The sequence below is a fragment of the Eptesicus fuscus genome, chromosome 18 (genome assembly GCF_027574615.1).
Source record: "Eptesicus fuscus isolate TK198812 chromosome 18, DD_ASM_mEF_20220401, whole genome shotgun sequence".
NCBI classification, from domain to species: domain Eukaryota; kingdom Metazoa; phylum Chordata; class Mammalia; order Chiroptera; family Vespertilionidae; genus Eptesicus; species Eptesicus fuscus.
This window is the reverse complement of record NC_072490.1, coordinates 33,566,211-33,706,979: the sequence shown is the minus strand read 5'-3', so window position 1 is coordinate 33,706,979 and position 140,769 is coordinate 33,566,211. Positions and strand designations below refer to the sequence as shown.

Genomic DNA, 140,769 nt, shown 5'->3' with positions numbered 1-140,769 from the left:
AGAGTTTCTAACGTGAGACCTACAGACGTGCCCTGGCCTTATCCATTGGCTGCACTGGTTTCTGCCTTGGGATTCTGTTGGAATCTGCTATCTAAAGGAAAGTTGAAAGGCACTGCTCCCCCTCTCTGGATGGGAAAACTGAGGCCTGGTAAGGGCAATCACTTGCCACAGTCCCAGGGCAAGTTCGGAGCTGATCTGGACCTGGGGTCTATCTGCCTGGGGCTCCGGGGGAGACCCCATGCATGCCATCTTCAAAGATCTCCTGCCCAGGCTATGGGAGTGAGGGTGTCGAACCCCATCCAGGAGCCAGACATGACAGCATGTCCCCTTTAAGCAGAGAGCCGCCTGCTGCAGTGGGTGGACTCAGTGCCCAGCCAGTGGGAGCTGGGAGCTTCTCTCCCACAGCCCCTCCCTCGTGAGGGTGTGGGAGGGGCGGAGCAGCGTGGCTCCCCAGGGAGTCAGTGGGCAGCAGGGACAATAGCAGACATGCTGTGTGGGCTCAACCGGGAGACCCCTGAAGAGGCCGGTAAGTAATGGGGGACCTGTAGGCAGAGGGGTGGGGCTGGTTCCTCACACTGCTGTCCGACAGGGGACTGGGATGGCTCAGAGTGGGACTGCCACTCCCCAGAGTCCCAGGGCTTGGAGAGAGTGCAGGGGGCGGGACACCTGGCCAGGGTGAGCAGGTGACAGGGCTGTCTGTCTGACCCTGGCTGCTGTCCTGCAGCCAGGGGCCGAGTCCCCTGGGCTGCCCAGCACGACAAGGGGAATTCCAGAGGGCAGTGCTCAGCCCCTCAGGGGTGCCTCAGGGGTGGCATCCACCTCAGCATGAGCTGGCAGGAGGGCGCTCCCTGCCCAGAGGTGTGGGAGCAAAGGTGTGGTGTGGAGGGAGCTCCTGGACCTTGTAGCGGAAGGGAGAAGCCCTGGCTGGGTTCTAGCTGCTGAGCCCTGGGGCTCTGGGGATGCAGTAGCGAGGGAGAGGGGCACACAGCTGCCACATTCCTGGGTGGCCAGGACTGGGACTCAGGGAAGAGCTCTGGGGCAGACTCCATCCATCTGTCCATCTGTCTCCTAGCCTGCTGGCTGGCCTTACTTCTCCCCATACTCCCCAACAGAGAGCTTGGTCGGAGCCAGGACCCAGTCCTTCACTCTGTGCCCTGGGGCCGCCCTTGTCAATCCCTCCCTCCACTTTCCCGCCTGGCGACAACTCCTAAGGGAGGGACTGGGGACAGGTGAGGAAACCGAGGCACAAACCTGGTCGTCTTCCCTACAACTGCCACCCAGAGGCCGACTTGGGATTGGCATGCACACGAGGACAGCAGGGCTCCCCACCAATGAACTTAGGCTCCCACCTCCCCACCCATGGCCAGGGCAGAGGCAGGGTTACCCTCAGACCCCACATAATAATAATGCAAACAATAGCTGACAGCTGTTGAGATCTAACTCTGTGCCAGATCTTACTCTATCCTAAGCTCTCTCTGTGCGTTTTCTCATTTAATCCTCACAACAACACTGAGTTCAGGACCACTCTCCCCACTTTACAGTTGGGGAAACTGAGGCATAGAGATGTGAAGTGACTTGTCGAAGACTACCCAGCCAGAAGTGGCAAAGCTGGGATTCCACCCCATGCGGTCTGCTCCTGCCCCCTCCGGGTGACGGCACTATACATGGAGACACTGCTTTAAATGGAGACACTGCTTTCCTGGCCCGGGCACCTGTGTCCTCTTGACCTAAGGCCCACATGAGTGGGGTCCCCTCGTCCTGCAGGGGTCAGAGCCACACGGGCAGGGGTGCCCCAGAGACCTCACCTGGGGCATTGGCAGGGAGGTGTCTTCCCCTCCTACGGGGCCTCTGCCTCCATCCAGGCTTAGGCTTCAGCATCGCCTGCCTGGTCCTTTGCTCAGTCTCCTCCCTGGCCTCCTGGTCTCCTCCCTGGCCTCCTGGTCTCCTCCTCCTCCTCCACCTCCTCCTCCTCCCCCTTCTCCTCTTCCCACGCTCCTTTTGGGAGCTCACTAAAATGTAAATCTGATTACAGCTCTTTATCCTGGCCTTCAAGGCCCTTCATGAACTCCCTGACTTTTTCTCTGGTGACTTACCCTCCCACTGCAGCCCCCACCTACTTCCCTTCCCAGGTCACAGAACCTCATGGTCACAGCTGCCAAAGCTCTTTTTAAGAAAAATGCAAAGACGGAGCTTCAGGCAGAGCTGGATCCAGGTGCTCGCTTAGCACTGTTAGGACTCTGACAGTTCACTCTGTTAGGTTTATGCTTCTTTTTAGGCACGTTTCACTTCCGGGCAGACACTTCCTTCTCCAGAGGGCCCCGGGGACTTTCAAGCTTAAGGTTACCTAGTTCAGTTCTCCCCAAGGAAGGGCCATTCCAGCAGTTTCAGCAAACGGCCCAGGGCTGCTCTGGTTGGCCCAGCTTGGGTCACATGCCCTCTCCTGACCAATCACCGGATCTCTGATTGGCCAGGCCTGGTCATGTGGCCTCCCCAGGAGCAGGGGGACAGGGCAGCCAACAAGTGGCCACTCCGTACACACTCCACATTCTGCAGGGGAGGCTGAGGCCCCGAGGAGTCAGGCCACTCACAGTGCTTCTCCGTGAGCACCAGGCGTGGGACACGCTGCCCAGTGCCCTTTCTCGGCCCCAAAGGACTCCGGCTTGCATGAGTCCTTTCCGGGCCTGTCCTCTGGCCATATTCAGTCTTGCTCCCGGGAGTCTTGTTTACCCTCCACTAACCGCGGCCCCTTGAGGAAAGGCTGTGAGCAGGGCTGGGACGCACCGTAAGCATGGACACAGACTTGGGCAGTAACTTCCTCCCTCACTCCCCACCCTGTTCCCAGTGTTCACTCTTTCCTGACTCCAGGCCACAAAGTGGTCTTTGTTCCTGAGCACTTGCCACTCAGGAAGGCTAGGGCAGTGTGTGTGTGTGTGTGTGTGTGTGGTCCCTCGTCTGCGGCCTGGGCTTCCCACTCCTCAGAGGGGACTCTCACCAGACCACCTGGATCCCTGCACAGGCCCAACCTCCTGCACCACAGCAGGGGCTCTAGCCCTGGGGGACCCCAGGCTCCAGACTATGGAGGCCACAGAGGCCAGGGGGCCACGGCAGCCATGGCCTAGCGTCCGGGAGGCCTGGGTTTGCATCCTGGTTCTGCCTCTTCTTTATTTTATGATCCTGAACAGCTCATTCTGCCTCTTTGATTCCCATTCTCCTAATCTGCAGGTGAAATCTAACATTATTTACTGAGCCCTTACTGTATGCAGGCTCTCTGTGCTGGACATAGCAGGGAACAGGCAGACAACAACCCAGCCCTCTGGAGCTGATGTCCTAGGGAGGCCGAGGCAGATAGTTAATAAGACCACAGAGTTTTTTTGTGTTTTTGTGTGTGTGTGTGTGTGTGTGTGTGTTTGTGTGTGTGTGTTTTAAGTCAGGTCTGTTAGATGGCGTTGAATGCTATGAGGAAAAATCAAGCAGAGAAGGAAGGTGATGGGAGGTGTTGGAGGCGTGGGGGGTGCAGGTTAGACAGACTGGCTGGGGAAGAACTCTCTGAGAAGGTGACAGGTTCCTGAAGGAGGTAGGGAGGCAGCTTTGTGGATGTCTGAGAAAGAACATCCCCGAGCAGAGCGGATAGCCAGTGCAAAGGCCCTGGGGTGGGCATGCGTCTGGTATCGAGAATAGCGAGGAGACCAGTGCGCTGGAGCAGACCCGGCAAAGGGGAGATCTTTAGGAGGTCAGGGAACCTGAGGGACTGTGATGACAATTTTGCTTTTACTCTCAACAGGGTGAATTGAGTCTTTTTACTGCTCCAGGCAACCGCTGGTGGGAAATAAGATGGTTCCGTGGTGACTCAGGTTTGAGGTCATGTTCCTTGATGTTGCCGGTTTCAGAGTTAGACAGGAGAGCACAGACTCAGAAGGCGGAAGGCCAAGGCCTGCCTTGAGCCTGCACCCCCATCCCACATGATGTTGGGGCCACCAGGAGTGTGACTTCAGGCCCAGAGCCAGGCGCTCCCCACACTTCGCGGGAGCTCTCCCCGTCATGCTGATGGCTCCTGGTAGCCCTGGCGTGCCTAGCCTGTGGGTGCCTGAGCGCTGCCCCCGGGGTTGGAGGGAGGAGCATGGGGGCTCCTGGAGGCCAGCACTGCCTCTAGGGTGCCCCTTATTGAGAGAGGGAGAGAGCAGAGCCGAGGGTTAAGGATGTGGCCCAACAGGCCTGAATTCCAGTCCTTCCTCTGCAGTCACCGGCTGAGGGACCTCTCTGGGCCTCTGTCTCCTCATCTACACACTGGGGAGCATCAGATAATTCTCGGTGGAGTCAAACGCATTCAGGGCAGGTACAGTGCTTAGAGCAGGCCTGGCGCAGGGAAGGGCCCCACACTCGGTGCCCCTTTTCTGTTCCTTTTCTTTTGCAAACCTTGGTACCAAGTGAATCAGGAGTCTACTTTTTAAATTAATAGATGCTTTTCCTTCTTGTTTCCCTTGAAAACATGCATACAACAGAAAGATCGCAGCGTCGATCTTTCCGTATTTCCCTCCGCCACGGACGCTGGCTTCTAGGGAGGCTTGTCAGCTGCGGGGGTAAGGCTGTCACTTGGAGCAGAATCAGCTTCGATGCATCTCCATCCAGCTGTCCGCCCTGGTCCCGCTGTGATGGCCAGAGGGACGTTATTTGTGAAGAGTTCCCACAGGGGCTGGGGCTGGGCCATGGGCATTGTCCCTGAGTCTGCCCAGGTCTGTCATGGGCTGGGCGGCGGGGGCAGGAGGGGCCCTCTGGCCCTGCCACTTAGGAACTTAGCAGCCGCGTGACCCTGGGCATGTAAACCTGCCTGTGCCTCCGTTTCCTCATCTCTAACAGCGGGACGATAATGGTACCTACCGCATAAAGTGGTAATAATTTTAAAGTTCGTAGAACACGGCCTAGGGTCAAATCTTGGCCCTGCTCCTTACGGTGGGAAGTTACTTAGCCCCTCTGTGGCTCAATTTTCCCATCTTTCAAATGGGAATAACACTCATGCCACCTCAGAAAGTGGTGAGGATTAAATGGGATAATGCTTACGAAGCACATAGCACAAGGCCCAGCATTTCATCGATAGGAGTTGTTACCATCGCGAGCCGCAGTTTGCCGCTCTGTTGACTAATGAGTTTGCCGACCACTGGACTAGACTAAATGTTACCGTGTAGTTGGAAGCTGTGAGGATTAGGCCAGTGGTCGGCGAACTCATTAGTCAACAGAGCCAAATATCAACAGTACAACGATTGAAATTTCTTTTGAGAGCCGAAAACCGACTTCTGCGCATGGGCCACGAAGTTTCTTTTTTTTTTCTTTTTTTTTTTTTTAATTTCTTTATTGATTAAGGTGTCACATATTTGTCCTCATCCCCCCATTCCCATCCCACCCCTATCCCCACGCATGCCCCAATCCCCTGTTGAACTTAACCGTTGGATAGGCTTATATGCATGCATACAGGTCCTTTGGTTGAACTCTCCCCCTCCCCCCACCCTCCCCCTCCCCTCCCCTATCCTCCCTCTGAGGCCCGATAGTCCGATCGATGCCTCCTTGCTTCTGGTTCTGTTCTTGTTCCTCAGTCTATGTTGTTCATCATTTCCCCTAGATGAGCGAGATCATATGTCACTAAATATATACTAATAAGAACTGAATGTGAGACGAGCAATAATAGTTATGCTGACAGGCAAATGAATCAATCTGTAGCGAGCTTCCCCCTGGACCAACAGTTCTTTTGAGACCCAATTTCAATGTCCAGTAGTTCCTTATGTGTACATGTCAACACTGACCCCTCAGCTCTGGATGGTGGACAAATGGTGGTAATGGAGGTCCGACTCCCTCTGGTTTGGTCTCGGCCGAACCCAGGGGCACGGCGTCACCCGGACTAAGGGGCACGTGGCCTCACCCATACCCAAGGGGCGCGTGGTCTCACCCGGGCCTGGGACCCAGCCTCGCCCGGATGGATCCAGGGGCGCACGGCCTCACCCGGACCCAGGATCTGGCTTCACCCGTACCCAGGGACGCTTGGCCTCTCCCAGACCCAGGGGCACGTGGCCTCACCCGGGCTTAGTTGCACAAGGCCTCACCTGGTTCCAGGGACACATGGTCTCTCCCGGACCCAGGTACGCTTGGCCTCTCCCAGACCCAGGGCCACTTGGGCTCACCCGGGCCTAGGTGCACGAGGCCTCATCCGGATCCAGGGACGCATGGTCTCACCCGGACCCAGGGACGCTTAGCCTCTCCCAGACCCAGGGGCACGTGGCCTCACCCGGGCCTAGGTTCACGAGGCCTCACCCGGATCCAGGGACACATGGTCGCACCCGGACCCAGGGACGCTTGGCCTCTCCCAGACCCAGGGGCATGGGCCACGAAGTTTCAATCGCACTGTATGTGCGCGCCCGCACGTGGTATTTTGTGGAAGAGCCACACTCAAGGGGCCAAAGAGCCGCGTGTGGCTCGCGAGCCACGGTTTGCCGACCACTGGATGAGGCAATCGTGGCGTATTGTGTGCAAAGAGGAAAAGGGTAGTATGGAAAACCTTTCTAAGGAAGGGAATAAAGGGGGCAGAGGGGGAGCTGTCGTGTTTCATGATTTCTCGGTACCGTAGAGTCTCATTGATTCCTCCCACCAGCCCATGCGGCGGGCGCTGCACCCCCACTGTGCAGAGGAGACGCCCCACGGTCAGAGAGAAGTGACCTGACCCAGAGCCGTTAGTTGGCAGCAGATTTGGAATCAGAATCTGAAGTTGGCCTACGTCCAAGGTCCATCCTTTCTTTTCCACCAAACCAGCAATGCCTTCAAAGGTGGGGTCAGCCAAGCCAGGAGTAGCCGAGCACGTGGAATGCTGTAGAGGTTCCCCTGGAGAGTCAGCAAGGGGCCGCCAGGCACAATGGATGGTTAGACCCAGGGGCGAGTGGGGTGGCCCTCTGCTCCCCATCAGCACCTGGGGGCGGGCTGGCCTTGCAGCTGGCTCGGTGTCGGGCCGTCATTTCCTGTTTGTCCCACGTTGAGCCTCTCTGGGCACTCATTTTCTCAGGGGCCCCCCTTTCAGATGTGAACGCTTCTTCCTGGAGGCCCGCAGAGTACGCGTCAGTCTAGGCTGAGTCCGTAGCCCCTCCTAGCAACCCCCTCCCACGCCCCTCTCCTGCTTAGGGGGTCCTGGCACAGGCAGCCGGGCCAGGGGCTGACTTCCTTTCTCCTTTGTCAAAGCTCAATAGCTCCCCGGGGCTCCAGAGAGATGGAGATAATTAGGCAAATTAGCAACGCCCTCAAGAGAAATGAAATAAAAAGGAAGCCCACCCACCCACCCTGGGCACAGCGGGGCTGGGGACCAGGTGTACAGGGCTGTGCGGGGTGCAGCGCCTCTCCCTTCTGCTCCCCCCTCTCACCCAGCCCACATGTTCCCCGGGCGGCTGGCATCGCTTCGGAAATGAATTTCCCTCTGAAGCGAGTTCTTACAGGATGGATGGACTGGAGTCAAAAGCTCATAATTGCCCATTGCTGGAAGGAGGAGACAGGAAAAAAGAAACTCGAGGATAAAAATATCTCTGTTTTTTTATGCACGTTTCCAGCTGAAAATTGGTGGGAAAGATGTTTTTGAAAAGCCTTCATCTCTAAGCATGTAATTACCAGGTCTCAGAACAAAAAAAAACACGAGAGAGTGGGAAAGAGTGAGCATGTTCTCTGAGGGAGGGGGACTGGGGCCTGACCGCCCTGGAGATTTCTATAAATAAAATAATTTCTTCAAATTCTCAAGCCTGGGCTGGCTAGAGCCAGTGATGGAGAGGCAGGGATAACCCCTCCTTCCCCCCATTTTACAGATGGAGAAATAGAGGCTCAAGTCACACAGCCAATGGTAATTCTGGCCCTGCTTTGATTCTTGGTTTGCATGCTGCCTCAGTCCCTTTCCCAAAAGCTTGTGGCAGTGGTATGCTATGTCCCCTCTGAACAGGAATCAGCAAACATTGTAGCATTCCCCATGAGTGTCTTTCTGAATATGGCCAGAAGCTTTGTCCAGCAATTCACCTCCCTGGAGTGGCCTCCCCCTCATCAGAGCCACAGCCTGAACTCATGTGCCTTCTCTAGAGAAGAGCCCAGTCCTCGCTTATTGCCCACTGACTCTTTGTCTGCAAACGGTTGTATGAATCCTGGGTTGCAGCACACTGTCAGGCCTGCTTGACTGCTGGGAAAAGAGATGGCCCCCAGCATCAACCCAAAGCCAGCAAAAAGGTGTAGAAGGAGGGAGTTGGGGCCACTCAGTGTTGAGACGAGCAGCTGTCTCAGCTGCCCCAGGATGTCCCTGCAGCTCAGTTCAGTACTGAGTAGTTCCTTAGAGCAAGGTCTGAATGTTGGGAGGAGGAGAGAAGGGAGAGGACACACTTGGAGGATTCCACAGAGACACCTCGGGAAATGGGTCCTGGCCTTCAGCAGCCAGCATCCTGCATCCTTTGCTTCAGAAAGGATCCTGCATTGTTCCTCAGTCTTAGTCTCTGAATCTTTTTTAAAAATATATTTTTATTGATTTCAGAGAGGAAGGGAGAGGGAGAGAGAGATAGAAACATCAATGATGAGGGAATCATTGATCGGCTGCCTCCTGCAAGCCCACATTGGGGATCGAGCCCGCAACCCGGGCATCAGGGAATGGAACCGCGACCTCCTGGTTCATAGTTTAACGCTCAACCACTGAGCCATGTCAGCTGGGCAGACGCTGCATCTTTTGTTTTCAATATCAGGGTTCAAAACTCCACTTTTAACCCACTGTTGTTGCACTCTGTTCTTTGGGATCCTACTGCTCTGAATTTGGTGAAATTTATCCTCAGCGTCCTCCTCCTTTCCTTAAGAGATCACCCCCCCTACCCTCCACCATCCCCAGGCTCATAAATCGGGAGCCAGCAAACTTACCTTTGGTCTGCCCCGGATTGTCCAGTGGCAGAATCTCATTTGCACAGGATAAGACCGATTTTAATTCCAGAATGGCCCTCATGAAATACTAGAGAAGTCCGCTGTCGCACAGTGGATATAACCCAATCTTATTAATTTTATTAGCTCAGAAACATCTTGTTGAATCTAAATGAAGTGCGAGTTAGAGAACTGTAATGGGAGGCATTATACTTAATGGGGTGTTACCTAAATCGTTGCTGGCTGGTGTGAACAAAGGGCCTGGGGGAAGAGGGGTGAGCAGAGCTGCTGGGGGCCCCACTCCAGAGGCCCTAGAAATGATTCCGGGTTTAACTGCTGTTTGATTTGCTGTTTACCTCCTTCTGGCAAGCAAAGGGAGCTTAGCCCTGGTCTGCAGAGTGGAGTGAGGGAACTTGGGCTCTGTTAGACCCAGATTGAGCTGCAACCCTCACTCTAGAGCAGCGGTCACCAATAATGGTCCGAGAGGTCTGAAAGGTTGGTGACCGCTGCTCTAGAGCAATGATTCTCAAGATGTGTGTGTGTGTGGGGGGGAGCTGGGGGGGGGGGTTGGAGCAATATTGCTCCCCTAGTGGACTTTGGCAATGTTTGAAGTCATTTTGGGTTGTCACGACCAGGGTGGGGTGCTACTGGCATCTAGTGGTTAGGTCTTGCTGTGGCCAGGAGGCTGGGGGAGGGGAGAAGAGGGATCTCCCCACAGCTGGTGAACGGCTGAGCCAGGATATGCACTCAGGCCAGGCTGAGCCCTGAGCCCATGATCTTAACACTGGGCCAATTGGAGCTGCAGGGGTGAAGGTGGCAGGAAGGTTATTCTTCAAGGTCAAGCGAGCGGGCTGGTGGGGCAAGCGCAGGCTCAGGTGAGACAGACTTACCTGGGGCTGCCTAGAATGTCTGAGAATATGGCTCGTACACTGTAAAGGGCAGTCCTCATGAGGAGTCATTAATTAGGCCCACTCCAGATTGAGTTTGCTCAGGGCCAGCCCTGTCTCCCATGGGCTGTGACACCTACCTGCCTGCGAGGGAGCTCCCTGTCCCCGCAGGTGTGCAAGCACAGCCTCAGGTGGTGGAGTCAGCAGACCCTGGTTCTCATCCACATTACATAACTCCCCAGCTGTGTGACCGTGGGCATGAGTTGTCCCTCTCTGGGCCTCAGCTTCCTAATGGGTATAATCCTATATAATAAAAGCCTAGTATGCAAATCGACCAAACGGCAGAACAACCAGTGGAATGACCAGTCACTATGACGTGCACTGACCACCAGGGGGCAGATGCTCAATGCAGGAGCTGCCCCCAGCCCGCAGGCCCCAGGCCAGCCAAGGCAGGTGCCAGTGCCAGGGGGCCCCCTCAATCACCCCGCTGGTTGCCCCACGGATCGGCCCTGATTGCCGGCCAGGCCTAGGGACCCTACCTGTGCACGCATTTCATGCACCAGGCCTCTAGTGGAATAATATTACCCATAATAATAATACCAGCCCCACGGGGCTGTGCCGATGGTTAACCACAGAACAGTGTGAATGTTCAAAAGAATGCCACTCAGCCCCAAGAGCAGAGATAGAGCCGCCCTTGGGAGGAGGAGCCACCAGGACCCCCAGCAGAGACACCCGTGGGGCTGGGGGCAGGAAGGAACCCCTCCTTCAGGCCACATCCACGAAAGGTTTGCCTGAATGGAAATGGAAATGGAGCTCTGGGCCTTCTCTCTCTCTCTCCCCTGCAGACGATGGGCCTTACTCCAAGGGAGGCAAAGATGCGGGAGGAGCCGACGTGGCCCTGGCTTGCCGCAGACAGAGCATTCCAGGTAACCAACCCCTCTCCGTCCCCTTCCTCTTTCTCTGTCCTGGAGGCACAGGGAGCGCTGGGTGGGGGTCAGACAGCACTGGCTCTGCTGCTAACTTGCTCTGTGACCTTAGACCAACCACCTAACCTCTCTGATCTGTAAAAAGGAAATACCTCACCCAGCGTAACGCAGCCAAGGGCCCTGCTTACCACGGGTTAGCCTCACTTGTCTTGGAGCTGGGGGCCCCCAAATGGCCCCATGCCGCCCCCTCACCTCCCATATGTCCGCAGAGGAGTTCCGAGGGGTCACCGTGGTGGAGCTGATCAAGAAAGAAGGCAGCACGCTGGGCCTGACCATCTCAGGCGGCACCGACAAGGATGGGAAGCCCAGGGTCTCCAACCTGAGGCCCGGGGGGCTGGCGGCCAGGTGAGAAAAGGGGCTGGTGGGGGCAGCAGGAGGGGGCTGGGCCAGTGGAAAACATACTAGGGCTTTGGGTAAAGCAATCAGGCAGCTGTTTCCAGAAGCTCCCAAGAGCTCGGTGCCTGCGGGAGGAAGCCCTCTATGGGGGGGCTGTAACTCTAGGCCCCAGCTGCTTCTCTTTGCCTTTTCACCAGCTGCTCCCTTGGCCGCGGTGCCTCCTCTAGCCAGGCCCTCCAGGCCTTTGCCTGTACAGTCCCCTCTGCCTGGAAGTCTCACTCCCCATGACATCCTCCTGGCAGACTCCCGTTCATCCCTCCACATTGCCTCTGGGAAGCCCCTCGCCCCAGGCTGGGACAGCCACTCTGCTCACACAGTCCCATGTGCCACTGGTGCACACATCGCCCTGGATTTCGCCATTGTGTTGGCTCCCTTTGGACCATGAGTTCCTTGAAACCCGGGAGTGAGCCTCTCCATCGCTGCCTCTCTGGATGGGGCAGGCACTGATAAGTGTTCAGTTGAACAGAACAGATTAGTGGCGAAAAGCAGGAAGAGTGTTAGGACCAGCAAAGGAGGCGGTCTGGCCACTCTGCAGGCCCGTCTGGAGCTGGTTGGAGCTCTGAGGGTGACCCCCCGTAGGAGGGAAGGCAGGCAGACGGGCCTTGGGGGAAATGCCAGGCCTGGGTGTCAGACAGGTCCAGGTCAGCATCCAGGCTCTCCTACTCACGCCCCGTGTGACCCCGGACACGGTCTGACCTCTGAGCCTACATTCCCCATCTGTACCGTGAGGATCTGGGGGACATAAGGATTCCATGGGAGGGTGGGTGTGAATGCTGGCGCCTGTCGCCGTGCCTGTGCTCTGGCCTCCTTGCTCCCAGGAGTGACCTGCTGAACGTGGGCGACTACATTCGGTCGGTGAACGGGATCCACCTGACCCGGCTCCGCCACGACGAGATCATCACCCTGCTCAAGAACGTGGGCGAGCGCGTGGTGCTGGAGGTGGAGTATGAGCTGCCCCCGCCCGGTGGGTGCCCTTGGACGGGGAACTCTCTCCACTGCCTTGGTTGTGGGTGGACACAGCTGCCTCCCCGCCAGGGCCCGGGCGGTGGGGATCGTGCCAGGTGGGGTAGGTGGGACCTGGAGCCTGACCACACACATCCATGCCTCACCCAGAGGCTTTGCCTTCCACCGCAGTCTGCTGTCCCCAGGAGGCGGCAGGGCCCTGTTTATAACTCGCGGTCAGATGACATATTCATTTGAAGATTTTTTTTTTTTTTCCTTTAAGGGGGCAAGTTTGGGGAACATTGGCTGAAAAAATTGTCCCCTGCCCTAACGCTCTCCCCAGCGTCCCACCCTGCATGGACTACCGTGGCCTAGCTCTGAATTTTCAAAGCTGGCCTTGAACTTGGGGTGACTGTTGGAATTCAGCCCTGGCCTGAGCCCACCAGCCATGGATTCGAGCCCGAGTTCCGCCATCGTCTCCGTGTGAGCGCGGGCAGGCGCTCTCCTCTCTCCAAGGGAGGGACGAAGGGGGTATTAGGAAAAGGGTCCCTCTTGGCCTCAGTTGTCCTACCTGTTAAATGGGGAGGAATTTGCCCTTCCTATAGTCCCTGTGACTGGCCACCCAGCTCTCCTGGGACGGGCTTTGGGGACATCTGCCCGCTCAGTGATGTGACTGGGAGACTCAAAGGAGTCCTCCGCTTTCCTCTAGCCCCTGAGAGCAACCCAGGGATCGTTTCAAAGACAGTGGACGTCTCTCTCTACAAGGAGGGCAACAGCTTTGGCTTTGTCCTCAGAGGTCAGTGTGAGAGTCCCCCTTGGGCCCGGGGGTGGGAACGTGGCTAATTCTAATTCTGTGCATGCTCCGTTTTGCTTTAATGAACCTGTGCATAAATCAGATATATCGTATATATATATATAATCTTGCTTCTGACTTTAAAGAACCCAGGACTATTAAGCCAAGTGTTAAATGGAAAATGCTGCCAAGCAATGAAATGCAGGTGGTTGAGGGGAGTGTGAGGGAAAAGCTGTGTCAGGAAACGGCGGTGCCACTGAGATCGAGAGCAATGCTGGGAGCTGCCTAGCAGTCAGGGCCAAACGGGAAGCGGGATGAGATCCGAGGAGAGGAGGCACGCCATTTAGCAGGGAGAGGGCTTCGGTCGTGTCCTCGACTGGCTGGCGGGAGGTGGGATTTACAGCTGCTGTCTCGCAGGAGGGTCTGTGAATAGCAAGGACAAGGTCCTCCAACAGATTTAAGGAGGGGAGCCCGCTTAGGGCCCGGGTCCGGGTCTCGGGGCATCAGGAAAGGCATGGACAGGTGACTTTCTGCCTCTTGTTGGACTCTGTCCAGGAGGGGCCCATGAAGACAGCCACAGGTGTCGCCCACTTGTCCTGACCTGTGTGCGCCCTGGGGGCCCTGCCGACAGGTGAGCCTGAGCCAGAGGGAGCCTTACTGCCTCGCGCTGCGCTGACCAACCCCAGCTCCTCGTGGAGAAGGCAGAGCTGGGGCCTTTGTGCCCATTCTCCAGATGAGCACATGGAGGTCCAGAGAGAGTACACCCTTTGCCCATAGTCACTCGGGGAGTACTTGGTGGAGCCAGGACTAAACCCCAAATGAGAGAGACCCCAAGCTCTTCCTTCCCCAACATTCTGTTGTTTCAGGGGCCCGCGGGAGACGAGCCTTAGTATCACATTGCTCTTCCCTTCCCTGGCCTTAGTTTTCCTCTCTGTGGAATGGGTCCAATATTTTAGTCCCCAAGGTTTGGGGCATGGTGATCGGCGTCACCGTGGCCCTCTGTAATTCAGCCCCCACCCCCGCCCCCCAGTCCTGGCTGCACTGCCCACCCCGGCCCTGCCCAGACACGCAGGAGGGGAGAATGTGGAGGAGGAATGCGCCCAGTTCCCAGCGCCCGGAGTCCCAGTGGGAGATTCCTGGCCATTTTAAGAGCAGCCTGGAACGGCCTTGTCAGAAATCTAAATCTGTCCTGGAACAAGGCCCTGCAACCAGCTATTCATAGAACCGCCCAGAATAGCCTTGGCCACCTGTTGGCGCAGGCATTCCAGGGTGGGGATCTGACCCAAGCCGAGGTGAACCCCAGCTCAGGCCCCACCCTGGGGCCCCCGGTGAATTGGTTCCCAGGCCCGTTTGTCAGCAGGACAGAATCCCTGCTGAGGAACCAGGTGGGACAGTGGGAGGGACTCTCTATGATGGGCAGCGTGAGGCTTCCAGATCACCCCACTGCTGACGCTGTGTGGCCCTGGGTGGGGCTGCCGTCCTCTCTGGACCCTGGTGCTCTCTTCTGCCCCCGGGGCAGGAGGGAGGTGGTGATCCCGAGGGCCATCCCCAGCTCAGGCATTCTAGGGTTGAGCCAGGACTGAATTTCTTAAGCACCAGGTGGGGTGGGAGATGCCAGAGCTGAACCGATTCCTATCTTCCCGCCCATGTATTCACCTGCACATTCCTAGTCGCTCATCCTGTCACGCCCTCATGCATTCCTTCATTCACCTGTCCCGTCCCTTTCTCCTTCACCCACTCCCTGCCCCTCCTCTGTGCCCGCCTTTCCCAATGCCCTCTCGGCAGGGCTGTGCCCAGTGCTCGCGCCGGGCCAGGCCGGCTGACCGAGCCCTTCCCTGCAGGGAGGGCTCTCTGAAGGTGGGGGACAGGCTGCTCAGCGTTGACGGGATCCCACTGCACGGGGCCAGCCTCGCCGCTGCCCTGGCCACTCTGCGGCAGTGCAGCCACGAGGCCCTCTTCCAGGTGGAGTATGACGTGGCCGTTCCAGGTGAGCCGGGGGCCTGAGGGCTAGGGCTGGGCAGGAAGAGGCCCAAGGGTCGGGGAGCATGGAGGGGGCACAGATCCTCACCACTGCAAAGGCTGGATGACCCGGGCCAGTCCCGTAGCTTCTCTGCGCCTCTCTGGGCAATAAGCACTACGTACCGGGCATCGTTTGATGCAACGGGCGTTCTGCTGAGGACACCACAGAGGTCTCCATTCTCATGAAGCTGACGTTCTGGCGGGGAGAGATGGGCAGTAACCTGCATGACTCAAATAGAGAGGGTGTCAGATGTCAGTAAGTGCAGGAAAAAAAGTTAGGGAGAGAGATGGGAAAGGCTGGGAGGGACTTTCTAATTTGCAGCCACCGAGGGGGAGAAAGGCGATGGTGGCTGGACCAGGCTGGTGGCTGAGGAGCAGCACAGTAGGGGTCAGATTCAGGAAATGGGATGGAGGTCGAGCGGGCCCGATTTGCTGGCGGTGGGACCGAGAGCAGAAGAGCTAGGTTTTGTTTGTGAGCCACTGGGCGGGTCAGCGGGTGCCGTTTTCTGAGGCGGGGAGGGTTCAGTGGACACGACAGCTCAGTGCCGGCCTGCAGCAGGCTGTCAGTAAATGTGAGCAAGGCAGCGCTGTCCGGCAAAGCCCGCGGCCAGAGCCCCTCCGACCCAAATCCCTGCCCCTCCTCTGCCGCACAGTGGCTTTTTGTGCGCTTGGACAAAGACAGCCTTCACCTCGCACATCTCAGTTTTCCGGTCTGTAAAATGGGTGCAGTGATCCCAGCCTGGCAATGAGGATTACATCGAGACAGCAGAGTGAGGCTAGGGACGAAAGCGCTCAATATTTGCACTTCAAACTCTTCTTTCATTCCACGCGCCAGATACCGTGGCCAGTGCTTCGGGCCCCCTGATAGTGGAAATAACCAAGACGCCGGGGTCCGCCCTGGGAATCTCGCTCACCACTGGCTCCCACCGGAACAAGCCAGTCATCACCATCGACCGCATCAAGCCGGCCAGCGTGGTGGACAGGTGAGGCCCGCGCTGGGCACTGCCACGGTGAGGAGGGTCGGCAGGGGAAGAGGCCACCCAGGCCAGCTTTCCTCCTCCCCCGCTCCCCCCGATCTGGCCAGGAGCGGAGCGCTGCATGCTGGAGACCACATCCTGTCCATCGACGGCACCAGCACGGAACACTGCTCGCTGCTCGAGGCCACCAAGCTGCTGGCCAGCGTGTCAGAGAAAGTGCAACTGGAGATCCTGCCTGCGCCCCAAAGTCGGCGGCCCCTGAGGCCCTCAGAGGCAGGTGGGTCCCCTTGGAGGGTCTCAGGGCACATCATATGTGTCAACTCATTCTGATCCCTCCTCATTGTCCTAGGACAGTGGTCGGCAAACTCATGAGTCCACAGAGCCAAATATCAACAGTACAACGATTGAAATGTCTTTTGAGAGCCACATTTTTTAAACTTAAACTTCTTCTAACGCCACTTCTTCAAAATAGACTCGCCCAGGCCGTGGTATTTTTGTGGACGAGCCACACTCAAGGGGCCAAAGAGCTGCATGTGGCTCGCGAGCCGCAGTTTGCCGACCACGGTCCTAGGAGGTGGCCACTGTCTTAGTCCCATTGTACAGACAGTGGCCATGAGGCACAGTGGGGTTAAGTGACTTGTCCGAGTGACCTGGCAGCTGGCTCCAGCGTCGCCAAGCCCCAGGCGAGGGTAGGGGTGCTGTGCAGGGAGGCAGAATCCATGGGCTGAGAGAGTTGGGTCCTCACCCTCCTTCCATGGACTGGACCCCTCAAAGCCCCGCAGCAGAAGGAAGAGCCGGGATAGGACCTGGGGCAGTCGGGGAGGAAGTGGTACATGGCAGCCAGTTTGGGGGATCAGGTGGGGCAGGTGGGGAGGCGGGATCTCTGGGGTCCTCAGGGGAGCAGATGCTTAGATGGAGTTGGAGGCAAAGAATTCACGGGGCGGGGAAGGCCTGTGAAAGGTGGAAGGGGGGGGGGGAATGCAGGTCTGAGCAAGACTCTGCCAACCCAGCAGGAACCCTGGACCCAGGCTGCCCTGAGAGCCCAGCAGGGGGCAGGCATGGCCAGGCCCTGGGACCCTGAGGCTGCCCAGGCTCCAGAGCCAGTCGCCTGTTCCAATCTTCCCCCACCACCTCCCACGGCGGGCCTTGGCTGGGCCTGCTTTTCCTCCCCGGCGCCTGCTGCCACACGGCTGAGCCCGAGCACAGTGCCCAGCACATCACTGAGCCCCGAGCACAGCGCCCGGGACGCACGAGCAGAACCCTGACTGCCTCCCTTGGCTCAGGGGACGCTCAGGATCTGTGGTCCAGCTTTCCTCACTTCGTCTGCAGATGGGAGTGTAGCCTCGGGAGGGTGGGGGTGGGGGATGGGGGTGGAGAGCAGGTGTGGTGAGTTCAGACTCCATCAGCCCCTGCACACACACATCTCTCTCTCTCTCTCTCTCTCTCTCTCTCTCTCTCTCTCTCTCTCTCATCTTCCTCCAATGGCCACAGTGAAGGTGCAGAGAAGTGAGCAACCCCATCGCTGGGCCCCCTGCGTGCCCTCCTGCCACAGCCCCCGGCCCGGCCACTACCGGACGACACCCACCTGGTCCGCCCCTGCCGGCCAAGACCAGAGCCGATGTAACGTGCCCACCTGCTGGGGCTTGTGCATGTTTCATGGGGGAGGAAACCTAGACTCAGAGAAATTAGGGGCCTGCCCAGCGTCACCTCGCACGTTCGTGGTGAGATGGGTCCCTGTCCTGGCAGCTGGGTTTCCCTGGGTCTGTGAAAACCCCGCAGTGTTTGAGGCCCAGAGGTCACACGGCAAGTGGTTGGGGGGGATGGGAAAAGGCATCTCCGTGTCTCCCTGTGGTTGGGTGGCGTCCTGGCACCCACTGGGCAGTGCGGGGGAGGGCCCTGCTGGGGTTCACGGACTGTGCTCTCATCTCCCCAGCCCTATCCTCGACGCCATTTTCCTCGCCGATCATGAACCACACCATGCCCTGCACCCACCCCAGCACCCTTCCCCGCGGGTCGCAGCCCATGAGCCCCCGGACCACAATGGGGCGGAGGAGGCAGCGAAGAAGGGAACACAAGAGTTCATGTAAGCCACAGCCCTGCCAAGTGGGAATCACGGCTCCATTGTACAGATGAGGAAACTGAGGCTCAGAATGGGCCGTGACTTGGCTGGCACCAGAGCGAGCCAGAACTCCCGCTCCCTGGTCCCTCTGGCTCCAGGTCCGCGGGCCCGGGGCTGGGCTGGCTCCCACGGAAGGCCTGGCTGGGGCGGCCCCACTGAGTGCCGTGCCCACCCGCCCCGCAGTGTCTCTGGCCTCCAGCACGGTGGGGCCGGGCGGGCAGATCGTGCACACGGAGACCACGGAGGTCGTGCTCTGCGGGGACCCCCTCAGCGGCTTCGGCCTCCAGCTCCAGGGCGGCATCTTCGCCACCGAGACCCTGTCCTCCCCGCCCCTGGTGCGCTTCATCGAGCCTGACAGCCCGGCAGAGAGGTGAGCCTCCTGCCCCCTCCCCATGCGGCCTGCCGCTCTTCCGTGGGCGCTCACGGGCAGCCAGGGAAACCGAGTCCCACACCAAGCCTGGCTGCACACGTTATCTCACTCAACCATCACAGCAACATCATCACCAGCCCCTTTCATAGATGGGGAAACCGAGGCGCAGAGAAGCTGCTTCCCTTGCCCAGGGTCACAGGACTCGAGCCCCTGTCGGTCTGAGGTCAGAGTCCTCTCTCTCTCTATATGTGCACCTTGTAAGGCACGGCATCATCCCCATTGGACAGACAGAGAAACTGAGGCCCAGCAAGGACCCTTAGCCAGAGCCACAGGGTGGACCGCCCGAGGCTCTCTAGCTGGAGCGGGGCAGGGCGGAGCCTCACACCTGCGGGGTGTGCCGGTGACGGAGCTGCTTCTCTCTGCGGGGCTGCCTGCGGTTCAGGTGTGGGCTGCTGCAGGTGGGGGACCGTGTTCTGTCCATCAACGGCATCGCCACGGAGGATGGGACGATGGAGGAAGCCAACCAGCTGCTGCGGGATGCCGCGCTGGCCCACAAGGTCGTGCTGGAGGTCGAGTTCGACGTGGCAGGTGCGTGCGTGCCCCTCGCCGCCTCCTCACGCTTCGGAACCCTCTGCTCCCGCCTCTCTGTGCTGCTCTCGCCTGGCGCCCAGGTGCGTGCCTGAGCGCTCCCTGCGGGAAGGAAGGCACTGGCCGGAGGAAGGAGTTCCACGCTCACCAGGGTCAGGGTGGATTTTGCACCAGAACCCGGGTTAGAATTCCGGCCCTGTGATTTGGACAGTCTGTGACCTTGGGCAGAACAAGTTTCCCCAACTGTGAAATAGTGACTGGAATCCTCTCACTACGGGGGATGTTGCTTGTGTTCGAGATGAGATAAATCACGTGAACACGCCCAGCTAAGGCTCGGGAAGTCATCCCTGGATCCACATGGGGCTGGGCTTGGCTACGGGGAACCCCCAGCCGGCAGGCGTGAGGTCGGGGTTCCAGTCCCGGGTGCCACTCTGACCGGGTGGATTGGTTGTCGTGAACCAACCCGTCGGCTCACGTGCCTCCATGTTCGCATCTCCCAGGTGTAAGGAGCAGGATGGGGTTGGTCCCTCCCAGCCGGAAGGGACGGGAATAGAGGTGGGGCTAGGTCTCACCTGGGTCCACCTCTGTTTGTACCCAGAGTCTGTCATCCCGAGTAGCGGCACCTTCCACGTGAAGCTGCCTAAGCGGCGCGGTGTGGAGCTGGGCATCACCATCAGCTGTGAGTCCCCTTCCCGCTGCGCCGTCCCCTCCTGCCCGTCCCGCCTGCCCCTGGGCGTCCAGGGGGCCCACCCGCTGGGAGAAAGGATATACCTCCTGGCCCCGGGGCGAGGCTCTGGGGGAGGACAGGCTGACCGGGGTCCCCTGCGCCCTGCACTGCCCCGCTCTCGCCATAAGCAAGTCTGGAGCTTCTCAAAGCCTTAGGCTCCTGTTCTGCTCCAGGGGAGTCTGCAGGCCCTTTGGGTGTCCCGACGGGGTGACGTCCCAGGGCCCGTGAAGCCCTCTGTGACCTGGTCTCCGTGACTTCTGACATTGCCTCCCGCCCTCTGCCTGGCCACCCCGGCCACTGCTGGCCTCCGGGCTGCCCCCCGGCCAGGCTGTATTCCTCCTGGCCTCGGGCCCTCGCACCGGCTGCTCCCTCTGCCTTCTTCCCCACCCCCTTCAGGCCTTTGCTCACCTGCCACTTCGGCAAGGCCTTCCCCACCACCTGACTTTACATGGCACTGCCCTCTGCATGGTCCCCGTCCTTTATTTCCCTCCGCAACACGCTCTGTCACCTGACACGCTCCCTTTAAATTGTGCTGATTATCTGTGATTGGCAGCTCCAGGAGGCCAGGGGCCTTTGTCTGGTTTGTTCCCTGCTGTTTTCCTTCCTGGCACAGAGTCGCTACTCAGTGAATTTTCATCCAATGAATGAACGAACAATTCAAGGATGAATTGATGAGTCGGGAAAATGAGGCTGACTGGGGCCTGGGAGTCAGGAGCCTGGCTCAGCCCAGCTCTGTCCTGGGGACCCTCAGGGGGGAAAAAGCTAGGTTGAGGGGAGTGGAGACCCCACCCACCTGGCCACAGCATCACTCCCCGCTGCTGAGGTGGCCTCCTGGCAGGTGTCCACTCTGGCGAGGGCAGCGCACACATGGGTGGACTGACCACAGGGCAGACAAGGGACGCTGGGACACCATTTCCCAAGGACTGCCTTCTGAGAACAGGTGACCAGGGCTGCGTTCCTGTGCGGAATGATCCGCAGCCCCACCCCAGGGCTTGATGGAGGGGCAGCTGTCCCGGGCTCCGCAGTCGATGGAGGTGGGGGTTTAAGCCATCCAGGAGGGGGGAAGCTGCCTCCAGCCCAGGCAGCTCTGGGCAGGGCCACCGGGTGCAATTGCACAGGTTGTGCTTGACACAAGGATGCCCATTCAAGGCAGACTTACAATTTCCTTACGCTTTCTCAAGAGTGATTGGAAGGGGCACTTTTGTCTCACGTGCGAAGATGCCACACGGGCCAGGAGGCAGTCCTACCACCTGCTCACTAGTGGAAAGGCCCATTAGCCCAAATGGATTCTTTCCTCAAGAAAACCAGCCATTCCTGCCACACACATTGCCTTAGGTCCCATTCCCCAGGAAACAGCTGCGCAGACAAGGAGTTACATGCAGGGGGTTCCCGAGGAGGTCTCTTAAGATCAACACCTGTTGCAGTGAGGGAACAGGACTGGGCACCGTGAGACGTTGAGCGGCAATGCAGCGGCAATAGAGGCTCAGCCAGTCCCACTGGAGAGCTCTCAGCTGGGAGGCCTGAGCTGAGGCTGGAGCCGGGTCTTGGCATCACCTCCTGGGCCAGCCATTGGACGTAGGCGGCACCGGGAGCGGCATCACCTCGGGGGAGGCTGCTCCCTTGGCCACAGGGGGTTCCCAGAATGGGATCCTGCGGTGAGCCGTCAGGAGCCAGCAGTCCTGGGTACCGGCCCTGTGCCAGGTGCTGGGAACACAGACACCAGCTACCCGCAAGGAGCTCACAGTTTGCTGGGGGATGGGCAAGAGGAAAAAATGGCTGATGTGGATTGAGCCCCTACTATGTGCCAGGAGCCTGCATTATCTAGTTTAATCTCATGATGCCCCTGTGAGGTGTGTGGCATCACCCCCTTTTTGCAGAAGGGAAACTGAGGCACAGAGAGGTGAGCTGATCTGCTCACAGCCACCCAACCAGGCAGCAGTGGGAGCAGGGCTTGTGGCCCCAAGTCCATGCCCCAATCCTGGGTCCCCCCCCCGCCCAAGGCTGAGTCATGGCCTCTCTTCCTCCAGCGGCCAGCAGGAAGCGAGGAGAGCCCCTGACCATCTCTGACATCAAGAAAGGCAGTGTGGCACACAGGTAGGGGCGCCCCTGGGCCCGGGGTGGGGTGAGTAGGCAGTGGGGGTGGGTAGGGCACTGGCGTACGCCAGGTTCCATCCTGCCACACACCCCTGCTCATGCAGGACTGGCACCCTCGAGCCAGGGGACAAGCTGCTGGCCATCGACAACATCCGCCTGGACAACTGTGCCATGGAGGACGCCGTGCAGATCCTGCGGCAGTGTGAGGACCTGGTGAAGCTGAAGATCCGGAAGGACGAGGACAACTCTGGTATGGCCCCACCCTGCCCTGCCCCCTCGTGAGGCCCCCCAGACCAGCGGTTCCCAGCTTGCAATTCGGGGCTCCCTCTGGCCGAGGAGGGATGGTGGTGGTGCCACCTGAGAGCTGGCTGGTGGAGACTCCTGGACTGGACAGATGCAGGGAGGGGCGGCACCACAGACTCCTCACTGCCCCTGGAGCCCTCCTGGGCCCTTGTGAGTCCGTGGGGGTTTGAGTCACCACCTGGATCCCCCATGGCACACACAGCCTAGCAGGGGTGGCCCGAGGGAGCAGCTGTGAGAGAGGAGTGGGTGGGGTGTGAATGACGGACGGGATGCGCCGCTACGTGGGTGGATGTGCGAGTGAATACGCAAACCCTGCAAACTCAGACACAGCTGAGGCCAGACGATGACGTAAGCGAGTGGCCTGACAGAAGGTAAGAAAAATGGTACAGGTTGGGAGGCAAAAGGGAAGTGAGGGTTGGGCCACCGAAGGGCAGATCCCTTATTCAGAGGGGCAGTCCCCAACTGCTGCCTGGGAAAGAGGGTCTCTTGTGGGCCGATTTTTTTTTTTATGATTTTAAAAAATATATATTTTATTGATTTTTTTACAGAGAGGAAGAGAGAGGGATAGAGAGTTAGAAACATCGATGATAGAGAGACATCGATCAGCTGCCTCTTGCACAACCCCTACTGGGGATGGGCCCGCAACCAAGGTACATGCCCCTGACCGGAATCGAACCCTGGGACCCTTCAGTCCACAGGCCGACGCTCTATCCACTGAGCCAAACCGGCTTCGGCCCGATTTTTTTTTTTAAAGAAAAGTTGGAAATCTGGTTTCTTCTTATCACGGTTTGCATTATCACGATCATTTTTTTTTCTTTTGTGTGGCCTGTAGAATCTACATTTTTAAATGTTTGTTCCATGCTTCTGTTCTTTCTTTTTCTAAATGGTGTTTGGGTGGAAGAAAGCATTCTGGAGGCAGACGATGGCCTCAGGGTCCCCCGGTTGTGCCATCTGCCATCATAGCACGAGTGAATGTATGATTTAATGGATGAGTGAGTGGATGGGTATGAGTGAGTGAGTGCACCCAGGTTTTGGGGGCTGGGGGTACCCAGCTGCTGGGTCCTGCCCCTGATGGGTGTCACCCTTGCAGATGAGCAGGAGACCACGGGTGCCATCAGCTACACAGTGGAGCTGAAACGCTACGGGGGCCCCCTGGGCATCACCATCTCGGGCACGGAGGAGCCTTTTGACCCCATCGTCATCTCGGGCCTCACCAAGCGCGGTCTGGCTGAGCGGTGAGCGGGGCTCTGTGGGGACACACTCGGGGGCCAGGGGCAGACTGGGCTTTGGGATGAGCCACACTGGATTCTGGCCTTTGTTCCAGCATCTATGCTCTGGGGGCCATGGGGCCTGTCCCTTCGCTCTCTGAGCCTCATTTCCACCGTCGGCCAGCGCCCTGCCGACCCCCCAGCTCCAGGTCAGTGCTGGACAATGTGCCGGTCCTCTGCTCCCTCCCTCGCTGGGCAGTCGGCACGGTGAGCCCTTTTGGAGCACCTGTGTGCCTTCAAAGTACAGGGGCCGTGCCCCGTACCCTGGGTCCCAGCACCCGGATCCCGGCACGGCCTGGGACTTCTCCTGGCACATGGAGGCCTGCCCCTGCTATCCTCTCCCCTGGAAAGTGTCCCCAAAACTGTGGCAGCTGGAAGGGGGGATGTCCCAGGTTCTTTGGTGGGTTGGGGGAGCTGATAGATCTGGGATTTTTTTACAGAGAGGAAGAGAGAGGGATAGAGGTCGGCCACGCCAGTGTGGGTGAGAGGGTGCATTCTCCCTTCAGCTGTGCAGCCAGCTCGCAGCACTGAGAAGAGCTGGTTGTGAATGGGGAGCCTGACCAGGCTGGAGGGGCACGGTGGGTCCCTGGAGGACACAGTGCAGGAGGGGCCACACAAGGAGAGGGTGCAGCAGAAGGATGGGAGGGGTTCTGGAGCAGAGGCTCCACGGGACAGCTCCCTGTGGTGTCCCCGCTCCTCGAGCGCCCCCTGCTGGCCATCTGGTAGACTGCAGAGGCCAGTGTGGACCGTTCTGACATCAAATGTCTTCACTCCCACGATTGCTGGGTACCTACAGTGTACAGTGTGCCAGCCCGTTCTGGGTGCCTGGGGACTGGGGACCGGGACGCAACACACAGTTCCCTCTGCCTTCATTGGGCTGATCTAGCTTGCCGTCCAACTGCAATATAATGCAAGCCACCAATTTATTTATAAGCTTTCTAGTAGTCACATTAGAAAAGCAAAAAAGGAACAAAATGAATCTTAAAATATCCCAACATGTAATCAACATAAAAGTTATTAACAAAATATTTTACATTATTTTGTTCATACCACATCCTCAGCGTCCGGTGTGCATTTGACACTTTCAGCACATCTCCTTTCAGGCCAGCGCATTCCAGGGGCCTGGTCGCCGCCCGTGGCTGGTGGCACAGCTCGGACCTCCCTCCCCGAATCTGCCGGTCCCTGCCTCACTCACTCCCAGGCCCCAGGGGAGCTTGCTGGGCAAAGCTGAAGATAAGGGCACTGTGGGATGGACCCACTGTGAGCTCCCACCTGGCGGGAGGGAACATCTAAATTTGGGGTTTAAGACCCCCCGCCCCAGTCCTCTACCTCTTTTTCCCCCACCTGGGTCAAGTGCATCCTCAGCAGATGCTTAACTTCTCTCCCCACCCTCAGTCCTGGCTGCTCCTCAGAATCATCTCCCCCCGCCCCAGTCCCACAGATTTAATTGTCTGGGGTGGGGCCCAGCATCTGCATTTTAAAACAGTTCTTCAGGTTATTCTAATAATGTCTGGGCAGAAAACCACTGGGCCGTGGGATCATTCTTTACGTGGGGAAACTGAGGCCCAGGGAGAGGGGACTGCTGGATGGAAACATTAACCCATTCTACTCATCCATCCTTCAATATTAATTTGATAAAATATGTATTATCGCCCCTATTTTATAGAACTGAGGGAAGTTAAGAAACAAGCCCAAGATCATGTAGCTAGAATTTGGCAGCTAGTTAGTGGGATTCAAACCATGCTCAAAACTCATGCTTGACATGGGTTCCAGAAGCTAACCTTAGAGTTAGGCAGAATAATCCCTTCCCAGACGCTGGACTTTATACTTCTGTTAATGCAACTCGCAATCGCACTTGCCGACTTTTTGCAGCTCGGTTTACCCGAGGCCACAGCCAGGCGTGTGCCTTGGGGCTCCTGGTTTCCCCAGGGCATCTCCTCCCTCTGAAACCCCGAGTGTCTAACTCGTATCCTCTGCCCTGTGCCTCCTCCCCAGGACTGGCGCGATCCACGTTGGGGACCGTATCTTGGCCATCAACAGCGTTAGCCTCAAGGGCCGGCCGCTGAGCGAGGCCATCCACCTCCTGCAGGTGGCTGGTGAGACCGTCACCCTGAAGATCAAGAAGCAGCTGGACCGTGAGCCTCACCTTACTCCCTGGGACGGTTCGGCCCGTTTAAGAAGGGCCAGGCTTTGTGACCATCTCACTGAATCCCTGCTGACCCCTGTGGAGGGGGGCGGATACCTGAGACATTGAGGAGACAAGACTCAGAAAGGGGAGCGGTGGGCCCAAGGTCACACAGCTGGTGTGGGGCAGAGTCTGGGTCTGAACCCTGTTCTTCATCACCTTCTGCCTCTTAAGACTGCTTGTTGCACCTTGTGGTCATCACTTGTGCATTCCTCAGCTCCCCCCGAATTTGTCCCGTGTGTCTTGGCAGGCGTGCAGTGGGAAGGAGACTGAGCTTTGGGGTCTTCCTTCTAATGGCTCCACCGTTGCTCCCCATGTGACCTTGAGCATGTTGTTCAGCTTCCCTGAGCCTCAGTGGTCCCATCTGTGAAATGGGTTTGCCTATCCGTGTGGCACCTCCCACTTGTCAGACTGCCCAGCAGCAGGCTAAGGGGGCTCAGTGCCTGTGGGTTCCCAAACCAGACTCCAGGGGGGACACCGAGGCTTTCTGAGCACCTCTGTACCTCCCAGGTCAGAGGCCAGTGGCAGTGATCCCCTCCCCCCTTTCCTCCTAGGCCCACTCGCACCTCACAAGTCAGGCAGCTTCAGCGAGCCCAGTGATGCGGATGAGGACCCGCCAGAGGCACTCAAAGGAGGACAGCTGACTGCCCGGTTCTCGCCCGCTGTGCCGAGTGTGGACAGCGCCGTGGAGTCCTGGGACAGCTCGGCCACAGAGAGTGGCTTTGGGGGCCCAGGTAACACCTCGGAGCCCTTGGGCAAGCAACGTGCTCTCTCTGGGTCCCCCCAACGGCCAGGCCTTTGCAGCGCGCTTCCCTGGGCCGAGTCCTCCTCACTCCGCTCCTCGCTCCATCCTCCAGGGACACGTTCCCTGAAGGCAGATCTGATTGGGCCCCATTGGCCATTCTCAGGTCCCGCACTCCTCAGGTCACGGACACAGGCCTTCACACACCGTTTGAGTAGCTCCCACAGCACCCTGCTATGAGGTTCGAGACCACACGCGCCTTCCTCTTGCCGTCTCTCTCCTCCTAGCCGGATGCCAGCACAGCAGGTGCTCGGTCAGTGTTCACGGCACCCAGTTGGAGATGGGAAGGCAGGAAGCTCCTTCCACCCCATCCTGCACCGTCCAGCCTGAGGGGGAGACCTCCGGGGGCCCTCCCAGGACACAGATGCCCCTGTCCATCTATGCTGAGGCCCAGGGGTGGCCTTGGGAGGGACAGGGAGCATTTGAGTCCGGTGGTGGGCCTTCTGGTTTCTGTGACCCAGAGCCACAGGGACTCCCTAACGCCCAGCTCAGGGAGCGAGTGGAGTGATGCCTCTGGGTGGCCTCGGTGCCTCCCAGCCCTGGTCCTCGCTCTCTGGGTCTCGGCTTTCCCATCTCGAGCCCTTGGTCAGCATCTGTCAGCTCAACCCCAGGCAGGACCTCCGGAGCTCTCGCAGGCAGGGGGAGAAGGATGGTCAAAATACCGAACCTCCTCTCAGCTGGGGGTCGGCCCAGCCCCGCCCCGGGGAGCTGGGGCAGGGCCCTGGAGCCCCCGGCATTAACTCCTCCGCCCGATGATTGGGAAAGTCACGGTTTCTCAGATAGGGACCTGGTGGCAGGAGCTGGCTATCATGCTGGCCCAGAGAGGGCACAGACATATTCAGGGTCACCCAGCGCTGCTAGGAGTGGTTGGGAAGGAGGGCACACGAAGGCCACAGAGAGGGTGCAGGCATCCCCTGTCTCCACCTGCCAGGTTCCTACACGCCACAGACGACAGCCCGGGGTGTGCACCCCCCGGAGTGGCAGCCCAGCCGGCTGAGAAGCAGCCCCCCACCCACCGAGCCCCGGAGGACGAGCTACACTCCAGCCCCTGCTGACAAGAGCTTCCCCGAGGAGGAGGAAGAGGAGGATTGGGAGCCACCAACGAGGTCTGTGGTGGGAACGCCATGAGGAAGGCGACCGTTCTGGTCTCTTGGCCAGGATGCTGAGGGCAGGGGTCCCTGTGCCGTAGCGTGGAGGCCAGGGAGGAGTCTGGTCTGCCCCCAAGGAGGGGACCCTCCTGGCAGAGGAGAAACCATCGAGCGGACTGTCTCAGCCAGGCCGAGGTGGCGGGAGGAGCACGCGGGGTGGGGGGCACAGCAGGGGCAAAGGAGGGGAGGTGGGAAGCGGCCTGGTTTGCCCTTCCCAAGCCTGGGAGTCTCCAGCAGCAGACTCAGAACTCAAACCCAGACCCTCCTGACTTAGCCCGGATTGCTTAATGGCCTCCGGCAAGGGCCCTCTGGGTCAGGGGCACCAGCCCTGGGGCGTGGGTATGGTGGTTTTTGTAACGTTGGCTTCAGAGATCTCGGCCTCTCCCTCGAAGGAGGAGGCGCCTGCAGAGAGCTGGCCCTGTGGAGGAAGGCGGGCCACCCGCTGCCCATGTCCATGCTGTTGGCTAGGCAGTTCCTTCTGCCCAAAACACCTTTCCCTCTCCTCTCCTGGCCAACACCTACTCATCCCTCAAAACCCAGCTCAAATTTCCCCGCCTCCGGAATGCTTGACTTTCTCAGGCAGATGACGTTCTTCCCTCCGCTGGTCCTCACAGCTGCTCGCCTGAGCCTCCGAGTGGACTAGCCACCTGTGTCTACCTGGTTAATTTCCTGGCTCTTCCGCGTCCCTTCTACGTGGCACCCCTCGCTCCGTGCCTAGCACCCAGTAGGTGCTCATACACACTTTGTGACTGAATCCTCAGCTCCCTGAGAACAGGGGCCCTGCCTTAGTCACCTCCATAGGCCAATTGTTTGTACAACTGACTTAAATGGAGAGAATGTCCTTCAGCCTTGGTCTTCTCATCTTTAAAATGGGACGGGAAGGAGGCAACTATCTGCTTTGTTGCCCCTGAGGCACGGTCGGCAAACTGCGGCTCGCAGCTTGCGAGCCTCGGTTTGCTGCTCTGTTGACTAATGAGTTTGCCGACCACTGGGATAGGGGCTTAATCACAAGGAACAACAACAGCCTGTAATTATTGGAATTGAGAGTCTAGGTCAGTGGTCGGCAAACTCATTAGTCAACAGAGTGGCAAACCGCGGCTCGAGAGCCGCATGTGGCTCGCAAGCCGCCGTTTGCCGACCACTGCGCTGCCTAGAGGAAAGCCTGTGTGCCTTTGGAAGAGAGGAAGCACTTTGAAACCGTAGCATACACTGTAAAAAAGCCAGGACTCGGTGCATGCTTTGTGAACTCTGGCATGTGTGACTTACCGCCTTTCTAATGAGACTCGACTTCAGAGCTGATAACGGGCTCCTACAGCCTGTGATGGAAGTTACGGGAGGGTCTCAGCCCCTCCCCCAGCACAAATACTCCATCCTCTCCATCCATCCGTGTCCTTGCTGGCTCCAGCTCTGTCCCTGTCACTGTCCTGTGGTGCCATGTGTCTGGGTGGGGCCAGAAGCCGTCCTCTGGGGCTACACCATGGATCTCCTCTTTGTCTGTCTGTCTGTCCTTCCGTCTGTCTCTCTTCCCAGGCATCCTGTGTCACTGCTCTCCACCCCGTCTCATCTGCCCCTGTTCTAAGACCGGCAGTCTTGGCCGCCCCTAGCTGCGTCGTCCCCCCATTCCGTGTCACCTACCACTGCCCCCGGGGCCCCAGCACTGCCACCGAGGATGCCCGCCTGCCCGCCTGCCCACCCTCTGGCCCCTCGAGCCCAACGCTGATGGCCATTTAGAAGACTCCTCAGGCCCCAGCCTGCCTGCCCGCCCACCCGCCTACCAGGAGTTGACACTCTGGTTCCTACGTTACAGCCCAGCCCCCGGCCCTGCCCACAAGGAGGGCTTCTGGCGCGTGTTTGGGGAAGCCCTCGAAGACCTGGAGTCGTGCGGTCAGTCAGAGCTGCTGAGGGAGCTGGAGGTAGGCCACCTGCCCTGCGGGCCTGTGTGGGGGCACCTGCATCTGGGCACACTGGTGTGCGTGCCTTTGGGAGGCAAGCATGTTGATGGGATTGTGCTCACGTGTAACGTGTATGTGTGCACTCACCCAGCACCTTCTGTGTAAAGGTATCTCCACACATGTGCAGACTGTGCATGGACACATGTGCAAGTGTAACTGAGAGCATCGTGGTTGGCACAGCAGGGGGTGTGCACATGTGAGCATGTCTGGCATCATCGCGTGTGCACTGGGACCATGTGTGTACACACATGTGAGCATGCTCATGCATGCACAGGTGCGGAGTGTCTTCACACCATGTGTGTCTGAGTGTGCACATGGGGATGCATAGGAACAGTTTGGTGTTTGTGTGTGCATGTGCCATATGTGGACGTGGTTGTGGGCATGCCCTGTGGAGGCGTGTGGATGTCGACATCATCTACAGCAGCGGCAGTGAGGAGCCCGAGGAGCTGAGAGGCGAAGGCAGCTTTGCCTGAGGTCAGCACTGGCCGTGATGGAGCGGGCGGCCCGGGAGAACCTAGGGCAGACCTGACGGGGTCGCTCCTGAAGCTCCGTCAGACGCCGAGAGCAGTCCTTCACCTTTCCTCTGTGCTGTGTTCTAGTTGCTTCCTTTAATCTGTCCTCCAATTCACTCATGTTCTCCCTGGCTGTATTTAATCTACTGTTTAGCCCATTTTGTAACTATTGTATTTCAATTTCCACATCTTTTATTTATTTAATTTCTTATTATTTTCCAACTCTTCTTTCTTCTTAATGTCTCATCTTCTTATTCTTTCTGCGTACTTTAAGCGGACTTATTTTAAAGTTTCTTTAGATGTCTTTCTTCTCCCTAGTTCGCTGGGGGCAGGTTCATCCGTCCGTTGTGTCGTGAGCAGGTGGACTTTGTGTTTCCTTGTTGTGCTTACTTTCAGCAGTGGTTACCCCTGGCGGCACCCGCACGTGCTGTGTTGTTGAAGCACCTCTGAGGGCTTTGCGGTGGCTTTTGAACTTCATCCGCTCCAGACCAGTTTTTCATTCGTTGCTCAGCGTGGTGTTTCTGTCCCACTGTTCATGGAAGGCGGGTTCTGGCTCATGCTTAGACAGTGGTCCCCGGAACCTGCTGGTTTCTCTTGCTCACACATGGTTTCCCCGCCCGCAGTCCTGGTGGTTCCTTGCCGAACCCCTGAGCTGGCAGGCAGACAGCTCTCATCCCCATGCAGGGTTGGCACCCCCTCAGCTCTCCGCTCTTCCCTGAATGGGCACCCCAGCTCCGAACTGCACATCTGGTTCCATAGGCCAAATGGTTCTACTCCTGCTCATGTCTGTCTCTATTTAATTTTTTTTTATTTGAAAGTGTTTATTTTAAAATTTTTAATTTACCATAAGATGTGGAGGGAGATGCGAGCTTTCTGTATCAGCTCAGTCTGCATTTTATTTTTATTTTTTAAAAATATATTTTATTGATTTTTTTACAGAGAGGAAGAGAGAGGGATAGAGAGTTAGAAACATCGATGAGAGAGAAACATCAATCAGCTGCCTCTTGCACACCCCACACTGGGGATGTGCCCGCAACCAAGGTACATGCCCTTGACCAGAATCGAACCTGGGACCCTTGAGTCCGCAGGCCGACGCTCTATCCACTGAACCAAACCGGTTAGGGCTCAGTCTGCATTTTAATTGGAAGTCCTAGAACCCTACAGTTCCAGGGGCCCAAGAGCGTGTGGTAGACCCTGCCTTCACTGTTTAATGGTTCTATCACCCCAAGATTCTGAGTCTCTGGTCTTTCCGTTTGGACCCCGGCTCTCCAGGCCGGTGAGGACCAGCTGTGAGAACTGGGAAAGGTGCCTCTGTGCCTCTTAATTCAATATCCTCTCCTGCTCCCTCCTCCCCACCCGCCCCAGCCCTTTGGCCCTGATGGGTCCTTAGGGGACCTCTCAGAGACCAAAGCCCCCAGCCCCAATGTCAGAGAGAACCTTGTATTCATAGTGGAAACTCAGAGCCTAGCCGGCGTGGCTCAGTGGCTGACCTAGGAACCGGTTCATAGGTCAATTCCTGGTCAGGACACATGCCCGTGTTGCGGGCTCGATCCCCAGTAGGGGGTGTGCAGGAGGCAGCCAATCAATGATTCTCTCTCATTGATGTTTCTCCTTTCCACTCTGAAATCAGTAAAAAAAATAACAATAGTGGAAACTCAGATACTGTGATGGGCAGGAGAGAAGTTTCTAGGCTGGGCAGATACCCTTGAAATTGTGCCTAGGAAATTATAGTATCACGGGTAAGAAGTACATCCTCCCCTCCCACCAACCCCAAAAGCACCCCCCTACTCCCACCTGTGGATTTCCTCGTCTGAATGTGAATAAATTGCACTCAGGGTCATAATGCGCCTCTCGCTTAGAGCACAGAATTTCTGACTGCTCACCCTTCCCAGAGCTCTCCTTAGCTTCACCCCTGACACGTGTCCTGTGTCTGCTCCTTTTGTCCTTCCCCGCCGTCCCCATCCCGGTCCAGACCCCAGCCAGCTTTTGCTTGGACAACTGCATGGTCCCTCACAGGTCTCCCCGCGGCTTCCACACCCCCGCTATGGTCCAGTCTCCACCCAGCAGCTGGAAGGTGCTACTAAGTCCACAAATCTGATCCTGGCCCCCACCCCCTGCACAGACCCTTCAGAGTGTCCCATTGCCTTTGGGATAAAGTTAATGTTTCTCACTGTAGTCCCGGGGGCGTGTGGGATCAAGCCCTCACCTGCCAGCCTCACTCCACGCACCTCCTCCAGCCTTCTTCTAGATTCCACTGCGGGGCCCTTGCCCAGGCTGTTCCTCTCCTGCCAGGCACGCTCTCCCTCTCCACCCCCGTTCTTGCTCATCTTTTAGATCTCAGCTCAGGACGCTTCCCTGACCTCTCACACTGGACCAGACTCGTTGTCCTCACCTTCCATGCACCAGGCCTCTGTGACTGTTTACTGCTGTGTGTAACTTTATTTTATTTTTTATTTTTTGCAATTAACAAGGTAACAGAGTGGTAAGGCCCTCGACTTTGGAGCCAGACCCTGAGTTCAGATCTTAGGCTCTCTAAGCCTCAGTTTCCTCATCTGTAAAGTGGAGAAAAAGAATGGCATTTGCTGGTCTTGTAATACCGTAGAGAATAAAACGAGGTCTATGTATAAGGTGCTTAGAACTGAGCCCAGCGCAGAGTTAGGGCTAATTCAGTGCCAAGGATGGTTATTCTGATTGCTGGTGTGAGTGACCCATCCCGAGAGACCCGGGAGGGCAGCACCACGTCGATGCTCCTCACCTCTGTGACCTTGAAGGCTGACACATAGTAGGTGTCCAAAGATGTGACTGAGAACAGAGTGAGTGTCTGAGTGAAGGGCTGTGTCCTCACAGGCATCCATCATGACGGGCACCGTGCCGAGCGTGGCCCTCGAGGGCAGGCCTGGCCACCGGCCCTGGCGGAGGGGCCGGGAGGTACGCCCTTCCCCGGAAGAGATGCAGGAGCTGCTGCTGCCAACACCCTTGGAGATGCACAAGGTGGGTGCTGGGCGGCGGGAGGGGTGGGGGGGACCACAAGAGGCCTGGGCGTGTGTCCTGGTGCCACGAGGGCTGGCCCTGGGCTCCAGATGGGCCCGCTTCTCTTCCGGCTTCATTCCTCCACCATGAAATGGGGATTTTGTATTGGTTTCTCAAACCTCCCGTCACACACACACACACACACACACGCACACACACACACCCCTGTGATGCACACTGGGCTATTCCTAACATTTTCCTTTACGTAGATTCACTTTTCTCAACGTAAGTTACTGTGTGTATAGGCTTCTACGTATTGTGTGCATGTATTTATTACTACCTTAAATAAAGAGCCAGCATTTGTGCCATCTATAGGTTACTATATAGAAAAAATAACACAGAGAAAGAAAACCTCTCCCCTGATAGCCCTCAGAAACCTCTGAGCCTGCAGCCAGCTCTTTGGTAAATGGGGAGATGAGCAAGTGTTAGGGGTGTGAGAACACGTGGGCACCCACTGAGACCTTCTCCGGGGGAGGCAAGAGATTGAAAGAACTGGAAAGAAGCTCCCTTCCTAAGGGCCTCTGTTGTGAGGGAGAGCTTCGACCTGGGGCCTGGGGTCTGCTGAGTGCAGAAGGGGCACCAGCAATAAGGGGCGGGGAGTGCCTCTGGGCGAGGGGGCGGGGACTGCATCCCCGAGACACTGAACGCCAGACCACGGATTCCGCCAGACCACGGATTCCGCCAGACCAAGGATTCTGGCTGCTGTGGGAAGTTGGGGACAGGGCGCAACTCCAGGGACCTCCTCTTCCTTCTGCTCCCAGGTGACCCTGTACAAGGACCCCACGAGGAATGACTTTGGTTTCAGCGTCTCAGACGGCCTCCTGGAGAAGGGTGTCTATGTCCACACCGTGCGCCCTGAGGGGCCCGCCCAGCGTGGGGGCCTCCAGCCCTTCGACAGGGTCCTCCAGGTAATGCTGCAGCAGGGCACCTCGGGGGAGCGGTCTTTCCTCGCCCTGGGCTGGGGAGAGAGTCCCCACTTCCACCCGGCTGAGTGGCCTTGGGCAGGTCCCCTCCCCTCTCTGAGCCCCAGCCCCTTCGTCTGTGAAAAGGGAATGATGGCGCCAGTCGTCGTAGTCAGGTTAGGCTCAGTTATGTTGCAGTAACTAGCAGGCCTGTACCATAGGGTTAACACACAGGGACAGTTGTTAATTGCTTACCCTACGTGTCCTCTGTGGACTGCCTTAGCCTGGCTCCGCCTGGGCTGGCGGAGACTCCACCTTCTTGTCGTTGCCTCAGACTCCACAGCAGAGGAAACCCGACTGGAAAATGGCATATGGGATTTTTTTCCTGCCTTTACCTGTCACTCCCCTTCACGGCCGATTGGCCAGAATTAGTCACGTGACCTCACCAACTGCAAGGGAGACTGGGAAATGTAGATGAGCAGATGGGAAGTTATGGGCATCCTGGCCCCGCCACCTGGGCTGCCTTTCCCGGGCGCCAGCTACTGTTGTTCCCTTGGTGTGACTTCTGCCACGTTTGTGCTCAATTTATTGAATATATGTTTTCTCTAAATGGATAATGTGTTTTTCAAGTTAAGTTGATTTTAAAAGGAAACTTTTTGACTCAGTGAGGAATGCAAACCGGACGCTGTTCGCTGGAAATAGAAGGCCGGTGTAAAATACGAATGAACTAGAAGCAGGGCGTGGCCACCCAGTTCTAGGCAGGAGGCCAGTGTGCTCTTCCACGACACAAAGGCGGCGTCAGGGGTGCGAAGGGTGTTCTAGATTTTTCCTTCAGCCCAGGCCAGGCTGATGCCAGTCTGTCCCCGGGGCTGTGCACCGTGCAGGTCAACCACGTTCGCACGCGGGACTTCGACTGCTGCCTGGCGGTGCCGCTCCTGGCCGAGGCGGGCGACGTGCTGCAGCTGGTCATCAGCCGCAACCCGCTGGCACAGAGCAGCCGGACCCCGCGAGCCCCCGGCCCCAGCAGCCCCCGGATGCTCTGAAGTCGGCGTGGTGGACACCCGAGGGGCACTTCGGCTGATCCTGGCTCCCAGACCTGTAGCTGGGCTGGAAAAGTGGCCACCCACATGTCCATCTGTCCATCTGGCAGGCTCTGAGCCACGGACAGGACCTTGTCTCTGTTCTCCGGTTCTGTGGAACTGGGGCGCCCGGCAGTGAGGTCCCTGCCCCAATGGGAGTGGCATCTAGGTCTTTCTCCATGTTGGGTCTCCAAGATGCCCCGAGGTGCCCGGCCTAACAGAGACAGGCTGCTCAGCGGGGAGAAGAGGGGCCTGGAGGTGGCCTCAGGTCCCTACAGAGCTTCCCCAGACAGGCGTCTGAGGTGGGCAAAGCCTAGCTCAGCGTAGGGAGCATGTTCTCCCAGCGGAGCCACGGAGCTGGAATGAGCTGCCCCGGAGGAGTGAGCTCCGTCAGGAGGTGAGCAAGCAGGGGCTGGACACCCCGGTCGGGCTGTGACCGAGGTGTGAGGCATCCCAGTGATGCACCCACATGTACTCAGAGGGTTAGTTTCCTGACCGGGGAGCAATCGGGGTGCGGCTGGGGCCACTTCCGCTGGAGAGCTGATCGCCGGGAAGGATGCTGCTTGGATGGCAGCCCACCTCCTTCCCCGGGATTCTGGGTTTGGGGCTTGCTGGCTCTGAGTCTCGGATTCTCAGCGTCCCCACTTAGAAGGTTCTGAGCTGGGACGTCTGCAACCCAGGAAGCATCAGCCCTTGGATATGGAAAGTTGGCGATTGTTTCATTTTGGCGTCTCTGATCCAAAGCTTCTGAGATTTGAGGCTGGGGTCCTGGACCCGCTGGGCAGCTCAGTGTCTGGCGTTGGGCTCTCAGCCCCTCCTGCTTCTTTTGTAGGACATGTGGCCACTAACCCATCTGCACAGGCCCCTCGGAGCCCAGGCTCCGCCCTGTGGAGGGAGTCATTTTGGGATAAAACTGGGGTTCCATTCAGGAAGGTGGGAAGCCATGGAAACATGACACGTAAGCTGGTGCAACTACTCCCCAGTGTCCAATGCAGGGGAGGAGGAGGAGGGAGCAGCACAGAGACCGAGAGACAGACGGACAGACAGGAGAGAGAGGGGCTGGAGCGGTGGCCATTCTCTCTCACACTCAATGGTGACAGTGCCCAAAGTGGTCATTCAAGGAAGTTTCTTCCCACTTGAAACCTGGAAGCACCAGCATCTCTTAAAATTGCTTTCCTCATTTCCACAGACCAGAAACCCTTTGGATTTTGAGAAGGGCCCAGGGCCTCCACCTGGTGGTCTGGGTGTGGCCCCTGGGATGGAGGTGGGCAGGCAGGATGCAGCCAGGTCTGGGGCTTTGCTTTGTCCCCACCCAGCTCTTGATGGGGGGTCTCAAAAAAATGGGGCACCCACTCTCACCTGCACCCTCCTTCACCTCTGTCCCCCCTTGGCCCGAAAAACGTTCTTCCACTCAAGGGACCAGATCAGGAGTCAAAAGGCCTGTCCCTCCCCCCGACCCCAGCCCCCAACTGCTCTGTTGCTGTGTGACCCCCCCTGTGAGACTGATGCCCCCCTCTGGACAATCAAGGGGTGGACAGTCTCTGAGCAGGTTCAGGCCTCCCTGTCCACTGTGGCCCCCTCAGCACCCTGCCCCCACTCTCCCCTAAGGGCCTGCCTCCCTGCAGAGCCCTTTATGCCCTGGCTGGACTGCCCAGTGCCTCTGCTATGTTGGATGTCGGTGTGAACACCCACCCCCGAGTGAAAGGCACTGCCCACCCATTACAGGGGCACCAAGCAAAAGCCAAGAACCCTCCGCTTGGGGTGAGGGTACAGCAGAGACATGGCCACTTGCAGCCTCACCTGTGTGACTTCAGGAAAGTGGCTCAGCCTCTCTGGGCCTCTGTCATTGGACAGAGTCGGACAGAACACACTCCCAGGGCCTTTGACTTGGGATCGCTGCACTGGACTGCAGGCGAGGGAGGATGCACCCTAACCCTGACCAATGCTCCCCTTCCTCCTGGGGCTGGGGCCTCTGCCATCCCCCTCCCCCACCCACGTATGCAACGAGACCTGAGGCTCGGCGGGTGGGCTCCTCGCTGTGGCCGGCCTTCTCATATGCAATATTTCCTCTGGCTTCTCATGGGGATGTTCATCCCAGACTTGACGTTTCCTGACACCCGTCCCGGTGAGCGTCCTGCCTGCCTATGCATTTTGGGTACAGTCCTTGCACCATGCCCCTTCCACCCCTAAAAGCTGTATTTTTCTCTGGCTGAGATGAGAGCATATTCCTTGTAAAGTATTTTTCTACATGGGGTTTCTTAGGGCTCTCGGGGAGCACTACAAGCCAAGGGGCTGCACCGCAAAGGCCATTTGGGGTGATTGCACCCCGTGTCAATCTGTCTGTCCCACCAGGGGCTGCAGTGACTTGGGAGTTGGGGGTGGGGTGCTGTTGGGATGATTTGCATTTTTTTAAATAAAATAATGTAAGTGCACCTGGAGTGGGTGTCTACTTTTTTTTTTTAATCATAGGCTGGCAGTCAGCTTCTGTTTGGATCTTGTGACATCTCACCTGCTTTTGATTAACTCATTATCATCCATTCAAAACATCTTCGTGTACTATGCATCGTTCTAGCCCCCGGGGGGAAAACAAGCACGAGAGAGATGAGGTCCTGTCTGCATAGAACTTATATTCTAGCAAAAGACAGACAACTGACAAGTGAAAATATGGTAATATTTTTCAGGAATAAAAAGCAATGAAAACAAAACAGTAAGGGGGATAGTGACTGGGGTGGGGGGCCTCCAGCTCGGGGGATCAGGAAGGGCTTTGATGAAGAGGTGACTTTGTGCCAAGGCCTGAAGGACCTGAGTCAGCCCTGTGGAAACTTGGAGGAAGCATGTCCCAGGCAGCGGGCACAGCAGGTGCCAGGCCCTGAGTTGGGAATGAGCTGGATGGTTCTAAGGAAGAGAAAGGAGACACGGAGGGACTGGGGTTAGAGACCAGACTGGAGGTCGAGGAGCCCCATCATGAAGGGACCATGAGGAGGGACTATGGATTTTATTTTCTTTGCAGGAGCAAGCCACTGAGGCAAGTGATGGACGGGTCTGTTGCCTGGGTGGGGGAGGGGCCCAGAGGGTGGGCAGCCTGGGCCCCACGGGAGGAGCCACAGCTCTGTGTGGACAGAGGAGGAGCTTCTTCCATCAGCTATGCCAGATGGAGCTCCTCCCCTCAGGGGGGATATAGCAGGGGCTGGACCACACTGGCTGGGCTAGGAAAACGGGGCCGGCCGCCGTGCTGCACAGGGCTCTGCTGGTCTTCCGGAGAGGGAGCGCCAGCCCCCGAGCCTGGCTGTGTTCTGAGAGCTTTGCAAGAATCCCCTGGATCTTCCCAACAGTTGTCAGAGGTGGCTCTATTACCACGTCAACATCACAGGTGAGGAAATGCACAGAGAGGTTAACTAACTTGCCCAAGGTCACACAGGTAAGAAGGAATGGAGTCAGGATTTGCACACAAGACATAGAGCCAAAACTCTCCGGGAGGGAGGGAGGGAGGGAAGGAGGGAGGTGGACAGGGGCCAACAGAAAGGCAGATGGCCAGAAAAGAAAAATTGGGGAGAGGGATATTTTATTCTGACATTGTCTGTAAATAATGAAATGCTGAGGTTCCTTTGGTCTGGGAAGTTGGGGAAAGGGCCCAGCAGGCTCCCTGACCTTCCCGCTCACAAGGGGTGATGCGGCCAGTGGGCTGGAAGGCTGCCTCAAACAGCGACCCACCTGGCCTGTTCCCCACCTACAATGGTGTTGGGCTTATGATCCCTAAGGCCGAGGACCTTTTGGGGTCCCAGTGGCCTCCCCTTTGAGGTCCCAGGGTCCCTATGTGCATACCTCCAGGACTTGCCACTTACCCACCTTCCAGCAACCCCAGCCCCTCTTGCACTGGCAATCACAGCCCTGATGGGGTGGCATGGGTCAGGCTTTAGTGACCGCACCGGTGGGAGGCTGAGTGGGCAGGGAGGGCACCAACCTCAAGTTAGTGGCCCCCTCCCGACACCCCATGGCTGGGCTTACAGCAGGATAACCCCCGGCCAGGAAAGAAGGAAATGGAGCCAGCGCAGGTGAGGGCCCGATACATTATGAGCATCACCTCTAATCACCCCTAAACCCTTACAGGGGGTGGTGGTTTATCCCAGATGGGAACACTGAGGCTCAGGAGACAGTGGGAGATCTCCCAGCTGCACGGGGCTATGTGTGTAGCAGGTGAGCTTCACTCAGCAAGACCGGCAGACCCAGCCAGAGCCAGCCCAGCGGACCTGGGTGCGAATGACTCTTGCAGCACAGCCTTGCCGTGTGCCCTTGAGCAAACCACGTCCCTCTGGAAGCCTCTACCTCAGTGTCCCCAACCTTGAACACCTCCGAAGAGCACCCTGGGTGGGCCTGCGAGCCCCTCGGGAACGGTGGAGCACTGGCCAAATGGAAGAAAGAACAGCCTCGTCAAACTAGAACCCCACGTGGTGGATTTAAAAAGGAAATGTTTATTTTCATGTTATAAGGTGATTACAAACTCCTCTAAAAAAAAAAGCAAAGATGGATTTAAAATATCGATATACATATGTATCTAGAAAGCAAAAGAGGAAAGGAAACACCCTGCAAAATACAGGGATTCATATCATAAAACATTTATACACAAAAGCTTGTATATCGCAAGACTGAATTACACACCAAGGGTCTTATTCAAATACAAATGATCCTCCTCAGAGGAGTCTCTTGTTGGTGGATTTTTTTTTTCTTTACAAAAGTTTAAAATATCTTTAAAATATTTTGATGTTAAAAAAAAAAAAGTTCTGATGAGCCAGACGTATTTCTGGAAGGAGGCAAAACCCGCGTCCCCAGCTTTCTCTTGTGCTAAATACAGAGTCACAGTTGGTAAGGATTTGAAAATTAATTGGGTAAAAAAAAATGGAGCTAACACCTCAGTGTGAAGCCAAATGTATCACAAGCTGCTTCATCCTTCGGGACCTTGTCAGAACACGTCTGTAGTGACACCCACAAGAGAACAATGAGGCGGCTTCCTATTCCAGCAGGATGCATTCCGAGAGGGAGGGGCCCGCATTCCTCTCCAGTGGAGATCGGGGTTTTGTTTCGCGGCTTTGTGCTTGTTGCATTTTTGCACAGTGGTATTTACAGCATCCGTGTGGAAGGCCCAGCTTGGAGTGGCCCGGCGGGGGGTCTGAGGTCTGGCTGGGCCCTTTAGCTGCCCAGAGGGGCTTTCTCTCGGTCCTTCCCTGGCCTGTCCACGTGGTGGGGGCAGGAGGCACCTCCGCCTTCAGCGCTGGCTGCCCAGAGCACGTCCCCATCCAGGGGGCAGTGTGAGATGTTGGCTGGGCCACGGGCCACTGTGAGGTGGGGCCTGGTGACAGGAGAATGCCCTGTGCGAGGCCGAGGGGGGGCCTGCCTTCCCCCTGATGCTTCACCACCGTCTCCGGGGCCGTGCTGGGACCGGAGGCACCGAGAGGGAAGTACGTTCCACCGGAAATCAGAATCCAAGGCCACGTCCTGCTGCCTGGGAGTGGCCTCCTCTGAGTCCTGCCTGAGGGTCCTGCCTCTGCCACGGACTGGCTGCTGTGGGCCTCCGTTTCCCCATGTGCAACAGGGATGTGGGTGCCCCGCTCACAGAGGGCCCCTGGGTGCAGGGCCAGGGCGACCGGGTGCACGGGCTGCCTCTCCCGCCCGAGGCCCGAGTCACAGCGTGGGGGCCGGTTGGCCCAAGATGGTCAGTGGGTAGAGGTGCTGCTCACCTCGTCTCCCAACACCGGAAGGAGCGATTCCTTTTTCCTAACGGCTCGATCGTCCTTGGTCTTCAGGGAGAACACCGAGGAGCTGCACTTGCCACTCGCCACACACTCCTCAGAGGACCTGCAGCCGGAACTGACTGCGCACGGCCCGTCCCTCCCCGTCCAGGCCTCCATTTCCCCATTTTACAAGAGCGCTGATTGCCCCCCTCGCCCCCCGCCTCTCCATCACTGACTGTGCGGCCCCCCTGCGGGGCTAACATGGCCCAGGCCTCGGGTGATGAGGCATCTCCCCGGCGAGCTTATCCTGGGCCCTGACCCATTTCCGCATCCTAAACGCTCTCTAAACACCTCCCTCGCATCCCTTCCAGGTCCTGCGGGCAGCAGGACGTCTGACCCATCCGGGCAGAGTGGGCGCCGCACTGCCCCCTTCTCCAGAGACAGGCGGACAGAGGCGTGTGTGCCAATGACAGTTTCCTTTATGTGGAGACACAGAAAAGTCGCGCGTCGTTCCACATTGTACTCATAGAGCCAAGTTCTGCGGATACACCAGAGCTAGGGGAGCAGACACGAGGGTGGCGACTGGAGACAGGTGCCCGGGGAGGTGTCTGAGGCGTGGGCTTGGGGGACGCGGCTGACCTTCCAACCAGCTGGGACCTGGGACTTGGTCTGCATGTGTCTTTGGTCTAGAATTTGGTCTGGGAATCTGACAAGGAGAGGCCTTCCTCAGGCCCTTTCCAGAATGTTGCAGTGGGCCTGCCGCCCTGTGCCTTTCTCGGGGGTCTGAGCCCCAGAGGGGAGATGTGTGTAGCCTGAAATCACCACAGATGCCCAGGGAGCCACCGCGTGCCAAGCCCCGCTCGCTCCACAATCACCTGTCCCCAGTCGCTGACAGTGGTTAGTTTACTAAAGTTCCATAAGACAGGAAAACAGGTCACATTGCTACTCGGTAAGATGGGGGGGGGGGGGGGGACAATAAAATCCAATCAGACACAGCGGCAACCATAAATACATAGAAAAACAGGAACGGTCTGGAATAGGTGTTGTTTGGCAGAGTAGATGCTTTGGAAACAGTGAAATGTGAAAGTTTACCAAGACAAGAGGTTCAGAATGGCCTCTGCCCCTTGGGAGGGGGACAGCGGGTTTGGGGAGGGGGGTTCCAGGATTCAGAGAGCCCCTGCTCTGAATCTCCACCCTCCACACCCACCCCCCCCCCCCCCGGCTAGGCAGTCAGTGCCGTTTGTGACGTTTCGGTTTGGTTTAGACTGAACGTGGAAGTGACTTTAAAAATGGCACAGTTTAGGTCCAAATGGGGGCCAGGGTGGAGGTGGGTCCACACTCGGGATGTTCAAGGGTGAGTACCTTCCCAGCTGGTTCAGAGAGGACGCCATTCTTGGTGGAGCCAGTTCTGGGGTGCCAGCCCCCCGAAGAACCCCAGCTTCCTAGAAAATGCCCCTCACGGCCCCCTCTCGGTCCCCGCGTGGTGCCCATCTGACACCAGGAACTGCAGGGGTGGTGGAGTGTAGAGGTGATGACCGCCCAGCGTCGCACTTGTGACTGAACTGGGAGGAAGAGTCTTGGGGGCACCTGACTGGCTTCAAATGTTCGCTAACGGCCCACGGACGCTCCCGGTGCTCCCCGGGAGGCGCCCGCCCGGCCCTGGGCTGGGATCTCAGCAAGCGGTGCCAGGAGTCCCTCCCGGCCTCTGGGTGACGAGGGTGGAGAGATGAGGGGGAAGCACCCTCCCCAACACCGGGCCGCCTGAACCCGGGCCACATCCTTTGGTCCCCTCGCCCCTCACCAAACACACTGACCTCAGAATAGAAGGTGGGAGTTTGATTCTTGCCATCAGGCCTCACCTGTCAGCTTTAGGCCAGCGCCTTTATTTGAGGGGCTGGTTCAGTATTTTGGCATCTCTCTTCCTGGCTACTGCGCGTGTTCTGAGCCGGCTCCTCACAGCCCTCCTTTCTCAGGCCCCTGGGGGCCTGGCCAGCGGGTCGGGCCCTCTCCCTCTTCCACTTGAACCAGGTCTGGGAGGTACTACACCTTTAAAACGGGTTGGCTGTCCCAGGAAAATTCCACCCTGCCTTGTTTTGTTTTTTCTTTTGGGGGGGGGGGGGGGGCAGAACTTTCTGCCAGCTACACAAGCACCAAAGAATTGCTTTTGAAAATGAGATCTATTGCTGGCAAGATCAATTCAAGTGGTAAAAGTGTATGACAATCTCTAAGTGTACATATATAATTATATGTAAAAAAAAAAAAAAATACAAAGAAAAATTTACCAGTTCCCATAAAATACATCTAATTCAGTAAGAAAGCTCTGCCTTGCCCCGGACTTCTGCCCATGGGTTGTGTGTGTGTGTTTTTTTTTTGTTGTTTTCTTTTTGTACAAAATATCCCCAAATCAACACAAAATACACATACGCACGACACCACACACACACACACACACACACACACACACACACACACAGTAATATTTTCTGTGACAATTAAAAAAAAAAATCCTAGTGCAAATATAAAGCTCTGTAAACCTGGTCCTATGAGAATCTAATGTTAGTAAACAGCAGGAAAGCAGCCGTCGGCCCGAGAGAGCTCACATCATGGTCTCCACGATGATGTGGGTGGGTTTCAGGAGAGTGCCGTTCATGGTCGAGTGGGAGCTGTAGAGAGCGGCCCCGTCTCGATCCACGGCCCAGCGGTTGGCCTCCCTCGGGGTCAGCAGGTACTTGAGTCTCTGGAGAAGGAAGAGGACAGGCGTGGGCAGGGGGTCAGGCAGTCTGGTTCCCTTCCACCCGGCCCTCTACCGCAGCCGGGTCCCGCTAACTACTATCCTCTCTGCACCTCCCGTTGCATCCACCGGCAAACAAAGACCTTGAACTGAGGTTCTCCTGAGGTCCCTTCATCCTCCCAGTTGGCAAATCTGTGAGGCAAGGAGCCCTCCCCCAAGGTCCCCAAGAGAACCAATGGCAGAACGGGGACCCGGACTCGGGACTCCTGCCTCCCAGCCCGCTCCATCTGTCAAGTGTCCACTCAGAAACCTAAGTGGAGAGCAGCTGTGAACAAGACGCTCTCTGTCTGGGCATTCCGTTTACAAGGCTCCAACGCTGCTGACGAAAAGCCACGGTAACCACTGGCCGAGCTGAGCGCACGCCGCCAGCTGTGGCTTTCCATCACCTTCTCCAGTTCACTCCTGGGCCCGCCCCAGGGGCTTCCCTCACCTGGGTTGCCTGCCTGGTCCCTGAGGACTGGCTGGAGGCCACAGGTAAAGGGCGAGGGGTGGGATGCAGGAGGCAACCAATCGATGTTTCTTTCTCTCTCTCTAAAAAAAATTTAATAAATAAAATTTGACAAGGGACACGAATTAGTGACCTGTTGGGTGTCTTTGTGCCCCACCCCCCCATGGTTGAAATATGTAATCGCTCTGAATACTGACCAATCAGAACAGACATCCAAGCCCCTCTGCTATGCTTCCAATTAACCCTTCAGTTTCAGGATGGTAGGGACATTCTGGGAATTCCCAGGGAGGGGCTGGGGTGGATGTAGTGTATAGTGTATATATATATATATATATATATACCCAGAGGGCTCGGGGCAGTAGCTATTGCCTGTATGTCCCCGGGCTCAGTATTTCAACATTTTAACAAATAAAAGGGCCAGCCTGGCTGCATATGGGGTCTTTCCCTGTGTCCTCTGAGGAAATACAATGAGCTGAAGCTGCAGGCACGCCCCAGGCCGGGCTCCGTGCTTTCCTCCCTGGCACGGCCCTGCTTGCTTCCTCTGTCTGGGGAAGGCTGGTCCCTTTCTGCCAGGCCTCTCTCCCCCCAACAACCTCCAGGCCATTCCCCTGCCCACAAGGAAACCCACCCAGTCCACGGGGAGCCAGGGCCCCAGGACATCCTGGCTCCAGATTTTTAAGAGAATAACAATAAAAACAGCCCAGAACAAAACAGTGCACTCTTGGAGCCCACCCAAGCCCAAAGGTTAAGGGAGATTCTAAGAAAAGGATTTCTTGGAAAGTGCCCTGGAATCTACAGTACTGTCTGAGGAATTTCTGGGAGGAGGTGGGAGGCCGGGAGGGGCGGGGCGGGAGGAGACTGGCAGGCACAGAGGCCTGAGAGCTGCAGGTTCGGCCGGAGACAGGAGACAGAGGTGGCCTCTGAGGTCGGGCAGCAGACAGGTGGGTGGCTTCTGGGACCAGGGTGGGCTGGGCTCCTCTGCAGTTTGACTGCAGGGCTTCCTCCCCGGCTCCTGCCTCCCGTCTCAGGGCTTCAGAAATGCAGCCCCCACGGCTCCCAAGATAAAGCCAAAGCTCTGAGCTTGGCGTCCAAAGGTGCTGCCACCTCTCGAGCCTCGTCACCCACCCCCCAGAGCGTGCCGCTGCCGCCCAAGGGCTGTCGCCTCCTGGCACCGCGTCTCAAATTCTCTGTGTGGCAAATGCCCCCTCCTGCTCCAGCCCTGCCCTGCATGTCCCCACAGAGCTCCTCCCATGTGAACTGTACTTTGTTCCAGCCCCGCCCCCACCCCTCCCCAATGCACCCTTCTGCCCACAATCTCCACCACTCCATGGGGCAGGTAGGGGTGCAGGACTCAGGGAAAAGGACGTGTCCAAGGTCACACAGCAAAGTAACAGCAGGCTGGCCTTCAGCCTCCCCCGCCCCCATGCAGCCCGGCCCCGGCCCCGAGTGCTCACCACGAGGAACGGCCCTTCCGTCTGGCAGAGGCGGATGACCATGACCAAGGGGACGCACACCATGGAGGACAGGGCCAGGCTCCAGCCCAGCCCGATGGCCCAGGTCGGGTACACGTACACTTTGTTGTAGGTCAGGGGTATGTACTTGACGAGAGAGAAAATGAAACATCCCTGTGGAGAGATGGGGGCAGTCAGGGGAGTCCCGGCCATCGGGAGGTGGGTGGCTTCTGGGACCAAGGCAGGTCCCACCCCGGGGGCCTCACATCCTCCTCCAGTCTGCAGCCTAAGCCCCCCTCCGTCCCCCCGTGCAAACCGGACCACGTCACACCTCACTGCCCTGGGCACCTCAAAACCCTCTGCGGCTCCCCTGTGCCTTCAGGATGCAGTCCTCGCTCCCCAGCCTGGTAGGAGCCACCAGGAGCTGCACCCCTTCCCTCTCACCTGCCCCCACCTCTGCCTCCACGTCTACAGTCCAGCCGCCCTGGACCCCTTCGAGCTCCTCAGCCTCAGGCCCCGAGGCTAGGCTGTTTCCTCTGACTGGACCTCTTTTCCCCTCACCTCCTCCTCCTGCTCCTGATTTAGCTCCCATGGTCCTGTCTCACTTGCCCAGGCCCTGCCCAGTCCCAGCCAGGCACCCAACTTTCCCTTCCCAGAGAGCACGTGGTTGCAATCACTTCGTCGGCGCACGCCGCGCTCACCCAGCCTGAGTCAGTGAGGGCGGGAGGTATGTGTGTTGTTCGCCAGTTTCTCTAGCACTTGGTGAAGTCCCAGGCGCGCACAGCAGGTGCACAATAAATGACAGCTGCTGGGTGAGAGTCTTTCCGCCCCTCCCCGCCCATCTCCATCTCTGAGACCCAGACCCAGACCCAGACCCAGAGCCCAGGACAAAGTGTGGAGCTGGGCCTTGCCCACCTGGGTGCCCACAGCCCAGCTTTCAGCCCAACAAATTGACCGGTGGCCTCAGGGTCCATGAACCGTGGGATGGATAAGGTGGGGTCATGGGGCCCGGGGCTGGTTCGCAGCCTCCTTGTTCTTGGGAGCGCCCAGAGCATCTCTCTGCTGGGAAGTCCCTCTCCAGGAACAAGCCCCACCCTGCCACAGGAACACCCCATCCCAATGTCTGTGCCCTCTCCCTTGGACGTCCGACGGCTCCTTAACTTAACCAGTAGCCGGAAGCGGGCTCCCGAGCCCTGGAAGGGTTTGGGGAAAGGTGACGCGCTCTATGGCGGATCTCTGAATTCCTCGACGCGCCCCGATAGGTCTTCCTCTCTGAGAACCCTTTGCCTTTGCATGGGCTGGTTCCTTTGCCAGGAACGCCCTTCCCGTTTTCTCTTCCTGACCAGCTCCTACTCATCCTTCAAAACTCATCTCAAGATAACCTTCCGGAGCAGCCTGCCCCACCTCCTTCCGGGTGGGGCTGTGCTAGGCTTGTTCCAGGACAGCGCTGGGCGGCCATGAATGCAAAACCGTTCAGCAGGTGAGAAAAGGCTACCCCCCCACAGGCAGGCAAGAGGAAACTCACAACACAGAGAACTGGAGTGACCACGGCCCAGCTGTACTTCATCCATGGCCCAGGCCGGTAGCCGATCATGTCCTCAATGCCGTCATACAAGTTATCACTGCCTGCAAGACACAGGCAGACAGATGGTGACATGGTGCCCAATGCCAGGACAGCACCCACCCCGGGAGCAGCAGAGCCAGGGCTCAGTGCCATGAAGGCTCTCTGGGGCCTGACCCTGGTCCTTGCATCTTACAGCCCATAGACCCATGGACAGCCGGTGTTTATCTGAAATTACTTCAAAAGTAACTGGGCATCCTGTATTTTTGGGGCACCGTAGGCATATCCCACTCCAAACCCGATTTGACCAATCCAGGGTCTCAAGGAGGTCTAGTGGACCATCCCGGGCCCCCAGAGTTATCACACAGAGACCCCTGCACAGCCAAGTCACGTGTTTGCCACAACACGCAGTCACACCTTGCACCTCCAGCACAGGGAGCAGCTGTAGTGTGGCTACAACAACAGTACGTGAGTGGGAAGGGGCTGCTTTCGGATGGGAAGTCCAGGGCAGGAAAGGCTTCATGTTCAACTCAGAATGGATTCCCCCTTAGAATTCTGTTTCTGGAGCTTCTAAACGGTGAGGCCCAAAGGAGAGACTTGAGAGAGGACACGCAGGAACCGGCACTCACCATAAATCCAGGCAACAACAAAACATTCAAAGAATGCAACCCACAAGAGGCATACACCGCTAGCTGCATAGTAGTCAAAGAGTTGAAACACATACATGCCACCCTGTGAAGAAAAAAACAGAGAAGTTTGATTTGGTATCTAATTCCCTTAATATATAAAGAGCTCTGGCATATCAATAAGAAAATGTAAAAGAAAACATAATACCCAAAGGGAAAATTGGCAAAGACTATATGATAACAGAGTACCTGTGTATAAAGATACGCCCAATTCATGTTTGAAAAATTTAATCACACACACACACACACACACACACACACACACACACACACACACGGAAAAAATACAGCAAAGCAACGTCTTCCTTAGCAAAAAAAATGATGAGTTCCCTGAAGCCTGCTCCAAAGGGAGGTACTTAAAACCAGCCATGGCCAACAGGAGACTTGAGGAACATCCTGCTGCTCACTGTATGGACTTGTGATCTACCTTTTTTTGGGGGGAGGTTTCTTACAGATACTTCTAGAAAAATGCATTTAGTTTTGCTTCCGGTAAGGAAAAGTGGTGATGGGAAACCCTGAATTGAGTTTGGGGGCCAATGCAACCCTTTGCAGGAGAATATGGGGAGCGGGGTGGGGAGAGGTACTGGAGAGAGCATGCCCCGGGCCTATGCTAAGCTCACAGGCCTACGTTATTCAGTAGGAGAATCTTTTCTTCTCTGGCCCACCTCTTGCTAGACGTGCTGATCCACTGCTGCCTCAGACACTCCTTTCCTCTCTTGCTTCTTTGTCCCACTTTAAACGGATCCTCTCTGGCCCCTGCCCACTCTCTGCACAGCGCACCCTCCGGCCTCGGTCAGCACCGCCTACAGTATTTACCCCCGAGAGCCACCTGCCCCAGGCCTGAGAAGGGTGCTGCACAGTCAGGGTGAGCAGAGCTGTTGTTAACAGGGATTTTAGCTGAGCCTCCCCGCCCCCAGGCCTTCCAGGACGAGGAAGACAGAGAGCAGCAGTGTGGCCAAGCTAACAGGAGAAAGGGGAGAAACTGAGTCAACTGCTGGATTCCCCACAGTGTAGGCCCCTGGCAGGGCAGGACCCCTGAATTGGGTGGGGCTGGATTCCCCATCCTGGTCCTCTCATCCAGCTGTTGGGGGGACCAGGGAGATGGTATGGCCTCAAACTGCTCTGAGTTCTCGGGGCACCAAGAGCCCTATAAGGGGAGGCCCTTCGGGCCAAGTGAGAGAGCCACCTACCTCCGTCACCATGGTCAGCCCCAGCAGGTAGCTGATGCTACATATCAAGGCGATGAAGATTTCCCGACGGAAACCCTTCCTTAGGAAGGATGGGTAAAGATCAACCAAGGATGTGATCTGTCCTTCAACTTCAACAAACTGCGGGGGGGAAAGAGAGAGGTTGAGCGGCAGATGCCCAGCACCTCCCTCTGCTGAGAGAGAGGGGGCGCGGCACCCAGTCAGCCTGTGGGGTCAAGTCCAAGCGTGGGAACCGGCCTTTGGGCGCGGCCTGCCCGTCAGGCCACGGTGGCCCATGCACAGTCCTCCCCGCGTTCCACAGCTCGCATCTCTGCTGAGCTCGTCCTGCCACCAGCACGGCTGGCCCTCAGCAGTCAAGCCTCAGCTCAGGAGTGACCGCTCCTTGGAAGCCAATGCTGACTCCGCCCTGGCACGTGTGTTGGCGTGTGTGTCAACAAGACGACCTCCTCACACTTCGGTCTTGGTCCTCTCTGAAGCCAGGGGTAGTGCCCCCTCATTTCCAGGCCTCGAGTGCCCAGCTGGGCCAGGCACCTGGGACTGCTCAAACGGGTGGGTAACGCGGGGCGAGTCTGGGCCTCAGTTTCCCCATCAGATTCACGTGGTGGCTTTTAACTCTCTGGGGAACGTAAGCCCACAAGAGAATTTTGCACGTGTGTGTGCCCACGTGTGTGAGCTCAATGCAGCCACGACTCCAGGGCTAATGGACTCTGGGACCCCATCCCTGGGATCCCAAACGTGCGGTAATGTTCTAGACGGAGTCTCAACCTTTCTAAAGCTTCCCATCTCTGCACCTAATCATTTACCTTGGAGACCCATAGCATTCCATGGAGAGCCGCCTCGTTTTTTAAACGGCAGCTTAAAACTCCATCCTGTGGACACGTGCCGTCAGAGACCTAACCAGTGCCAACAGGTGGCTGCCAGCCTCTGCAGCTACTGACCTGGGCAAGGACTCTTCCCTCCATCTCTCTTGAGGCTCGTGTGCACAAGTACCACTTCAGGATTAAAGGGCCCCTGGCCTCATTTTACATTGGATGGCCATAGACAAACTGCCCTGCCCACTGACACATCCTCTGAGTCCTTTAAGGTCTGTTCCTTCTCTGGGAGAGGCTGCTGGGAAGGCATGTTCCCTCAGCATTCCTACGAGCCGGCTCCAACCACGTACTCCCCTGGGACGCACGGCAGGAGGAGCAGGGAATACCAACGAGGAACAGGTCCCTTTCCTGTGCTGAAGGGGCAGGAGAAATAAGTGACTCTTTGTTGCCAGGGACTCAGGGAAAAGAGGACCAAGAGGCTCTTGAAAGGAGCCCAAATACAAGGCGCTGATGGTTCGACCTCTCATTGATGTGCCCGCTGAAGGCGTTTTGAACCCAAATTACTACTGAATAACAGCAAACCTGCAGCTCCAAGGTTAGCCTCCGCAGGAGTTTAAGAACAAAGGTTCGTTCTTTTCTTGAGATGGGAAATTACAGACGGGGAGATCATGTGAGCCGGGGCCACGACTTGCACAAGCCCCTCTTTTCCAGGTGGCCTGCGTTGCCGGAGAACACCGTCCCCTCACTCCCTCCCCACCAGCCCCTTCAGACCTGCCTCACTTAATCGCTACGTGACCCTGGCTTCTCCAAGCCTCAGTTTCTCCCTCTGTCAAATGGGAGGGCCTTGCCTGCTCAGCAGGGCTGCTGAGGCAGATGTGAACTCATGAGCGTGAACTGACAATGGGGTGATTCACTGGTTTTAACACTTATCAGGGGCTGAGAGGGGGGACTCCTGGGACAGGGGCTCCGGCCCTCGTCTTGTGATGTTTGTTCACATACTGTGTCCCCTCGGGCAGGCCAGGCACCCACAGGCTCCTGCCTCCACGTGGGCGATGGACCTACTCCCTCTCACCAAGACCGCTCAGCGGTAAGATGGCTCCTAAGCCGGAGAGTGGCCCCCAAACGCTAGAGAGCGTGTCCTGGAGTGAGCCAGCGTCACGCTCCTCCATCAGCGAGAGGCCTCCCTATGGGGGCCTGTGGTCTCTGCGCTCCCAGAGGTGGCAGCTACCTGGGGAGACCTCAAAGGGAAGGCAAGAGGGACAAACTAGCAGGTCTGGGAACAGGCAGCCCAGGGTCAAGTCATGGCTCCACCCATTAGCCAGCTGAGTGTGGCTTCAGGCGGGGGGGCGGGGGGGCCCCTCATCTCTCCATGCCTCAGTTCTCCTGGATTCGGACATTGTGCAAATTAAGGAGCTAACACAGGAACAAAAAGCCAGACTGGGGAGAGTGGGACTGGGAAGTGAGTGGTTAATGGAAACAGAGGTTCAGTCGGGGAGACAGGAAATTCTGGAGATGGATAACGGTGAGGGTTGCACAACCATGTGAATGGACCGAACGCCACTGAACTGCACACTTCAACATGGTGAAGATGAGCAATGTTATGTCCTGTGTATGTTACCACACACACAGGCACACAGAAAGCCTGGCATGGAGCCTGGGCCGTGTGAGCACCTCACAGGGCAGGGCTCTGACCCTGTCAGTGCTGGTGGTGTGTGAGGTGGTCAGCGGCACTGGCAAAACCTTCCCACGTCCCCAGGTTCACAGCGTGCATAGGGGAAAGGAGGGATGCCAACCTAAGCCACCGGACGGGAGACACCAGGCCTCACCCAGCTCCCCGGGCCCAAGCCCGCCACGGCCCTTGCTGGTACAGCAGGCGGGTCAGGTAAGGGCTCTGAGCAGAGCTCCACGCTGTGAAGTGGGAAGAGAACCATTCCCTCCGAGGCTGGCTTCGAGCGCTCACTGAGGTTCCCTTAGTGCTGCGGCCACGGTGGGGCTCAGAGGTGCCCCACCTGCCTCCCCGGAGAAAATCTGAGGAATAAAACCACCTCCGCTTGCTCAGGAAGCAGTTTCCGTAGCCCGAGAGGCCTATTTTGGGCCCATGGCGATGTCAGGCTTCATCATTTATTAACCTCTCTCTATTTTTGTTTTTTTGCTTTCACTCAGAGGTCTGGAAAAAGTTATAAAAGCCATTTGCTTGGGGCCTCCGAAGGCCAAACTCATTAACTAGGAATGATTAATGGAGCCCTCCTGCTGTTTACACAGCTCAAGCCCATCAACAACTGTGGGAGCATTTTGTTTTCAATCCCCCAAATGCTTTCATTCTGTCTTTTCTGCTAATCCTGCTCCCTTTTCTGCCAAATCCTTGGCTCTGTTCTTGACCTTGCTGGTGGACCGCCTCCTCTGCTCTGCCTGACCTTCTAAGACTTTCCTCTGAGTTTCCGGGGACCCGCCCTGGGCACTGGCTTTGTGGCTGCTGCCCTCCGGGTGGGCGGCAATGCCCTCTCCTGAACTGGCCACGCCCCGCCTCTCACTGGGTCTCGGATGACCCACAGCCTTCATGAGGCAGCCAGACCCCCGAGGCCACACAGGAGGCTGCAAAAGGCCTGCCATCAGTGACTGCCCTCAGGTGCTGGCCCCTGGGTGGCGGACACCACATGCAAGATTCTAGCTCGCCTGGGCACAGGGCCAGCCTGCCCTGCACACAGCTTCCCACTCCCGGAGTCACGCCTGTACTCCTGAGAAGACCCCGGTGAAGACACACGGATCTCCAGGGACAGGTGACCGAGAGCTCATGTTATTCATCCTCCCAGCACCCCTGAGGCTCTGTACGAGGCATTGTCCCTGGTGCTTCAGACCAGGCAGTGGAGATTCAATCACGCCTATTTGCCAGAGGAGGAACGTGAGGCTCCGAGGGGGAGGAAATGTGCCCAACATCACACAGCAGCTTGGGGGGCTTAGAACTGGGTGACTCCCAAGGCAGACGCAGCCCGGTTGGTGCTCACTGCCACCAGGTGGAGGCCTGAGCCCTGAGGGGACGGGCCGTGGGGGTTAGGAAGCGCAGGAGCAGTCTCGGTGGAGTCCTGCCTCCGGAGGGCAGGAGCCAGAACCCACAGAGGACAGGGTGGGTCTGAGGGGGGCTCCGAGCTTGGCTGTTTGGGAAGCACTGGAGGACCAGGGTCTCACTGGGGGGACAAGCTCCCCGACTCCTGTGCTCTAGGGAGCACAGAAGGGAGAAGGGTGTGTGTAGGCCTCCCCGGCCCCACTCAGGACCCGCCATGCTGGCCGGGCAGGGACCCCCTTGTGCTTTAAGCAGAGGCCTTTGTCCCTTCCCTCCATTGCCCTTGTGCCTTGCCTATCCTGGGCCCCGCCCAGCCACTCCACGGGAGCGCAGCATTTCGGTGCCGGCCTTGCCCTTCAGTTCCCACCTATGGCTGTTTAACCACACCCTTGGTTGTCCATTTCCCCTTGCTGAGGTCAAAACCCTGAGCTTTGGGGCAGACGTCCTGCTTCTGCCGCCCTGAGGAACCCTTGCTGGCCGCAGCGGTGGCGGGTCTGATGTGAGGGTGGAGCGGGTGGAACCGCCTCACACGTGGCCAAGGAGGCTTATCCAGAACCAGTCTCCCCCACCGCGCCCCCCCCCCCCTGGGCCAGCCCCTCCACCTGCACATACCTGGCTATCCAGTCCAAGCAAGAGAAGCATAATAAAAAAGAGAATGGACCAAAAAGTGGGCAGCGGCATCATAGTCACAGCTTTCGGGTAGGCAATGAAGGCCAGGCCGGGACCTAGAGGGAAGAGAAGACGGGGAGGGGCAGAGGGGGAGACACATCAGCACCGAGACCCGGGGCACCAGAGCGCACACAAAGACACGTTGGTCTAAGGCGGGTCTCCCAAACCCAAAGGCAGGGAGGAGCCGGGCCTGAGCTCCTGCCTGGGAAAGAGACCGGGCCCGTCTCGCTTTGGGTGGGACGCACGGGCGCACAGGCAGGGCCCCGTTTTAGCATCTGTCTCCTAAGCAGCAGCACCAGTGGCCTCCTCACACACCAGGATCCGGACGGACGGACACTGGTTATTTGGGTGGGGAACGGGACTGAGCCTGGACGCACCCTGCCCGCTTGGAAAAGGATCGCCCCTCCCCCAACCAGAGCAACCATGCCAACATGTGCTGGAAGGAAGCAAGGGGAGAAGTCCTGGTTACCTGACTGCTAACTCCCCGTTTGCAAAGAAAAGGTTTCCACTAAAACACTGCATGAGTGGAAAGAAAAAAGAACAGAGAACCATGCCCAGCAGGGCGAGGGTCTCTCCAGGGGTGCCTCTGTGCACCCACCTGAGCAACGTCAGAGCCAAGGCCCCACGCTGAAGGCAGGAGTGCGGGGGGCAGGCCACTAGGCCTGGGAGAGCCCCGGCCTCTCTTCAAGTCCTCATCCCACCTGCTCCTCCATCTGCTCTTTACATCACCACATGCCTCTCAGGGCCTCAGCTTCCCTGCCTGAGCAGTGAGGGCAGGCTGCCATCAACGGCTCCCAAGGAGCCTTCCCGGGTTCAGACTCCCAGATGCTGACACTGTTCCCCTAACAAAGGGCTTCCGGTTTCTAAAGAGGGGACTGCAACGGAATCTGGTGGCAGGGCCGGGGACAGGAGCCCCATCAGCTCAGGGGGTGCCTTTATGCCTGGACACATTCTGGAGGCATGAGAAAGGTCTCCCGTCTCCAGCCGGCCTGAGAGAAGATGCATGGGGAGGAAATGGGTTGTCACTGAGACCTGTGGGTCCAGGAGACGGGAGAAAAAGTAAAATCCACAACTAAAAAAAAAAAAAAAAAAAAGTCAAGAAAAGAGACGTGAAACAACAAAGAGGAGGGATATTTAAGCAGATACCAGAACCAAAGGAATGGTTTAAGAATGGGGGGGAAAAAAAAACTTTGAAATAACTTGGAGCCAGAAACCACAGCCCACAGCATTAAACACAAATTGGCGGTCAAGGGCGAGCCCTTTTACAATCCAGAGTCCACCCAACTTGAGGAAAACCCAGCCCTGACCGAGCGTCCTCAGGCGGCTAGAAAACTAGCACCTAAGAAATGGTGGACAGGGCGCTGTACTAACCCCAAAGCCCAAGTTGGACCCGGAAACCACACTCCCACCTAGGCTGGGGCCCCGGGCCCCCCAACACGTCAGCTCTGCGTGAGGAGTCCAGTCCAGCCCACTTTGAGACAGATGTAAAATGGGACCCCCCCCCACCCCTCGTCCCCCCCCCCCCCGCCCCCCGGGGTCTGTGAAGGTTCTCAACGCACTCGTTTCTGTATTTCAGTTTTGCCTTTCTCAAGCCAGCCTCTGGGAGCGGGTCCGGGCGCCTGTCTAAAGCGCACGGTGAACTCTAGCGAGAGACGTCCCTGTGAGAGACCGCGGCCCCGAGCGCTCTGCATGCCCCGGTGAGCGGAGAACGCGCCGCTCTGCATTTCATCTGCGCTCCGTTCAGCTAAATAATGGTCTCGTTCAAATGTACTTGGCTCAACAGGGTGCTTGTTGAAAGCTTGTTAGAGAAATAATCGCCCTTGAGGTGTCGGCTGTTCAGACATCACCGTGGGGAATACGCGCAACGCCTTGGAAGTGGACGGGAGGAAGAAACAACTTAGGTCGGCAGCGTCTGCACACACATGAACGTGCCTAGTTGTCCGCAGAGAGCTATCGATACATCTCTCCCACCACCAAGTTCACTCCGCGCTCCTGGCCATTCCCAATCCATCGGAATCAGTTTGCAAGCCATCTGCGAAGGAGGTAAATACCTCCCTTCACCACTCTGTCAGCTCACAGGTGGTGTGGATATTTCTGGATTGTCTCAGGCCTGCCTTTGGGGGCTTCTCAGGGCGGGGAAATGATGGCTGAAGGTCTGATTTGGAACTGGGGTCAGTGGAGAAATGCATCGGCCCGAAGCGTGGACCTGCCACGTTGGCCTGCACGTGTGGGTGTGGGTGTGAGGATGGGGCATGGCAGCATCTTTGCAAGTGAGGAGGAAAGCAGGGCCCAGGGGCTCAGAGAGGTCAGAGGAGCCCAGAGATATTCTTATACAGGAAGGGCCAGAGGTTGTCACATGTGCCGGCGGGGGCCGGGGGGGGGGGGCGGTGCAGAAGGGAGGACACTCTCATATTGGAGGGGCCCTGTCCTGGAGCCCCCAGCTCTAACCCTGACAGACCCAAGGTTCTCAGCTGTTGCTCTCATCTATGCAGCAGACATCTGAATGCACAACGCTGAGGTACCCTTGACCCCCCCGCAACTCTAGTCCTACAGGCAAGGATGACACCTTGGCAGGGACTCCAGCTGTGCCTGCCCCTGGTCTGTGGTGGTCCCTGGTGTCAGAACCTTACATTCTCCTCAGGGCTTGAGGCGCCTCAGCCCAGGGCCCCCGCCAGCCTCCAAGAGGCCCCACAGAGGTCACGAGAAATTAGGAGGTCGAGCGGAGCAGAGGGAGGTATGTAAAATAACAAAACCTTGCAGGCCACGGATGGCCACCTTTCCAGTGAATTGGGCAGGACTGGGCAAGGGCAGAGAAGCCAGAGAGGTGGACTTGAGGATCCTGGGAGCCTAAGCCACTGCAGTTTTAAAGCGGCAGGTCCAGGACTTAGTGCATCATGGCCAGGCCTAGAATTTAGGCACCTGAGATACTGCGGTTCTGAGACTCTAGGATTCTAGCAACTGAAGACCTCAGGATTCTCAGATTCCCAAACTGCCCTGCTGGAGCCCCAGGATCCCAGCTTAAGATCCCAGGCTGTGAAGTCTGTGTTTCTAGGGGACTGTCCTGGGGGTGACAGTGTCCCCACAACACACCCCAATCAGGTCTGTCCTGTCCCAGAGGGCGGCCTGCCACGCCCGGTGTCCCTCCCCACCCCAAGCCTACGGTGGTGCCGGACACAGAGTAGAGACTCAATAAATCAATAAACATCAGTGGAACGAATGAATGGGTTTGCTTAGAGGGAGCGCGCTGGGAGCAAAGTGCAAAATACAGAAACCAAAGCTGAGAAGGTGGTGATGGAATGCCGATTGGTGGCTGACTTGGGCCTGAGGTAGGAAAGTGGTTTCTGTCTCGGAAACCAGGAGTCTGCTGGGGAGGGAAGGGGAGGGGGGGGAAGAGCACACGGAAAAGTAGCTAAATATTCCCCGACGTAACCAAACCCGTGTTTCTACCACCCCTTGGGCCAAATCGCAACGGAAGTGTTTAAAATTTAGCTTCTGTACTCTTTGGTACTTGGGGGACATCTTGGTGGGGGGGGGGGGTCCGTTTTGGAAACCAGGCTCGTCCCCCCCCTCCAAAGCCCCTGGGGTCTGGCTTCATGCCTGCAGTACTCCGCTTACACACTAGGTGGCAGTGCCCACCACCACTGCCACCGATACCACCATACCTGACTCAGCCACATCAGCAATGTCCACCCCTTGCTCTTGTGCCATGAAGCCCAGGATGGAAAAAATTGCGAAGCCAGACACAAAACTGGTACCACTGTTCAGGCATCCCAGCAGCATACAGTCCCTAAGTTACACATATGTCAGGGAGCAAGTTAATTCACAACACAAGGAAGCCACGCTCCCTACTTCTCTTTTTTTCTTTAAACATCATCATCATTTCTAAGGTCCACCAGGCCCGCTGGCACAACACTTGCCTGTACGAGTTGTACTTGTACTTGTTGTAGCTCCCCAGTGAGGTCATGGCTCCCAGGCAGATGGCATAGGAGAAGAATATCTGGGTCCCGGCATCAATCCACACCTATGGGGGTTGAGGAGGTGGGTGGCAAGGAGAGAGAGAAAGAGCCATTAGGCCTGGCCCCCTGGAGGAGGCAGTGCAGGTCCCTGGCCACCTGGTCACCGAGGACTGCGCCTGGAAATGTGCAGATTCTCAACTGCAACTGGAGTCTCTGTGCTGAAATCCAAGGTGCCTTTCAAGACAACACTGAGCTGCAAGGAACCCCAGAAGTTGAAGAAACTGGGCTCGTAAAACAGATGGATCTGGATTCCAACCGTGGAATCATTGTGGGCAAGTTAATATGACTCCCGAAGCCTCAGTTTGCACATCTGTAAAATGGGTTCCATGGCCCTCCCCACAGAGCTATTTTGCAGGTTCAAAGAATAGTCCGGTACCAGTGGCATCTGGTAAGTCAAGGCTGTTGTCATTACTGTAATTGTTATTGCCTGGGGCCCCCCAGTTGGAATGGAGAAGAATCCCCTAATGCCGTGGTCGGCAAACTGTGGCTCGCAAGCCACATGCGGCTCTTTGGCCCCTCGAGTGTGGCTCTTCCACAAAATACCACGGCCTGGGCGAGTCTATTTTGAAGAAGTGGCATTAGAAGAAGTTTAAGTTTAAAAAATTTGGCTCTCAAAAGAAATTTCAATCGTTGTACTGTTGATATTTGGCTCTGTTGACTGATGAGTTTGCCAACCACTGGGCTAATGGTTAATGCAGTGCTCTCCAGAACCCTCATTAGGCAGTTTTCCTTATGGCCTCAAAGCTGCCTTCCACGCAGTCCTCTGATGCTGTCCACCTCCCTCCCATCTACCTCTGGCCCAGGGCGAGAAGAGAGTGAGTGGGAAAGAGACCCAAAGCAGCAACCCGAAGGCTGAGGATCCTGGGGACAAAAAGGTCCTTCAACAGGCCCATAAAATCTCCCAGGGTTTTCTCCAACGCCCTGTGGTCACGTGGCTGAGTGCCAAGAGGTGAACATTCAGTACTGACCCCTCAAGTTTCTCAGAGGTCACCGCCTCTGAATTCCGTCCTTGGCCAAGGAAGCCAGCAGCTCTCCCACCCCCACGATGCAGCCCTCTTGGCTGGTGCAGGCAGAGGCCAGGTCCAAGGAGAGACTAGCTCAGAAAGACTTCTCTCTCCTCCCTGGCGCAGTGCCTGAAGAAGACTCTATAATTGGCCTGCCTCAGGAGTCCTCGACAAAGATACACACACAGCTGGGAAAGCCCACGGGCGCTGTGAACCACCTGCCCCCGCCCAGTGGAAAAGTACTAGGGGGTGATGGTTTGGCTAGATTTGTGCACCCGCGCACCACGGCCCGGGAAGGAGGGAGGACGGGCTGCCCTGCAGTACCTGTGGGTCCTTGAGGCGACTGATGTCAGGGTACAGGTAGAACTTGATGCCTGCGCCCGCCCCAGGCAGCGTCAGTCCACGAACCAGCAGCACCAGCAGCATAGCAAACGGGAAAGTGGCCGTGAAATAGACAACCTGCAGGGAAAAGGAGGGATTCAGGGGTGGGGGGCCTGGGGCACCTCCTGCTGCTGTTAAATTAGAGCATCTTTTCTAAGGCAGGGATTCTGTGGCCACGCTTGTCATTTCATTTGCTGTGTGACCTGGGGCATATTGCTTAACCTCTCTGGGCCACAGATGCCTCACCTGTAACCTGAGCATTAAGGACTTACCTCATAGATTTACTGAGAGTCTATGAAAAAAAAAAAATCCTGTAAATATTTACTAAATCATTATATTTGGAAATACAGTGGTGGACAAGACAGAGAACAAATCCCTGCCCTCGCATTCTAAGTGGATAGAGATTTTAAAAATGCAAAATAAGAGTAAACGATCAAGTGTGTATGAAAAAGGCTTAGCCCAGTGGTTGGCACATGGCAATTAGTTCATATTAGCTAACACAACTATTAGTATGACTCATGGTTAAGAATCAGAGAAGTGCGGGTTCCAATCCAGCTCTCTCCCCTCACTTGCAATGTGACCTTGGGCATCACGCTTAACCTCTCTGGGCCTGTTACCTCATGTGTCAAATGGCGATAAGAGACACAGAAGGTCGTCATCGGGAGGGGAGGCGAGGATTCGATAGGATGACGCTTCTGGCATAACCAAGAGTGCCTGGCACGTGGGTCCTCAAGAAATGGGGCCTGTTATTAACGTTGTGATTTTGCAGGAAGCACAAGGGAACCCCTGGGAAGGAAACGAGGCCTCCAAGGCCCCTCAGCGAGGATGGGGAGGGCCCTCCACTTCCTTGGAGAGACGGGAGGCCCACAGTCTTTGAGTCACATTGCACACCCCAGACAGGCCCAGTCCATGCCAGGTGTGCACCAGAGAGGACCCAGGCTGGGCCTTCCCATCCCCAAGGGCCTGCCCTACTTTCTCTCCTTCTCCCGTCCTGAGAGCACTGGTCCCCAAACATCCTGTGGCCTCGGTCTAGTGGATTTCCCTGTCTTTTCTCTCACCATGAGGAGACGCCCGGCAGCGTCTATGCCTGGAAGGAGCTCAAGGTGTGTGGCTGCATGGACAGGGAAAGCCTGGCACTTCCAGCAGGGCACCGGCTGAGCTAGGACGCCCCAAGCACAAGCCCACAGCATGCTCACCATGCCCCCCAAATGGATACACTGGCTACCTGTTGACAGAGGGGAACTGAGGCTCAGCAGGGCTCAGAGACTCACGCAGGTCATCTGCAGAGCTCAGGATCTGCACTCAGAGCCCGACGATTGGGTCACGGAGCCCCCCCCCCCCGCGCCCTCCGAGGGCCTTGGGGGCCAAGAGACGAGGGAGGAACCCCCCACAGCCAATGCACCCGTTTTACAGGTGAGGAAACTAAGACTGAGGACAGGACAAATGTGCCCTGCTGTTGGGGGCAAGAGGCAGTGCCGGGGTCCAGGAAGGTAACAGACACTGACAGAGAGTGACAGAGCCCCCGGCCTCGCCCGGCTGGCCCAGGAACCCCCGATGAAGCCGAATTCTCGGGCAGCCACCATCCTTTGGTGTGAAAACAACCAGAAAGGGGCTTTGGAAACGGGCAGAAAGGAAGCTCAGGGCTGTCTGACTCCGCTGTCTGGTCAGGGCCACCAGCCAACATTTAAGCAGTGCCTACGCTATGCCTGGCACTATTCCGAGTGTGGCAACTCCTTTATGCGGTTGGTCCTGCACGAACCCTTCGAGGTAGGTTTTATTACTAGCCCCACGCTGGAGGCGAGGAAACCGAGGCCCAGAGAGAGTCCATCGCTTGGCACGCAGCACTTAAGTGGCAGAGCGGGACGCGCCCCAGAGCCTGCCTCTGGGTGACAACGCAGAGCAGTGAAAAGCCCCCACGCCTGGCAGTTCAGTCCACCCTCCCAAAGGCCGGGGGGGAGGCTGGAGCCCCCCCGAGGGCTTGGGGCTGGCTCACTGCGGGACAAGTTACTGCCCCTCCCTGGCTTCACTGCCCCACCTGTGAAGTGGGGCGCTCTCAGACCAGGTGAGCTCCGAGGTTCCCTCCTGGGGGAGGCGGGGGAGTGGCCGAGAGTGTCAGCTTGGGATCACCCAGACTGGGGCTGTGGGGTTGGTACCCCCTCGTGCCAGCTGGGCCGCTGGGCCTTACCTCCCGTGTGTGTAGAGGGAGACGAGCGTGCTTACGGTGCCTAACGCTTGGCATGCAGTCAGCCCTCAGGAAACCTGACCTGGGAGTACTCTCCTGATGATCCCAGAGGGCGGGTGGGCACACTCCTGCCTCAGTTTCCCCAGCCACCCATTCTGCTTCTCCCGAGGCAGAGAGCCCTATGTCCCAAGGACGAGAAGGCGGACGTGGAGGGTGGGAGCCCGGCAGGAAACCCCAGAGGGGGTGAGAGAAGAAAACCAGTGCGGGGCCCCTCCCTTCCTGAGGACAGGCCCCTGACCAGCTCCCACCTCTGGGCCGCGGGGGCCACACCCCGTGAACAATAGCTGCTGACAGCAGGCCCTCCCCAGAGGGCGGCCACTTCAAAGCCAGCTGCGCTCCACTGGGCTGGGCGTCCAGGCGCGGCCAGCGGGCTTTGTGTCAGGGACACGGGACACCACGGGGGGATGGGGTGGCTTCCCTTGTTTCCCTGTATTTCGTTTGTTTAACAAGCACTTAGGTGGCGCTTACTGTGTGCCAGGCACTGTGCTGAGAGCTTGGTGCGTGTTAGCGCGTGCAGTCCTCCCAACCTGAAAAGGTAGGTGAGGAAACTGGGGCTCAGAGAGGTGACACTGGCTGCCCGGGGCGGCAGAGCTGGTGGGTGGCAGAGGCAGGGCCTGTGCCTTGTGTTTGTTAGCGTTTTCCCCCAAATAGAACGGGACAGCCTCCCCTGCTCCCAGCCGCCCCCCAGCTGCCTCTTCACAGCCACCCTTGTTTTGCAGACTTTGCCACTCTGAGGACAAGCCCCGGAGAGCCCTTCTCTCAACTTTTCCGTGACTCCCCCGGGATCCTTGTGGGAGAGGCTGGTGCCAACCGCCGCCAGTGGCCCTCTGGCGACGGCCCAGCAGGCCTTGCCACGGGACGTGGTAGTTTTCCACTCTTGCTGGCAAACCTCGGCGGCTCCTCTGAGCCCTCGACCCAAATGCCCTGTGGCCCAACTGCCCTGGAAACTTGCAAGGATAGCTCTTCCTCCTTCTCCAGTGACAGTTGGGAGAGGGTGGCCTTCGAGGCAGGAGCGAGATGGGCGAGTCTCCTGCTGCCCTGAGCTTCCTTGGGGGTGAAGGCGTGGGCAGGTGGGGCCACGGGCCAGTGCCCAGGGCCGCAGCAGGCCTGAGGGTCCTCACGGCACCCTGTGTGTTGCGGGCAGGGGGAGAACGGCATTGCTAACTCATTTCACACAAGGGGAAAATGAAGTTCAGAGGGGGGAAACGGATTTGCCCAGTCATGCAGCTCGTCGGGGGCAGAGCTGAGACCCAAAACCGGGCCTGGCTCTGACTGGCACCCTGCTTTATTCCTAAGCTCTGGAGGGAAGAGCTGCCCTGGAGGTAGCGATGGAGAGGCACAGCCTCAGGCACGTGCGCCGTCCCTCCTTTGGGCCCACAGGACTGCACTTCCTGTGGGAGGGTCTGGGCGCCCGGCACCTTCCTGGACCAGGTGGCTGTGAACCTGGTCTGGGGCCGGGGCTGGGGCCAGGCCGGTGGTGGACGAGGCCGGCAGTGGAGCGTGAGCCTCACTGTGCTTTGTCTTGGCTCCTTCGGGCTCGCCCAGGCCCTGCTATTGTTCTGGGAGCCACGCCTGCCCCTCAGGGGCGTAGGGCTGCTAAGGAGGAGGTTGTCTCTAGGGGCAGGCTATGGGGACCTTTGGCAAGTCACGTCTTCAACTGGCCGCAGATGCAGCCTGGAACTAGTTTTTGCTTTGATCCTATTCTCCTGCCTCCCCCTCCACCCCATTATATCCCTAACATTGCCCACAGTTCTAGATAGACACTGGCCTCCTCCATCAGACTGGGGGCTCCTCAAGGGTCTGAGTCAGACACCCCTCAGGACCTTTGCACTAGCTGTTCTCTCTCCCTGGAACTTTTTCTCCCCCAGATAGACACATGGCTCACCCCCTCACTTCCCTCAGATCTTTGCCCGAAGTCCCCTTCTCAGTGAGCCTGGCCTGGCCACCCCGCTTAACATTGCACCCAACACTCCCTGTTCTCCTTTCCCGCATTATTCTTCCTCATAGGTCTTGTCACCCTCTTACTCCTGTATACAGGGTGGGACCAAGGTAGGATTGCAGTTGTTCATGCAGGAAATAATACAGTGAGTAATAATACAAGAATAAACTCTCATACTTACAACTGTATACCTACTTTTGCCCTGCCCTGTATTTTACACATTCCCCTCGTTACAATCAATGCATCTGTCAGCTCTTGGACCACAGGGATTTTTGTCTGTTTTGTGGGCCCCTGCGTATCCCTAGGGCCCATTCCTACAACAGTCCCTGGCAGATATAGAGGCTCAAAGCCTATGATCATGTATGTCTCCAGCACTGCTCGGGGCCAGCGCTCCATAGAAACTTCCTGAAAGACTGACCTCAATGTGGGGAAATGGAGGCAGGGTGAGGAAGGGATTGGCGCTTACTGTGGTCTATGCTAAGCATTGTGCTGGGTGCTGAACACACCTCACTTTAACCCTCTCTACCACCCCTTTTCTAGATGAGGAAACTGAGGTGCAGAGGTGAGGGAGCGACCTTGGACAAGTCCCTTCACCTCCCCAGCTCAGTTCCCTCACCGTTTAAGAAGAGGAGGTGACGAAATGGGCTAACACAGGGGGGTGAGCTCCAGGGCGCTGTGGGAATAACTCACGCTGACTCTTCCTGCCCATTCTGGAGGGTACTGCTAGCTGGGGGTGTGCTGGGGGAGAGATTTCTGAAGCTTGGCCAGGTCCTTTCCACATTGGGTTTTAGGATCACAGGATGGCTCTGCCCTGAGAAACAGGCAGAGAGCACTCCTCTGCAGCCATGGGGCCCCAGGTCTTGCCCTGCTGGAATCTGCAGATCCACGATTTAGCCTAAGGGGCTCTTCAGCTGTGTAATTCCAAATTCTGGTGCAGCCAAGCCCCTCTCTGAACGACTTTACCACTGCCCACCGCTGTACCTCAAATGCCACTCGGACACACGCTTTTGACTTGTAGGGGCTGTTGATCTCAGAGATGTTCTCCCTGTCAAGATGCAAACGATGGGGGGCGGGGGGCAATGGTAGATGGACATGTAAAGGCAGATCAAGTCAACACCTTCGCGAGGCTTCGTGCCTGGAGTTCAGGTTCACACCTCTGACCACAATAGACCCTCTGCACTGCTGTTGCCATTAGAGTGGCCATGACACCAGGCTGATAGCAGGTGATTGCTCAGCTCTGTTAACACAGAACATTTTAGTTATAGGCTAACGTGTTCAGTATTGCCAATAGATATCTGTGTATACCTAAAATCTTAATTATAGGCTGCCGTTTTAATTATCCACCCTCGCCTTTGTTAACAGCTAACATCCTAGTCATCATGTAACATATCAATCAGCAGCTCAGTTACGGCTAATGTTCTGATAAACAACTACTATCTTAATCATCAGTGAAAGCGTTCCTTAAGGAACATCTTACGTTACCAGCTGAAATGTTCTTGGCAAGGGAATTCAGTTAATTTGACTAAGCAACTAAAAGCAGTGCTTCTCGAGCCTCAGTGTGCATTTGGGTTACGTCGGCTACTGCTCCAAGGCAGGTTCTGAGTTTGTAGGCCCAGGGCAGGCCCACAGGGTCTGCATGTCTAATGAGCGCCCGGGGGGGGGGGGGTGCTGATGTGCTGGTCAGGGAACTTTGCAAAGCAAGGGTCCATTGAGAACTGGTTATTAACAACAGAGCTGCAGAGAACCTCATTACCAGCTAACTTGTCAGTTACAACCTCAACATCAGTTATCTGCTAACATCTGCTCCACGGCCAGCACCTTGATGGGAACCAGCAGTGTGAGGGAGCTTGTGCAGGCTCCGGAGAGCGCTGACGGTTCAATGTGCAGGAATTTCACGAGCTGGATGTTAATCCATCAATAACTTGAACGCAGACGTGGTGGCAGTCTTTATACCGTCAAATGAGGGAATGCTACAAACCAGGGCTTTGCCTGTTTTTCGAGGACTTGGTTTATCAGCCCGCACCCCCTCCCAGGTCAGGGGCAGTCTCGGGCAGGGAGGACTGTGGGGCAGGAGGTGCTCCCTGGCGAGGGCCACTCTCCAGGAGGCAGGGGAGGGAGAGGAGGAGGGACGGAAGCACAACTCACTTTCCCCGTGGACTTGACGCCTTTCCAGATGCAGAAGAAACAGACCAACCACACGAAAAGAAGGCAGAGAGCAAGGTCCCACTTCAGTGAGCCGGGGCTGTTGATTCCAGAAGACAAGCTCAGCACGTTGCGCCTTGAGGCAAACAGAACCGCAAGTCAGTCGGGCCAAGGTCTGGGGTTCAAATCCTAGATCATGTGCTGATCTGCACAGGTCACAAGTCCTCTCCAGGCCCTGGGATGCCCGGGGAAATAGTTAACACCCTTGTCACAGGGCTGTGGGGAAGTCAACCAGGAGATGAATTCAGACCCCTAAGTCAGGTTACCCTGGGTTCAACCCAGCCTGACCTCAGGCAAGTTAAGCAAACCCCTAAGCCTCAGTTTCCTCATCTGTAAAATGGGTACTGAGTCCTATGTGATTGGTTCTCAGCAGACCCTTCTGCACTGGGATCAAAACCCCCAGCTCCACCGTATAATCACTGACGTTGGACTAATTATCCAACCTCCCAGACCTCAGTCGCATCTATAAAATGGGAGCAGCTACCATCCCCCAGCAGCTGCCCCATGCCTCTTTTATTTTATTCGCCCGTTTCTTATGTGGATCTCTCACTAAAATGTAAGCCTCAGGAGGACAGAGGATTCCACCTGTGGCTGTAGAACACCTACCCACCTCCTTGCATGGATTGTTGTCTGGAGAAACCCACACCAAGTACTAACGACAGGGCCAGGGGCTGCAGCCAGCCCTCGAGAAACCTGTAGTTGTCGCTGTTGTGATGCTGAGAGGCCCGGAGCAGCTCCTGGCACCTAAGCAGGTCCCCCTTCCTTTCCAGGGGGGCGATGGTCTCGAAAGGAGGCAGGCAGACCATTTGGCCAATCAGCACGGGGCAGCCACCAACCCTGCCCAGCATCACACAGCACAGCCTGGATCTTTGCAATCCAAGAACCTCGCTCTGACGCACACAAGCAACTACTCACAGACACACTCCTACGGGGCAGATGCCATGTGAAGCCAGGGCAGGGCAGCACAGGGTGCTGATGGCTGAGAAGACCATGCAACTTAATGCCCAGAGACGCCCCCATTGTCCCAGAGCTCTGACTGCTGCAGTACTGACCAAGGGCAGCCACACTGAGCAAAGGGACATGGGCCCTGCCCACCAGCCCACTGGAGTCACCTGCCCACCAGATCTCCAGGCCACGGAGCCTGGGAGACAGAGCCCTCACTTCCCCCTGGGAGCTGCTGGGTTCCTTCTAACCAAAGTCAGCTCCCTACCTGAAGGCCACTCTTGAGCAGGAGAGGCAAAGAGAGGAGTGTGACTTCGTGCCTCCGTTTCCTCGTTTGTAAAACATGAATGGCACCTGCCCCGGAAGCCGCTGGGAAAGCCTTCCAGACCACCCCGGCCTCAGCCAGTAGTGGGATGTCCCCATGGCCGTGGCTCTGGGACGGTTTCATTGCTCCTTTTATGTCCCCACAGAAGCTCCAACGTGAGGACCTTGGATAAATCCAAAATTCCCGCTCAACTGACATCCAAGCCAGACCTTTCTCTGCCGTGCCCCCAGCACCTAGGCCAGCACGTGGCACATACTAGGGCCTCAATAAACACGTGTGGAGTGAATGAAAGGACTTAACTGCGGTGAATGGGAAGTTTGCGTGTCACTCTGGACTAATCCACGGAGTATTTCCACGAACAAGTCTTAGGAAGGGGCAGCGTTCCTCTGTGTTTTCCTTGCTGGTCCCCTGGACATCGGTGGACCTCCCAGTGGTAATGCCAACAAGGCCTTTCCTATTTATCTCATCTGACCCAAGGCCTGGAGGTCATTGGCCCCCTTTTGCAGATGGGAAAACAAGGCTTGGAGGACCCCACTGCCCACAGACACACAGACAACAGCGGGCAGAGCTGCCACCCCATATCCAGGCTCGTCTGACTCCAAAAGCCAGTGTTCTCTGGACTCCACCTAACGGTCCCTCTGATTCACAGAGAAAATAGAGCCTAAACTTTCAAAAGAACCTCTCCAGTCCCTGCTACTGGCCGGGGTCACCTGGAACATGGACATCTCCATAAGGCAGGGCTGGCGGCCAACTGCATCCCAGCTGGGGCCCTGCCAAGCACGTGGATCTGGCGGCTGCAGCAGCTTTAGAACAAAAAGCCATTCCCCGAGCAGCCTCCAGAGCTCGGTCCTTCAATGAAGGCCCAGGGCATGCTGGGCAGTGGCCCAAGGCTTCCTTGTGAATGGGCAGCGTCGGGGAGAGCACTTTCCATCTCCACACCGTTGCTCCCTCCCCAATGCCAAGCACACCACCCGTCTGTTTCCAGAGAAGCCTTCCCTTTGCTCCACAGAGGACTAACCAGGGTCCCTGGCTGTCCTCTCACACTGGATGTCACTCTGGGTGACAAGTCTGGCTTGACTATCAGGTTGTAGACGTCCCTAAGACAAGAACCTCACAGACAGGCACACAGTCGGTGCTCAGCTAATGCTGAGGAGGTGCCCAGTCATACGACGGCTTTTTCTTCTCTTCTTAAGGGCAAGGTGGCCAAGGAGCTTGACACCTGGGAGCCGGGATTCCGACCAAGCCCACAGCCAGTTCATGGACACCTTCCTGCCTTCTCCCACCACCGCCTGGGAAAACCAGGGGTGCCCACCCCGACTGAGAGGCTGCCACATCGGCTTGCGCTGGGCAATGACCAGCTAGGCAGACCACAACCACGAGACTGAGTCATCACAACGTGCTTTTACCCTTCCTGGTGGCCATCTCCTTGGAGGATCTCAGTGCCTCCCGTGACACCGTAAGGCACGTTTTCTCAGACCCAGCCATCCCATTCCCAGAGTCTCTCTCTCGTTTCACGCGCATGTGTGTCCAAAGGCAGGTCCACCCCGCAGCACCGTCTATTAAGATAAAAAAATTGGAAACCACCCAAATGGCCACAATAGGGCCAGAGCAGGCACAAAGACCCTGGAATGCTGAGCATCCCAGGGGACAGCGGGAAGCCCCTGGGCCCTGATAAGGAGCTCCCTCCTGAGATAAATAGGGAACAAAGCCAGGTGAGGAACCGCGTATGGCCTGCTCCCCATTGTGTCCAAAGCGATGAATGTGCATTGTGCCTGAACACGCACTTGTGCCAGGACATACAAGGCCCTGGTGGTGTCGCTGCCGGTGGGGAGGGATCCCGGTGGTGGGAACGCAGGGGAAGAGGACTCACGTGGCGTCAGATATGTTTTTTCATTGTCGGGATGTTTTTAATGTGCACGTTTCACCTTTCTACAAGTTACTAAATTCTAGAAAATGTTTGTAATGGGCTGTGCAGACATTCTAGGAATGGAATAAGTATGTCTCATCAATCAGAGGCTGTCATAACAGAGCCCGACATGGGCTCGGGCCAAAGTGGCTGACATCCTGTCCAAGGATAGCTCAAGGGTAGCCGTGGAGGCCGGGACGTGAGTGGGTCTATCCGAATCCCTTTGTGAGAGAACCCCAGTTTAAAGGACCCTCCACAAGTCCCGTCCCTGTCAGACCCCATGACCTCAGCCACAAAGCGGACCAGGATCTGCTGGGCCTTCCCCGTGCTGCGGGGCGGTGCCACGCCCCCGAGGGACTGCCATGGTGCACTGCCCCTCACAGGTGCCCCCTGACCACGCCAGACTGTACAGGTTACCCCAAATCTTGCCACATCTCCCCAACACTGCCACTCCCCCCACTGCTACCCAGGCAGTCTTTCTGCCTCCACTCTCAGTCCCCAGTTTGTTCTCATCCATCTGACAATACCCGAGTCAGGCGACGCCTCCCCTGCTCTCCATCCTCCCAGGGCTCCTACCCACCTGGCCAATGACACCCTCCCAACCTGCCCTAGTCCCGTTTGCCTCCCTGAATGTGACCAAATACCCTAGCATCTAGACCCAGACACCTTAAAAAAGGAGGGTGGTGACTATGGATGATACCGGGACCACAGGTGTAAAGGGGACACATCCAGGACAAGCTGTGGGTGGTCCCATCGGAACCTCATCCCCATAGGGCCCCTTCACGTCCTCCTTTAGCCACACTGGCCTCTGGAATGGTCCCAGGATAGGTGGAGCATGCTCTCGTCTCAGGGTCTTTGAACCGGCTGTTCCCTCGCCCCACCCCCCTTCAGGCCTCTGTTTAAATGCCAGGGCAGTCTTTCCTGGCCACTCTCCTTCCCCTGCCCTGGCTCTATTTCCCATCATTTATCATCGCTTTTCTATTGTAATTTGATTTGTGGTATCTGTTTAATGTCTGTCTGTCCTACTAAAATGACATCTCCACGGAGGCAGGGCCTGCTTCTGTCTGTCTTGATCACTGCTGGATCCAGAATAGTGCCTGGCACATAGTAGGTGCTCAAGACATTAGCTGAGTAAATTAATTATTCCCATTTGATTGATGCAGAAACTGAGGCTCTGGGAGATCCAGGAATTCACCTGAAATTACCCAGATAAGAATCAATCCTGGGCCTTTTTTTTTCTTTTTTCTTTTTCCTGATGCCACCCTGGGGACCAGCCACCGGTGTGCTGGGTCCTACACTGCCCTTCACGAGGGTCCCCAGCACCCCAAACCTCCCTGCATCTCTCATACAAAGGGAGGAGATACAGAGGTGAGCTGCATTCTTGTCCAAGAATAGTAATGATTCATTCCAGGGTGGGATCCAAAAAAGAATTGCCTGGACGTCTGTTTTGAGTCGGCCAGCCTGCTGCCGTCCAGCCGGCACTCAGAGATGTAAATACGTCCTCCGAGTGGGCCAAATCGTTTCCTTTTGACTGCCGGCCAGCCATTTATTGGCGATGGCTCTTCCCTGGAGACTGATGGAAGCAACAATTATAAAAGAGCCCGTCCGCCCTGAGCATGGGGCCACACAAGGCTTTCTCCCCCGCCTCCCCCTCCTCACAGCTGCAGGGGAAGATTGGCTGAGCAGGGCTTGTTTGCAAATATGACTCATTTCTTTGATTCTAATACAGTCTAATGATACGTGCTGAGCTCCCAGAGGGCTCTGAAGGAGCCGGGGAGGAAGACATGGCTCCAGCCTGATGAAGGGCATTTGGCCAGACCTGGCCCCGCCTGTCTTCCAGGGCTGGGGGAAGCAGGACCCTGAGGTCAGAGGTGAGCCCAGAGCAGGGATGAGCAGGACGAAGCTGACTGCGGGGGAGAAGCTCTGCTTCCCCAGCACACAGTGACTCGGAGTTCCATGACAAAGCCAGGGGTAATGACTGTCTCGGGAGCCCAGGTGGCTTGCACAGGGACCTGGCAAAGGGCATCCCACTGGCTCCTGCTGGGCATGGCACTGTAGCATTGCAGATGGGGTGGGCATGGGGGATCCCGGCCAAGAGAAGACCCCATGCATAGCCTCAGAGTGGGGACACACACACACCCGGCTCAGTGCTACCTGTGACTGTGGGCTTACAGCTCATGGACGCACAGACACTGGAGGTGACATCCAGCGTCTGAGGTCAGAGCTGGGAACTCAGGCTGCAGAGTAGCCTTTGGCCAGTCGCTCCCCAGTCCTCAGGGTCCTATCTGGTAAACCATGCCCAGAGGCCCTGTCGTAGCTTCTTTAACACTCCAGTCCTGCTGTGAGGTCTTGGGACCACGCTAACTCTGAGGTTTGGACAGGTGACTGCCCCGAGGACATGCAGCTGGGACATGTGGGAGTCACAGCCCGTCTCCCCACTGCTCTCTACTCTCTCCTCTTGTAACACCGAAGGGGGCAGGGATGATCAACAAGGTCCCTCTGTCCAGGGCCCGGAGGAAGTATCAGGTCCCACGTGCCTTGTTATCTGGATTCCCAGGGAGCTCCTGAGCACCCGGCAGGAATCGTCTGCCCAAGAAAGAGACAGCTCAGGGACGCACGCAGCTGGGGCCGGTCAGAGAAGTGAAGGGAAACAATGGCTGGGGTTGGGCTTCACCTCAAGGGCTATGGACTCCGGCCTCTGAGAGAGCCTCACTGCTCTGCAGACCAACAGCGATACCAGCCAGTGACACCTCGATAAAACCCAGCAGGCCTTTCTCAACGAAAACCCCGAGGCCAGTCACTACGGAGCTGGTGGCTATTTTCAGGGGAAATCACATATGCTAAATTTCACCCCAAAGGAATCCAGACCCACTAATGGCTAAGCCCACTGAGACCCTGTATACAGTCGGTGCTTAATACATGTCTCAGCTTTTCTCCCCAGAGTGTTGCTTAAGCAATGTCTGGAAAACACAGATTCAAACTTAGTCTAACATTCAAGGCTTCAATCCTTCTCCCTGGCTCCATGTGTCCTATGCTCTGGCCCAAACAATGACTTGCGGTCCCCAAAACAGTCATGTGCTTTCCTTCTGCCCAAATGTCTTTTCTCCTCTTCAGCCTAGTGAGCTTCTACTCATCCCTCAAAGCCCAGCTCGGATGGCCACTGGCAGATGGGGAATGAGGCCGGAGACGGGTAGTGCCGTGCTGCTCCAGGCTACCATCAAGCGGATGCAGATGTGCAATGAATAAGAAGGTTCCACAGTCAGTGAGCACTTGCTGTGTAGAAACATTTAAAACCCGCTCTGGCAGGGGGAGAGCACAGTGTGGGAAAGGCCACGAGAGGACTCCGAGCTGGGAAATGACATGTCTAGGTTCACAATTGATTGCAGAGATGCAAGGGCAAGGCAGGGTCCGCAGTGAGAGGCCAGTGCTAGGGTCGGAGAGCGTGGTCACGCGGGGCAGGCAGGGGAGAAGGCCTGGGTGAGGACTGGAAACCCTGAGGACCTCATCGCCCACCTGAGCATCTTCGCAAGAACCCTCAGGCTTAAAGCGGCAGGGGGGTGAGCAAAGAGGAACCCCTTTGCAATATGGGGGACAATATGGGCATCTGAGAGGGGCCATTCTTAGTCCTCCTGAAGGCTGTCTCACTTAGAGTTCCAAATGCCCCCAAGGAGCAGTTCTATCCCCTATGAGGACCCTAAATAAATAACATGGCCCACATGTATCACGCATGTTGTCATGGTCTCAAGTTAGGGCGACCCGCCATCCCTAGGAGGGCAGTGCTATAATCTCCCCAGGTCCAGGTGAGAACGTGAAGGTCCAGAGAGGCGAAGGTGCGGGCCAGGCCAGAAGCGGCAGAGCCGGGGTTGGAGCCCAGGCAGCCAATCCCGTGCCTGAGGCAGTGAGGTCCCAGCAGGCGCCCGAGTGGCGGGTTGAGTGCCACGTCCTGGGTGGGGCAGGCCCCGGGTGATCGGCTATGCCAGGAACTGCAGAGAGCGGACAGGGCTGTGGTCTCGGGCCCCATTCAAGTGAGAAGAATGAAGTGCGGCGTTTCTTTGTAAACTCAGCTCTCCCGGGGGTGGGAGCCGAGGGGGTGATGAATGTGCCTGTAATGCCCTCTTTGTCTGCAAGTGGAAAACACGTGCGCACCAAGAGCCCCAGGGACGGGGCATAGACCGAAAGGCCCACGTGTCATGACAGGGACGTGCACCACCCGAGGAAGGACTGCCTGGCCTTGCCTATTATTTCCCAGCCCCGGCCCCAGAGTGTGCCTGGGACCAACCAGCGGGCAACTCCCTCCTCTGTTCCTGGGCCAGGTTCTAAGAGGTGGGGAGCCGCACACAAAAGAGAGGGAGTATCATCTCGTGAGGATTAGGGCCCACCTGCTTCCTTAACAGCATTCCCTGCTCCTGGCTCTCACGCTTCCTGCAAGGCCTTATCTCAGCTATTTCCAGATAGAGGGGGGCCGCACCCAAGTGCTGAGCCCCACATTTAATTGCTTGTGGAGAGCAAGGAGAGCGATGCACGGATATATTTTTAATTGGCCTCCAAGGAATGTCTTAGGAGAACTTGCCGATATATCGGCTAAGAGGTACCCAAACGTCAAGCCCCTTCACAGTCTGCCTTTCTGATGCCTGTCCTACGTGTGTGCTCTTATGGACAACAGTGTGGTAAACTGGAGACGCGCCCATAATCCTCCACTCCTCTCAGAAAGAGACAGAACCCATTTCTCCACCTCTTGCTTGACTCTGTGGCTGTCTTTGGGACATTAACAAAAGTGATACAGAGGCTTCAAGAGCGCTCCTGCGCTGCGACTTTCCCGTGGGCTGCTTTGGAATGTAGAGCGGCCTCTGAATATGCTCAGAGTAGCCTGCGGGGGGATGAGACCACTTGGACCCTGGCAGCCAACGCCCAGAAGAGCTACCCTGATGCGGATCTACCCATGAGGGAGCCCAGCAAAGACCAGAAAAACCTCCCAGCCAAGCTCAGCCCAAACGGCTAATCAGCACAACCCTGAGCCAAATAAATGGTTGTGGTTTAAAGCCACTGCGCTGGGGATGATGGTTACACAGCAAAAGCTAACTACCACATAATTTCTATTCAAAGCACATCACCTTTGAACTTGACTAACTACTCCTTCAGCTTCATATATGAATTTTTCTCTGTGCAATCACAGTTTTGATATGATAGCTATGTTTCTTCTAAAATACATTAGGAAAACTGTACCATTTTCACACAACGTAAGTACAAATACCTGCCTTTGGAGGAAAAAAATCCTCATAGCGATCCCATGGTTGTTGGAATGATTCATTCCCCTCATTTGACAGTTAAAGAAACTGAGGCTCAGAAAGGGGCAGAGACTTGCTGAAGGTCAGACAGCCAGTAAAATGGCAGAACCAGGACTCGATTCCAGGCCTGTCTGAGACCAAAGGCATGGATTTGTCTCCAAACCTGTACCCAACTTCTCCCCGATCCCATCCCAAGATACTGACTCCCACATCGCTGGGGAGAAGATGAGGGCGAGGGCTGTCCTCTCTGCCCCCTCCCAGCCCCCCCCCCCTCCCTTAGTGAAGCTGGCCTTACTCCCAGAACTCGGTGACAGGGGAGGTGAAGTTGCTGGTGTTGAGAGTGATCCACAGGCTCTTGTTCTTGCGCATCGTGTCCTCCATGCAGTAGGGCGTGTTCCAGGTGTGGTTGCAGTGCGCCCAGGGCAGCTCCGACTGGAAGGACTGGAACAGGTAGTATGTGGCCCAGGCCAAGATGACGATGTAGTATACATTCAGGAGGGACACAATCACGATGGAGGCGTAGCCGATGCCTGTGGGTGTGGACAAGCCAGATACGCATCAGGAGGAAGGCCAGACCCACCGTGTCCACGTACCCAAACGGAAGGCCTCGGCACCCGCCGGGGACCTTCAACGGTGACCAGCAAATATCTGTAGGACGGTTCGATAAATGGGATACTTGGACGCACTGAAGAATGCATGCAGGGTGGACAGATCAACGAATGGATGGTTAGATGGGTCAACGGTTAGACGGATGGTTAAGTAGACTGATCGACAGCTGAATGGGGAGTAGATGGATTGATGGATGGAAATTTGATTTGTTGGATGGATGCATGGCTGGGGACTGGCTGGAAGGTTAGGTGGATGAGTAGATGGACGAATGAGTAGATGGGTAGATAGGTGATGGGTAGACAAGTGGACGGATAATCTAACTAAATTGACTAGTTTAGTGAAGAAAGGTTTGATGGATAATACATGGATAGATTTATATGGCTGACTAAGTTGACATACATCCTCCCATCCTTGCCAATTATAATCATAACAGTATTATCTTATGAATGCATACTAGGTACTAGACAAAGGACTAAATGTTATAATAACTAAGCTACCATTAATTTGGGGCTTACTATGTGGACAAGGCACTTTTACGTGACTATTAGTAGTAGTAACCCTATGAAGTAGGCATACTGTTTCCATTTTGTAGATGAAGAAATTGAGACACAAAAAGATTAATTAACTTTCCCAAAGCCACAAGAGTTAGCAAGAGGAAGAGGGAATCGAACCCTGACAGCAAGGCCGCTGAATCTGAGTGCCTATCTTCTGCACTATACTGCTGAGCAGCTACTAGCTTCTCTATCCTTCTACCACCCAGAGAGGTGGGAACAGCCAGCACGTACTGAGCAGTCACTGTGAGCAGCATCGCCCATGTCCTGGCTGCTACCCTGTGTTAGGCACAGTGCCAAGTGACTTGCATGAGGCTTCCATGTACCTGGCAAACAGCAGGTGCTCAATAATAAATTTGCTGAACCGATGAACACCAGGCCCCGGGTGACCATTGTCCCATACTCACCAGAGAACAAGGGGCAGATCTTTTCCCAGCAGGTGATGCCCCCTTCAGAGGTGTACTGGCCTATGATTACCTCCAGGAAAAACACAGGCAGGCCGCCCCCAAACAGGAAAATAAAATACGGTATGAGAAATGCACCTGTGGAGAGAGCAGAGTGGGGTGAGGGTCAGACTGGGCTGTCACAGGGGCAAGGCTGCAGGTGCTCGCTCCCAAGCCCTCCCAGCCAATGGAACCGGAGAGAACAGGTGAGGGACATGAGGGTACAGGCCAAACTCTTGGGCGTGGTTGAAAATTCTGCAGATCCTGCCCAGCAGGCATCACCTTTCCGGTGTGCCCTCTCACCTTCTCCAAATCTACCGGGTGCTTTCGGCCTCTGGGCCTCCAGTTAAGCTGTGCCGCCTGCCTTCCCCACATCATCCATCTGAATAAGCACTGCTCAGCCCTGAGGACCCATCTCAAATAGGACCTCCTCGTTGAAGCCTTCACCTGCCTGTTCCCAGGCCTGCCCAGGGCAGGAAGCTGAGACAGACTAGCTAAGAAGGGTACAGTGATGAGAAGCAAGAGGTGGGTGCCTCCAGCTGGGGTGGGAGCCAGGGCAGGAGTGAGGGGCAAGGAGTCGGGGCGAGGGTTCCTACCTGGTGTCCACTAATGGCTTCAGCGGGTCCATAAACCCTTTGAAACTGTGGGCAACTTGGGTCTATGTGTATGCGCTTTGCTCTGGGGAGCGTCTAGGACACTCATCAGAGTCCCAAAGGCGCCTGAGACCTACAAAAGGTTAAGAAACCAGACGCTAAGGCAGAATTTCCCAGAAGGTAGTTCTCCTAACGCAGGCTGTATGCAGCATGCCCATCTCTGCTGACAGGTAAGCCCTCAATCACGGGCAGTTCTCCCTACCCAGTTCTCAACAGGCCCCTCTTACTGCACAGCAAGGAAGTCCCCAGTATGTCAGCACATGCTGCCGACCTGGACACCTCCGACAGGAGAGGACTCCAGCTCAGAGCCTTCAGGTTAAAAAAAACAAAACCCCCAAACCAGCCCTAGCCAGTTTTTCTCAGTGGTTAGAACATCAGCCCACAGACTGAAAGGTCACGGGTTCGTTTCTGGTCAAGGGCACGTACCTCAATGGCAGGCTCGATCCCCGACCCTGGTCGGGGCACGTGCTAGAGGCAACCAATTGATGTCTCTCTCTCACATCGATGTTTCTCTCTCTGTCTCTTCCCCTCCCTTCCACTCTCTCTAAAAATCAATGGAAAAAATATCCTCAAGTGAGGATTATAAAAAACAAACAAAAAAGCCCCAAAACAAAAAACTGGAACCAACCAGAGACCTTACATTTAAAAAATACCTTCAATGAGTAAAGGTGGTGAAAAGGTACAAGTATCCAGTATAAGATAAATAAGTTCAGGGAGACTACAGTTAATAATACTGGGCTATACTTGAAAGTTGCTAAGAGAGGAATTTTCAAAGTTCTCATGACAAGAAAAAAAAATGTATAACTGAGGTGACATATGCTAACTAAACATATTGTGGTGATCATTTAGCAATATATACATACATCAAATCATTACGTTTACAACTGAAACTAATACAAGGTTATGCATTAATTATATCTCAATAAAACTGGAAAAAAAACTTTTTAATTAAAAAAGAAAAAGAAAAAATATCTTCATTGTATTTTTTTTTTCCTGGATACCTTTCCATTATGGCAAATGATACTGCTTTTCCATTTATGGGGGAAACAAAGCTTGCTTTTGAACTATGTTTGGTTTAAGTTAGAAAAGCCAAAGTAAATATTAGAAAAGATATAACGTAAGGAGGGGTTGGGAGGCATGAAGAGAAGAGGACACTTATGAAGGGAGCATGTGAGTGTCGGAGGTTTGGGGGACAGGGGCATGGCCTCATCACTCCTCCTCAGAGATGGCAAACCGAAGGATCGCAGCGGGCAAGGGATCTTCTCAAGGTAACACAGTCAGACCCTGACAGAACACCAGCTGATTCCCAGGCATGCTCCTCTCCTGCCTCTGAGGTGGGGAGGGGCGGGGCGAGGGTGCAGCAGGCTGGCTGAGGGAGGTCACAAGAGGCCACCCCCTTCTCCCTGCCCAGCCCAGACTCACCTCCACCATTTTTGTAGCAGAGGTACGGAAAACGCCAGACGTTGCCCAAACCAACGAAGCCACCAGCCACGGACAGCACAAAGTCGATCTTGCTGGACCACTTCTCCCTCTGCGGGGGCTTCCCCTCAGCCTCGTCCTCGGGCCGCGTGCCCGGGCTCTTTCCGGGGGACGGCTTCAGGATGTCCTTGTGGAAGTCTTTCAGACACTGCAGCTTCTCCTTGGTGGCCATCTCCTCCTCGCTTTCTGTGGGGACCAAGCAGAACCCCATGTGCGGTTGGTAAACAGCCTGTGTGCCTTCAATACCGCCTCTCCCTTCTCACCCACGGGCCGGCTCTGCCCTGCCCGGACCTGTGGCAGGGGGCCTGCCAGCCCCTTGTCTGTCCACTGATCTGACAATGTCCCGAGCGAGTCAGACCCCCTCCTAGGCAAGCAGGGGCCTAATGATTCAGAAACTGACAGACTCCTTCCCTCAAGCAACTGCTGAGAGAAGCACTGGGGACCCATGCTTGCCGTCCTTGAATGTCATACCTCGTCCTGCACCGGCAGGCAGATAAGCACGGAGCCACCCCCTGGCCTGGCATCACCTCTACCAAATATGGCACACCCAGGCACTTCTAAGGCACCGCCAAATAACACCTGCCTGAATTTTCTAGAAATGGATACTATTTCTAAATTTCGGATTTGCGTAGAAAACGGCAGCTCCCATTTCACTCAGGAGCCAGCACAGTGCCTGGCGCACGGCGGGGGGCGGGGGGGGGGCGCGGGGGCCGTGCCTACCTGTTTAAGGAACGGATAAACACCGAATGAATGAGGAATGGGGTTTCGGCCTGGAATGAAAACAATATTTGAAAGTGGGGTTTCCATCGAAGTATGGAAAATGGATGTTTATGAAAGATATTTGCAATTAACCAGCCACATCCCTGCGGCATAAAAAAGCAGGGATTGGCCCCGGTGAGGATTATATAAGAAAGCCAGTTAATCTCCTTTGTTCACCGCTCTCCATCCGTTCTCTGGCTTGCTCTGACCCCTGTGTCACCCAGGTCCCCTGTCCTCCGACTCCTGATGGGTTTGGCAATGGAAGGCCCCAAAGGAGGTCAAATCCCTAAGTCTGTTTGTGGTCACTCTCAGCCCACCCCTGCCTGGACCCCATTCTAGAGGACATCTGCCCCAGCCAGGATGGAGCCTCTGCTTTCTGTGCCTCCTCCTCTGGAGTCCTCACTCTCCCTGGGAGCTCAGCCTTGAGGGCAAGAGTCTCATGAGTCGCAGCCTGGAGGGAGAGGGTACCTTCAAGGGTTTACCCCTCTGTGGCGGAGCGCCACAGAGGACATGCGCTGGAGGACCTGCCCACCCCTCTCTGAGCCTGTTTCTCCACCTGCAGAATGAAAAGGATAATGGCAAAGGCGACCGGCTCAGAGCCAAGCAGCCTGGGCCACAACTTGTCTTCATGATCCAAACTGGTGGCCAACACTGCAAATATCAGATTTCAGAGAAAAGTCAAGATTTCTGGGTTCTCGTGAAAAACTGGAAGCTCGGACCATGTTTAGCTCACACTCCTTTTGGCCACCATCAGCGGGACCAGATGCGGCCCCTCACACGGGCACACCGGGGCCAGCTCACCAAGCTCACAGGACATCTTCAGTGGGCATCTCAGTCTGCCTTGTCACACTGCTTGGCACTACCTGAAAATGTCTTGATTCACGTCCTTGCTTCCTTGTTAACTGCCTCCTCCTCGACTAGAGTTGTGTCTCCATAGGGACAAGGACCCATCTGCCCAGAGCCTGATGCACAGTAGGTCGCCAAGCACGGACCGCTGGGTAGATGGTTCCCTGAGTGGGATCTGCAAGCAGCTGGTGCTAAGTGTGAACCCCGGCTCGGCCACTTCCCAAGCACTGGTCTCGGCAAGTCACTGGGCCTCAGAGCCTTGCATTCCATGCTGCTTGGCCCAGAAAGCCACCCGAGGCAGAGCAAGGTGGAGGCGGGGGCTGCCCGAGGACCTGGGTGTGGAGAGGGGACGTGCTGGCCTGGCACCAGAAGCTAGGCCCACAGGGGCCGTGCTCTGAGGAGCAGAGGCACAAAAGCATAACAGAACCCCTGTTTCCCTCGCACCTCCTTCCTCTCCCTGGCTCGGGGTGGGGGACCCCAATTGTTTTGCTATCTGGTGGTGAGCAGACCGAGAAAAGGCTTCCTGGAGCCGCCGGGCGGCTCGCTGAGCCCTTCCTCTGTCTCCCAGAGCACAGACTGGCGGCGGCATCCGCATGGCCTTTCTTTGCCCTGCTCCCTCGGGGCGACGCGGGGGTTCAGCCGGGCGTATGGCTACTGTAAAAATAGCCTGAGCGGCCAGCATTGTTCCAGTGTTAATTTGTGCAACCCCCGATGGTTATCTGAGCGACCCATTGTGGGCTGGCTGGATGGGAGCATAATTGGAGGATGTGGGACACAACTCCCTCCTAGTGAAGATGTTTTTCAAGGAATGACCCCTGAGCCTCCAAGAAAGGTTGGTTCCGCCCTCTTGGGCTCTCCTTGGATCTCAGAGCTGGAAGGCACTTCACAAGGTCAGCCAGATGGAGGGGGCAGTGGCCAGCTTCTGCTCACATAGGCAGCTGAGACTGACAAAGCTCTTTCCTACTGGGAGCTGGGGTCGGCTTCCCGTGGCTACCCTGAGGGTCCTGGCTCTGTCCTCGGGGCCCAGACCCACTTGCCACCCTGGCACTCAGAGAACCCTCTAGAAACATGGGGTAGCAACAAGTTCCCTGAGACCTCCTCTGCTCCAGGCTCTGGTTTCCTACAAGGCGAGGCCTCCAGGCCCCTCTCCACCCTCGGGACCGCATCTTTCCGACCCCCATGGGTGAGCCTGGATGGGGGTAGGGCCTGAACGGGGCAGAGCTGGGGCCTGAAATGTGCCTGGTGTGGTGGTGGCTTCCCCGATGCTCATTCCCAGGGTGCATCCCGAGATGTGTTCCTCCTTCACCATCATCACCTGTCCCACCTGTGGCTGCTGCAATCACCTGCCCTTCGAGAACACACGGCCAGCAGCCCTGCCTCTGGCTCCCTCAGGCCAAGCCATCCTCCATGACCTCACCCAATGCTCACTCATTGCAGCAGGACACCCAGGTGCAGACAGCCAAACACCCTTCATGGGGCTCACTCCAAGCCCCTCTGGGGTGTCTGACCAGCCTGGCGCCTATAGAAAGCCCACAGCAGCAAGATGGCAGATTCTGCCTCTCATACATTCTTGGCATCCACCTACTTCTCTCCATCACCATGGCAACCACCATGCTCCAGACCCCAACAGTCCTTGTAGGGCATGGAAGTCAGCCTCCTCACAGGCCTGCCTGCTGATAATCTGCCCACCCACCCCCCAACCCCCAATCTATTCTCAACACGGCAGCTAAAGGCAACTTGTAAAGTACACTCAGATCACAGTGCCCTCCCGCCCAACCCTCCACCATTCCCCGAAGAAAACACCAGCTCCTCCCCAAGGCCTACTGGGGCTCCCAGTGCAGACACTCGCCCCGCAGAGCATCTTTAGTTCATCCCCCTCAGGCTGACCCCTTGCACGGATGCTCCAGGCCCTCTAGTGATAGCCTGGCCCCTGCAGGAATCAAAGCGTGAGCTCTGGCCTAGAAGCTGGCAGTCACTTCTTGTCTGGGTGACCTCAGGCAAGTTTTCAGCCTCTCCGGTCCTCAGTGTCCTCATCTGCAAAGTGGGGATAACTACTCACCTCACAGGGGTGTTCTGAGGACTGAATAAGAGAGGTGCACAGAAAGTGCTTACAGCAGTCCATGGCATGTGGCAAGTACTCCTTAAATAGTAGCTGCTAGTATTACTGTTGTTAGTACTGCTATAATTATTATCAGGTCCAACCTGACCTTGGGGTCAGTCCTACTCAGGGTGAAATCAGCAAAGCTCAGGGAGGCCAAGTGACACTCCCAAGGTCATAAAACTACTTGTGACAGTGACCATGACGTGCCCAAATTCTTGGCTCTGCTTCTGCTGGCCCTCTGCCAGCCCAGCCTGATCTCAGCTGACACTCACTGAGGCCCACTAATTCTCCATCACCCCCCAGCCCACCCCGTGATTCAGCGCGTAGGAACGGGCTCCCTCCGCAGGCGTCCCAGCAGGCGCTGCCGTGCTGGCCGGTGCCGAGAGCTGTTTTCGTTGGCGCCAGGCCCATGGCTATTTTGTAGCTAAGGTGATACATAATTCCCCATTTTAAGAGCTTCCTCTTTGATGATTACAGCTATAGGCGATTAGAACGGGCTCTGATACAGAGGCTCCAAGATGAAGGCTCCCTCCTCGCCCAGCCGAAAGCTCCTTGTCTCTGTTCCAGGGGCTGAAGCCAGAACTGGCTGTGCCCTTAGGCTGATATGAGGATCACCTGGCCAGCTTTGGCACGTACTTGGGACAGATTCAACCTGGTGGCAGCGACACTGGATTTAGAAGAGGTTCCTTTGCTCCCCCTGATTGAAAACTACAAGGACTTACTCCGTGCTGAGCTGACGGAAAACAGTTTTCTATTCTCTCTTCAAAGACCCTTAGTGTAGAGGGGCTTTCGATTTCCTAGATGGGGAAGCTATGGCTCCAACAGGGAAGGGGATTTGAGCCAGAATTCCCCACCTTGGTCCGGAGCAAAGCTCAGAGAGGAGGAGGCCTCTGCCCTATTTGCAGATGGGGACCCTGAGGCAGAGGTCCAGAGGGAGCGCAGAGCTGGGCTGGGGACTGGGTGGCCTGCCTGCCTCCAGTGCCCTCCCACCCCTCTGGCCCCAGGTGCCCACGGGCCAGCCAGCTGGGCCTTGAATTGAGTTGCAGATGCTGCTGTGGCCGTCTCCTCCGGCATCTGCCACCCGAATCCAAGGATTTGGGGAAAGTCCCACTGCAGAACCTGAACCTTCTCGGGTGAACAGCTCCCCAGAACAATGATTCAATCTCTCACTGTCACTGACTTAACCACTCAGGAGCTTCTACCATGGGTTTTAAATAAGAGGACAGGTTCTTTTTCTGTTTCCTCTTTGGATTACTCCCTTCCCTGTCTACTCCCGCTTCCTCACCACACACACACACAGACTCCAAAAGGATCTATCACGCAGCTGGCGTCTAAGACAGACTGGACAAACCTCTATTTCTCAGCAAACCTCTGGGGGTTAGGCAAGCAGCTCCCAGCACCCCAGAACTGGGGAAGGAAGGAGACCTGGATGACAGACCCATTTTACAAGTGGGGAAACCCGAGGCCCGAGTAGCCCCCTGCCTGTTGGGCTGTAGAATGAAGCACACTGCTTATCTGTCCCCTTATCTGCCCTCCTTTTCAGTCTCCCTATCCACTCCAGAGCCAGTGTTCTGGGCTCACAGAGGTCATGGCCATGCTGTGTGACCTGGGGCAAGTGACAACCTTCTCTGTGCCTCAGTTTCCTCCCTGATTTAAAAAATGAGGATGAAAATAAAACTCACCTCTCAGGGATTAAACAGGATGATGCCTATAAAATTTTTAGCATAGGTACTGGTACATACAAAGTGATTGATAAATATTAGCTATTATTGAAGAAAATAGCTGACCACATTGGGACTTGATTATACCATGTGGCAGGCATGGTAACCTGAGTGCTAAAAAAAAAAAAAAAGGAACAGAAAGAGGCTGCATTTATTGGCCACTGACTGCACACATTTATTCAGCACTGGGCCAAGGCTTTTCAAGCATTTTCTTGGCCCCTCAATGGGGCTGTTCCCATCTCTGTTTGATGACGAGGTGCAGAGAGGTGAAGTCACCTGCCCATCCAGCAAGTATAAGGCCCCGGAGCTCAAATGGCTCCCAGGTCTATTTTGGCTTCTAGGGTCCATGCAACCCCTTGGCTTTAGCAAAGTCACAAAGTGAAATCAGGCCCGGCGCCTTTAAGCCAACTTCAAGCCACTGGACTGGGCTGACACGTTAGGGAAGTAGGCAAGGGCAAACATGGAAATGAGGTGACACATGGCAGAGATGGGGCAGGGTCTGGGGACCTGGGGAGCAGTCAGTGCCCAGGGCCACAGGGATGAGCTGGGAGGGCTGATGAAACCCATGGACTAAGGCAGAACGGACAGTGCAATGGACCGATGCTTCCTCTAGTGAACAGGGTCTCCCACATTTCTCTACTGGATTTGAAGGGGCTCCTGTGAGCACTGTCTCCACAGATTCCAGGCAATGGACAGGCTCGGCGAGGAGGGCTGGGGTCAATGAGTAATACCATCTGCCACATACCATCCCGGCCAAGAAAACATTTAACAATTAAGCACCTTCCCTCCAAAAAGTGAGTTGTGTTAAGAGCACAATTTCACCTTCTACCGAGGATAGCTGTTTTTGAAAAGTAGAAATTAAAGTGTGTGTGTGTGTGTGTGTGTGTGTGTTTCTTTTCTTATAAAGGTACGTCTTTAAACAATTTAATCATTTGATCGAGCCACGTGATCTGTATCCTTCTATCTGGTATTATTTATTCTTAACTCAGGCTAACTCAGGTGTGACAAGCTCAAGGTCTCTAAGCTCAAAGACCTCCAGGGGCTTGGCAGGCAAAGGACAGGAGTCCGGTGGGGAGGCCACAGGGAAGAGTAGGGATTGCAGCAAAAGGGAGCCCAGCCACAGGTGGCTCTTCTCCGCTCCAGCTACTGGGATTGGGGCCCCCCGGGGCCAGCTCCTCCCATTTCTCAAGGGAGGCTGGAATCTGAGGTGTGTGGGCATACAAACTTCCCAATTCCTAAGACCCTGTGTGGGCCTAACACAAACACCCTTTGCCCCCTTGGTCCTGTCATTGCCCCAGGTCACCCAAGGCGGCCACAGCAAAGGACAATCTGACCAGCCCAGCCTCATAGGCCCGAAGGCTCACCCCAGTGAGGTCATCCAGGAAGCCTGGCATTGTTTTGCCCGGAACAAAGCCGAAACAATGAGCGACAATATTCTGGTCCTAGTGAAAGTGAATTGTTTGGGGAATTGTTTTCGGCATGACATCTCTGGGGACAGGGCTTGTTCTCCACCTGGGTTCAGTGTCTGTGGGCAAGGTCCTCCCTCCCCTAATCTAACTGCAACCTCCCACCCCATAAAAGTTCAGGTCATCCTCAGAGACCCCTTCCCCCACCTCCGCGGAGAGCACCTGCCTGGCTCAGCCTTCAGCTTTCAGAAACATTTACATCTCCCCAAGCCGCACGAAGGCTCCCCTTTTCCAGATCAGGAAGTGGAGGCTCCGAGAAGGGGAGGATCTGGCCAGGTCACCAGCCACGAGGCGGTGGGCCAGGATTTGCACCCGAATTCTGACTCCACACCATCCTGGGGCAAGGGCGAGCTCTACACAGGGACCCATCAGAACAGGTGACACTTCTGGGTCTGAGGATTGCAAAGGAAAATGTGGGCAGATAGAGACAAATGTTGCAAAGAACTGGCCTCTGGGACAATGCCGGTAGGGAGCAGGGCAGGATGTGGGTCTGGTGTACAGCCACCTGGTCCTCATCCCCGCACAAAAACATCTGCAGGTAAAAGGTCTGAGGACTGGGTCCAAATATTTTTCTTATCTCCTTGCAGATGGCAGGCCTTGACCCAAAGCCCAGAGACCACAGGCAGACAGCAGAGAAGAAACAAAGAGGAGGACGTGCAAACTGCAGAGGCCGGCGGGGGGGGGGGGGGGGGGGGGGGCGGTGGAGTGTGTGACCTGAGAAGGTTCCCCCCTCCCCCACAGGGCTGGGCCTAGAGAAGGGTAGAGGGGCCGGAGCAGTGTGGTTGGGCACCTCCCCCCCACACCCCAGGTGAAGGTGAGGTGGGCACAATCATGCCCAAAACAGAGGTGGCCCAGGCACCAGCCAAGCAAGTCATGGACTCGGGAAAGGAAAGTGGGCTAGGAGTCAGAAAGCTGGGCCTATCTCAGTTCCGTTGGGTCACGCAGGGCAGGTACTTCCCCTTTTCATCTCGGATATCCAGGGGGGGAAAACAGAGCAGGGGGCTTCAGCCAGCAGTGCATGCTGGATAAACATTTACTGACAGCCTACCCTAGGTGCCAGGCACGGCTCCAGGAACTGGGGGTGTGGACATGAGCCCTGAGGAGCTGACATTCCAGAAGGAGAGATGGACACTAAGCACAAACATGCGTTACGACCGGGCCAGCACGTAGACGACAACCAAGCGGAATGAGGTGTAGGTGATGGGGCAAGGGGCGGGGGGGGGGGGGGATGGGGAGGGGAGGAGGGGGCAGGGTGTGTCAGAGAGGCCCCTGTGAGGGGGTGACATTTCATAACGGCAGCCACTCCCTGAGGACTGGCTCTGGGCAGGCCCCGTGCTTAGCCCATTCAGGCACCAGCTCATTTATTCCTCTTAGAAGCCTGGACGAAAGAATGAGGCCCAGAGAGGCGAGCCACCTGCCCACAAGTCACACACTGGGATTCATTCGCACCCAGACGACCGGCTCCATCCAGGGTCTGTGCTTTTAACCACATTGAAGCCGAGATCTGCAAACATCAGGGGGAATGGTGTTCTCAGAGCAGGGAACAGCGTGTGCAGAGAGGGCCACACTGGGCTTGGTAAAGGAACAGAGAAGGCCAGTGTGGGAAGAGAGAAAAAGAGGGGACAGGGCACGGGTGACCTGGAGAGGAGACAGGGCCTGGAGGCCAGGGTTAGGACCTAGGTTTATTCGAAGGGTGGACAGCCCCTGATAGCCTTGCTCTGCCCCGCCGAAGGCTCAGCACATTCAGCTAAAAGCCCCCACCTGTCCACGACCGCCTGGCCAACCCTCCCAGAGTAAGAGGGGATCGGAAAGCTCATGTGGGCTTCTCCCTGTAAGCAGTTGCTAGTGGGGACTTGATAGTCCCGGGTACCCCAGAGCTGTCCAGGCTCTTCCTCGTGAGCCGAGTTCGCCCTTGGGATGGGCTGAAGGTGGCTGCAAAGAGGCACCGGCCAAGGATGGGCAGTGGCACTCCTTCCCCTTGGCCAAGGGCCACAGCGCCGGGGACACAGAGAAGAAAATGTTCTTGCGCATGGCGTCCAGACCCCCGCACCCCCCCACAGGTGAGGCCCGTGGGTTTGGAAAGAACAGGGTCAGCCTCTGATGCCACTGGATCTCAGACAAGTCCGCTCCCTGCACGGAGCAGGCCCTTACTCACCGAGAGCTGGTCGGGAGGAAACGCCCGACTGTCCCGCGCGGCCCGAGCACCTACTGCACAGCCGGCCCCTGCAGGGGGCACAGGGTCACCTGCATGCCCTCAGGTGCTAGTGTCCAGAGACAGGGGAGGGGCTTGTCTTGTCAAAGTTACGGAAATTATTCTGCCAGCTCATAAGGACCGGAGCACGCGTCTGAGTCAAGAGGGAATGAGAGAGGCTTCAAGGAGGAAGTGTCCTGACACCACCTGGCTGGGCCCCGCGGCCGGGCCCTGCGCCACAGGAAGGCAGGGGTCCGGGAACAGGCAGGCCTCTCGGGTCCTGTCTGACGGGGTTCAGACCCCAAACGCCACTTCGATTTCCAGCACACGCCAGGCGCCGCCGCCATCGCCAAAGCTTAGCCAAAGGAGAGGATTAGGCGGATGAGAAGGGCCGCCATGATGTCTGCTGGGCGCTCGGGGGCCTGTTTTCAGGCACCAGGCGGTGAGTCAGCAGGCAACAGCCTCCGGGCGCTGACTCACCAGCCACAAGCCTGCCACTCTTCTCCCGTCAGCTTCCCCACCACCCCGGGCCTCAGCCTGGTTTTGCCGGAAGTGGGGGTGGGGGTGGGGGGGTCAGCCATGATCCTGAAGCAGGCTTTGCAGAACCCAGGATTATTTCTGGAGGCCACAAAAAGGGACTCGAGAAAAAAAAAGAAAGGCTTGGTTTTCATTTCCTCAAACTTCCCCTTTTGAGCTGCAAGAACCCGAAAACCACCCTCCTCTCACTGGCTGTGAAAAGCAAACAAAGAGCAGCCCCTCCCTGGCTGTATAGAAACCGGAGAGAGACAGGCCCTGGTGGCAAGGCCCGCTGAAGGCACGCCTGTGGCCCAGGGCCCACTCACTGCCCAGCCACTCCCAGCCGCCTCCACACCAGAGCGCTGCGGGACTCGGCTCCGTGGAAACCGGCCAGGGCACTCTCTGCCGTAGGGCCTTGGGCCAGTCACCTCTCGGGCTCAGGGTCACCCGTTGTAAGGTGGGCGTAATGTCTCCTCGATGGCGTGTGAAATCTCCCAGCTCAGTAAGTGTTTGTAAACAAGCTCCCCGTTCTCGTTCTAGTTGTTCCTCTTTTAAACAGGTCTCTCCTCAGGGAGGAAGGACTTTGTCTAACTTCCTAGTGCCACGCTTACCTCACCCTAACCTAGAAATTTAGCTCAAGGGCAGTGTGGTGCCTGCAGAATGGAACAGCCGGGGAGTCAGCAAGACGGAGGGTGATGGACCCACAAAGTCTGCCGCCGGTGCCCCCGTTTCAGAGCGAAGGCGCTTTAGTCTGGACGACTGGTCACTTATCTGGAAGTCAAGTTTCAAATGTCCTGCGCCATCTGGAGCCCACCCAAGACTCCAGGGACTACTAAACCACACCTCGGCTCATGCTGTTCCCTTAGCCACGCACACTGTTCCCCAAGTAACTCACGGCAATAAATACCCCAGGGCAAAGGCTGTGCCGTGGGTTCCATGGGCCAGGCCACACTCACCAGCCCATCATGTTGCCATCATCTGTTTGCTCTTCTGTTGCCCAGAGCCTCGCTCTGTGAATATTGGTCAAACAGAGCATTTAGGGCTCAGGACTCTGGGGACACTCAATATAGGAGTAAATACCTTCTGCCTTTTAGCTGTGAGGGCTCCTTGATCGGGACTACAGCAATGGCAGCCGTTGAGGACACAGGCAGGGAGGTCCACAGAGGAAGGATGGGCCCCAGGTGCTCTCTGCTAGCGAGTGGGATGTGTTCCAGCATCTGAGCACAGTTCCCCCCGAATGGAATAAAACTCACATTGCAGTCCACACCAGCGTCGGGGTGAGCTCGAGGGAGGACAGACATTTCTCTGCTGTGGTTTTCCCACGTGTGCAGAACACCCCGCCCCCCGCCCCCCGCCCAGGGCAGCCCAGACAGCCCCATCTCCCTCAGGTTTTCATGTGCCATTGGTTCTCCTCTGCCCTATTGCCACTGCTGGGCTCTTGCTGAGAACTGTATGACAAATTCAGAGTTCTCCTTGGGAAACCTCCGTTTCTGCATCTGTAAAACCGTCCCTTGCTGAAGCTCCTGGGTTCTTGGGCAGAGCGGGTGAACGACCAAAACCCTCCCAGGTGCCTGAACATCGGCATCGCCTGGGACTCTGGCCAAAATGACAGGTGGCTGGCCCACCCCAAACTTACAAAGTCTGAATTTTACTGAAAGGCTGGAAAACCAAGCCCCAGACTCCCAGTGAATCTTAGAATCAGGCGAGGCTGGGAACGGGGATGCTAATGAACTGGGCGACACTTGGTAAAACATAAAACAAAAGCAGCCTATACAAAGGACTTGGTGACGGATAATGCGTGCGTGTGTGCATGTGTGCATGCGTGCGCACGTGTTACACGTGGACAGTCTCCCCTGCCGGGCTCTGAGCAGCTGGGGGCTGGGCCCAGCTCCGTTTCACTTCCCCAGCCCCAGGAGGTCCCGGGCCTCCCCCAGGAACCATTTGCACCGTGGTTCTCCTATGCCCTATTGCCACGGCTCCGTACAGTTCCCCTGGGGTGCGCACTTTTGTCCCCCGTTTACCAACAAGGGGACTAAGGCTCAGAGAGGTGAGAGGACCTGGCCCAAGGTTACCCAGTGAGTGGCAGAGCCAGAATATGAACCCAGGACAAGGCCAACACTCCTTTTATCTGCTCGGTCAAGTGAAAAGGAGCTTGAGAAATACAGGTGAGGGCTGTCAGGTGGACTCCCTGGGGCTCTGGGGCAGAGAGCTGAGTGGAGTATGTGGGATCCATGCATCACAGACCCCCAACCCAGTGGGGAGAGAAGGAAGCCTGGGCCTGGCTCCAAAGTCTGGCGAGGCCCGGAGTCTAGCTGACTCAGGCAGCGTCTCCAAAGACAGGAACGAGGCACAAGTTATATCGCCTGGGACTTGGGCCCCCTGCCCCCCGGGTGTCACCCCTACAGAGGGGGGGGTCACTTTTTCCCTAAAGTAGAGGCAGCAGGTAGGGTCTTCCCAAAAGGAGAAACACCTGTCCCTAAAATGCCGGCTACTCAAGCACAGGGAACCAACCACAGGAAAGGCCCCAGGAGGCCCCAGTGAGGCCCAGCTCTGCCAGTGACCACTGCTTGACCAAGGCCAGGCCTGCCCCGGTGGGCTGTGCTTTAGGCGAGGTGGCCAGGAGATCCAGCAACCTGGAGGTGCACGCGTGCACAAACACACACACACACACCCCTCTCTCTTGAAGGCAACCAACCCGGCAGAAGAAAACATACTCCTTAAGTAAATCTGTGCCTCAGTTTCCTCAAATACAGAATGGGAATAGTAATATCTCTGAGAGTCATGGGAGTTAAATGAGCTAGCATGTGTAGACTGCTTAGAACAGCACCTGGATAAAGTGTCAGATATCAAGTTGATGGCCAAATTCATACACTCTCCCTAGAGCAGTGACAGCCTGGACTCATAGCCAAGGCCCTGCTGGGCACCACCAGGCCCACTGGGCACTTCACAGGCCATCTCACATAGCCAGGACCAGGGCTCCACTGAGGGTCAGCCATCTCTGCAATGTGGCCGTCACCCTAACACTCACCCCAGTCTCCTCCCCATTCCCCTTTCCCTTCTATTCCAACTTCCTCTCCCCTTCCTCAGTGGTAAGGATTGGGAAACCCTGGGGTTCCTCCCCCGACTCCCAGTATATTGCTGACTGAGGGCAATGTGGGTGTCATGGGCTAGTGGCTTCCTGGAGATCTGAGCATGAATGTGGGAGGCTCCTGTCACCTCCTCTACCCAGCCTTAGGGTGCAGTTGGGATAGCATCTCAGGTAGCGGCCCATGGCAGGACAGAGGGCAGGAGGAGGGGCAGGCAGCTAGACCAGGCCTGCAGCCCCCATACAAGGTATCGGGACCGTTCTAGCCCTCAGGGCTGTGGCGCCTGCCAAGCTGGGGAGGTGGAAGTCTCAGGGCAGACAAAGGCTTTGCTGTGAGCACTGCTGGGAAAGGGGACTGCACAGCGGCCTCGCCAACCCGTGGGGGCAACTGCAGACAAGCTACTTGGAGCAGAGCGGCCAGTGAGCCTCCCTCCCTCCTTCCTTCCCACTGGTCACTCTGGGCAGCTGTGAAGAAAACTTTCGGGAGAGGAAGGTGTCCCCCAGGATGGCTGCAGCTGCAGAAATCAGATACTGTGACCCCTCAGCTACTCCTGGCAGCCTCAAAACCTCAGAGGTCCCTGAGTGCCTGAGACCCCTCACCGAGCCATCACTGAATGACACAGCAGCCCAGGACCCCATGCCCAGAGTTCACCGATAAGGATTCTGAAGCCTGCAAGGGGAAGGGGCTTGCCAAGGAAGCTCTAGTCAGGCTGCTAGGGATCCAATCCTGGCTCTGCTGTGTGACCTGGGCAGCCTGCTTACTATGCCTCAGTTTCCTCAGGAGAAAATGCAGCTGATAGTAGATCAACCTCCCGGGGCAGAGGGGTGATCACATGAACTGACGCAAGTAAACCGCTCAGCACACAGCCAGGCACAGCCAGGTGCATATCGAGATGTTATGCATGAGGGTGACCACCTATTCACACTGGAGCAAATCTCAGAAGTGCCTACTCGTAGGAAGGCAAGACAGGAGCGATCATTGTGGTTGCTCTCAGAACATTCCAGAGCTTCATCCCATGGCTGTCCAGTGTGCCAGGCCTCTGCCAACCTGGGTGAGCCTTCACCAGCTGCAAGTGCAAGGAGAAAGCCAAGGGCATTGAGTCAAGGCCTGGCGGGGAGGGGAAGGAGACTGCCTGGGCACCTTTCTTAAACCCGATTAGCCCTACTTGCTAACAATGCAGCCTTCCTACTTTATTTGGGGGGGGGGGGGCATGGGGGAAGGGGTGGTACTAAAGATGTCATTTCTTTCACAACATCTTAGTGAGAGCAGATGGTAACTTTTTAAAAATTGGTAAAACAAAAAGTTTACCAGCCCCAGGGTAGGCCATTCCACTCCTCAACCCAGATTTGTTTTTTGAATGTGTACTAGTTCATGAAATTCAATGCCAACAATGTGCCCATTTTGCAGGTGGGGAAACTGAGGCCTATGTGTAAGAGTTTCCGTCTCCAATGTTTCAACTCTGGACTCTGCACGTCCAGTTCCCTTTCCAGCCTGCTCTGACTTTGGATGCTTAGGACCAGCTCAACTCCTTACTTATTTGGGGAGCTCTTTTCCAGGCCCAGGGAAATTAGAGCCCCAAATCCCATGCAAGTCCTTGACCCTGAGGGAATGCCCTTCCTGGTCGCCCAGTGACCCATCTTCAGTCAGTGCAGAGGCCGAGAGGCTCCATCAAAGGACTTGAACAGACAGAGGGTCCCACTGGTGGGTGGTCTGGGGTGAGAAACCTGGGCAAGCACTTTCCAGCAGGGGGAGCCAGGACCTGCTCCAAGCTGGACGCCTCTGAGAAAGACCTGTTCCCACCAGGCCCCCAGCAGGACCACTCGGGTCAGAACTCAGAAGCACCTAAGGGCTCCCCCGTTTGTCCCCTGCTCCCTCTCCCACCCAGGCAGACTCCCTGGACACCGTTTCCTAGGTAACTAGAGCTGCTGGAGACCTCCCACCTCTAAGCTTGAATTATAGAAGCAAGTCCAAGGTGGTTCTCTAAGGGGACAGAGGCTCTGTGAGCAGCCAGGACCAGGTGGACAAGCAAAAGTCACTTGCCCCTGGGTAAGTCAAATGGGGTGCATCAGAGGCCTGTGAGGGTGCAGAAGATGCCCAGCACCTGGGCTCTGGGCCTCAGCCTATCTGCTCATGAGGTCGCAATGCCCCTTCCATCAAAGCCCAGGTGCCCAGAGACTCCCTTCTCCGGAAACATGCTGCTGACTGGGAATGTCCCTAAGCAGAACTAAAGCCAGAGAGAGGGTTCCTAATCACAGAACTCACTGTCTCTATGCACCAACCATTGCCTGGGAGGTTGTGGGCTTTCACGGCTCAGTGCATTTTCACAGGCGGTTCCCGGCAGGCCCAGGAATGCACATCCCTGCTCGTCTCATCTTCAAATGCCAACTTCTCCAGGAAGCCATTCCCTAACCATCCCCTGCCCCTCTCCCAGCTGAACGAGTAGCTCATTCCTCAGCTGCAATCCTCAAATCTTCCTCCTGTGGTCACATCTGCATCACAGGGTGCTCCAGGGCAGGGGGTGGGCCTCCGCCCAGGAGGCAGCAAATGAGGAGGACCTGGACTGCTGTTGTTATAGCAACCCTTGGTTCTTTTCCAGCTGTTCTTAAATCCTGGAAACAATAATTGCAGCTAACATTGTGTGCCTGGCACTTCGATGGGCAGCCGGTATAATTCTAGCAAGTAGTAATTTTTTTTAATCATGCTAAATATTTTTATTTCTTTAAATTACTGATTATGGCTGCTCACTTTTCTCCTATAATTAGTCCAAGGTAATGAGACTTCATAGCATTTTCAGAGTCGGATAGGATATAAAGCACACTCGAAATGCCTAGATGAATGGAAAATCTTCCAAATACACGGCCAGTTACAGAGAGAAATGCCAGCTCCCTGGGCTAAGCCCACATGTGCGCCAGGCTCAGTGTCTGGCATTTGGGTGCCGTAGTTTACCCAGTCCTTACCAATGACTCTATGAGATGACATATCTTACACTATGAGGTTCAAAGAGGTTGAGTGACTTGACCAAAGCTGTACAGCCAGGAAGAGACAAGGGTTCCAGAGTCCTGGTTTCTCAGCCACTGGGCGCTGGGACATCTCCTGGCTTTTATACCAGAAAGCCCCCCTATTCACCTGAGGCTGGCAGGAGGCAGGGGTGTCATTGTGCAAATCAGCCAGCTGGGTTAGAATTCACGCCTCATGATGGGCCCAGATCACAGGTATTCCCCCATCTTCAAGGACTGGGCTGCAGCCAGTCTCAACCACAGAACGCAGCCACCCAAACATCCACTTAGCGGAGGCTTTGTCCTAAGTGCTCCACAAAGATCTTCCCATTTAATTATGTATACCTGCTGGGATGACTAATACTGGCCTCTCAGGCCAGGAAGAGCTTTTAACTATTAAGTTCAGCCTGCCCAGAGCAATTAAGCAGCTATGTGGCTAATCTCAAATAATTGATGCAGGGAGGCGTGGAATCCAGCGGTTCTGTCTCCAAAGCCCAGGCCATGTTTGGAAATGTAACTGCCCGGGTCCACCTCACTCCCGCTCAGCCGTGAGAACATCCCCTACCTCCTAACCTCCCCTGAGCTTTCCCTCACCCTGACCCTCTGGCAAAGTGGCCCGACCAGGACTTAATCAGCTTACTCCTCCTATAGATAGCCAGCGATCTGGAAGTCTCCTTTTACTGCTTGAGGGCAAGGATACCTGGAATTGAGGCCACAACTATAATTAGTTGAGAAATCTGTCCTTTTTAATTGACTCATCTATTTATTTGTTTAATCAGTTCCTACTGACCCCCAGGTGGCCGAGTTCTAAATAATTCCTGCCCAAACACTGTCACTGGAGAGGAGGGATCCTACTGGCCGCTCCAGCTTTGTTCTCCAAATTCCTCAACAGGCACCTCCCACACCCCTCGAGACTCTGTTCCCCAAATACTCTTTTGCCTAGTTCCACTTTTGCCTCTGCTGTGTCACCATAAAAGATTTTAGCTGGAACCTAACTCTGCCGTTTGCCTGCTTAAGAAGTAGTGACCTCAGGAATGTCATTTCCCTCTGGGGCCTCAGTTGCATCATCATTGAAATGGGGCACCTCGCATTACACCAGGGAAGGTACAAGGAAGTGCCTCAATACGGGATTAGAGTTGCTCTCAGGAGAAACGGTATGGCCCTGAACAGGAAAAGATCAGCCACCTTTCTTGTCAAGCAGTTAATAAACACTAACTATACCCCTTTTCTCAGCATCTCCCAGTGCTGAGAAAGGCGGACACAAACTGTTCCGTACAGCAGGGAAAATACCAAATAAACAGCTCGGTTGGTTGTTTTGTGTCAAACAAGCAGCCGGTTCGCTGGCACTGCTGTCCCCTCCCGAGGTACTTTATATGCTTCTAAAACCACGTGAGTCAGCAAAACTAGGTTAGACATCTCATTAGAGTGGGTTTCCTCCTGGGACCTCTGGCTGAGCCTGCGATTCTCCTACAAGCGTGTTTGAGTGGGGGCTGGGCTTTGTTTTTCTTCCTGAGCCAGTTGTCAAAACAACTAAACCGTCCTTACCTTTAAGGGCACCTGGAAGAATTAAATAAGAACTTCCGGTTTTAGGCTGGATCCCCAAAGTGAATCAATACCCACCACTCAGCAGGGCATCTGGGGTCAGCAGGCTAGACCGCCCCATCCAGCCCCTCTCCCTTCCCCAGAAGGAAACACCCAGCCACGCCACCCCCTTCTGCATGGGGAGCGCCCACTTCACACTCTCACTCTGCCCTGCCTTTTTTTTTTTTTTTTTCATGGGTGGTTTCTCTGCCAGTAAGGCCCTTCCGGTCTTGTGCTCACCTGGCAGGAGCCTATTAGAGGCCTCTCGGGAAGTTTCTAAGCTTTGTGTACCCAAAGCATCTTCAAGAGACCCTGCCAATGGACACCTGATCAGTCTCCCCGCTTGCCTGAGAGTCCCCAGCCTGGACAGAGGGAGACTCATTCATCTCTGGGTCCCCAGGACCCGGCCAGGACCTGAGCCACAGGAGAAGCCCATAACTCTCTGACGACAGAATGAACAGACTTTCAATTCTCGGTTTTCAGATGTTTACAGGGTTTCTCCAAACTTCCCCTGACGTCAAGTTATTTTCACTAGGCCTTTGCCCCACTCAGCAGGGCTGGAAAGGGGTGTGCAAACGTGTGAAGGTCTCAATGGACTGGAAAGGCCACAGGGAAAACAAAAGGTCTGCAACCTGGAACCTTAAAAAGCAGGGGCTATTGTGTCTATGTGAGAGGATGGATGTCAGCTAAGCCTATGTGGTCATCATCTCACAATCTAGGTAAGTCAAACATGCTGTACATCTACCTTAAACTTACACAGGGATGTACGTCAATTATTTCTCAATAAAACTCGAAATGAAAACTCACCGAATTTTAATGTAATTTATATGTTCACATATTAGTCTCGCCCCGTTAGACTGTATAATTCTTTAATTTATCTTCTTTAAAAAGTTGGGGGCAGCCCTTCTCCCCAGAAGCACCCAGCAGGCCCAGTGCTCGGCCATGACACTTTCAGGCCTGGCCACACAGAGATCAGCTGGCCCAGGGAAGGTCTCAGATGTGGAGGAATCAGTGCCTAGAAGCAGTCCCCCCACCACCCCCAGCCGGGGACCTCCCACAGCGTCAGCCTTCCTAATTTTCTCTTTTAGGGTGAGAGGCTTCACTGAGTATCTGGACTGTTTAACCCTAAATTATCCCTGAAAGCACTTCATTACGGGTATTAAGACACATTAATATGAAATATTTGCGCCCTAGCCAGTTTGGCTCAGTGGATAGAGCGTCAGCCCACGGGCTGAAGAGTCCTGGGTTGGATTCTGGTCAAGAGCACATAGTTCGGTTGTAGGCTCGATCCCCAGCCCTGGTTAGGGCGCGCGTGGGAGGCAACCAATCGATATGTCTCTCTCACATCGATGTTTCTCTCTCTGTCTCTCCCCCTTCCTTCTACTCTCTCTAAAAAATCAATGGAAAAATATCCTTGGAAGAGGATTAAAAAAATAAGAAGAAATATTTGCATCAAGCTTTTTAATATACCAAACTGCTTTCTCCTATATGGGCCAGTTAACCCAGTGGGCATCACAGTCCCCATTTTACAGTCGGGTCAACTGAGGCCCAACAGGAGATGGGACTTGTGGGAGGCCACACAGCCAGGATGCAGCCGAGCAGGGATTCTTCTCTAGGCAATGCCAGGAAAGGAAGGGTGGTGCTGAGAGGAGCAGAGGCCTGACATCTCAAGGAGCTGTGTGACCTTGGGCAGGTCACTGCACCTCTCTGAGCCTCTGGGGGCAGGATGGATGGGAAGGTGGAGGCAGACGGGGTCATGAGAAGGAGGGCTGGCTCCCATTCCCAGACCACCTCCCTTCTCTACCTGAGACAAGACCCCGTCTCCTGCTTACACACTGACTGAGTTTTGGGGGCCTCTGTCCCATTTTGCAATCACAATTGGTTTGTGTAATCATTTGTCTCTCCCCTCCTGCCTTGTTCCCCATTCTATCGCCACCGCCCAGCACTGTGCCTGGTATACAGAGGGAGCTCAATAAAAACGGAGTAAATGAATAAATGACTCAGTTCCTTCAGGTGTGAGACCATCACAGGGCAGGAGAGGGTCTCGAGCAGCGGTCGCCAACCTTTCGGACCGGTGGTCCGTGGACCACTGGTTGGCGACCGCTGGTCTAGAGGGAATAAACCAGGAAGGGCAGCAGGGGCCTCCTGGGTAGCAGCCCAGGGAAGGAGAGGGCAGGTGGGGAGCCCAAAAGCCCACCACGCCTGTCTCCTTCTCGGCGTGCCCCAGTGGCATCACCAGTCACCTCTTTGAGCCCGGCGTCTTCACGCATAAAGCAGGGAACATTGTAGCCTTCTCACAGGCTGTCTCAGCTCAGAGGAGTTAAGTTCTGGGGCATGTTAGGCGCTCAGGAAGCATCTCTATGTCAGAACTGGACTTCGTAAACCAACTAGGCTGACACGTTGGTGCCTGGATGAGGAGACAGAGGCCCAAGGCAGCAGCGTCTTAGAGTCTCAGAGCAAAGAGGGCCAGGGCCGGGGCGACAGCCACTGTCACGAGATTCATGGGGACAGTCTGAAACTTCGAGAAGCAGTTCGTCATAGTTCCTGGGAATGACCGAGTGACCTCCCTGGGCTGTTGGATAAATGAGGCTGCAGAGGTAAACTTGTCAGATTTCGCAAACACTGCACGGGACACACTTAGACTAAAAAACATGACTCATTGTTTATCTAAAATGTGAATTTAACTGGGCGCCCTGCATTTTATCTGGCAACCTAATCCACAATATCTGGATGTGTTACACACACACACACACACACACCCAAACTAACACAAAAGAGGAGACCCAGGAAATAAGAGGAATTGAATACTCTAGCCGCCTGGTCTGAAACCTCCACCTGAGTAAAATGAAAATGCTCCTTTCCTTCTCCCCACCCAGGAAGCCTCGCCCTGGTGGCTGCACAGACATTTCACCATCCTCCTGGCTCCTCCGTTTGCACATTTTTTCCAAAGCAGGTGTCCACGCCAAAGACGTCATGTCACGTTAGCATCACATTCCACCTTCTCCCACGCTGACCCTGGACAGACATTGCCAACGGATCTTGCCATCCTTCTCACTGATCAGGACCCAGCCCGAGATTCCTCATTGGAACCCAGTCTCTCTCTGGGCCCCAGTCACCTAGGGAACAAGAGAAAGACCTCATGTGTGAGAGATGGTCAGGGCAGACAGGACACCCAGAAAAAGACTAAAAACAGCAAGACAAGCAGAGGCTCACAGCACCACTCGACCCTGAAAAATATGAATAAGAGCCACATCCCCCTCACTATGGCAACACGACAGCCCTGATGGGACTGCACGGAGCAGGAGCTCAGGATGATGTGAGAAGACGGCAGGATTTGGGGGTCAGAGAGCACCCACAAATGTGCAAGGTGAAGTGGGAGCTGAGTCAGGGCTGGGAATGAGGGGCAGAGGAGCAGGCGACCCCAAACTACCCATGGCTGTTCCTAGGGACAAAGGCAGGAGGGTGAGAGTGCTTTTTGGCGCCACTGAGCTGCCAGGCTGAGGTGGGGGCCAGCCCTCTTGTCCCTTTTACAGTCAACACCCAGCTCAGGGAGGGAGACCCCTCCCACCCGAGTACCCAGCTCCTGAAAGCAAAGCTGTGTTTTCCAGGGGAAGGTCAGCAGCCACCCTGAGGAAATGGGTCCAGACCCACGTTTCAGGCGAGCACACCAGGTGCTGCGAGAGGCTCTGAGGCCCTTCCCTCGCTGGGTCTGAATAAGACTGTGAAACTACATAAAAAGAGGTTCTATGGAAAGTCACCTCATCGGGTGATCTGACCACAAATTCACATCCCAGGCCTATAACTTCCTTTAGCAGAAGTTTTTTAAGCAAGCCCTGTCCATTGTTAGCACACCTCTGAAATGCCTAAAGAGCAACCCTCTTTTCCAGACCCCTCAAAGGTGCAATCACCTCAAGGGAGCACAGCATCTTAACTACCCTGTACCTTGCTTTCTCGGACCTTGATGTAATCTTCCTTAAGGTCCCTCCTGAACTCCAAATGCATGAAATAAACTGCAACACTGCCGTTCTCAGGAGCATCTGAAATGTGCTTCCCAGCACTGATGTCAGTTTGGCTCAAATAAAATCTTAGGTGAATTCTTTATAGCTTTGGACATTCTCACATCGACATGACCGAGGGTACCCTCCCTGAGGGGTGCCCCGAGAGCGAAACCCCAGGCCCAGAGGCTACCAGCAGCCCCAGGAGGCTCCTACTTTTGTGAGCCTGAGTTTCTGGACACAGATGGGAATAGCTTTCAAAAACTTCTCTCAGGTTTCAGCATGGGAAGCGCTGGTCTCTGAAAGGCCCTGTCAGTCTCTGAAAAAAGCCTCTGTGATGAAGTGATTTATAATAAGAAGCATATATTTAATCTTCATCCCGATTCGTGGCACGGAGCTCTAAAAATCCCCGGAATTTGCTCTGGAGATCAGTTCCGGGTATCTTCTGTTATGTTAATGAGGCAATTGGTAGAAGGTGGCCTAGGATGGGGGCAGGTTGCTTGGAGAACCACTGTGATTTGAGGGTTGGAACTTTCAGTCCCACTCACAGGATCTATGGCGGAGGGAGAGGAGCTGGAGGTTGAACCAATGGCCAATGGCTAATGATTTCATCTGTCATGCCCATGCTAGGAAACCTCCATAAAAAAACAACAATCGGATGAAAAAAAAAAAAGAAAAGAAAAGGATGGGTTCGAACAGCTTCCGGGTTGGTGACTCCGGGAAAGTGGCGTGCTTGGCGAGCGTGGAAGCCCTGTGCTCCTTCCCCACACCTTGCCCTGGGCATCCCTTCCCTCCTGCTCCTCCTGAGTGACAGCCTGTTATAATAAACAAGTGATCTGGTAAGTGAAGTGTCTCTCTGAGTCTTGTGAGTCACTCTAGCAAAATAGAACCAAGGAGGAGGTCATGGGAACCTCCCATCTATAGCCAGTTGGGTCTTAGGTGACAACCTGGACTTGCAATTGGTGTGTGAAGGGGGAGGGGCACTGAGCCCTTAATATGTGGAATCTGACACTGTCACCAGACAGACGGCATCAGAACTGAGTTCAATGATAGGACGCCCACCTGTGTGGGAGAAGTGCGTGGCGGTGTGGGAAAACCCACACATTCGAATTGTAACCGCTTTCCTTGAAGAAGTCTCTGAGTGATCCCTTGCTAACATACACCAAAGGAATCTTCTCTCCACCTGAGACCCATGCTCTCCTGACACAGGTGCAACCAGAAAGGGAGGCGCCAGACTGCCCTGTCATTCAGAGGCCCCGCCACCCAGAGGCCCCACCTCCCAGCAGCTGCTGTGTAGGAGACTACACGCCAGAGATGTGTGGCTGACCTCGAGTTGGCCACTGCCCTCTTGTGCCTCAAATTTCTCACCTGTTACGTGAGGATAGTAATAACGCTCTAAGATAATATAAGTATTAGAGATAAAATACATTTTTGAGAATTGCAAAGGGCTATTATTGGCCATATATTCAGACTACCATATATTTCTGAACTAGAAGCATCAGAAATAGTTACAATAATGGTAGCAATAGGAATTGCAATTATAATAACTACCATTTATTGAGTAACTGCTAAGTGTCCGTCACTGTACTGAGAACTTTCATAGTTTTTCTTCCCTGATTCTCACAACAACCAGAGAAGAGAGATTCTACATCATTCTATATCACGCCTCCTTTGACAGAGGACTCGGGGGCCCAGAGAAGTTCACTGACATGCCCTGAGTCCCACAGTGAGGTAGAGACCAAATGACATTTACACCCAGACTCATTGGACATTAACCACACCTCACCTCTCTCGAAACAGTGTGTTCGTCAATCTCTGAGTGTGGCCCATTATTCATAGCATTTCCTGTTTACCGAGTTTTTATTTTCTTCCCCAAATGAGGAAGCTAGCAGACTGGGGGCTACTAGTCTGGATGGATTGTTTTAAATCCTCTGCTCCCTAAAGCCTTGAAGGCAGGGACTCCCCAGGGAGGTGCCACCACTTGATGTCTTGGGGCTGTCATTTAGGGTAATTTCTGGAGGGTCGAAAATTTGGTGACACTGGTGCCCAGCATCTTACAAATACACAGTCCCTTTAGGGTAGCAATTCCAATGTGCTGACCAGACCCATGTGTAGTATGTTCACGGCATTTGGTTTGGCAAGATGAAAAAGTCCCGGAGATTGGTTGCACAACACTGAATATACTTAACACTGACAAACTGTACACTTAAAAATGGTTAGGATGGCAAATTTTATGTTATGTGTATTTTACCACAATTAAAATTAGCATGGAAGGAAAAAAAAAAAGATGTTCTCAGCAGAGTGCTTTATAAGAAAGAGAAACTGCAAAAGGCCAATCCCTCATCACTAGGGGATTAATTAACCAACTGATTTACCCAACAAATGAAAACCAATCTGAACAGAGTCAACAAACTAGGGGCCCTGGGCCAGATCCAACACTTTTGTTTTTGTAAATAAAGTTTTACTGACACAAAGCTACACCCATCATTTGCATGTTGGCTTTGCATTCTAGCTACCATAGCAGAGGTGAGAACCCTTAAGAAGTTTGTGGACCCCTCACTTAAAAGACCCAAGACCCAGAAAAATGATCAGAAATATGTGGAGGGGGGAGAGAGGGGAGCAGGGAGAAGTTGGCTCCCAAGCACAGCCACACTGAGCGTTCAATTTTGAAAGAACATTTTAAATTTTAAGATCATATATGGGCTATATGGTAGGCAGTCACACAGACAGGAGCAGAGCAAAGAGGAAGAGCCAGGTACAGAAGGTCACCTGGGTGCCTAGCAACAGGCAAAACTGGGAAAACTAGGACCTCGCCCCGAGGGCAATCTTTCCTCCCTAGCATATCGCTGGTCATGAGGTTCGGACCGTCCCCTGACCTTTCCTCGCCTGGCATGTCGCCAGTCATGCGGTAGACCCCCTTGGAGGAGGAATAGGGGCTAAAGAGTGGCTTCATTCGACTCCCATGCAGGCCCTTGCACAACACTCCCTTGAGCATTAACCCCTAGGAATAGGAATAACATCTAGGCCTCAGTTGTGTTCCAGCTCCAGGCCCAGAGGAGCAGTAAAAACCAGACAAGCGATGCCATGGCTGACATCAGGGCCAGCACGAGGGGAGCCTGTCCCCGCTCACCAAGCACGCCACTTTCCCAGAGAAAGGACTAATGACCCCCTGCCCTGGTGCCAGCTAGTAAGCGGAGAACGTGACCCTGAAAGGACATACCTGCAGAGCTGGTGAATCTTCCATTGAGATCCTCTCCAGGGACCTCCCCTAAAATCCCCACCCTAAAAGCCCTTAGGACAGAGCACCCAATGCCGCTCTCGGCACGGAGCACACGGGCCCTTCCCCACCCTCTTTCCCCAGGCGACTTTTCCTGGTCTCTCTTTTTCCTAAGCTCCCAGGCCCTTTGTAACTTGCTCCTGAGCCCACACAGCTGAGATGGCTCCCATCTTCTACCTCTGTGACTTTCTAAATAAACTTCCTCTTGAGTCTTGGCTCTGAATTCTTTCTTAGCCAGAACGCAAGTACCCAGGTCGCTGGATAGAGGTCTGGTCTGACGCCACTGGCCTAACACCTGGTGCCCGTCTCCCAGTCAGCAGCTCTCTCTGGATGGTGGAAATTGGGATACGTTTTATTTTCTCCTTTTGACTTTCCTGTGCTCTCCAAATGTTCTGCATTAAAGATATTACTTCCCAACGCTATAAAAAGTGACAATTGTGTGACTCGATGGAAGTGTTAGCTAGCAGTACTATGGCAACCAACACTGTAATACAAATGTATCACATCACACGTGCACCTTAAACTTACACAATGTTTTCCTATGCCAAATCTGTCTCAACTTTTAAGTCAGGGAACAAACAATAAATACCTGTCTCATTGCCTTGGCCCATAGAGGTAGCTAGTGTTGACTCTGCGGCTTTTAACAATCACAGGTCTTAATACTAACAGCCTCTCCCGGCCAACTTACAACCTGAAGGGTAGGGAGAAGGCCTCATGGGAATTCTCCTAACAGGTTCCCCTCTTGCTAAAATTACCGGACACCCAGGTGGGTGGCTCTGATTTTCAGCTGGGGTGGGGTGGGGTTGCTCTAGGCCTCAGTTGTGTTTCAGCTCCAGGCCCAGAGGAGCAGTAAAGCCGGCGGCGGGGGAGGGGGAGGCCTTTTTTCTGCCAAGGGCCATTTGGATATTTATATCATTCCCTGGCCATACAAAATTATCAACTTAAAAATTAGCCTGCTATATCTGGTCAAACATTTAATTAATTCACCCTTAATGCCTTGGCAGGGCCAGACCAAATGATTCTGCAGGCCTTATTCGGCCCGCAGGCCGGACGGTCCTCACCCCAGCTCTAGGACATCGTGCCAGGGAGGTAAAAAGTGAAAATGTATGGGGGTTCTTGGAACTGATTTGGTTAGGCTGCTGAGGGCTTCAAAGTCCCACTGTGATGACCATTACCCCTGAGCCCGCACTCGCTGTTTCTGTAACCCTCCTGGGTGCTGTTATTGTTTCGCGTTACAGATTACAGGTGGGGAATCAATCGGAGGCTCAGAAGCTCAGTGACTCTCCCCTCAAGCTCACACAGCTGGCACAGGGTGGAGTCAGGATTCGAACCAGGAACTGTCTGGCTCTCCACCTCCTTGGGCTCTCCACTACATGGGTTGCCCCGTCAGGAGTAAGTATTTTGGCTGGCTCATTAGTAACTCAGAGTCCCACAGCATCTTCTCTTGGCTGCGCACAACCCCGTGAGAGTCTCGTAAGCGATTATCAGCTGTTTTCTCAGATGGGAACCTGGAGGTCACAGTGAGGAGGGCTGCTACCTAGTAAGGCTCAGACCTCAGGGATGACAGCTTCTGTCCTCTAAAGATACCCTCCTCCAAATCCCATGTTGCCTGTCATGTCAAAAGTAAACCCAGGTGGGCTGCTTGGAGGAGGCATCAGGCAGGCCTGAGATCAAACCCACCTGTCAGCCTCAATTGCTTTCCTATAAAATGAGCTCTCACCCGGTGTGGATGGGTCAGCAAGCTTCGGAAGAGAGGAACAGTGGCTGGCTTCTATCTGTTTATTTCCTAAAAAGTCACCAGCCCTGCTGGGGGCCAGGCCCCTAGCACAATATTCTCTCTATCTGAAAGCAGAACTCACATTCCAGCTTCTCAACAGCAGGCACCTGGCTTCCTGCTGCCTTGGGCTACTCATTAACCAGGACTGGGCCTCAGGAAGGGGCTGAAGTGGGAGTCTGCTCCCAGCCTGGGGGAGGGATCCGGGAAGGCAGCGCTGGATGATGTTGGCACTGGGGTCAGATCAACCGGGCTTCAAATCCTTCCTCGCCATGTGACCCTGGGCGTAGTCAATTCACCTCTCTAAGCCTCAGCTTCCCTGTCTGTATAGGGAGACAATGCCTGCGTCCACTTCACAGGACTACTGTGAGGCATGCGTGAGCCGGTCAAGTGCCTAGCAGTGATCTGGAACAAGCACTCAATAAATGCTATCTGTCATTTTTACAAAAAGAATAACAGCACCCAAGTCGCAGGACTGTTGTAGGTTAAAATGTGCCTCTCAGCACCATATTCAGCTGTTAAGGAGTTAAACGTCAGGGAGTATTCTTACTGGCATTTATGATGTTTACGGTGATGATTCTGGAGGTGATATGGAGTGGGACAATCCCATGCCTACTTGGCAGCTGGTCAGAGAGGTGTCCTGAGCCACTAGGGATATGACTGCCTGACTGTCCACCTCTAATGTCACAGCATGAAGAACAGGTCTCCATGGGGTCAAGTGGACTGTGGCAGAGCACCCGGGTTGGGGAGTCTTGGTGACAAGGACAGAATCAGGTCCACCACTGGCAGTATCAGGCCAAGGGTCTTTGGGCCTTTTCTCCTAGTCTTGGCTTCCTAGGTCACCCCAAATCAACCACATCCCAACTCTGGACCAGTGGGAGCTTGGTGAGGGGCCATTACCTCCCTTTCCCTCCCCATGCCCACCCCCGCCAGGAGAAATTGCTGCCCAGGAAGCCAGGATTTTCCAATTCCAGAGCAGAATCTACCAGTGGGTCATGAAATCAACTTAGAGAATCAGGGCTATCGTTTTTCTACAAGAAACTAGGAGAGAACAGAGCCCCGAAGACGGTGAGGACATGAGTTATTATTTTTGAAACTGTGGTTTCAGTTTCATGCGTGTGGACGTGTGTGAGCACATGCGGCATCCTGTCGTAAAATGTATTTCTTATTGACTGTCACAACTACAAGACTCTGAAAGCCCCGACAGCAAGATCGTTTTACATCGAGGTAAATAAGGCAACTGCAAAAAAACTGAGTCAGGCTCCTGCCCCATTAACCCCCTTTAGAAACAGTGTCGTGATCCTGAACTGAGGGGGGGGGGGGGGGGAAGCTTCTGTACATGTCAGGATACGATCAACAAAAGCTAGATGTCCTTAAGGTCTGTAGATTAGATAACAGAACTGTGTCAGTATTAAACGCCCTGGGTTGATAATTATGTGTGCTTACATAAAAGAGCGAATGGCCTTGTTCTTACGAAACACACGCCGAAGGATTAGTTAGGGGTAAAGGGGCATCTTGACTGTAAAACCCCCAATGATTCAGCAAAAAGAGAGAGAAAGAGAGAGAGAGAGAGGGAATATTAAAGGGACTATTTTTATACCATAGAGAGAAAAAGATGAAGCCAAAGTGGCACATGTTGACAATGGGAAAAATCTAAGTGAAGGGTATATGGGAATTCACGGTAATATTCTTGCAACGTTTCGGAAGGGTTTCAATTTTTTAAAAATAAAAAGTTTCATGAAGAGAAAACTGGGATAGCAGCTCCGATTCCTGGAGCATCCTGTCTGTGCCGGCAGCCAAGTGGATCACCCTTTCACTCGAGTCCAACCCCAATCCTCAGAATCAGCTCAGCGAGGACCCCTCGCTCGGAGCACCCGCAGGCCCAGTGCTCGGCCATGACACTTCTTGCAGCACCCCAAGACAGACCACTGCTCGGTGGCAGAGCCAGGATGGGAACTAGGCCAGGACTCCAAAATCGGTGCTTGGTGCATTTGCAGGGCTGCCTCCCTGGCACAGGCTGGCACAGGTAGCCAACCCGGGCGATGGACCTGCCACCCAGAGGTGACAACGTGTGGATAAGGTCCCACGGCCCGGGTCTGTCTCCTCCTCTCAGAGCCTGGAGGAAACACCACGCTCCTAGGCACCACACCTGGGGTCCCTGCCGAGCTGGTGAAACCCATCGCCGTGGGGAGAGTTCAATGCCACTTACGTTTGGAGGCTCCTCAGAAAGGGCTGCTGTTCCGGACCTATCACAATGAGAGGAAGCAAAGAAGGAAAGATCTGGTCAGGTTGTGACTTGTGACTAGACACAGGACTCAGTCTTCTTCCAGGTGTGACCACCCAACTCACACACGCTAGGAAGGGCCCCCACCAACACGCAGTGGGGACAGAAAACTGGGGTGCTGGGGCGCCCCTGCACACTCACATGCTCACACACAGACACACTTGCTCACACACCCCTCTCCTGGATGCAGTGTCCCTGAAACTGTCCGCAGGTAGCCTGTGCTGGGAGGAGCAGATGGCCCAGCCCAGCGTTGGGAGGAGATGGTTCTTCTTGCTGCCTAAGCTGTACCCCCCACCTCCAGCCCCGACCCAAATGCCCACACTCCTGTGAGCACCCCACCAGCCCAGTCATGTGCCCAGGTCTGGGACTGGCTGTTTGCTGCCAGCAAGGGGACATGCCAAGGTTAGATAGATGAGCTGCAAGGCTCTGGGGACCCCAGATTCTTGGGAAATACTTATCAACTGTTTAGAGGCTCTGAGATTCATGTGCCAAGAAAATCTGTTGAACTTTGCTGAGCCCAGCAGTCCCCAAACGTGACTGACCACCAGCTGGAATGCTCTCCTGGTTTGCTGGAATACAAAAGTGCAGAAATCCAGGAAATGGTTCCTCAACAACTAAGATCTTACATTTAAGTGGAAAGGCAGAGGGCCTCCAGGCCGGGGGCTTCCCATTCTTCATGCGTTTGCAGCCCGACCCTTACATCCTCTTCCTCAGCCTCAGAAAAGGTCCCAGAAGTCTAGAGAGCTCCCTGTCCCCCAGATTAGACAACCGCATTGCTATGTTAGGGCCCCCACAGTCAAGGCATTGAGAACACAGTGGTGAACAAGACAGCCGAGGTCCCATAGGGCCTGGAACCCATGGTAAAGGCCAACATGTGACAACGATGTCATGGAGCCTTTATTTTCTGCGTGGACACATGTGAAGGCTGGGGCGGATTAGTAATGTCTCCAACTCATGTCGGGGGTGGAAGTGGCAATGTGCACCTTGCTTATGCTGGACAATATCAAGGGAAGAGGGACAAAGGGAAAGATGAAGGCGGCATGCTGAGTGCACAATCACAAGAACAGCAGTGAGGGAACCGGAGGAAGGAGAGTGTAACTCACGCTGGGGTGAGACCTTAGCAGTGGCATGAAGCCGGCCCAGCTCAGAGAGGAGAATAAGAATGGCACTAAATCCCTACCGGGTCAGCGGACTGGCAACCAGGCCCCTTCTTCTAGGGACAGCCCACATAAATCCCACTGGGAGACCCACACATGCCTGCTCTCAGCCTATGGCGTTCTGGGTGGGCTAACCCCACTTCCCACTTTCAGGGGTGGGCATGTGAGCCAGGCCTCGTCCATCAGAGGGGCTGTCACAATTGGCTCAAGGACAGGCACATGACCAAGCCTGGACAATGACAGTGATGACAGGAGTTATGCTAAAAATATTGGGGGAAAAGAAGGCTCTTTCTAAGCTGAGATAGCTATGGGACGGGGGACACCCTGCAGCTGGGAGCACCCCAAGGAGAATGGAACCGACAGAGGAGGGATATGGAGCCCAGAAATGGAGAGAAAGGGGTCCCAATAACAGCTCACAACACCTGGATCCAGCCATGCCTGAAGCATGACCCTGGGGCTTTCAGGTAAAGGAGCAAATGTGTGTGTTTTTGTTGTTGTTTTATAAGTTAGTTTGAACTGATTTCTGCCACTTGCAACCCTAAGAATGGAGACCTATGCCCTGCTTTGAAATGTGCTGGGTAATTTCATGCATGCCTCCTTCTCTGACACTCAGGGCATCAGAAAAGTGGGGTACAGATGGAATGACATCTGAGGTCCCCCTATAATGTGCCCCTATAGCGGTGTTACTCTAGCTACCAAGAGAGCCTATTGCGAAGGTTGGGACTGCGTACGTACCTTCCCCGGGCCAGAGAAATCCGCCCTTCTCAAAGCGAGGCCCGGAGGGCTTGTTAACACGGAGCTGGGCCCACCCCAGGGGTGAGTTAGCATTCTAACAAGCTCCCAGGTGAAGATGACTGCTGGTCCAGTGACCACATTTTGAGGACCTAGATTCTAAATCTATTCTACTCTTCCTGGTAGCTTGGGGCAGGTGCCCGTGCAAAATAAAGCCCCAGCCGGGCAGGAGACCAAGGTCGCTCGGTCTTCAAAGCAGACCCCCAGTTAAGGAAAGTGCCTGTGTGCTTTGAGGATGAGCCAGTCTTTAAACAACGAAAGTACCAGGTCCCAGCTGACGACCATTCCATTGCCCATCCTTCTGGCCAGCCCTCCACCCTGGCATGTATCTAAGTATTGGGGAGGCTGTAAGGGACATGGAGCCTCCTTGGGCTCAGCAGGCTCTTCCAGGAGCCGTGAGCATCCCCCAGCGGCTCTCGGCACCAGGCAGCCTGCCAGCACCAAATCCCGCTGCGGGCCTGGGCCTGACACACTGCCTGGGCTGCCTGCTGTCAGCACGGCCTGGCGGGCCCTGGGCTCTCCCTGATTTACATCCGACTTGGCTGCCTTTAAAAGCCTCCTGTGGCTTTTGGACCAGGGACACTGTTCAGTAGAAAAGGGCTTCCCCACCAGCATCCTTTCCAAGGTGGCACTGGCCCAGAGGGTCTGGCCTGGCTCAGCTGCCTCCCAGCTGTGTGACCTTGGGCGAGTTACCTGCTCACTCTGGGGCCCCAGCTTTTCATGTGCATAAGGGGAATAATGGTATCTTTTGTGGTGATTAGAGAAATGATGCTTACAAGGCCCGGAGCCTGGTCTTCAGAGGCAGCGGGGACCCCACCGCTGTGACTTATCTCCTTGACTCAGAGCGGTCCCAGACCAGCAGCACTGGCGTCGCCTGGGAGCTGGTTAGCTATGCAGAATCTCAGGCCCCATCTTAGTCCTTCTGCATGGAAAGGAGCATTTTAACAAGATCCCGGGTGAGGTCTACAGCTTCCAAGTCTGAGGGGCCCAGGGATGTTATTACTGTGGTTGCAGCACCCCAAGACAGAGCCGAGCCAGGGGTGGGGCTGGGGGCGGCAGGCAGGTGTCAGAGGTGATGAAATGCTGAGGGAACAAAAATTCTCCGATGTCTCTCATCCTCCCCTGACCCCTGTGATGGCTCAGAGAGGGGAAGAGACAAGGGCGAGGTGTGCCCTACAATGAGACTTAGTGAGGAGGTTCGGATCCCAGGATCCAGCCAAGGTAACAAAATTTACTGAAAACATTCCAGGTCCCAGATTTGGGGCTTTCAGCAGAGTCTGGCTGCCTCTGTTCCTCTCCACAAAAGGCTGAACCTTTTGCATGCAAGGAGGCAAGTTTAATGGCCCTCTGCCTGGAGCGAGCTGCCCCGAACTCCCAGCAGAGACTGGCAAAGGGGCTGCCCTGGAAGGTTTGTGCCACAGCCTGGGGGGAGGAGTGTGGAGCCGCCTGGATTTCCCAGCTCTAGCCTAGAACTGCCCTAGGAAAGCGCTAAGGGTCCCCCTTCGAGGGCTGTGGATGGAAAGGCTACGGAGCTGAAGTTCCTGAATCACTTCCCCTCCACTTCCACTGGGTTCCACCTGCAACACACGGCCATACCTGCCATACCTGCCATTCCTCCAGGGCCAGAGCCAGCACACTGCAGGGTGGGGGAGGGCGCTGCCCTGCCGGCTGCGGTCACAGAAACCAGATGACCAGATGCAGATGCAAAAACATCCCATGCTGAAAAATATCGGCTCAAATTGATAAACTCTGTGTTGACAGCACAGAACAGACCTGTGGACAAGAGCTGCCTCTGGAAGACCATGCTGTCATGATCGATACCGTTTTTTTCCCAGGCCTGGAACGCTAATCCTTTTGAAACAGCCCACACCTTCCACTGGTGAGAAGTGGAAGACAGAAACGAATTCTGCTCAGTACCATTGGAGAGAGGCTGGCAGGTTTGGGCGGGGGAGAGGGTGTTCTTTTTCTTTTTTCTTTCTTTCTTTCTTTCTTTCTTTCTTTCTTTCTTTCTTTCTTTCTTTCTTTCTTTCTTTTTCTTTGAAGGTCTGCTCTAATCTATATTCTTCTGCCAAAGGTAGAAGAAACCCCACCTGTTCCCCAAGGAAATGTGTTTTACGAAAAGCCCGTGCCACAGCTCTGCTCAGAGCATCTCGAACTCCAGGCCCCAAATCGGGAGGGTCCTTTCAGAGGAGGACTAAGACATCTTGAAAACCTACAGGACGACAATAGCATCCTTAAAGGGACCCAACCAGAGTAGCACCCCACGCAGTGATGACAGGTGCTCCCCAACAGAGAAGAGAAAGGGTGTTTCCCCCTTTTACTCAGCAGGTGTTTTCCCCAAAAACACGAAGATTCCTTACAAATTAGTAGTGAGGACCAGAGAAGAGAAAGGACTCGCCCTGATCACACCACAAGCCAGCAGCCAAGGCCCCCCAAACCCTGGAGTCCCGGAGCCCCCGTGATAATTCATTGAATTACTTTGTGCTCAGCTCTACGAGGGCATGGTTTGGTCTGTCTTGGTGACCTGCCACATCGCCAGGGCCTAGAACGAATAAATATTGGTTGCATGGCTGCACAGTGATGGGTGCATTGCATTTCCAAGCCTGGACCCACTCGGATGTTTAAACTACAGGCTCTCATTTCAGGGTTCAGGGAATCAGAGGGATTCTGTGTGTGTGTGAGTGTGTGCTGAGGACCCCCTGCACACCAGGCCCTATGCTGGAGCATCCTCCCCGGCCCTCCTCTCTGTCCCCCCAAGTCCCATGGATAGATTAAAGGCAAGACCACAGAGACCTGAACTCTGCCTTACAGGGGGGCTCAGAGCAGGGTGAAGTTGTAACCTTTTTGAGTGCTTACTATGTGTGTCAGGCATCGTTAAGGGGTTCGAGGAAAGCTTCCTGAAGTAGGTGGCAGTACAGAGAGATGCCCAGGAGGCATGGAGGCTGGTGAGGAGGCTACTGTCTTGAGCTGTGGTTACATTTACCCAGACATGAGATACCAGGTGCCGTCTGGTAATAGATGAATGTCCTTGACTTCATGGGCTGAGTGCCCCATGAGGGCGGAGCCATCATCATCTCCGGGTGCCGATCGGCTACACCGGCCCCGTCCTGTGCCCTCCACCCACTAAGCAGGTCTCTGCTGATGCCCACCAGCCAGCTTCACCCCTCCACCCCAACCAGGCAGCGGGCAGCCTGGCCCACAGGGTTAAGGTCTTTCTGCTGGAAAGGGGATGGTGAAACATGGCATGAATTCACTCATCACTTTTATTTTGTGCAAAGAAAAGCCATGGTGTAGGTGGGATTCTCCGAGCTGGTTGGAGTGACCCTGCGGCGATGTGGCCCAAGACGCCACTTAATGGGGGGAGGCTGAAGCTCAGAGGAGCCAAGGAGGACCCAAGGTGAGCAGAACCAGAAGTCAGCTCTCCTGCCCTTCGGCCCAGGCCTGCTCGGACACCTATTGGCCCTCTCACAACTGCCTCAATTCTACTCCACAGGGGCCAGAGCTGCCCACCAGGAGCCAGGCTCCATGCTCCTCCCCACGCAGGTGTGCCTGCTTTCCAGGAACCCCCATCCCAGCTTCCGTAGGTGTCTCCTGAGCAGCCAAGCGCTAAGGAATCTTTCAGATCTTTATGGCTTTGCGCCCTCTTACCCCCTTTCCCATTTCGCTGCGATAAGATCAGGATCTGAGAGTCTTGGCAATGGCCATTGAAAGTTTGAGAATGAAAGTTTGAGACTGAGATAAAACAGCCCTCAAATTCACCTGTTTTACATAATCACGGAGAGGCAGGTGGGGCTGGGGGAAGAACCAGAGGTTTGTGAACAATGGGCCTTTTGATGGCCCATCTTTCAGAGCTGATCTATGTCTCATTCAGACCTCAGTCTCCTCATCCCTAAAGTGGGTGGGCAGGGAAGGTTAACTCCATAATCCGAAAGTCCCCATACTCCCCAGCCAAATGGCCCACCCTCCCTCAAAACTTCCCAGGCATTCCTTGACATAAACTGTTCATTAACTCTTCTTGATAGAGATCTCCTCCCTCCCACGAGGCTGTGAGCTACTTGAGCACAGGGGCTGTTTGGTTTATTTAACCCTGTCCCCATGGCCAGGGCACTATGCCTGGCACCCAGTAGGTGCTCAATAAACATTAGAACACACGGACTCTGGTTCCAACACTCCTCCCCATTTCCCAGCTGTGTGAGCTGGGGCCAGCCATTTTTCTGAGACTGGAAGAACTCGTCCAAAAGATGGAGATACGAACCCCGAGTCAGGTACAGGGCTTAAAATGCAGCCAGGGTGATAAGGCGGAGTGTGTGCTCAGTAAGTATCGGTTCCTTCCCACCTGAGAATGCTGAATGGCCTCAGGTGGCTTCACTGCCCACCATCAGGGCAAGTTCAAAGTCACTGGGTTGGGAGCATTTCATTCACTGAGGTGGTGGCACTCGGGCTGATTAAGGCAGGCCAGTCTAGGTCAGTGGTTCCCAAATGCTCACTGGCTGTTCAGAAGGGCCTGGCAGATCTGTATGTTCTGGAAAGCAGTGTTTCTACAATGGTCTGTGGTTTGACTAGAGTACGTGGCAGAGCCAAGAACAGCACGATGCCATTTTCGAAACAAAACCAAACCACATCTACCTCAGATCCCAAATAATACAGATTCTAAATAACATTAGATAGAAGAGGCAACGAATACTGATCTGGAAAGTAATAAAAAGGAGCATATGTCCATATAGACATCTGAGGGATACAGTTAAAGCTGTAGGAAGAGGAAAATGTATAACCTGAAAGGCCTTAATTGTTATAAAAAGAGAAATAGATAATAGATTGTCAGTCAGATGTATTAATATCTTTAAGGATCGCTTTGAGCTTACACAGTTTTGTATTGCTTAAGGTATTGTTTTTTTATAATTGAAAGAGATCCCTTTGACAGTTTCCCACTCCTAGAAAAGTGAAAATATATATCCACAAAAAGACTTGTATATCAATGATCATAGAAGCTTTATTCCAAATCGCCCCAAACTGAAAACACCCCAAATGTCAACGAAAGAATGGATAAATAAACTGGTGCATCCATACAACGAAATACTACTCAGCGATAAAAGGAATGAACTACTGATACACACTGAACAGCATGGCTGGATCTCAAAAACATCAGGCAGAAAGAATCCAGACGCAAAAGAGTCTACGCCATTCAAGGCCATTCTAGGCTTAGCCAAACCTATGTGTGGTGATAGAAATCAAAACTGGTTCCCTTTGGGAGGGAAGGGCACAGATACCTTTCCGGGGGAACTGGAAATGCTTGGTATCTTGATCTGGGTGGTGGTTACACAGGTGTAACCACCTGTGTAATTCGCCAAAACTCATCAAACTGTAACAAAATCTTTGCATTTCACTGCATGTAAATTATATCTCGACTTAAAAAAAATTTTTTTTTTTAATCACGAGAAATATTTTTAAAATATAGATTCCCAGGATCCACCCTCAGAGATTTTGATTCAGTATCCAGGCTGGGCCTAGAAATATGCATTTGTGAAAAGTAATTCAGGTAATTCTGATACATGACTAGAATTATTACTGCTGGCCCCTGTCCCCTACAACTCCACCCCCCCCCCGCCCCCTTTTATTGTTTTGAGTGATTTGTGTGTTGGTTTTTACAAGAGAGCTGGTTGATCACCAAGCTTTAGAAACATAACCATTTTCATTCTCTCTGCCCTCTCCCACCACCCCTGAACCCTGCCCCTCAGCTCGGGTTTCCAAATGAAGCCTCTGACCAGGTGAGATGAGAAGGGAAACCCCAAAGCCCCGTCTAGGACAGACATACTTCACCCTAAAGAGGCCAGGGCTGCACGCTCCCAGGGAGGTCTGAGCCAGTAAGTTAATGGCCTGTGTACCTGTTAAACAGCATGTCCAGGCCTTCACCCTGTGTTTACAAAAAAGAGCTCAGGGCAAAATTCACTGGCATAGAAAATGCTTTGTGCCCTGACCAACAGTTACTGGGCCATCCTTGGTTTTCTACACCTCAGCCTAATTCCTCACTCACCATCAGGGGTCTCCCAGGCTCGGGGGTTTAACTGGCTTCTCCACCGCTGTCCCTAAATCCAATCTGATGCCATTTCTATCTCAGCGGCTCTCAGAATAAAGGCCAAGCCCTTTACCTAGCACTCAAGGCCCTCCACCAGTTCTCTCCAGCTAGGTCCCTGAGACCTAGGTCCCTAGGTCTCACCTACTGTGCCCTCTGCCGGTTAACACTAGCCCATCCTGTTCCTCCATTCTGATGCCAACTCCAAAATCACCTCCTCTAGGAAACTGAAGTTCCACCTGCCTACAACCCTGCCATCAATGCACACTGAGTCCTCACTGCCCCCCATGGTCATAGCAGCTGCCACACTGTCCTTTCTCACCCGCCGCCCCCCCCCCCCCCCCGCCCCGCCTCTATGAGCTCCTCGAAAGCCAGTGCCTCACCAGAATTAACCTTAGCAAGGCTTATTAACCAACTAAATGAGACGCATTTAAAAAGAGCTCTCATTCACATTAGAAGGCCACTGAGCATTTCCACATCCACCGCTCCTCCCCAGATCCCATTAATTCACACAAACACTTGGGCCAAGGTAAGTTGGCCAGTGCAGAGGAGTGAGCTATAGCTCCAAAGAATCTGAGTCTCACTTGTGACCTTCTGCAGAAATTGGGGATCAGCCCACACCAACCGGGGTAACCCCGGGGCTCCAAAAACAGCCCTAATTCTCACCGAGACCCTCTCCAGCTGCAGCCAAGCTGCATTCCAGGGGCTCCTTTTAATTTATTTTTCGGCTCTTTTCTACATACAGGAAAATGTTCAGTGATCCAAGTGTCTTATTTCGGGACCTTTGGAAAGACTTTCAGGTAAGTACAGTTCCCAAGCCCCTTAACAAGTTGACAGGTGGAAAATTGGAGTTAGACAATGCCACCCATGGGGTCCAAACTGCGTAGGAAAAGTGGCAGGGCGCCCAGAGGAGGTACAGAGAAGGGGAAATGGATAACCAGGGACAGAATCGAGGTGCCAGTGAGTTCCACACACTCACCCTCCAACCCTGAGGACTGGGGCACCTTTGACTCTTGTTTTCCCCAGTCCTGGCCCAATTTCAACTCCCCAAGATATTGGTTCCTCAAACTCCACAGAGCCAAAACTCACAGCTGGCCAAGGGAACCTAATCCTACCACTGTCCGGTCACCCTGCTGTCCTCAGGGTGGCTCTCAGTTTGCTCATCTGCAAAATAGGCACTACCCACCAGGGCCTCCCAACGCTGCCCGCAGATGTGACCCCATCGCAGCAGGACGAGCTGGAAGAGAAGGGTCGGGGGAGGCTGACTGAAACTGTGTCACAGGTCAGTACAAGGGTATTCCTGAAGGGCAAACGCTTGAGGAGGCACCTTAGCCTTATCACATACCACAGTGACCCGGGACCTTGTGGCACCTCTAATTAGCAGCTCTGAAGCCTGGCTCAGCTTTCCAGCTTACCTCGGGCTTATTCAGCCTCATCTCCCTCAATCCCCTCAAGGACACAGTGCAGCTGGCACTGACGTCCTTGCTGCCTTAGGCCCAGGGAATCACCCAAGGTCACAGGCCAACTAAGACAGTACTTGAACTCAGCTCCCTAGGGACAAGCCCCTGCCTCGCAGATTCTGCTTACCTCAGAACATTCTACTCCATTTTACAGATGAGTTAACTGAGGCCCCAAAAAAGGTTGCCCAAGGTCAAGTGGGGGCTGAGCCAGGCCTAGGACCTCTAGTCACTTTACCAATCCCACCCTGTGGTGGGTACTCATCAGCCAGTGCCCTCAGGCTCCATCTAATCCCCGTTTCCAACACCATCCTGATGAAATCTGTCCTTCCCCACTCCACCCCCATACCTCTTCATGCCCACCCCGCACTCCCTGAACGACTCCCTGGTTGAGAGGGAGGCAGGCGGTTGCTAAGTGCTCACCCGCGCTCTCTCTCATAAAAATAAACTCCTTCTGGCTAGGATACTCTGGATGAGATCCCCTCCCTTCCAGCCAAGAAAAAATTTAAAAGAAATTTTAAAAGATCTCCTCCATGACATTTATTTGAACGTCAGCAGTGCCGAAGCGTGGGCCAATTTACCAAAGTCCAAATGGAGCCACGCACCACTAAACCTCAAAATCTCAGCCTGAAGACCCTCCGTTTAAGCCTCTGGGCTGTTGCTGAGCTGATTTATGTCACCAGGCAGGAAATGGGGGCCCGGGCTGCCTCCCAAGCCTCTGGGGCTGGTCCTGGGGAAGGCCAAGATCTGGCAGAGGCCTGGCAGTGACCAAAATAGCCAGGCTGGTGGCCCGCGGAGCACACGCCTCCCTCTGGGTGCCCAGGAAGGCGGCCCACAGGTCCTCTCTCCCGTCCAGGCTAAAGCTTTGGGGCTGTGGATTCTCTGAGATTCTCTCTGGCTTCCCTAGTGGGAGCCATAGCACCTCCTGCCCCAAAGAGGAACCCCCAGAAGGAAGGGAAAAAGTCAAGAGGAGTGTCTTGCTGTCCCTGCCCATGGCCCTCTTGGCCTCCAGCTGTCCCTCCAGACCGCTGGACATTGGCACTGCCACCTGCACGCCACACTCGGGCATTACCCTTGGAGCCAGGCCGCCCTATCACCTCTCCCCACTCAGTGCCTGCCCTGAAGAACCAGCTCCTCTGTTCAGCTCTCTAGAAACCAGAGACACTCCCTCAGGTACAGCAGAGGACACACAAGTCCTGCAACCAGGGACCCAGAGACATAGCCACACTTGGGGACACACACGTGCACAGGCAGGTACTTGAAGACACAGTTACACACACACACACACACACACACACGTTCTCACCCACCCTCTCGCGCGCACGCCCGCGCACACCCACACGTTCTCACAGACACACACCAAGACACACAAGTGCACACGTTAGAAGACACAACCACACTCAGGTATCACAGACACACCAGAATACGCTCACACACACACACACACACACACAGCCCCGGACACAGAGAATAGCAGACATACATTGGGTCACACAGCGCATGCTGCTGGGGACATGGAGAAACAGCCACCCTCAGAAACACACACACACAGGGACGCGGAGATACATACAGACGCCCAGTGAGCCTGAGACGCCGACACACACACCTGCCGCGCGCACTGGAAGCCCGAGCCCTTTCGCCAGGGAAACAATAACAGCCCTGCCAGCAGGTCTGAGCAGGCGACCCTCCATGCCTCCCTCGGTGGTGAAAGGGGCGCCAGAATGGGGGACACTGGGCGGGGAGGAGGTCGGGACTAGATGGAGCGCGGGGACCAGGTGGGGGCTCCGGGCGACCGGCTCCCTCTCCCGCGGGTACCTGGGGCGGCCGCGGCGCTGCACTCCCTTCCACTCGCCGGGGACTGCCCGCCGGCTGGGTCTCTGGCCCGCGGGGTCCGCGCTCCGCGCTCCTCGGTGTGGCCGGGTGTCCGAGCTCGCAGTCCTCAGGGCTCGGCGACGGCAAGCGAGCCGGACTGCAACCAGGGCCCGAAGCTCGGCGCTGGCGGCGGCGCGAAGGAAGCAGTAATTTATAAGCGGCTTCTTCCTGACCTCGCGTGTCTGTTGTCTGAGCAGGCAGCTCTCAGCATCACCCATCCTGCTGGGTGGAAAAATACCAGCTTGGCCGGGCCGGGGGCGGGCCCGGGGGCGGGCCCGGGGCGGGGCCGCGGCGCCCTGCCCCTCCCCACACGCGGACACACACATATGTACAGGCGCGCGCGCACGCACACACACACACACACACACACACACACATACACACTCCACACGCGCACGCGCGCACGGGCTCGGACACACAAAGAGCCTGGGTTCGCCGAGCGCGCGCGCTCACACCGCGGGCGGTGGTCGAGCACTCGGCCAGTCGCTTCCCCCATTACAGCGCGTTTTTCAGGAAACCCTTACTCTACAACCCCTGGTGCCAAGTGGTACAGCCGGGCCTCAGCCCCTTCCTGCCAGGAGAGGCCCCCAACCTCGACTCTGTGCGGCTCCTCGACTCGGTCCAGCCTCCGAACCCCAGCACTCGCTCATCCACCTGGCTCCTGGGAGGAGCCTGCGCTTCCTCGAGTGGCAAAGTCCAAACCACTCCACTGCGTCCTCCCCGGCGACCATCCAGGTTCAGAGCCTTGATATGCTCCTTCCAGAAATGGACACAGCAGCCTTCCCTTGCTGCCTCCCCCAGGCATGAGGGCGACCTGAGATTGTGATGTGAAGCCTGCAAAGAGCTCCAGGATGCCAGCTGGGTGATCTTGGGGTGGTGTTACTCGGGCTCTCTGTGCCTTGACTTCCTGATCGGTAAAATGGAAATAAAAATAGGAGAACTTATCTCCTCTGGGTGCTGTGAAGATCCGAGGTTAACAATGTAAAGCAATCAGAACAGCACCAGGCACTTAAGTGCCAAGCAAGTGTCAGCTACTGCGACTATTTTTAAATGAAAATGGGGAATGTGCCATTATTCTTGTCCTTATTTGCATGAGCGGGTCCTCGGAGACCATTTTCCAAAACCAGGCCCTGGCTGAGCATGAGGGGGAAGTGCTGTGTGACTTCCAGCAAGGTCTTTTCCCTCTCCAAGCCGTTTTCTTCTCTCTCCTTCCCTCTCCTTCCCTCTCTGCACTGGGAACTGTGTGGAAAGCTCCTGGATCCTTCCACCTTAGGCTGAGAATAAAGGAAAAAAATACCGAGCAGGCCCTGCAAGACAACCATCCCCCACGTCAGACCTGGCCCAGCCGGAGCCCACTGCCTGGGGGAGCGCCATAGCACCCTATTCCTGAGCAGCCGCAGAGATGGACCAGGGATGCTGAATGGAGGAATACCGGAGATGACACTGCCTTTCCCTGGCTTCCTCATTGGGGCCCCCTGCTGTCTGGCTCCATTTGGGCCTTCTGGCAGGCTACCCCCACCAGCTCCAGCCAACCCAGACACTGGCCCCTCCTGGCACATACCCTCCCTTGCCTTCTTGTGCCTTCCCTCCCCTTCTCTTCTGCTTCCTTTCTCCAGGAAGCACCAGGAACCAGCAGTGTCTCCAGCAGCCCAGCAACCCCAGGTGGCATCCACTTCCAGTCACCTCATCTCTCCTTTGAGTTCAGGGTACCTGCACCCCTTTTATCAGTAAGGAAACCAGAGCTGGAGAGGAGAAGCTATTGAGTCTCCACATTTCTTCCCTTCTGATGAAAGTGAGGCTCCTCCATGAATTGAAGGCGCAGACGCAGTCAGAAACTCCCCAGACTCTTTGTGCCTGCACCACTGCACACAGTGCAAAGTGGCAGGTGACATAGTGTGGAGTTGGGGTTGGAACCAGGAGGCTTTGACTAAACCACAGGGTTGAGGAGAATGGAGAGGGAAGTGTGTTCCAGACAGAGGAAGCTGCTATGCAGAAGCTCACTGGCACCCTAGCTGCCTTGGCTCAATGGATAGAGCATTGGCCTGCGGACTGAAGGGTTGTGGGTTCGATTTCGGTCAAGGGCATATGCAGGCTCGATCCCCAGTAGGGGGTGTGCAGGAGGCAGCCGATCAATGGTTCTCTCTCATCATTGATGTTTCTATCTCTCTTTCCTTCCTCTCCAAATCAATAAAAAAATAAAAATAAATAAATAAAAGGCTCACTGGCAAGGATGGCAGTGGCCCTAAACAAAGGTAATGTGGGCCCAGCTAAGTGTGACTGAAAGTGAACAAGGGCAGTGAGGCCACGGGAGGAATGATGGGAGTGACATGTCCAGGGCTGCAATTTGAAAAAGTCCATTGCATTGAATGAACTGCAGGCCGGCCAGTGTAGTGCAGATAGTGTCAGCACAGATCACATGAGCAAGTCTTGTCCAACCCTCTGTCTTCCTCCGCTAGACCATTAACGTCACAAGGAATGGGCCTTGTTCTTAGTGCCCCTGTTGAGTCCTGGGCCTGCCACCCACTAGGTACTCAACCAATGTTTGTTGCATTTATTTAATTTAACAAACCCTTTATAGCTAAGCTACATGTTGGGAACAGTTCAATGCATTTAAATATGTTTACTTACTCAGTCCTCACAATAACCCTACTCTTAATCTCCCCATTTTACAGAAAGGAAAACTGAGACACAAAGAAATTCAGTAACTTGCCCAAGGTCACTCAGTGATCACATAATAGAGTTGGAATTCAAACCCAGGCCATCTGGATCCAGAGGACACACTTTTGTAAAAAATATGTGTTTGCTGCCCTAACCAGTTTGGCTCAGTGGGTAGAGCATCAGCCTGAGGACTGAAGGGTCCCAGGTTCGATTCCGGTCAAGGGCATGTACCTTGGTTTCGGGCACATCCCCAGTAGGGGGTGTGCAGGAGGCAGCTGATCAATGTTTCTCTCTCATCGATGTTTCTAACTCTCTATCCCTCTCCTTTCCTCTCTGTAAAAAAATCAATAAAATATATTTTAAAAAAATATGTGTTTGTTGAATTTAGAAAGAGAAGAAGAGGGAAAAGAAAGATGTGCCTTCCTGCATACCCCCTACACATCCCCTACTGGGGATTGAGTCCATAACCTGGGCATGTGCCCTGACCAGTAATCAAACCAGTGACCGCTCGATGCATGGGACAACGCCATGCCAGGGCAGGAGGACACACTTTTAAATGAGGGAATTCCTGGGCTCTCAGTGATTATCAGATAAAAACCCAGCCTCAGAGGGTGGGAGAGAGAGGGGGAGAAGAGGAGGAGAGGAGCCAGGAAGGGCTACAACCTCGACCCAAGGACAGGAGGGTGGATAAGAGGTAGAGGAGGGCAGAGGTGGTGGAGGAACCATGGAGAAACCCAGGGTGGGGAGGGCTTGGCATGGAGCCAGAGACCCCGTTCCTCTTCTTCTCTGCTGCTACCCAGCTGTGTGACTTGGGCCTGTAAGCCTGCTCTCTGTGTCTCAGTTTCCTCATCCATAATATGGGACAATAAGTCCTGCCTCATTGAGCCACTGTGATGAGAGGTCTCAAACTGGGGGTGGGTGGGGAGAGTGCCTGCACTGAATCCAGCTCCCCATGTGCTTCTGTGCCTCCACCGGCCTTTAAAATACTTACTTGCCATGAATAAAAACTCGGGAAAGTTCACATTTTAATATGGTGTTTTTTTTAATTTATTTTAGAGAAAGAGGAGGGAGAGAGAGAGATAGAAACATCAATGAGAGAGCAACACCAATCGGCTGCCTCCTGCATGCCCCCTCCGCTGGGGATCGAGCCCATGTCCATGGGCATGTGCCCTGACTGGGAATCAAACCGGCAAACTCCTGGTGCATGGGTCGATGCTTAACCACTGAGCCACATCGGTGGGCAAAGTTCACACTTTAGAAATCTGAATATCTGCTTTCCCTGGAAAAAATGGCAAGATAGAGCCACCTCAGGCCCATTATCTACCTATCTACCATCACTTGGAGCTGAGTGGCATCAACCACCCCCTCACATGGAGGGGTGGGGGTGGGGGACATGGGCTCCCCAGATTGCCGCAGGCCCCCACTGGCTAGCTCCTTCATTTATAGCACCTGCCTGCCACCTGTCCCCTGCCAGGGGCTGAGTTTGAGACCTATGGTCCCCTTGCCAGGAGATGGCAGCTGGAAGCTCCAGGAAAAGACTGTGAGCACCAAGGAACCAAAACCGTTGGCAACGAGGAGGGAACTTCAAGGAAATCCAAGCAGCGGTTTCCTTCAGAAGCCACATGCCAGCCCGAAGTTCCATTGGGACGACCTCTTCCCATTTCAAAAATGAAAATCAATAGTGGGGGGAGCTCGCCGAGGGCACGTGAGGAGAGAGGGCCAAGCAGCCAGGCTTCGTTCAGTTTGCAGCCCTGAACGTAAAGGCAGTGAAGGAGAGTGTCTAAAGGCGAGTTGATGAGGTTGTGTGGGTTTTTTTTTAGTTGCTGGCAATAATAAAATAAAAATGATGTAGAACTTTAAGCAAAACCCTTTGTCCCTTGCCACAGAATAGTTTGTCTCGTCTTTTAGGTGACCGGCGAGGGTTGTTGAAATGCCAGCAGGAGGTCCTCTCAGAGCGTCATTCCCTAAGGAGACAAAGGGCCCAAGCTGCTGGGTGGTCCCTGTCCTGGTTACTCTCTCTGGGCACACCCATGTGTCCTCATCTCTGCAGGTATACAGACAGATGGCTGTGCTGTAGGCCGGGGGGGGGGGGGGGGGGGGGGGGGGGGGAGGGGGGGCGGGGGCGCGTGGGGGGATGGGATGGTGCCAGGTGTTAGACCGGACCTGGGTTCAGCAGCCTCGGTACTTGAGTTCTGGCTATGAAAGAATTCAGAGCCAAGACTCAACTATAAGAGAACATGTATTTGTGAAATCACAGAGGTGGAAGCAGTAACTCATAGAAGAGATGGGCTTAGGAAACAAGTTATAGAGATAAAGGAAGCGCCCTTGGAGCTTGGGAGTGAGGAAGGCAACGGTAATGCGCCGGGCGGGGGGGGGGGGGGGGGGGGGGGGGAGGAGGGAAGGCAGGAGGGAAAGGCTTGGGCAGGCTTGTTCCCGGGAGGGAGAGCTCCCTGGGTCCGCCTTCCTAAGGGTTTTTTGGTTGTTGTTAATCCTCATCCAAGGATATTTTTTCTATTGATTTTGAGAGAGAGAGAGAGAGAGATTGATGTGAAAAAGACACATCAATTGATTGCCTCCTACAGGAGCTGGACAGGGGCCACCAGGGATCAAACCTGCAACCCAGGTAGTGCTCTTGACCAAGGATCGAACCTGAGACCCTTTGGTGCATGGGCCGATGCTCTAACCATTGAGCCACTGGTGCTGATTTTAGAAGTCCCAGGGGAAGATCTCAATAGCATATTCACTAGCTTTCCGGGTCTCCACTGATTGATTGGTCAGCGCCAGGGCAGGGGGTCATTATTCAATGCAGCTGGCCCTGAGGTCAGCTGTGGGGTCGCTGCTCTGGTTTTGCTGCTTTTCTGGGCCTGGAGCTGAAATACAACTGAGGCCTAAATGTTATCTCTAGGGAGGAAAGGTCAGGAGGTCCAAACCGCATGACCATTGATATGCTAGGGGAGGAAAGGTTACCCTAGGGCAGTGGTCGGCAAACTCATTAGTCAACAGAGCCAAATATCAACAGTACAACGATTGAAATTTCTTTTGAGAGCCAAATTTTTTAAACTTAAACTTCTTCTAAGGCCACTTCTTCAAAATAGACTCGCCCAGGCCGTGGTATTTTGTGGAAGAGCCACACTCAAGGGGCCAAAGAGCCGCATGTGGCTCGCGAGCCGCAGTTTGCCGACCTCGACCCTAGGAGGGGCAAGGTCCCATCCTACATTTGAGCCTACAACTGAGGTACATGCCGTTGGCCAGAATTGAACCCGGACCCTTCAGTCCACGGGCTGACACCCTCATCCCCTGAGCCAAACCAGCCAGGGCCTACACTGGTCCTTTGCTTTCTGCCCTGGTGACCTCTGAGTCTGGCCCTTGTCCTTGCTCTGCTCATGTCTGTCTGACTGCCGACCACAACTGCACCACAGAGGCTCTGTCCGAGCATCTCAGCCTTCAGGACGCTTCTCGCCTACCCACCCTCTTCTTGCCTGCTTGCAAATCCCAGGTCCATCTCTCAGCCTGGAGTGAATCACACGACCTCTCTGTGACTCAGTTTCCTAATTTGTAAAGCCATACTAATCGTAACCCCAGACTGTTGTAGGAATTAAGTGGAGCTGACTCACATAAAGCACTGAGTCTGGTGCCTGGCCAGACACTCGATGACCCTCTTGCGTTCGTGCCGTGAGCTTTTCCTCCTCCTCCTCCTCCTCCTGGCTTTCCCCCCTGCTGTTGCCTCCCCACTGCTTTTCCCTCCCCCAAAGTACTTAGCCCATTGCCCTCCTGCAGCCTGGATCTCAGGCACCCTTGGAGTCCCAGAGTGGGTGCACCCAGAAGGCAGGGATGCCCAGCAGTGCCCAGCAGTGCAGAGGACACAGAAACCCTTGCTAAATGTGGTCTGTGAGGGGCAAGCGTCCAGGGCTCACTTCCTCCTCTCCCTGGGGGGATACAGCACATCTACCCCAGAGAAGGGGGAGGTACCAATGCGGAGACAGACCTGCAGAGGATGGGACACGGGCACATTTATACGTTCACCAAAGCGGCAGCCAGTGCCCAGCTCCTCAGCCAGGCCATTGCCTCCCTCTGGTGACTTTGGGGGAGGATGCCGTGGCCTCCTCTCCCACCCCCAGCCCCTCTCCCCTCAGTAGCCAGAGGGATCCTGGAACTCTCCTCCATGTCTGGTGAGGACAGGGGACGGCACAGCCACTGCGGAAACAGTTAGCAATTTCTTATAAGGTTTAAACATCCGCGTAACCTATTAGCTAGCAAATCCATCAAAGTAAGAATGTCCAAACCTGTAGAGGATTTTTAAAAATATTTTTTTATTGTTTTTTAGAGAGTGAGGAAGGAAGAGGGGGAGAGAAAGAGAAACTTAGATGTGTGAGTGGAACATTGACCTACCGGGAACTGAGCCCATAACCCTGGCATGTGCCCTGGCCAGGAATCGAAACAGCAACCCTTTGGAGCACGGGACAGCAATGCCTAACCAACTGAGCCACACCAGCCAGGGCAAGAATTTTTATATAAGTCATTGGAGCCAAACAGGATACGCCTGGAAGCAAGATTGCAACAAACTGAGAAAACACTTCCAAGATATGACAGTTTGCAACTTCTTTTATGCATTTGGATTGAAGGAGGAAACGTAGGAAGATCATATGAAAGCGAGGTGGGAACGGATCACAGGACTGTTATCTTGAGGGAGGTCACACCTTAGAAGGAGAGATTTGAAAGGGGGGTCAGCTTTGGAAGGAGGGTTTGACAGGGTGGCCACAATTTAGAAGGAGGGTTCTGAAAAGACTAATCATCACCTCTGAAAAGAGGCTGACAAAGGTTTGTTAACCGGGATGCACAGACACGCGGACAGGGCTTGCTTAAGGCCAGGATAAGCCTTTTCCTAGGAAATTATAGGCCTGGGGTGTGACTACCTACCATGACCTACCCAGTTAGGAATTTATGATCAGATCAACCTCTGAGATTACTTTTCATAGGAACCCTTTCTCATCCATTTGTCAATGCCTAAGTGTTAAAAAGAAAAGCCACAGGCCCAAAATGGCATCACTTATGCTCAAAGCCCATACCAAACCTAGATTTAATGCCTAAACCAATTGTAGTTTTGACCTTCCCCAGAAATGTAATCAACTGGTCTGGAAGTTCCTGGTCAACACCAATGAGGTCATCTGTCACATGGGCCCTCCTACATTTCCCCAAGGAAGAGGCTAATCTGCATAATGAAACCCTTCTTGTTCTCTTCTCCCAAAAGGACTTGTCTCAACCCCAAAATAACTCTTTCTTTTCTCTTGCTAATAGCTTCTTTGCCTCACCCTTTTCTTCTTCTACTTCTTTTTTAAAAATGTTTTTATTATTGATTTTTAGATAGAGAGGAAGGGAGAGGGAGAGAGAGAAACGTAGATGTAAGAGAGAAATATTGGCTGCCTCCTGCACACTCCCCACTGGGGATGGAGCCTGAAACCCCCGGGCCTGTGCCCTGACGCAGGAATCGAACCAGTGACCTCTTAGTGCACTAAGCCACACCCATCGGGCCCCACCCTTCTTTTCTATAAAAACCTTCCATTCTGTACAACCCCCCAGAGGCCCTTCTATTTACTAAATTGGATTCTGCCCAATTCATGAATGGCTTAATAAAGCCAATTAGAACTTCAAATTTATTTGGTTGAATTTTGTGAGAGTTTTTCTTGTACAAAACTTGTACAAGAATGTAAATAGCAGCACTATAATAACCCCCCAAAAGCAGGGGGAGGGGGCAGTTCTGGTTGTATACATCCCCAGGAGAAAGGAAAAACAAACAGATGAGGGACTCCAGAGAGTCACAAAACTCTGGGGGGATCTCCAAGACACCTACCAGGTGAGAGCAGACCACACGCGGTGCTGTTTGTTCCATCAGCAGGGACTTTTCAATCAGGGGAAGTGAACTATGGTCCTGGGAATGCGAGCAGTGATGGGGGGGAGGGTTGGCAGTTGGCCCAAAGTAGCCGGAGAGACCCTTCTGAGGCTGGGGAAGGTGCTATACCCTGATTTAGGCGAAGGCACACAGGTGTATGCAAATACACACCCCCGTGGAGCTGTGTGCTTTAGATTTGTTGCATATCACTCAATGCCACGAGTTCCCGGCAAAAATCAAAAGAAAGAGCTTCAGACCCACTCAGTTCTCCTTTCTGCTTTGAAGCCCAGGGACAGCTCCCACCACGCTGGCACTAAGCCCACCCTCCCCCAGCCTCTGAGACAGGCCCCCCATCTCTGTCCCTCGTCTCCCACCCCCTCCATCCACATTGCTCTCCTGGCTTCCCCTCAACCCAGGCTCCTTCTGCCTTGGGGCCTTTGCTCTCACTGTTCCTGGGCCCAGAACACTTTCTCCTCAGCCCTTCCTGAGGCTGGCTCCTCCCACCCTTTAGGCCTCAGCCAATGCCTCCTCCCCAAAGACTTCCCGACCCCTGCGTCTCAGATAGCCATCTCCCCTCCCCCAGGACTAGGCCTCCGCTGGGTTTTATTTTCATCCTAACTTGGATAACCTTGTGAATGTACCTTGATCACTTTTATATATCTGTTTCCACATCTAGGCTGCCTGCTTCACACGGGCAGGGCTGAGTCGGCAGGGTCCAGTGCCATATCCCCAGGGCCTAGAGAGGTGCCAGGACCAAGGTGGGTGTCCAACACATATCTGCTGGCTGAATGAATGAATGAATGAATGAATAGCTCTGTAGGTGCCTACAGTTGCCACACACACCCACACATGGGAGCACCCTCCTACACACACACACACACACACACACTACACACACACACACACACACACTGCAAAACTAACTATTTGCATAGCTGGCGGGAAAGAGGGCCAGTCTTGAAGACTGTGCATTCAACCATGGGAGCCGCCTCCCCTCCCCACCTCCCCTAGAGAGATCAGATCAAAGCCCTTACTGGCTCTGTAACCCTGAGTGGCTCTGAGTGTGCCCCCAGGCCAGCAGCAGCAGTGCTTGGGAACTTGTGAGAAATTCCAAGTCCCAGCACCCAGACCTCCTCAATTGGGAATTCTGGCCTGGACCCAGGGACCATATTTTACAAGCCCTCTGATGGGCTGCTGTAAGGCATCACTCAACCTGGGCTGCCCATTGCAATCACCCAGGATGCTTAAAAAGTCTTTCTGTCTAGTCCCACCCTCAGAAATCCTAATTTAATTGGGATTTAAAAAGGAAGTTCTCCAGGCAATTTGAATGTCTCCTCAGAGCCGAGCATCCTTGACCTGGAGGGTGCTGGGCCTCTGGGAGCATCACCAGCTCCCAGACATACCCAGGCAGGCCTAATTCCTCTGCATTCCTGCCCGGGGCCTCTCACTGGCTGCCTTCTTATATTTGGTTATTTTCCCCCTCCCTCCCCAAACACAACAATTCAAAATATTCCCAGCTCCCAGACAATAAACAAAGCCGGGGAGGCAAGCTCCCTGACTGTTTTGTTCCCACTTATGGCCTGATCCACGGCTGGCCCGATTGGGCCCTCAGGACTGGTCATCTGAGCCAGGCGGGGTGAGCCCTGGCTCGCACACACACCACCCCAGCTCCACTCCCGGCATCCCAGAATCCCTCAGCTCTCGGTGACCCCAGGTGCCCTCCGAGGCCACTTTCCCAGGGAAACGGAGGCTCCGAAAGGGCGAGTGATTTGCCCCAGGACACACAGCAGTGCCGAGGAGGTCCCTCTCATCTGTGTTTCCAGCTGTAGGGCAGATGTGTGGGCTCTGGAGAGACGTGCGTTCAGTTCCAGGTTCTGACCCTTACCAGCCGGACCTTAGGGAGGGACCAGTCCCAAACTGAGCCTCCGTTTGTCCATCTATAAAATGAGGATGGCACTCGAGCCCCTTCTAAGGTCACTGTGAAGGCCAGGGTCTGCACAAGGTGAGTGCTCATAACTATTGCTGTTATTCTGATTATTTTTGCCATCTTGGAAAAATGGAATGAGCAAGTGCGAAGTGTATGTGGAGGATGGTGGGAAAGAGAGATATAGGAGGTTATCCATCCAGCTCTCAGATGCCTGACCTGAGAAAAGGGCTTGTTTTGGAGGACGGGAAGGGAAGAGACAGGTTACCAAGGGCCATACTACACAGGCACTGGCGGAGGGTAGCAGCCAGTGCTTTCACTGTGCAAGGGGGGGAACTGGGGCGCTGAGGTGGAGGTGGTTTGCCACCTGAAGCTGGTCTCCAGGGCCATTATCCACACTTGTGTACCTGGATGCTATTTGCAGGTCTTAAGCCTGATTTTCTCCATGTGTGTATTAAAAGGTGTGGACCCAGCATATTCTTTTATATGACGAGTGCATTGTCCTCTGTGGGTCAGTGCTTGAACCAATAAGGATGACGCCAGGGCATTCCTTGTACCAGCAGGGCCTGCCCCAAGACAACAAATGGAGGACCGCATGCATCTGTCTCCATATCGGAAAGTTATGCGTCAAGCTACTATGCTACTAAATAAAACCTGGCCTGCCTTTCCATCTTGGCAGGTGTATTGTCATGATGAGCTGGAGGCCAGGTTTGAGTGACAAATTCTCCGTCTCCTTGAAGTTTGATACTTGGGGGAGCCTCGTGACCCTGGCTGGTAGCCCACCCCTCACTCCTTTCCTGCCACCCCTGGCTCTGCCCTCACCCTTGAGTAGCTTTGCACACATGCACATATGACAAGACAACCAGACCCCCCACCCCCATTCCAGCTCAGCCATACCTCAAACAGCCCTGCTCCTCCCCTCTTGGATCCCGGTGGTACACAGTGGCCCTTTCCACCCTCAAGTGGGTGGATGGGGGAAGAGGCCGACAGTCAGGCACTCTGGGCTCTGGGTGGGCCCTTCTCTTCAGCCCGAAAAAATCCTCATCCCAAGGGCCCTGTCAGGCACAGGCCCCTCTGTCTGGGGTAGTGACAGTACCTCTTGCACAAGGTTGATGGAAAGATCAAATGAGTTAATGCAGGAAAGGGCTTCGCACGGGACCCAGCACAGTTCCCATTATTGATGGCGATGCTGAGAAGCCCTGTGGCAGAGCAGACAGTGTTAGGGTGGCAGAAGGAGGAACGCACGCATGAGGCCAAAAGTGGTAAGGGATTATACGTTTATTAGGTCATCTGGAAAACCAGATGGGCTGAGCCCCAAAATGGCGCCAGCAGCCAAGGACCGGGGAGTTAGAGGTTTTAAAGGACTCTAGGCAGGCTTTTTTTCAGGCAGGGAATTTTGTGGGCGGGTCTGGATCCTGTGCAAGTCTGGAGGGGAAAGATAATAGCAAACGGAATGTGGTCAAGGCGAAAGGGAATGTCGGTTGGGAACGGTCTAAAGGTCAGTTTCCCAGGGGAGAGGATATTGATTCGATTATTTGATCAGACCTAATGGACAGGAGCTTGCAGACTGGTAGGAGGGAAGCAGTTTTTACTGAGCTTGCCATGTGCCAGGCACTGAGTCGAATGTTCACAGGCATGATCTCGTTGACCCCTTCCAAGGGACCCATTTCACAGATGAGGAAACTGAAGCTCAAAGATGACGAGCCACCTACCCAAGGCCACACAGTGGAGCTGGGATTTGAATCTTAGATACGACCTTCCTCCTCTCCATGGACCAGAGCAGGCAATGGAAGCGAAGAGGAGAGAGAAGCAGAGGGAGAAGGAAGCAGATGGCTGCAGGGTCAGAACGAGGGTGAAGGAGATGCCTATTTTGGGGAAGTGCTCCTCACCTCTGTGGTTTAGCATGTGACCATCTGTGACAGGATGTGAAACTGCTGCCTGAATGGACCCTGGGTTTCAATCTAGCGGGTCCAATGAAGCAAGAAGAAAAAATCTTTTGATCATCGCTTGGATCATAACCCTCAGGGTGAGTCAAATTTTGCCCAGGTCCGGTTGCCTTGCAGCGTAGTAATAATTCTGCCCAGCCTTCACTTGGCTGTAATTGCTACGAGATTAGGACATGCAGGCTATTTGCGCAGCCTTCAGAGTTGATGCCCCTGCACTGTGTCCATGTGGTCAGCCCATGGCCACCGGGCGCCATCCAAGGCCTATGTGTGAAAGCACATAGGAGTTTGGCTCAAATCCAGACTTGGCCACTGATACTGTGTGACCTTGGGCAAATCCTTGAACCTTTCTGGGCCTCAGTTTCTTCAAACATAAGTGGAGGATGGACATGGTTACCCTGAAGCCCTAATCATTGGAGACATCTCAGAATGAGACATTTTCAGGTAATAAGGGAATTTTCTCTTTTCAGTTCTTTTTCTTATTCCTTTGGGAAATCAAGAAGTCTCAGCTAGGTGCTTGTGTGTCTTCAATACCCTTTGCCACTTGATCATCTCCTTTTTCAACAAAGCCATCCCCAGATCAAAGACATTGGGCAACTGCACCCGGCTAGATTGTCTGGTTTTCATTGTCTTTATTTTTAAGGCATCCTCTATTTATGGAAAGTATTGTGGTCTTCCATTTATAGCAGCTACGGGAGATTTACTTTGTAGCAAAATGTGTGCAAGTTGTTTAAAAATGAGTGCATTTGAAAGGAAAAAAATTAAATGAGTAATGATATAGGAGGTGTATGAGTGTCACAGGGTGACCAAAACAAAGCACCACAAACTGGGGGCGAACAGCAGAAATCCATTCTCTCATAGTTCGGAGGCCAGAGTCCCAGATTGACGTGCCACAGGGCCACACTCCCTCTGGGGCTCTGAGGAAACGCCTGCCTCGACCCTGCCCAGCTTCCGGTGGTTTCCATTCATCCTTGGCATACCTTAGTTTGCAGCGTCATCTTTCCACTCTCTGCTTCTATCGTCACATGGCATCCTCCTGTGTGTCTCTGACCTCACATGGCCATCCTCCTGTGTCCAGATTTCCCTCTTCTTATAAGGACACCAGTCCTATTGGATTGGGGCCACCCTGGTGACCTCATCTTAACTTGATTATATCTGCACGGACCCTATTTCCAAATAAGGTCAGATTCACAGACACCAGGGGTTAGGATTTCAACATATCTTTTCGGGGGACACAGTTCAACCCATAACAGGTGAGTTGTAGCAAAAGGAAAACGTGTACAGGGAGACCTAACAAAAGTTTGGGGAACTCTGCCCAGACCAAAAGAGCATGGGAAAGAAAAGCAGGGGGTCACGGTCCTGCCCCACCATCAGGGCACCTTGGGCCATCCTCCCTCACTGAGCTTTGGTTCCTGGGGTTTTCCAACTGCCTGGGACCCCTTGGAGCAGCCTCTCCAGTGAGATCTGCCTTTCCAAGTTCAAAGGGGTGCAGGTCTGGGTCTGGAGTCCCTCTGGCTGCTCTGTCCCTTCCAGCCTCCTCTGTAAAGTGAAGGCATTCCAGGTGGCAGATTAGGACGTGGCCATGATATCATATCGTCCTCTCCATCCAAAGGTGGGGATCTGTCCCTACTGCCCTGGAGTCAGGCTGGCCCGTCACTTACTTGGGCTCATTGAATGTGGTAGAGACATTGTACCAGTTTCCAGCCTGGGCCTCAAGAGGCTTTGCAGCTTCTGCTTTTGCTATCTTGGAACTTTTCTCCCCGCCATGTAAAAAAAGCCCGGGGTAGGCTGCTGGTGGATGAGAGACCATGTGGAGAGAGGTCCGCCAGCTGACCACAGACTTATGAGGGAGCCCAGCAGGCCAACGAAGAACCACCCAGCTGAGCCAAGCCCAGATCATCAACCCACGGAATTACAAGTCAAATAAGCTGTCATTGTTTTAAGCCATTTAGTTTTGGGATGTTTGGTATGCAGCTGAAACTAACTAATACCTCCCACTCCAATCCTCTGTAGGCTGGTGAGGAGTAAATGAGGTTACACTTTAGACAGTGCCAGGCACTGAGAAGATGGCCACTAAATATTGATGTTCTTCTGCTCCTGTGTCTGAGTGCTTTTTAGTGATCAAAGGTAAAAGAAGGAAGGTGCGGCCTCTTGTGGGTTTGGTGATTTTTGCCACTAATTTCATTTCACCAAAAATTGGTCCCTTCTCCGTGTCTTAGTTATGGACGGGCTCCTGTTGATGATTTGGAGTTAGGTGCCCTTCATGAAAACACTCCTTGATTAGCATTTTAGATCCCAGGGAATTTATAAGAACATTTAGAGAGAAAGTACATTGAGAGATAAGAGGACCCAACCTTGAAGGAGAGGGCCTCAGAAGAGGAGCTCATAAAGGGGCCTGAAGAAGAGCGCCGGAAGGTTGAAGACAATCAGAAGAGGGCATATCATGGAAGCCAAAAGAAGAGCATGGTTATCCTGAAGGAGGAGGAGGTTAATGGAGTCAAAGGAAGCTCAATGAAAGAGGATTGACAAGGGACAACTGGCTGTGTCCACCTGATGATCAACCATGAGTGCCCCTGGCAAGATGGGATTCCATGGACTGCAGGGAATGGAAGACTAAACACAGCAGCTCAAAGAATAAGCTGATAAGCAAGTGAACGCATGGAGTGTAGACATAGTGTGTTCACAAATATCCTCTTATATGTTTCTTTAACTTCCATCTGGGAGCACCTCATATGCTCCTAGGGACTGGGGGACACAGAAGTAAAAAGGACAGTTTACATCTTTAAGACTTAAAGTGAGATCTAGATACAGAAAACAAACTGATGGTTGCCAGATGGGAGAGGGTTGGGGGACTGGTGAAATGGTCAAGAGATTAAGAAGTACAAATTGGCAGTTACAAAATAATCATGGGGATATAAAGCATAGCGTAGGGAATATAGTCAATAATATTGTAATAACTACATATGCTGTCAGGGGGGGATCACTTCATAAGTTATATGGATGTATAACCACTATGCCGAACACCTGAAACTAATACAATATTGAATGTCAACTGCAATTGGAAAAAAATTATTTAAAGAAATGTGAGATCCATGAGGAAACATAGAAGATGATGAATGAATAAATGAACAAACGAATGTGTGACATATCCTTGGGTAGAATGTCCCCAAGGGCTAGCCCGTCCCCAACACAGCACCGGGGCCCAGCACACAGGCTACGTATGGGGTGGGACAGCCCTAGCTTGCGTAGTTCCAAGCTGTGTGACCTTGGGCAAGTAACCTCACCTCTGCACTTTGGCATATTCACCTGTACCGTGGAGCTGTGAGAGCTGCCAACCCCTCCAGGCTCTCTGCTGAGAAGAAGCCATGAGACCCCCCAAGCGGGGAGAGCTCCGTGGGGAGCAGTGTGGGTGTGAGAGGCTCCCTTTGGCTGGCAAATCCCCCTGGGAGCTGTGAGTTTGATCTTTTTTGTTTCATAAAACACACCTGACCAAGTGGATGCCTGTTTGTTTTAGAAGGAAAAAGAAAATGGGGGAAAGGGTTGTATGTGGGTGTGGAGGCAGGAAGGAAGATAAGGGGGGGAGGAAAGGCAGGGAAGGGGGAGGTAACTGTGACAGGAATGCTCTTGGGCACTTGCTGTGCCAGCCCTTACTCTTAGATCTTGTACCTGTCAATTTATTTAATCCTCACAGTAGCCCAGGGAGTCAGGTGCTACTATCATCAACAGGAAAATGAAGCAATCTACCCCCATGTGACAGACCCGGGGAGCGGAGGCAGGACTGGCGGCCTGACTCCGGAGCAGGCAGGGAGGAGGGCGCCTGTCTGAGCAGACCGAGCTCGCAGCGCTGGGTTGAGGCCTAGAACTCCCACAGACTCGTATGGGACCCTGGCCCTCTTTGGACCTCAGCTATCCCATCTGTGCAATAAACGGCTGAGATACCGGGGCTCTTCGCTCTTGGCCTCTTCCTGCGCCTGGATGGGGCTTAAATGCCTCACCTGGTCAGCACTAAGTCACTCTCGGCCCCCAGATGCAGGGCACCTTAGGAGACTGTCCCAAATAGGGGGAGCCCGAAACCCTGTCCCTGACTTAGGCTCTGCCCCTCTGCCCAGCCCCTGCCCATACACTCCTCTCTGGCTTCACCTCCACTTGAGCCCATGGGGCAAAGCCATGTCACTCTTTTGCTAAAGAATCATCAATGGCTCCCTATTATTGCCAAATGATCAAATCCCTCAGGCAGCCCTCCAGGTCTCCCAGTCCTATTTCTTGACCTGGAGTGCCAGCCATCTCTCCTCAACTCTCCCACCAGCCACACAAAAGGCTTCTCTTTTCATTGGATTTTTCCACTGTGTCTGCGTGAGCAGTGCCTCTGTAGGTCCACCCTCCTATTCCCCAGGCCAAGCTAATGGCTCCTCCTGAAAGGTCACAGAAGTTGCTAACCTGTCTTGTCAGAGTGCATTTTGTACAATTACTCCTGCGCTCCTTGAGGCTGGGCCAGAGTCTAGTCCTCTCAGTGCCCCCTGTACCAGCACCACCTCCCCAGCCCCTACAGCCTGATCTCCCAGGGGGAGAATCACGTGGTGGTGGGAGCTTTCAGATGAAAAAGAAATAGGAGATAAAGCCCGGTGGGGGTCCGTGTCCTAATGGGGGAATGTTGAGCAGCAGGGACATAGTACCTAGACGCAAGGGATCTCCAAATCTGCATGAACTTGAGAAGCCATAAACTTGAGTCCTCCCTCTCTCACACCCAGAGCATCTCAGAAGATGTCAGCCAGGAGGCTTTCAAAAATTGGCATACCTGAGGTTGTTGTTGCCAACCGTTGGTTCTGCTATAAAAAGCTGCCACCCTGAGCCCATTTTAGTGATTCATAGAATTGCATCAGTCAGCAGTTCCTCAACTCGCCACGGACCTCCCTGGTTCCCATCAGGAGGACTCTAAGTGCTTCTTCCAAGTGTGAGGTTTCCTTGAGACCAAAATTGCATCTTGGCTGTGCCCTGGGGGTTGGCAGAAGCCAGCTGTCATTGGGCCTATTTTCTTGGCCTCCCAGAGGCTCAGATCCCTCTGTAGGGCCTAAAGGGCAGCCCTGTCAGGAGGGAGGTGGGGGTCTGGGAGGTGAGGCAGTGCTGGGACACAGGTGGGGCTGGGGGACCTGAGAAGTGGCTCAGGAGTGGGCTGGAGATGAGACGGGGTCATCTGCGGCCGGCCACTGCAGGTCCCAGGAGTCCTTGAGCTGGGCTGGCCTAACTCAGTGGGGCTGCGAGCCAGGAGGTCACATGCCACTGGTGCAAAGGCCCCAGTTTCCAGGACACGGTGGCTGGAGCCTCCCTAGCTGTGTGCCTTGTACCAGACCCTTCAACTAAGACGCCCTCACAGGTGGCTGCGGGAAGTCAGTGCAGCCTGAAGCGAGGGCAGTTCTCAGCACAAGGCTGCTGCATAGGAAGTGTCCAGGCGTGGCAGTGAACAGTAGGGCCCGAAAAGGCGAACTTGTGCTGAGTGAGAACTTCAGTCCTCGCTAGAGCCCTGTGCCATTTCACAGATGAGGCCCCATCGCCCAGGAAGTAGAAATATTCTCCCCAAAGAAGTGTCCCGCAAGCTCCTGGCCCTCTGAGCCACTATGAGTCTCCTTCCATGTCTGCAGCTCTGCACCAGCCTCCTCCGTGGTCTCCTGGCCTCCATCCTGCCCCCCAGTTTTCTTGCTCTGTACTGTTTCTGCCCTGCCCCCCGAACCTTCAGTGGCTCCCCATTGCCTGCAAAACAAAGAACAGGCCCCCCTTTGGCATTCCAGGTGACTTGAAACCTGGCCATGTCTTCCTTTCCAACTCCCCTCTTCCATCCTCCTCGCCCACATGTATGCCTTGTCCTCACTCACTCTGTTCCCGCTTCCTAACGCTTTATCTGACCTTCCCCTGCTCTCAGGCACCACTGAGTGCTAGCTCTCTACGAGCCTTGATACATATATATATATATATATATATATATATATATATATATATAGAGAGAGAGAGAGAGAGAGAGAGAGAGAGAGAGAGAGAGAGAAACATCAATGATGAAAGAGAATCATTGATCAGCTGCCTTCTGCATGCCCCACACTGGGGATCGAGCCCACAACCCGGGCATGTGCCCTGACCAGGAATTGAATCGTTACCTCCTGGTTCATAGGTCAACTGATGCTCAACCACTGAGCCCTACTGGGGGGTCCTTTGATTACTCTGTTATGTCACCCATTCAGTGAACAAATCTTTAGTATGCAGCCCTGTGACTTTGTTCATATATAATCACCACCCAGATCAAGCTACAGAACATTTGCATTTTTCCGGAAAAGCAATTGATCACATACTGTCCCTTGAGCTGCTTTCAGGCAACTCCTACCCACGCCTGAGGCACCCCCAGCTCCCATTTCTGTCACAGTGATTGGTTCGGGCTGTGCTAGAGCTTCCTATGGATGGAATCACAGCACTTCTCTCATTCAGGAGAATGTCTGAGAAAGTCACTTCCTGTTGTCCTGTGGGAGGATGTTGGGGTGTGTTTGGCGATGGTGAATTGCTGGTGGTTGTTGTCCTTGTGTCACTTAGCCTGTTTCCTGCCCTGGTTTTATAGGAACTGAAACAGTTAAATAAGCCGAGGTGAGACTTCACAGGTGGGGCCGTGCCCCTCATGTCCCATCCCACCAGGAGGCTCAATGTCAGGTGCTCCCATTGTGAGTGATCTCAGGCTGGTCAGGTAATCACTCCAGTTCATTCCCCTGTTAAGGTAAGTTTCCGTTTTGATGTCAGGGGGTTTTGAGCAGGAATTGACATGGTCTGATTTGCCATTCGTAAAGTCCTCTTCCAGCTCCACTTGGAGAACAGACTGTAGTGGGGGAGAGGGGGGGGCGGGGACTAAAGCAGGAAGACCAGGAAGGCTACTGCACCAGTCCGGGCAGGTGATGCTGCTGGCAGCAGTGGTGGGGTGGAGTGGCTGATTCTGAGTCGAGCTGTGCTGGCCTCGCACCTACATTCGGTAGGTGCCCCGTCGCTGTTATTTGGCCTGAGCTGAGCGTCTAGAGACTGGCAGAGGGGTGTCCCAGTCATACCTGGGTGTGCCTGAATTCGGGGAAACTGACTTTTGTGGTTTGATGCTGCAATTTAAAAAAAAAAAAAAAACAGAACAAGATTCTGACCTGGTTACCCAGCAGGCCCTGAAGCAATTTCTGATTAACAGCTCTCTCTGCCCTCCTCCCTGAACTCTATGTGTCACCAGGGGGGCCTCTCTGCCCGTGGGGAGCACCATTCACATTGTCACCGAGTGACAGACAGTGTGGAGAACAGTTAGGTCTGCCTCCTGGGGACAGAAAGTTCCCAGCTTGGGGCCTGGGATAGAGAGCTTGCTCCTCTCCTCCTTCCCCTGCCCCCAAGGCTCAGGTTCACGCATTCCCACATGGGGGTGGGGGGGGGGAGGGGCAGGGGCAGGCCCCTGTATGTCATCTGCACCTAACAAGTAGTCCCCCAGAGACGTAGGGGCAGTCCTGCCTGAAATCCCGTTGGCCCCTAGGAATGTGGTGGGAGCCTGGTTATTTGTATGATTATATGTATCAGTTATCCATCACTGTGTAACAAATTACCCCCAAAACAATAAACAGTGATTGCATGGCATGCTTACTGTGGGCCAGGAATTCTGGAGCTGCTTTGCTGGGTGCTTAGTGGCTTAGGAGGGGGCCGTGTGGTCTCTCATGAGGTTCCAGTCATCAGAGGGCTTGTTTGGGGCCTGAGGCTCTGCTTTCTGGATGGCCCACATACAGGGCTGGCAAGTCAGTCCTGCTGGTGGTGGGAGGCCTCGGCTCCTCTGCAGGCTGCTGCCATGCTGGCTTCCCCCAGAGGAAGCGGTCCCAGCGTAGGGAGGAAGCTGCAACGCCATATGACCTAACCTCAGAAATCACACATGGTCATTTCTGCAATATCTTGTCCATTACACTGGCCAGCCCTATTCAGTGTGGGTGGAGACTGTATAAGGGTGTGAATAACAGGAGGAGAAAATCACAGGACCCATAGGGAGGCACATGGGCAGTCAGATCACAATGAACAGGGAAGAACCCTTCCAACCCTCTGTCTGCTTGCCCATGCTCCTGTCCTGTGGGCTGGCTACTGTGTCAAGCCTTCCCGTGCAGGGGTGAAGTAAGAAGGCTTGGCCTCAGTCCAGCAGAGAAAGAACTTCATCCATTCAGAGGCGTCTTTAGGGGACCAAATCCTGTGGGCCATGCAAGGGATGAGCAAAGCCACCAAACCCTGACAAAGCCTAATTAGCAAGGACATCACACACCACCCCAAGGCTCAAATTCATAGCCAGATAGATGTTTCAGAGGTGCTGGGATGAAGGGCAACAGGACCAAGGAGGAGAGAGAAAGTGCCCTGGCCTGGAATCAATCAGGAGAAGGCTCCAGGAGGAGGTGGCATTTGAGCTGTTGGTGGGTGGTTTGTTTGTTTGTTTGGTTTTTTGTTTTTAATTTATTGATTGATTTTGAGAAAGAGAGAGAGACATTGATTTGTTGTTCCACTTATTTTCGTATTCATTGGTTGAATCTTGTATGTGCCCCGTGTGGGGACTGAACCCACAACCTTGGTGCATTGGGGCCAACTGAACTACCTGGTGAGGGTCTTGAGCTGGTTTTAATGTCCAAGAGAATTAGGCAGGCAGAGGGCAGTGTCACACAGGGGTCAGAGCAGATATGGGCACAGGCTGATGCCAGAGACTTCCTGAAACCACCCTCCCCCCAATTCCTACAAAGCAATTGATCACATACTGTGCCATGTGCCATGGCCTGCGCTGGCCACTCTTTGGCTAGCAGTGGATGAAACAGATCTCATGGTGCTTAAAACTATAGTATTGGGTAAGGGACAGGGCCTGGAGATAACCTTGAGATGAATACTAACAGTAAAAGTAGCTTCATTCCAGCCAAGCGATGGAAAACCATTGCAGTGGGCACCATCATGTCCCTAGTTAACAGGTGAGGAAACCGAGGCTCAGAGCTGTAAGGATAGGCCAAGGTCACAGAGCCAGACCTGGTATTCCCAGGCTTTTTAAGTGGGCACAGCCGCCCTTGGTCCGGCTCTCTGGAATGCTCTGGGCTGCAGGTGCTGGCCGGGCCTCTCTTCTCCACCAGCAGGAGAACCGCCAGGCCCACAGCTTCACAACAGTGGGAGGAGGGTTGTGTGAACTTTTGTGGCTCAGCTTCGGAGCTCAAGGTCAACCATATGACTGATTAGCAGGGCCTGTGAGTCACATGGAGAGGGATTTTTAGGGATTGCTTGGAGCAAAGTGTCTCCAGGCCTGATCTCCCACCTCGGAGATGGGGGGGAACTGTGAAAGCCCTGGCCAACTAGTGGGCTAATGGGGCCCCCCACGTGGCCCCTCCCCTCATCTACCCACCTCATAAAGACCACAGTGATTAAGGCTCTCTACTTCTGGACAAGAGCCTCGGTGAGCCAGGCATCATGCTGAGCACTTTTGGGGCATCAATACACTAAGTCTTCTTGCACTCCATGCAGGCCTGTACCCATTTCACAGGTGAGGAAACAGAGCTCAGTGAGGTCAAGTCAGTTGCCTAAAGGCACATGCAACCCCAAAGCAAGTCCTGTCAAAATATGCCTGTAAGCCTGGCTGGGTGTCACTCTGTGGTTGAGCATGACCTATGAACCTCCGGGAGATCACGGTTCGATTCGAGTGGGCTTGATCCCTATAGAGGGTGTGCAGGAGGCAGCCGATCAGTGATTCTCTCTCATCATTAATGTTTCTCTCTCTCTTCCTCTCTGAAATCAATAATATATATACCTTCAAAATATCACTTGGCCTGGCCCCTGTTCTCCTTCTCTGCCACCATGCACATCCCATTCAACGTTATCACTTGCCTAGAAAGATGGACAATTAATTCTGAGAAAGGTCAGATTTTAGCAAACCTGTACCTTGGACAGATTGAACACCTCCGGATACCTCTCCATCTTCACAAAGGTAACCGAGTCTTGTTCAAAATGTATTTTTGTTCTTTAACTATTAATATCCTATCTAATAAAAGAGTAATATGCAAATTGACCATCACTCCAACACACAAGATGGCTGCCCCCATGTGGTCAAAGATGGCTGCCCCCATGTGGACACAAGATGGCCACCACAAGATGGCCAGCAGGGGAGGCAGTTGTGGGCGATCAGGCCAGCAGGGGAGGGCAGTTGGGAGGGACCAGGCCTGCAAGGGAGGGCAGTTCTGGGCGATCAGGCCAGGAGGGGAGAGCAGTTGGGGGGGACCATGCCTGCAAGGGAGGGCCGTTGCGGGGGACCAGGCCTGCAGGGGAGGGCAGTTAGGGGTGACCAGGCCGGCAGGGGAGGGCAGTTAGGGGCAATCAGGAAGGCAGGCAGGCGAGCAGTTGGGAGCCAGCAGTCCTGGATTGTGAGAGGGATGTCCCAGATTGGAGGAGAGGGTGCAGGCTGGGCTGAGGGATGCCCCCCCCCCGCCTCCCATACATGAATTTCATGCACCGGGCCTCTAGTTTAAGTATATATATATATATACATACACACATACATATATACACACACATACAAATACTATATACCAAATATTGCGCATCTTTGATCTCTAGATAAAGAGGAACACACAGAACACTTTCTTCTGGAACTTGCCTTTTCTCCTTCTTCATCGAGTTGGTACCCGAAGCTCTGGTTTGTTCATTTTTCACTGCTGAGTGGTACTCCACGGAGAGGCTCTAATTCAATCTTTTGTTCCTGTGTTAAACTCCCACTGGTTCAGGAGGTATGAATTTGATTCTGATGTTATAGATGGGAAAGTGGCTCAGAGAGGTTAAAGGCTCATCTGGGATCAACCAGCTTCTAGGTGGCAGAAAAACCCCATTGAGCCTCAAATGATGTTCACATGCTCTTTCTATATTAAATTATGTGAAGAAAAGGGAAGAGACCATGAAGCCAGGCTAGTCCTAGGACCATCTCAGCTCTCAGGGAGTGGCTGGGAGAGGGGCCTTGACATGGCATCAATTTGGGAAGGTTGCCCAGTGGTCAGACACCACCCC

At 54.9% G+C, this 140,769-nt stretch overlaps 2 protein-coding genes across 5 annotated transcripts; one reads left to right on the top strand and one right to left on the bottom strand.

The window, feature by feature from the left end:
* The first annotated feature begins 486 nt into the window (after positions 1-486).
* Positions 487-34,944, top strand: GRIP2 (glutamate receptor interacting protein 2). The gene is made up of 24 exons (XM_008152425.3): positions 487-526; positions 10,634-10,714; positions 10,984-11,119; positions 11,989-12,134; positions 12,822-12,908; positions 13,461-13,536; positions 14,747-14,892; positions 15,760-15,907; positions 16,009-16,178; positions 17,393-17,521; positions 17,835-17,984; positions 18,204-18,390; positions 18,833-18,978; positions 19,577-19,657; positions 21,733-21,799; positions 21,904-22,049; positions 23,193-23,337; positions 25,366-25,505; positions 26,110-26,289; positions 27,289-27,463; positions 29,313-29,418; positions 32,817-32,960; positions 33,761-33,907; positions 34,786-34,944. The coding sequence occupies exons 1-24, from the start codon at positions 487-489 to the stop codon at positions 34,942-34,944; spliced, it is 3,132 nt and encodes a 1,043-aa protein (XP_008150647.1).
* Positions 34,945-42,864: 7,920 nt separating this feature from the next.
* SLC6A6 (solute carrier family 6 member 6) lies at positions 42,865-117,522 on the bottom strand. 4 transcript variants are annotated; one of them, XM_028127968.2, is made up of 15 exons: positions 117,252-117,522; positions 105,886-105,922; positions 77,311-77,553; positions 75,200-75,334; positions 73,928-74,162; positions 65,118-65,250; positions 58,735-58,869; positions 57,308-57,411; positions 57,053-57,177; positions 53,334-53,446; positions 48,834-48,971; positions 47,587-47,689; positions 46,922-47,022; positions 45,400-45,570; positions 42,865-43,443 (listed from the first exon to the last, which is right to left on the bottom strand). In XM_028127968.2, the coding sequence occupies exons 3-15, from the start codon at positions 77,537-77,539 to the stop codon at positions 43,303-43,305; spliced, it is 1,863 nt and encodes a 620-aa protein (XP_027983769.1). In that variant the 5' UTR covers positions 77,540-77,553; positions 105,886-105,922; positions 117,252-117,522; the 3' UTR covers positions 42,865-43,302. The 4 variants fall into 4 exon arrangements, with proteins under 4 accessions (XP_027983769.1, XP_008150651.1, XP_054585799.1 ...); XM_008152429.3 differs by lacking the exon at positions 105,886-105,922; XM_054729824.1 differs by lacking the exons at positions 105,886-105,922; positions 117,252-117,522 and adding an exon at positions 86,416-86,596.
* Positions 117,523-140,769: the final 23,247 nt, after the last annotated feature.

Bases quoted from the DNA above. Each gene is read 5' to 3' on its own strand.
- GRIP2 (XM_008152425.3), top strand. From the start codon at position 487: ATGCTGTGTGGGCTCAACCGGGAGACCCCTGAAGAGGCCG. The intron at 11,120-11,988 runs GTGAGAAAAGGG...CCTTGCTCCCAG, and splicing joins CCCGGGGGGCTGGCGGCCAG to GAGTGACCTGCTGAACGTGG. The intron at 32,961-33,760 runs GTGGGTGCTGGG...TTCTGCTCCCAG, and splicing joins CACCCTTGGAGATGCACAAG to GTGACCCTGTACAAGGACCC.
- SLC6A6 (XM_028127968.2), bottom strand. From the start codon at position 77,539: ATGGCCACCAAGGAGAAGCTGCAGTGTCTGAAAGACTTCCACAAGGAC. The intron at 74,163-75,199 runs GTGAGTATGGGA...CCACACCCACAG, and splicing joins GATCTGCCCCTTGTTCTCTG to GCATCGGCTACGCCTCCATC. The intron at 47,023-47,586 runs GTGAGTGCCGGT...TGTGTCTTGCAG, and splicing joins TGTTGTTGCCTGGATTTATG to GCAGTGATAACTTGTATGAC.